We start from the raw sequence: 121,504 nt of genomic DNA on the forward strand, positions 1-121,504 counted from the left end.
GGAAACCGTGGTGTTCAGCCAAATTGCTTTATTGAAAAAAAATGTAATATTTTTAGGGTCGCAGGTGGCTTCATATCATGAAAATATAGTTATAAACGACAACTTGATTAAATGGAAATCAAAATGTAAGCTCTTCAAGATGATGTGGATATGTCCATGAATAGAGAAACTTTTTTTCCATATTAGAGAATTTATGGGAGGAGGTCAGGAATTTCAAATCCAATCATCGCTCCCGCTCAACAAACTTCTTTTGTTAACTTGCGGCGGCTGTCGCGGTCATCGCGGTGTTGCAAAAGCAACGGGCGCTGAAGGGAGTGGTTGAGAGCCGAGCAATGGCGTCATGGTATCCGTTGTTGTTTTCAATATTTTTCAGTGTAATTGCCGTTTCCGTGGCAGGTATGTCACTGAAAATAAAAATATTTTCTGTAACTTATGCGCTCTTATTTTAAGTCGTGGTATTTATTTCCGTCTTCATTTGGTGAATTCTATTATAAGTGGCTTATGATTTCGCTTGCTGCTTATGATTTCCCTTGCCGCTTATGTTCCGTTACCTCGGTTGTTAATATGAGTTAATGTGGTTGTTCGAATTTTGTTCAGTGACCATCAAGATGTATATATTTATCAAGACCTAATTTTCTGATATTATTCCAGATGACTGTAATCTACCATTACTACACAGAGCTGTACTGACCGCCACTTCTTCCCTTCGAGACAGAGGACCGCAGAGTGCTAAATTAGATGGTAATGCTATGGAATGTTATCAAGATCTCGCCAATTTGTGAAGAATTCATTGTTATTACTTGTGAATAACTTTGGTGAAAGGTGTTTGAGTTAATTTTGCGCTAGGGAATGTTATTGTCTTGGCGACTAGACATAACACTGTGATATATTTCTAGGCATTTGGAATTTACCCACTGCCAACACCCAAACGCTTAGCAATGGAGTGTTCTCAGTGGATAAAACAAGCCGTAAGTAACGGAGTTGTATCTGTCAGATGGGCGTTTGATTTTGCCTCTTGGAAACCAACGGAGTCAGAAATTGTTAAAGTATTTAGATGCATTCAGGGTGAAGAGAAAGAACGTATTGGACGTTTTGTGTACAAGAAGGACGCCAAAGCATCATTAATTGGTCGTCTCATGATGAGGAAGTATGTGTCACAGTGCACTGGTATACGGTATGATGAAATCAGAATTGCCAGGGATGACTCCGGTAAGCCATTCCTGGCAAACGATTCTCTTGGCCAGGATTTATTACCATTCTTTAATGTTTCACATCAAGGTAATTTTACAGTTCTCGCTGGTGAATTTGGTAAAAGAAGTGAAATGAAGCTAGGAGTTGACGTGATGAAATTGGAGTATACGGGTGGGAAGGGGATTGCTGAATTTTTCCGGATAATGAACCGTCAGTTCTCAAAGAACGAGTGGGAGACAATAAAGAAAGTGGGAGAATACGGAGGCACAACAAAGGAGAAAGATGAATGGATGTTAAGAATGTTCTGCCGTAATTGGTGCTTGAAGGAAAGCTATGTGAAAGCTACTGGTACTGGGATCACTGTGGATTTGCAGAAAATTAGTTTTAAGGTAGCATCAGATATTCTGTCTTCTAGTTATATCACTAAAGATTCGACTGTTTGCGTTAATGGCCAAGTTCTAAAGGACTGGAATTTCGAGGAGTCGCTATTAAATGATGAACATTGTGTGGCAGTTGCTGTCTGTAGGAAAGGTGAAGCGTCAAATTTGGGTAGCAATGTTTTTAAACAAGTTGATTTGAATGAATTGCTATTGGGGAGTATTCCTATAGCTGATCCAGATTTAAAGTTCTCCAAGGAATTTATTATGAAAGAGGAAAAGCCTGTATGAGTCACCTTGGTTGTATGATTTATGCTAATTTATGCTTTTTGTTTTCCATCATTCTGTTTTGCCGTGTATTTAGTAGCATCGTCATTATTATATCATGGACTGCAATATTACTGGATTCGTGATGTATATGCTTGCTTTGCATTGTAATAAAGATTTTACATCCAAGCTTAGTATTTTTGTGTTGTTTTAGTCCATATACAATTAGATTCTGTTATTAATTTTGCATTTGCTTCATGTCAGTCAATTGGTTTTTACACTATTTTGTGTGAAAATATCAATTTTTGCTCAAGTCATTGCATGATGTCATTTTTCATATTGGAATGCTCAATGTTAACAATAATTGTTGCACTTACATTTATAAGAAATATTGTGCATCCTTATTGCCAAGTGTTTTGCATGTTAGGCGTTTCTTTTTTATCTTTCTGTTTACCATTATATTTCTGTTAATTTGATCCCAGACGGAAATGCATGGACTGCTGCTAGTTCAGATTTTGACCAGTATCTCATCATTGACCTGGGTCAGGTGATGAATGTCACGGGTGTAAGCACTCAAGGCCGGCCCCACACTTCCGAGTATGTGATGGAATATGGCATCAGTTACGGGAGCAATGGCTATGATTACGCTGATTACAAGGCTCCTGATGGCAACATAAAGGTAGATAGTTATCATTTGAAATTATTTATTTCTAAGGTGATTAAAGCAATGGTGAATGGCATTAGTTTTTATTTTTATTTGTTTGCATTAGGGGGTTAGAAGCTAGAAGGTGTTTTAGAAATTGGCTTTTGAATGGTGCTTGATTAGTTCATTGGACAATATCACTTTTTAGAACACACTTGTGTGCATCTGTTCAAGGGGCATTAGTTAGTTATGCTGCCTTATAGAATAGTGTGCTGCTTTTATTCTTAAAAGTCAAGCAATTTTTAAGGCCTGATTACACAATACATTAACCTGTATGAATTAATGTGTGAATGCATAAACATTGGTTGACTTGAACAATAATGAATGAATACACATACCAAAGCAGAACTCAATTTCTGTTCATGCATTTGGACAAGATAGGTGGTTACATGGTGAATTTTTGCATTCATTCCAATGTTTATGCATTTTGATATTAACTCCTTTTGGTTAATTTACCAAGTAATCGGGTCTTTTGTGCCTGCTGTTATACATTCTTGGTTAAAATTATGTCAGTCATTCATGTGTTGTCATAGTTTCCTTTAATACGTAGGTGCTTTGGTTTAAGGTGGCTTATTACAAACTAGGCTTTTTCACATATTGGTGAGGAATTGAACATGACCTGTAGGCAAGTTCTGGTGCACATGCATTTTACCAGCCTTGTTCTTGTTAATTTAATCCAAGATTTATTGTATGAAGGGAGCGTCATGATATTTTTTTATTGATCTTCGGGTAGGCATTCATTAGTGGGCTCTTGCTATCATTTTGGTAGCTTAATTGATATTTATTGAGGGTTCATCTCATGTTATGTTGCTAATATGGGCAGCTTGGAGTTTTCTTGCTGAGATATTCATTGTGTGATGTTGATGAATCCATGTACATATGCTCAAGGTTCAGTTACAAAACACAAACATATTAGTTAAGGCTTGAATAACACAGGTTTAAGTATAAATTCATAAAATATTTTGGTGAACTGTAAGGGAACGGTGATGACTTTGTGTAACAAATTGGATGGGCTCTATTTTCCGCTCACGCATTTGTACAAGTTGGGTGGTAGCTGGGTGAATATATGCATTTATTCTCATGTTCGTGTATTTTTACTTGGACTTGAATATGTTAATTTATTGTGTAACCAGGTCTTTACTATCTCTTGTTTAAGTACCATGTGTTTGTAATAACTTTACCCTTGGGAGTCAGAGTCTGTGTGTAACCTTTTAATCTCCTTTGGCAGTTAAGTGCCAGATCTTTCTTATATTTTGCAAGCCTGTGACTAAGGTGATTTTATAGTTAATTTGTGTTTTCATTTCAGTTTAAAACTAACTTTTCAATGGTATTCAAACTCATATTTTTGGCCTTCGGGTTTTCTGATCCACTTATAAAGCCACAGGCATTCCTCGTTTATGAACTAGATAGAAAGGATCATTATGTTTGGTGGAAAAATTCTTAAGGCATAAAATTATGCTAAGCCCAAGATTCTAATATGTTATGAAGTACATCACCCTATGCTATATTACATTATTTCTATGTGTGTGGATGATAAAAGTGTAACTTTCCTCTTTTATTTTTGATACGGTGATTGTGGCTGTTGGGATATTTGACCTGTTTTTATTCTCTCAGCTTGTTTCTTTGTTTTGTTTTGGAATAATTTTGAATTTTATAGGGCTGTTAAATACCTTACTTGATATATATTTGAATGCTTAAAGCAAGCAGAAAAGAATTTAATCAATGACTAATTTGACATTCTTGCCATTTCATTCCATTTTAACTCAAAATACTCTCCCATAGCCTCTTCCTCTTTAGCTCTTTATGTATACATAGATGGAATAGTGTAATAATTGTTGCTTTGACAGGGTTGAGTTAGAGAGTTCCAAACTTATTTTACTTTGGAGATATGGATGCTCTGATGAATTAATTGTGAGAGACATTCATTCGTTTTTGTGATTTGTTTACTTGCATGTAGCTCTCTATCAATCAAAAAGAGTGGCATGGCATTTCCAATCCAGCCAATTTGGACCCTACGTTGCCATTAATTTTTCACAATCCTCCCTTGTAATAATGAAAAATGTATTTCATAATACCATGTGTGAAAGTTAAAATGGTTTACTGTCTTGAATGTTATTAATAAATATGCAAAAGGACTGCCTGTGGTTTTCATAGCACAATATTATGTATTAGCATGATTTACTTGAAACTACTCCACTAATCTGACTAATCATCTTCTCTCTCCTTTTTTTCGCTAACCCTTTGGTGAATTGCAGGGAATTCTGCTTGGACTCCTCAGGAGAACAATTATTATGAGTATCTTAAAATAAAACTGGCCAGTAGGAAAGAGATTCGAGCGATAGCCACTCAGGGGCGTTCAAAAACCAGAGAGTATGTCACAGAATACATAGTGCAATACTCTGATGATGGTGATCACTGGAAAAGTTATGCCAGTGCATCTGGAGAGCCTGAGGTATCCTATTTTATGATGTAGTGGAGTTGAAACATATTTAAAAATCATCTCTGCTCTCAGGGTGTCCAGTTCTTTCGATTTGGCCTTATTTATTCTAATTTAGGGGAGTGAACTAGAGATTTGTTGTAGATTTAATATTCTGCTTCTATCAGGTTACTATTTACTGTTTTTCTTTCACAGCAATTTGGATAATGGCATTGGCTATCCAGGTGATGTATCCATTCTGATTATGTGGTGTACTTAAGTTTTTTTTTTCAAAAGAAGCCATCCTGTTGGCCTCTTCCTGTCAGAAGTATATTTCCCTTGCTAGATTATTGGGAAAGCTGTTACTGAATAATGATATCCTATCGTGGACGAATACCTAAAAGCCTCTGTCAGTTATTGAAACCTTTTGGGCAAAATTTTTGGTGTTGGGTAACCTTTGGAGGATGATGAAGGAAAAGCAACAACTTTAAAGCTATGGTATAACACTGAAGAACAATTTGTTGCAAAATAGCTGATACTTGCTTATAATTCAGTTGATACAAATATCATCTTCTGCTTCACGTCTTCCTAGGATCTAAAAGTGCAAAGTCCAAGATTCAATTCTTACTTTTGAAGTATAAACATCTAGATGAGGGAGTGCCTTATCAGTTTTAGAAGAATTTTCCATTAATTTCCTTCTTATTTAGCATTTTTTTGTTATTTTATTATCAATTGAAAGTAAGTTTTAAAAAATTATTATTTTCCCGCCACTGCATCCAGGAAACATGTCATATGGCAGAAAAAGTAAATGGGACCTTTTTTTTGATAAATTTTATCTATTTAACTTAACATTCTTACAAACTTTGGGTCTAGGTTTTAGAGTTATTCATGAAAAATGTGAAGAAGTCACATTGTCACACACAAACGCGATATCCACGCAGCTGAGCTTCTCGGAGGTTGATGCGGTATTTTTTTCCGAAAACAAATATCAAGTTACAATTCATGAGTTATGCTATAAATCTCTATTGTCACAGTCACAGACGAAGGGGTATTTTCTCAGGATATTTGGTTTCTCCCTGCTGGTAATTCGAATTCATCTGCTTATCTTGTGCGAACTTCCAAAGATGGACTGAAAATAATTGAAGAAGAAGAAAATCCGGGGGAGAAGAGCGTGTATTTTGCAAAATGCCTCAAGCCGATGTCCCACGGTCAAATTTGCGTCAAAATATTTGCATCAAAATTTGATGCAACTGATGCGCACCCTGTCCCACCGTCAAAATTTCATCCAACTGGCTTTTGGTCCTATCGTTTGTACAAAACACCTATTTGTACAAATGGATGGGACAGATTCTAAATTTTCATCCAATTGGATGAAACAACCAATCACAGGGCCTTTGACAAAAAAGCATCGCCAACCGCTGACACACAGGTTAAATTTATTTATCGTCTGCATGAGCATTTTAATGAATACATATATATATTATGGACACAAAAATAAACTTTGTTTTATTCCACACATTATGCATCAAAAAGCTAACCGATTTCCACCTTTTCAGGTCATTATCATTATCGTAGACCTCTAGATAAAGACCTGAAAAGATCGAAACCGGTTGAGTTTTTTCACTAGTACTGTATGGAATACTAAAAGGTTTAGTTTTGAATTTTTAATGTCACCATAACACGAAGTGAATTCACAAAACATTATTTCAAATATATATGTACGTTCGTGATCGTCTATTTCATCGCCTGTTGTGGTGCTAAAAGTAAAAATGAGCAAAAATTGGTCTCGATAGGCGATGGAAACTCTCAACTAGGAAATCCGTAATAATGAGTTCATATTTAATAAGAAGGATGCGATCTTTAGAATTGAAATAAAAGGAGGGATGTTTTGGAAAGAATAAAAGATTTACTTAAATGCACGTTTACAGCACTATTCATAACATCTTCTCAACCACAATGTCCATCATTTATTAATAACATTTTTGCCGCGTGAATAAACTGCCTCATGTTTTTATCCTGCCGTTTTATTCTGCCCTCAACCTTGCTGTTAAGGGACATGTAAATATCCTCACTTATCGTCAATTATTATTGATAACATCAGGAACATCGGCGACCAACTCCTTCTCCAACATGTGTAGCACGCTTATTCCAACGCTTTCATACCCCCTTTCCATCCAAGGCCAAGTTCAGCATTCTTTCTGAATTCTTTTTTTCGCCTCTTTAATGTTCAAGAGGCCTTACAGACAATTTCGCCTGCTAAAAAAGACAGAATCCTTCACTTCCACAAGCTTCCAAATTTGTTTACATAAATATCATCTTTCGTTTGTTTTTCGTCCAAATGAGATGCATCGTGGGACACCCCCGTCCAGTTGCATCAAAATATTTACATCAAAATTTTTGTCCAAAAATTTTGATGCAAATTTGACCGTGGGACACCGGCCTCAAATTGTCCGCTAGCACTTGACAGTAGGAGTGAGGGTAAAGCGAGCTACCTGTTGAAAATAAGAAGTTGGATGAAGCCGAGAATCAGATGAGCGTGCTGCTGAAATGACATTTGGTAGATAAGAGTGTATACATCAGACAGAAATCCATCGTAGCAATGTAAATGCTGAGACGGCATGCAATCATTTTTTTGTGAGGTGGTGTGTCCCCGTAGGATATTTGAAAGAGATGTTAGTTGGATAAACTATATGCCCAAATTTTTTCCATAAAATTAAAATATTCCATTAATCAGCTAAATTCCTGTTTGAATCCTTTAAAGGAAATCACAATTACTCGCCAAAATCCTGGGTTTCCTGCTGCATAGGCAACCTAGTAAAACATTCCTGCATTCATCGTTTTTGTCGTCCATCCCCTTGAAAAACGATAGATTGAAGTTCCACTGTATACCTTTTTATATATACATTCATTAAGGGAAAAAGAAGAAGAAACATACGTTTAATATGCTTTGCGCAATTCTAGTATTCATGGTATTCGAGCAATGATTTAATACAGTGCAACCTCGATATAACGACACCCCACGGTGCACTAATAAACACTCGCTATAGCGAATTGTCGCTTTACCGGAGGTGGAGCAAATAATAGCCAATATACCTGTTGTGAACAGATATGCAGGAACAGGAGTGGTGCGGCGACAGATAAACATCTATCCAATAAACGTAAGCATAAATCCAGGCGAAAGGCGATGTTTTTTTGCATCACTAAATTTCCTTACTCAAATAACGACTAACTATTCAAACAATTTATAAGCGCCGCACTGAATAAAAATCATGCAAAGCATTGTTTCGTCAATCATTATATTTATCGAACGACAGTTTACCACATAAATTTGAGACTGAGCACTCCATTAACTTCATTTCTAACAGATCGCTAGCAATTACAGAGGTTAAGGAGTCTTGATGAAAGTCTTCCGGTGGTGAAACCCTCGCTATGGCGAGAGCCAACATCGAAAGGGTCTCGTAAAAACGAATTTTTTAACACGCTTATTATAGGGTCAATTGACGGTGCATCGGCTATCTCTCGTAATAGCGGGGGTGTCGCTATACCCCGTACTCGCTTTAACGAGGTTCCACTGTATTCGAATTCGATACTCGAGTTCGAGAAAACTGCTATTCAACCCATTTCTAATTATATTTCATCAGAATTTTTGCAATTTTGTTTCATCAATAGATGTGCTCATCAACAAAGTGTTCCCGAATATTAATGATCACTACAAAAATCACAAATGGTTGAGTAAGCAAGCAATTTTGGCATCTAAGAACAAAGACATGATTGACTTAAACTTTGTTAGTCAGAATCAAATTGTTGGTACTCAGCATTCAGTCAAATCTATTGATTGTATTGTTGGTTTAGGTATCGATGCCTCAAAACCTAAACCAACCAAAACTATGAAATGGAACGCGTTTGGTGATTTAAAAAAAACTGATAATCAATGAGATTCATGTGACTATACTCAAAGGAAAATTCAAAGATAGGAATTTCTCATTTCGGAAATTCCCATTATCCCAACTGATGTGCCCTTTGAATTTAAAGAAATTCAATTTCCAACTCGTGTTGCATTTGCAAGGATGATAAGCAAATCTCAAGGTTAATCGTTGAGTGTTTGTGGTCTGAATCTAGAAAACCCATATTTTTCTCATGGTCAATTGTATGTGGCATGTTCACATGTTGGTAAACCATTTTTATTTGTTCTTTCTTCTCATAGCAAAACAAAAACTGTTGTATATTAGAAGGCACTTGACTGAAGAGAATGAATCCAAATGTGTAGGATAGACAGGGGCACACATGCTAACCCATACCCATTTACGCAGTGCACTTTTTCCGAACTGAGTTACAACTGATGTGCCACGAGTCATGATATGTATATATTATTAATGCCGCACCCTCAGGGCTATTCTCTCAAGATTTTGAGCGTTGGTCAAGTATCAGCCTAGCGTTGGGTAAATTTGCCATGAGAACTGGGTAAGTTCATGCTACTGACTTGAATCATAAACATTTTTTTACAATTAAAAACACAAATAGGCTTACAATGACTTTATTAACTGCTTTATAAAACCACAATTCCTAAACTTTCCTAAGTTAAAATGTGTGCAAATGACCCTGCTGTCGACGCACCCCTAAAAATGCATTTCTACCACGTGAAAATTAGAATATTCATTGAAAAAAATTAGTGCAAATGTGCCCCACTCGACCCTCTGTAGATTGAATAGAAAGAAAATGTCTTTCTGACAATCCATTGTAGTGTTATTTTGGTAGATTTATTGAAATTTTTCTCTGTTTTAGTATAATGAGTAAAAATGATTGAAATTGGTCTAGTCTCTCTTTATTTATACAGTAAAACTTCTTTACATCGTAATGGACTGGACCAAAATTTGGGCAATTTGATGTATGGAGGTTCACAATAGAGAGTTTTCAGTGATAGGCACCATTTTTTCATATCCTATGGAAATGAAGGCACTACTGTCTTATAAACCATTATATTTGTGTGTTCAAACAAACATGCATGCATTAGTGAACATGCATCTATTATTTAAAAATTACAGAAAGTGAGTGCTATCGCATGATTTTTGCCATGATTCGAAAGGAAACGATGTGATCTCTCTTAATTCAACAGTCACTTAAAATTATTAGAATAATTAGTTGAATAACTTTTTTCTTATTTACTGTTAGGTATGCTCTCATATGGAACAAAATGGCCATAAATAATGGTTAACGTGAAAATTACAGCATAGTAAAGGTGTATAAGAAAAAAATAAGTTTGAAACATTTATCGCTGAAAATGTCATTCCATGCACATAATCGCAGCTGCATTAATGGTCTCTAGTTGTCTCGGTACGATTTGCAGAGGTAGAAACGATGTGATCTCTCTTAATTCAACAGTCACTTAAAATTATTAGAATAATTAGTTGAATAACTTTTTTCTTATTTACTGTTAGGTATGCTCTCATATGGAACAAAATGGCCATAAATAATGGTTAACGTGAAAATTACAGCATAGTAAAGGTGTATAAGAAAAAAATAAGTTTGAAACATTTATCGCTGAAAATGTCATTCCATGCACATAATCGCAGCTGCATTAATGGTCTCTAGTTGTCTCGGTACGATTTGCAGAGGTAGTTAGGGCATCTCGGGGGTGTATCCTTGGTATGATAAGTGGAGGTTTTACGAGATAAAAGAGGTTCACTACCAAGACGTTTGCCTATAAATTTACTTGTAAATATGACGGGACCGTAGGGGTGGTATGAAGTATGGAGGTTTATGATGTAAAGAGGTTCACTACATAGAGGTTTTACTATAAATGCTGTAACTAAATTTTCCATTGGGCAGTAGGAATTTCACCAAGTCAACGAGTAAATTTATAAATAAACCTTCACCAGGCATTCCCCTTGATGAAACTACCTGCATCAATCAAGAAAAGTTGGAATCACCCTAGCGTTGATATGGCAACATAGCCCAATACTTTAATTATTTTGACAAGAAATTGTTAAAATTTCAAAAGTAACAACAATGAAAGAGCAAAGTAGCAAAATATTAATTAATAGGGTGGTTTCCTATTATTTTTTTATTGCCTAAATCGAAAGATTATTACTCCTGGAGTAGGTATTTCACGCTTTTAGATTTTTAAATGACGATATCTATTTTTCGGGATTAAATGAAAAGTGAAAATTTTCAAGCGCGTGAAAACACGACGGCTAAGTATGAATGCCGGGAAATCTCCGTGTGACGTCATTCTGGTTCCCGCTGCCGCAAGTGAGGTGACCTTGGGGCGAGGCTTTGAGCGGTGATACATGGCAGGATGCTTGCAGGTAGCTGAGTACCCTGCTAGCTGGTAGCGCTTGGCTTAAATAAGGAATATTAACCCATTTCTTCCCAACGTTGCGTGAACGCAACGCAAACTTTGCGATTTTTTTCACCGTATTTGTTATTGATAAGTAGTTAATATTTTTAACATAGGTAGTTCAATGCTTTCTAAAATGTTATGAATTTTTTCACGGAAGAAATTTAATAACTTTTGTTTTTACAATGGCCTTTTCATTTATATGTAAGTCGTTATTTTAGGTTATCTTCTAAGTTTACATATTATGTTAAATCTGAGGCACTCGACGATTATATCTCTCTGCAAATACAATGATGCATTTGTATTCTAGGCCATTGCAACATTGGGTGAATTTGACTAAGTGGTTTTCAAATTATTTAAGAATAAAACAAGTGTTGCGTTCACGCAACGTTGGGAGGACCCCGGTAATCTAGGGAAACGGCGTGCCACGTCGGTAGTCGTGTAGGACGTTTCTTTTTGGACTGAAAAATGAAAAGCTTATCAAGAATATGTTACCTTTTTATGATGAAACTTTAGTTTTAGGCAATTGTATAGTATTTTAGTCCTAAATATACATCTACATAAGTGTTGAAGGGTCTTTACTAGGATGTTTGGCAGGTGGTGAGTTTTCACCGAGTTGTGACTGTTTGATATTTTTAACTTCACCTATCGAGCAAGATAAAATCAGCGTTTACTTGTGCTATAGTGGAAACTTAGTGTGACCTAAACAAAGGATGCATAAAAACTTTGCTATAGAGTTGTCCAGACAACATAATGATTTCTGTAGGCGTCTGCAATTTCAAGATATACTGGCATCCTAAGGTAAGAACGATCTGCTTACCACAGTTGACAAGTATGCAAAAAGCAAGTGAGTATGTGAGGGTTAGCAAATAGATCGTAAATTCGTATTTACGTGGTATTGTTGACTAGGATCCAAAGGGAAGGTAGGTAGTAGGAGGGTAAAAAGCATAGTTAGGCTGGGCGGGGATATCCCGGCACCAATGGGTCTCCGTGCACAGCGGGGGTTGGCGAGTGAGCAAAAGGAGTGGAGAGATAAGAGGGATCACATTATCGCAGTATTTTCTGAGAAATTCATGCCCACTGGCCGCTGACGATAATGAGCTGGTAAGGCTCCAAATGAGGGTGCCGGTCATTTCAAAACAAATTTTTTGAGAACTATGAGGAACTATGAATGCACAGGGATTCTATGAAAAATATTTCTTGGTATATTGACTCAGGTAATGGGCTTTCTGGGTATTACGGTATATAGAAGGGGCGATGTTCCGTTCCATCTGCTTTTACTATATCTGTGGTTGTCTGTTGAACAATCGTTCTCTCCAAATAACCTGAACTCACATTTGCAGCCTAAGTTGTTCACTATCGCCAGTGATCATAGTGTGTGAAATTCTCAGAAAATATTCCAATAGCGTGGTATTTCTTCCGTTCTAATGTTTAGTGGTTATTACACCTTAGCAAAAAATATTACTGGAGTTAGGACGCGTTCCTAATGTGCGTCAAACGATGTCCCGGAAGCATTTTGTTGAACCTAAAATGTTCTTACGCCTGACTGGTAACAGAAGTTTGGACCAGGGGGATAAGTTTTCTAAGATACGTCCATACTTTGCGAGCTCAACCAAATATTTCTACGGTTTGATACAATTTCTCTTAAATTATCTTTTGACGAGAAGATGATGCCATATTTTGGCGAAAGTGAAGGAGCAATTACTCATTATCAATAGCAGACACTTTGTTATTTCCGCGATATAAAAATTCCTATTATTTGACTGGTTTCTTTATATTTTCTGTACTTCATAATGGGGTAATAGCCGAAACTGATCAAATAGTATAAATTTTTATAAATACTTTGTGGAAGTCACAAAGTGTCTGTTATTGATAATATGGACCTTCTACCACGTAAAAGCTTCAAGTTTCGATTTGAGCAACTACACTTTTAGTCACTAAACTTGCCATAATATAGGACATAACGGAATAAATAGTTTGCGAAATACAGTAAGGAAAGACAAGGTTGGCCACAATATTGTTCGTGACGAAAAAATTCACGACGACGATGCCGAGTTTGTAGCAGCCAGATGTTTAGTGATTACCAAAAGAGCAATATTCATTTACATACTGATTGGTCCTCTAAATTTCATGAACAATACCAAGTTTAATCAAGATTTTGGGTTAATTATGTATTTGGGTTACAATAAAAGCGAATTATTTGCAAAAATGAAAGAGTTCCGAAAAAAAAGCAAAACGGCTCATTTGACCTAGGGAACTCCCAACGTTGCGTATACGCAATGTTTCACCAACCACAAACTAAAAACAATAAAAATATAAAAATCGATAATTTGCCTTATTTGAGTCTATTTTATTGCTAATTCATCGAAATATTTGGAATTTTTAAGTTATTAACCAGGGTTCCCACTTAACCGTGAAAACCTTAAAACCGTGAATTAGCCGTGAATTTCCTCTACCGTGAAAAAACCGGGAAATAGCCGTGAATTTCGTCTTAAAACCTTAAAAATCTCTCAATCTTGATAATAATACCTTACCAGAAATTTTCATCTTCGTTCGTAGCTAGCGCACTTCTATTCATTGTGGCGAGCATCGTCGCATGCGGTCGCATGGGTCAGAAAAGCGTGGGAACGAATGTTGCCTGAAGAAAAAAACATCTTTCCCCAGCGCAGGCCTTTTCTCTCCCCCTCCTGAAATATGACACCACTTCTCATCAGCTTGTTTACTTTCCTCAAATGGCTTGGTTTCCCCTCCCTCGGTCACTGCTTAGTCCCCCTTCAACCCAATTAGCCTTCCCACTGGCTGCAGCGACCACTTTCGAAACTAAATCTAGATGGCCATTGTGTCGAAAAATTTGAACGTTTATTCAACACCCTCAATCCTATGACTGGAAGACCGCTAGCCTTGACAACCTGCCATGCGCTGTGGACACTACGCTCCCTGCGTTTGAACCGGGTGACAGCGAGCTTTCGGCGTGACGTTACTAATTCTCGCGCATTGGGGCCCTGAAAACGAGAGAAGATTTCCGCTTATGGCAACACAGCATTACACGATTGTCGCATGCTTCGACCTGGAACTTGCCAGTTTTACGTCGCAACCGGAAAGTTAGTGTGGAGTTATTTACTGTCGGTGGTGATCCAGTTCCTCCGCTTTCTGCTATCTAAGGTAATGCTGTTTGTTTTTGTCGTTAAAGCCTCAATGCCGTCGCGATATAAACTGCTACATAGTCTCACGAATACAAGGATCAAGAACTTTGCTATTTCCTTGATCCTTGTATTCGTGATATTATGGATTTCCACCAAGTTACGCCCTCTACTATTAATTGTGCTACATAGTCGTTCCATTTTTCCCAGAGCAACGGTAAGAAGGGAACATGATTTGCCTCTGATTAGAGAGATCGATTCAGTTTTGGTTTCAGAGTATTACAATAGCAGAGAAAAGAAGTCATTACACTGCCGCTTTCAAAAGAAAGTTATACGGTGGAACCTCGATCTATCGTTTCCGCATTGATCGTTCGCCGTTTCTGGTCCCAAATAAAGTTCCTTATAGACAATTTAATTTTTTCCCGCATCTATCGTTCCCCGAAGTATCGTTTCTCGCATTGATCGTTTGAAGATCGCGGTTCCGACGCAGAATTTTCCCGCATCCATCGTTTGACGAAAATGAGACGAAATAAATACAATGTGTCATTTATGGCTAATAACGACAAGCACGTAGTTGGAATCCTCTCCAAGAGATGGAACTACCATTGGGAGAAGCTCAGTGCCGTGGGAAAGTAACATTAGCGCATTTTCCAAGAACCTTTATCCCCCTCCATTCACCATTCGCCTCCCCCCTTCTGACGCTTTCCTCTTCTTCAAAATAAAAACAGGTCCCAGCTCGCGCAGGGATCTTATTACGAAGACCTTAGCTTCGAAAAAAATATCGAGTTACACGAGAACAATAGAAACGTGTTTCGCGCTCCCCCCTCTTCTCACCAACTGACCTTTTTCAGCCTAACTGCTTCGAAGTTCCCAGTTTATGGAGGTCAACTGCTGCATGAATCACCTATTAGCCCAAAAGGTATCTAACAATGATATTCAGTAATTGCTATTATGCTTTTATTAGATTGAAATGTTAGTAATTTGCACGTTAAAAAAAACGAGACCACACATGACGCATTTTAAGCAAGGAAATAGATGGAAAAATACGATGGTGATTTTTGGCGAAACGCGATATCCTCGTAGCTGAGCTTACGGCAGTTAATTCGGCATTTTGTTCCGAAAACATGATACCAGGTTGTTATTAGTTATCAATTTACGAGCTATACTACTACTAGTAGTCTCACTTGTCAGAGTTACTGACGAAGGGATATCTTCTCAGGATTTTTGTTTCGCCCTACTAACAATCCGAATTCATCTGATCATCTGGCGCTACGCTAATTAGAAAAGAATGGGCATCTTTAGGGTAAAAAATTTCATGGCGCAGTCCTATGGTCACGCTTCGCCCTCTGCAGTGTGCTCTGCGTACCCCCTTGCGCGATAGCATCAGTTCCGAACTTCACCTCGTACGAGTGGTTCCCTACTTTCCGGGGTGGCTGGACTTCGAACCACCGAGTGTTTTCCATGTGAGTTTAATAGAGTCATTTTCACTAGTTTAATTTTAGTCGTCTTCCGACCATGGCCCCTCCGAAGAAACTATTGAGAACTTTAAGAGATGGACTGAAAATAATTGAACATGAAGAAAAGAATCCGGGCTAGATGCGCGTGAATATTGCAGAGCGCCTTGGGTTGTCCGCTAGCACATGACGGTAGGGGTGGGGGTAGAGTGAGCTACCTGGAGAAAACAAGTAGAGATATGAAGGCGAAGATCCAGGTGGGCGTGCCGCTGACGATTAACGCAACATTGTTCACGCTTTACACACTACCTCAATTGTATTAAAAATATATTCATTAGACAGGAACAATTCAAGTAATTGACTATTTTTGGCCTTCGTGATCCATCTCACAACCAGTCACTGCACCGGCGAATGCGGTTGTTTTAGGCACAACATGCACATTGCTCTCGTGAATACGTGTACTGGAAATGGTGTTTGATGGATAAGAATTTTTACATCTGACTGAAATCCATAATAGCAGTGTAAATGCCGAGTGGAGAGCAAACATTCAGAATTTTGAAAGAGATATGGGTCGAATCAACAATATGACGTATGTGTCTTGATAAAGTACTACTATTCCTGTTATTATCTAAAATATTGTTTTGAAACCTTTAATGAATTTCTTAATTACTCGCCAAAATCCTGCGTTTCCTGGGACATAGGCAATCTAGCAAAAAAATTAAGCATTGATCGTTTTTCCGCATTCATTTTATAATCGTATCGTTATTAATAAAGAAAAATTGTCCCCTAGTGGAGTTCCAAAAAAGGAGGGTAGTCTTAGAATCGTGTTCGTCTTAGATTCGTGCTAATACGGTGTATGAAATTGTTTTTCGATTTATTATGTTCTATTAACAATTTTCATAAAATATTTTCCGCTGAATAAGAAAGAATCAATTTATTATATTCTATAAACAATTTAAATAAAATATTTTCCGTTAAATAAGAAATATTGGGGTGGGGGAAATTCGGTTACTGTGCAGTAATAACAACGTGCGCAAAAAACAATCTCTCAGCGAGGAATTAAAAAAGTACCTCGAGTGTCCGGACGGAAGAAGGTCCGAAGGGTATTCGGCGTCCGGGCAAGAGCGCGGTTGGGCTGGTCCTTTAGTCGGCCCTGAATTTTGCAAACGATAGATCACGTCATAACAGATATCACTTTTCATTGCGGCGTTAACATTCACGGCGTTTTTCGCGTACGTTAATTTTCTGTTGATATACGGCCAGTGATTTTCTTATTGTTGGCTTATTAACGGACCGTGAATTCAGCAAAATTGAGACCGTGAAAACCTTAAAAAAAACCGTGAAAACGTGAAAAATAACCGTGAAAACCTGGAAAAAGCCGTGAATTTCATTGCTCAGGTAGAGTGGGAACCCTGTTAACATGCTTGGGATTTAATGGGTTAATATCTTATCAAACGAAGAAAACTTTCCGACCTTAGCCAGTTTTAATAGGTGATCATTAAGACATGTTTCCCTGAGCTCTGTGCCTCATGCATGCATTGGTAATCTCAGACGGTGTAAAACTCCTATCTACTTGTCTAGAAACTAGGTCCCCGTGACGTCACGTGGAGTGGCATCGCATGGGCGCCAATCTGGCCTTTTTGAAATGAGAATAAAATTGACCATTGCCATTCGTCTAAACTGAGATTTCTAAAACCAAATAATTTGTATATTATGAATACACTAATGGTGGGTAACGAATCGCAATCAATGCCTTTCGTTTTCTTTGATGAAGGAAACTACCCTATTCACAATGGTTTTGAGTAAACTAACTAATTGACTTTATGTGCAACATTTCAAAGCTGCAATTTTGAATAATTTAGTCGGAATATCAATTGATCTGGATGACTGGCCCAGTATTTAAGGTAGCAAAGTGGATAACTTGAAGAGGATAAAATATTAGTGGCTAATACTAATTGTGATAAGAAATCACATCAAAGACAAGAAATACTGGCTCATTAAATTGAGCATAGTGGAATTCATTGCCAAATGATTTTCAAAAGCAGTCCAAATGACCGGTTACAGTGTTTCGAAGGGGAAGTGGGAATTAAATGTTTTTACAAATACACCCGCAACCTTTTAGAAGAGGCTACATAATGATTTTGAATTGCTTCAACACAATTACTGTAACTACTTAAAAGTCATTTTTATGAAATTTTGGCGTTTCAATGGTGATGGCTGACTCTAAACAGTCTTTCTCACTCTATTTTTCACTAAAAAACTTAATCAGGGAAATCATATATTTATTTAATTTCCTTCATTTTGATGGTGATATCCAAGTGGAAATTACGGTCCAATTTGAAAATGTTTTTCTCTTTGTAATCAGGGTGATAAATAACATCTTTTCAGTGCTAATTCAATTCGATTCTGACACTTGTGTGTTTTTGCCGATATTGGTCTCTTTTATTGAAAGTGAAATTCCTAATATATTTTCTAGTCATACTTAATTTTTTGTTGTCCATACATGGTATTTCAAATTTTCCTCAACATGTGATGATATTTTCTCTATATTTTAGAAGTTGAAAAACAGTTATGATTCTGAATGCACTTTTCTTGGGCTCATCACTGGGTAAGAAAATTATAGTCAGCATTACAAGTTCCTTTTGATACCATATGTTTGCAACACAAAATGTTGGCTGACTCTTGGATACTTTTTTCATGCCTCAGCCATCTTTGTGTTGAATAGCCTGTGAGGTGCAGTATTTGCGAATTTGTTTTGCATACTTGTAATCAAGTGAAAAATAGTTTCTGGTGCAAAAAAATTGGCATATCCTAAATTTTTTGGTAAAGTTATTAATTATTCAGAACTGGACATCCTGACGCTGTAGTATTATTTCAGTGTAATGTAATTTCTGCATATTTTTCTGTATAATGTTTTTGTTACCTGTCATTGTGAATGTACTGAAATGCAATTCATTACTTTTGGTTGATGAAGTAATGAATTTTGAATGAGAATCAGTGTTGCCGTTCATGAATTGAGACATTTTTTCATGACTTCTGGTATTCTTGATCTGGCTGTCACATTCTTAGTACTTTTAATGGGATCTTGTCAACATTTGGCATGGCCGGTACTTTGGGAATTCTGGCAATCTAGACAACTAAGGATTTAGTTTACAATTCTAAATAATGTAAATAATATCTGTGTAGCTAATGTTAATGCATGTTATTGCAGCACTTAGCATGATTAGCTTAATGGGGTGTTTGTATCAGCATGACGTATTTTTGAGAACAACAATAGAAAATTTATTCTTAGTCTGTTTTTATGATTATCAGTGTTTATATTTACTTATTTTTATTTAGTGGTGTTAGACATTGGGTTTGAAAAAATTGGTCTTTAAAATTATATCCCATTTAATCCTGAAAAAAAATTAGTCCTCTCAAATACTCTATTGGAATTAAATATGGGTCATTTCATATAAAAAAAAGGACCATCTTATTTAAATTTGATATAAAAGTAAAAATATTCACCATATTTTTTATTCCTTTCATTTGTTGCTAAGTTGTTTTGAGGTCAAACTTATGATTTTTAGTCAAGTTTGAGTTGCAATACTTTTTCTTTAATTAGCAAAACATTGACACCATAGGTTTACGTTTTTGCCAGATAATCTTCCTAAATATCATCTATGAAGAAAATGGAACTAACTATGTTATATTGAATTCCATTAAGCAAAGCTAGATGATACATTGAGACATGGTATGATGATGGTGGATCATAGAGTAATTTTGTCTCCATCATTTAAAAAAATTGTGGTTTGTGCCCCATTATTGATGTGATAGGTATTTATGTTTGACTTCAATTAATAAATTTCTGGTTTAATTGGAAAACAAAGATTTCATTTTAAAAAGCTCAGAATGGCAACCCTACGGCTGTTGTACATTTGATTTCGGCCAATGGTATGTATTTCACATTACAAGGGGTATGCGGTTTTCATCTACTGAACTTATCAGAGTATCTCTGGAGGCCTATGCTCGGAGAAAAGTGGAAACTGTGAACCCAACCAACCCATCGCTAAATTTTTTATCTAATGCTACTTTTTTGCATGGAGTAGCAGGCATAGTTAGCTATATTTACCATTCTGTTGTGGCACAATTTTTCTGTATTAGACAGATATTTTATCATGTAGTTATGAAACTGCTGCTTACTCATATTGTACCAATAGTGTTTTGCTAAAAGTTTTACTCTTACTACATAACTTCTTTCAATTCAATATGCCATGCTCGTTTTCCAATAAGCAAACTCAGTTAAGAATGGGTTTCAGTTACATGCATTACATGTGCCTCTTTCTTGTTCTCAGCTCAGTTTTTATGTTTAACTGGATCTGCTTTTTAAAAAATTTTAAGCCAGTAAGTGTGTTACTCTATTGCGTATGATTTTTTAAAAATGTTTGGAGCAATAAATGCATTTTTTGTGACAATTTGATCATCTTGAATATGTAAGCTCTCCGATGTTGGCTAATTCTTAGTTTTATCATGTTCAATTATCAGATGTTTAAGGGTAATCGCAATGGAGACCATGCGCACAGAAATATATTTGAAGTTCCCATCATTGCTCAGTGGATACGGGTTAACCCAACACGATGGAGGGACAGGATTTCATTGAGACTGGAGCTGTATGGCTGCGACTATGGTCAGTATCGACTTCATTCAGTTGTGAAATTTCACTTTCCAATCTATGGAAATTTTACTCTTTTGCCAAATGAGCCATGTGGACTGTGATCACCATCACTACCTTCTATCTTCACTTCCAGTGGCTGATAATCTGTATTTCAATGGCTCCTCCCTTGTGAGATGGGACTTGATGAGGGACCCTATTGCAGCTTTACGAGAGTCTATAAGGTTCCGCTTTCGAACAAATAGTGCAGATGGCGTCCTCATGTACAGCAGAGGCACTCAAGGTGATTACTTTGCCCTGCAGCTAAAAGACAATCGGATGCTTCTGAATGTAGATCTGGGTGAGTATTTTATCTTGTATATAATTCTTTATGATTTATAAATATTTATCCAATTTAGGGATGGTCAGGTTGGATGCCTCAGATACAAATATCCGCTGATATTGCCCTTCACTGAATACTTTGGATCCTAATTTGCTGGATCCGAAATTTAAGTAAATGATTCAGTGAATGCAGTGTCCCATTAGGGGGAGTGTAAAGACTTCTGATCCTCTATTCGCTTGTGCTGTTGCACTGCGATACTTGTCTTTCTCATGAAACATTTTGTTTAAAAGCTCTTGGAGGAGTTACGCTACCGAATTTCAGCCGTGGAAAATTTTATCTGAGACTGCGCAGACAATAAGTCTATCTTCGAAGGTAAATTTCAAGTTGCATGATGGAAACGTGTTTCATCCCTACCCATCTCACCCACTGATCTTCTTCGTCCTGCTTGTTTCAATTCTCCTTTCTGCAGGACAAATACTATGTGATTGACTTACGAGGCCCGAAGATGTCTCGATAGCTTTCAGCAATTGAATGACTTACACGAGATTCAAAAAAGAATGAGACCAAACATAACGCATTTCTGACAGTATTTAAATTTTTGTCCTCTAAATTATTGACACGAAGTTTTAGTTACAACAAGACTATAACAATATTCGACATTGTCCAAACAGCTCAATTTTGAAGAAACAAGCATAGCATTAGCACCCTCTAACAAGAAGAGATGAACTGGGAACGCCAACTGCATATATCACATAGCTCAGCCGGCATTGCTTTGAAGGCAACGATGTCACAAAATAGCATGATCTGACATGGTCATCTTTGACTCCCTCAATTGTAGCCTCGTTGCATCTCTTAGCCCCTTCACCTCTCCTTTACGCACTTTTGCTGTCCACCCCTTCCTCTCGCTGAGCGGTCTTCTTGTTCAGACCCGCGCCTCGTCTCATGTGACGTTAATATTGTTCTAAACATTTTAAACTGTCTTTCAGAGTGCACAGTTGAAATTTAATTTATGAGATACTTATGAAAATATCTTTGATAGTGTAGAAACATTATTGAGAAAAGGAGAACTCAGTGTTAGCACTGTGGTGTGAAACTATCGCGAGAAAGTGAAAAATCCACCTCACCACAACTGAAGCATTAGCAGGTGCAACGCAAGTCAGTATGCAATGAGAAAGTGACAAAATTCAGGGGAAACGTGTGTGAGGAAAATCTGAATTCAGTCAATGGTCGAAGATTGAAAGCTATTTTCACTTTCCAATGCAAGCGTAACACTAGTAAAAATCCTGTATCCGTCCAACCCTAATCCTAATTGCATGATTCCAAGATGAACACAATTTTAAGACGAATCCCCTTTCTTGAAACTCCGCTTGGGAAATAATTTAATTTTGAAATATTATACACCCATGCCTAGCTTAGCGCAAGGGATGCGTTCCTTGGGGTCTCTGTGCTAATCGAATTTGCATTATTTGAGACCATTTAAACATTCGGAAGATAGGGATGAGTCCCTAGTAGAATGGGTGTTGGGTATCGAATTCCTTATAAACCATATATATTCCTTAGAAAACCTTATTTATACAAACATTTATAGTTAAAAATATCTTTATAGATAGTAGGCACGCGCTCAAAGATGTTTTTTCTTGTTTTTAAAAAAATCGCACGGGCTTTTGAAATTCCCTTTCGTGTGGGTGGGCTAGTTTCTCGGAAAAAGTGTATGCTATCTTAGTGGCTCATAATGCATTACTGGCAGCTAATCTTTTCACACCTAGGTATTTCTTCTCGTAGGTGTGAAAAGATAAGCTGATAGGAGAATTGAGTGGAGAACTGCGTCAAACCAATCTTAGGATTGTTGATCAGTGATGATGACAATGAGCACATTTATCCATAATAAAGCCCCTTTTATGCCCCAAATATCAGGAAGAAGGAGAACTATATCCGAGTGTGATAAATGCACTATACTCTGTAAAAACTAGCTGTTATGAATGGAAAGATAGCACTGGTGGCTCATGTTTGTAATGTCATTCCTGATTGTATGGTAAATATTCATTTAGCGAATTCGATGGGACTGGTAAAATGGCGACTTCATTGTACGGGGGTTATACTTTGGCCATCAGATTAGATAAAGTGGGAAATGAAATTATAATTTAAAAAGCATGATATTGATTATGTCAACAATAACTCAAGTTTCATGATGTGTGGCCACAATCACACGGCCCTGATGTTGATCAGGGAAAAAATGAAACACAACCAGAACAAGCAGTGTACATTGTAACATGGGTTACACAGGAAACTGCTAAATGTTCACATGGGAAGTACACAGTTATCATCCTCAATTAATGGCTATCACCTCAGGCTTGTGCTGCTGTTGAAAGTTATGGATTCTGATGATTGGTTATTTCCTGTAGAAGTATTGTTTACTCATCCTTAATAAAATGAAATTTACGCAGTATTAATAATTCACTGAAATTTTTTAGGTGATGAAGAATCCATTAGCCATGTAGCTCAGGTTTTATTTCAACGTAAGTCACCTCTACAAAGCCATATTAACGTCAAAAGTGTGCTCATGATTTGGCATTAGGATTTCCATCGCTCTTACATCACTGACCAAGCTGGCATTTGTGGTTATATTTATACCCTTAGCCCCAAATTATGACTTTCGTAAGATTTTGAATGAATATAAGCCTAATTACACACAGTTAGTCCACTGCCAGATCTGATATCCATGACAGCCTGAAATATCCTGAATTCAAAATCTTTGTAGGCCACGCTGATGCTTGTGATTCTGATAAACTGTGTAGATTATGGCTACAATGTGTAAGATGTGTGAAAGCAAGTCTATAGGTCACAATTAAGAGAAGCTCTTTGGATGCACGAAGGTTAAGAAAAAGACTTCGCTGTTCCACAAAATAAAATATATTTGCGACCTTCGATACAGCGTATCATCATTTGGCAATTACTAAAAATTCTAAGCTCTTTTATTACGTGAAGTTCGGAAGTGAAATTGCATAGAAACCTGTGGTAATATAATATTTAAGCTTAAAATGTCACTGTGGAGATTTTGTTTTCCTTACTGGAGCCCACTTTTGCACTTCGTTATAGAGAGGTTTCGTAATTATAGAGGTTTGTTACAGGAGGTTTATCTCAATACATTACGTATGAGAGAAGGCTGGGACCAGTTCGAGGACTTAAGGAGTTTATTCAAAACATTTTGCAATATAGGGGCTTGTTATAATGAGGTTTTACTGTAGTAGTTTGCTATATTGTTCTAATCTTTTTTCTTGCCTGCTCATGTGAAATCAGGTTCAGGAATGATGACCAGTTTGTCGGTCGGCAGTCTTTTGGATGACAACGTGTGGCATGACGTGGTCATATCTAGGAACAGGAGAGAGATTGTCTTCTCTGTGGATCGAGTGATGATTCAGGGGAAAGTGAAAGGAGAGTTTGCTCGACTCAACCTCAATCGTGGAGTGAGTTTTATCGTCTACTCTTACCACTATTATCAATTCCATTTCATCTTTGATTCTAGGAACACAACTGTGGAAATAAACTTGCTTCGCTATCTTCTTCACAGTTTTACATAGGTGGTGTGCCGAATAGGCAAGTTGGTCTATCAGTGGTCCAAAATTTCACCGGGTGCATGGAAAACCTCTACTTGAACTCAACCAACTTCATTCATGAAATAAAAAATCATGATCAGTATAGTACAATTGTGTATGATATTGTCAATACATTCCACCATTGCCCGGTAAGGAGTGATAAATTGTGGAAGATAAAATGTTGAATTATGATCTTTGTGATGACTAATCCCTGAAATTGTTCTTCTAGGATCTCCCAATTATTCCGGTGACGTTTTTAACCGAGAAATCTCATGCAAGGCTTCAAGGTTACGAAGGTGTCAGGTCCTTGAATGTGTCATTTAATTTCCGGACCTATGAAAATGACGGCCTTCTGATTTTTCATAAATTCACTTCGGAAGGATATTTGAAAGTAAGTGGGAAATATTCTTTGCATGCACTTGAATGCGCAATGTAGCCAGTGAAAGCATTCTGAAATTTCTGTCCATAGTTCTTGCATCATAGCTTGGCAAAGATATGATGTCGAAGCATAACAATGGCCTTCTATTGTGTTTACCTTTTATTTTTGTAGAAACTAATTACTTAGTTTAACTGTGATATTGTCAATTAAATGAAATCAGCTGTGACATGTTACATCTTGTCATTTGCATCTGTGAATCATATTCATAATTCTCTGTTGTATGTGCTTATCCATCTGTAATATGTTATTTTTTGTTTGTATTATTAGCTTTTCTTGGAAGAAGGAAAAGTTAAAGTTGAAATCACCACAGCAGGCAACCCCAGAGTTCTCCTAGATAATTACGATGACATGTTTAATGATGGAATGTGGCATCATGTGATATTATCTGTGCAAACAAACAAGTTGATTATCAATGTTGATGGCCGGCCAATGACAACTGAAAGGTTGCTAACCATGACTACTGGATCTCTTTATCTCATTGGAGGTAAGTTCAGCATTCCTTTCCTATGTCATTTCAGCGTGTAGTCAGGATCATATGTAGAGTAGGGGCATGATATAGATCATGTGGCATGTGCATGCTTGGAAGAGGGGGGTGTATGGTTTTCCCACTTGGTTTATGCCTTTCCAGACTCAGTGGATAACAAATGCTCTCTTGCCTCATTCTTTTTAAGAAACCCCTTAGTTTTAATTCTTTGAAAAATAGCTGAAAGTGAAAAAAATCACTGCCTATTATGGCAATATATTGGTCTACGCAGGAAAAGGCAAACAGTGAAAAGAAACTGGAATCCAGAGTTGCCAGCAGTTACTACTCTGCCTCACCTTTCATACTGTTTACTAACTTTATCCAGTTTAACAGTCTTAAGCTTAGTTTATGATTGGCATCAACTTTGATATTACAGGCAGGTCCCGTAACAAGAAGACTTTCGTACACAATGCGTTCCTGAAAACTTGTACGAAAGTCGAATGTACGAAATTCGAACCATTGACTTCCATACTAATTAGGGGTTACGTTCCAAAAGAGCAGAATGTACGTACTAAAACTTTTTTTTCACGGAATTCATTTCAATCGACTTAATTTTAATAATATGTTAATAAAACTCCTTAAATCATCTAATTTCTTTCGGAAATACGCAGAAAATGCAAATAAAAGTTTTAAAAACAAGTTTTAAAACTCTGTTGGCTATCGAGTGAAACTTCCTCTTGGTGTTTAAGTTGACATTCCACTTATTACGTCCACTATAAATAAAAAGACATATCAAGAAGCATAACAAAATGTAGTTGTTGAACCCGCACTCTGGATACCTTTTAATTTTTACACCAAAATTCGACATTTGGCAGGTGACATTCGTGATAGCGTATATTTCGCATGTTATTAAAAAAAGACAAAAGACAAACGGAATTCGTGTGATATTTCGTGCAATATCGTTGCTGAAGGTGTACATGAATTAAACAGCACTCAAACGAAAAAACTCAACTAGAAAGAAGATCTTACTAGTTCTTTTGAAAGCTATTTGATGATGTCTAGTCAACTTCTTTTGAAAAATATCTTCAATGAAGGCTTTCTTCTTCTCTTGATAAAGGAGCCTATAGCAGGCAGTCTCTCTCCCAAATAAATCACATAGATTAGAGTCAACTACCAACAATTCCCTTCATTATATACGTTCGTATTGTTCGCATATACTGCCATTTGAAACAATTGAATGTTGGGATGCACAATAAACACCGCGGGAATTTAAAAAAAATTACAGACCAACGTCCGAAAGTTCGAATTTAGCATACGAAAGTCAAGTAAAAGGTGTCAATTTTGAACGTACGAAAGTGCGAATTGTACGAAAGTCGAGTGTACGAAAGTCGAGGACCGCCTGTAATTGCATTTTGATTTTTGCTGGGTAGTTTATGATTGCTGTTTACGGGAATGCTTCTCGTTAGTTACCAATCACCTTCCTGCAGCTGGATGTTTACATAGACTGAAATCCATCTTGTATCACAAATCCATCACAGAAACAAAGTAAGGGTTTTATTTTCACAAAGATATTTTCCAGTTGTGAAGCCAAATATGATTATATCCAACTCCATTTGTCAACCGATGCAGCATAAACTAAAACAAAATCCACCATGTGTAATGTGCATGCACTAGCGAGAAACCAATTATAAACCAATCCATTAGAACCCTAGTACTCAACTCAAGCTTGAAGTTCAAGGTGAGGCCAATTGTATACAGGCATCCCCCGAGTTACGTAAGAGATGCGTTCCGGCAGACTATGCGTAAGTCGAAATTTACGTAAGTCGAACCTTTGCGTTGGCGCTTCAGAGATTGCTGTATAACAAGTTGTATCGTAAAGAAATGAGCGCAACCACGTACGCCACCACATCCATCGCTAGAACTGCAAATTTTCACGTTGATTGCTGACTTGGGATTTATAAGCGATTTTTCTACAGAAATTAATGAAATTTCCTTCGAGGAATGACAAAAATGGGTCACTTTGTTATTTTTAGCACGTAAAAAACTCTATAACTATTCGATATTTTTTCTACCATAGGTTGTACGAGCGAATATCTACTTCTTCGCGCTCGCATTCGAAAATTAACGTAATCATTTGAAATACGGTTATCGCTTACGTAAGTACGGATTTACGTAAGTCGAGACATACGTAACTCGGGGGATGCCTGTACTAGGCATTTGTGATTCTCACTTTTTATTATGCATAATAAAACGTATTCACTGATTTTCGGAATATTTTCCCATTTTTAATATACTGGATCTGAATCAAGTTCTAATCCATAACATGAATGACCAGTATTTTAGTAAAGACAGGGGCAGTTATAGTGTGGCTATTTGAAATTAGTACTTAGCTGTTAAAGAATCAACTTCATAATTTGTGAAAATCTATGATGCTGGTCAAGAGATCTGCATTGCTGTGCACCACCTTTCACCACCTTTGTGGATGATTTTGAATCAGTTGATGAAAACCAGATTGAGGGTATAAAATTAAATTTTAAATATACCGTATAAGCGCGTGTAAGAGGCGCACCTTTTTTCCCAGAAATTGCAGCCGAAAATGAGGGTGCGCCTCTTACACAAACTTCTTATCTTCCCCCCCTCCCCTTCACCGGTCGCAAGTCTAAGGGGAACTGAGTGGCCTTGGTTTCCAGTGTGAGTCAGTCATCTGAAACCCTAGGTCAAAAACAAGCGGCAGGCAGGGGAGTTTCTCCCTTAGTGACGTATTTTTAAAATGCTCCTGTTTGCTTTTCTTGTAAGCATCGCGCCGTCACGTCGGTACCCCAGAGGTGAACATGGAAGATCGCGCTGGGTTTTTCGCTCCGGAGGGCGCGCTGAATTTACTGTCACGAGTGGATATCCCGCGGCATTTATACTGCATATAGTAATCGGTTATCAAACGTAGAGAAATGCGTAGTTTTGAAGGACATACCTGGTTAATAGTCATTATCTCTTGCCGAGTAATATCCATTACGCTGGGGACCTGATTTTCCAAAAATCATCTTCAGACGCTAATATGAGGATTATTGCAACTGAAAATTATATTGGTGTCAAAACCTGCGCTTTAAAAAATTCAAACGAGTGTGTTCATTGTTGGACTAAATTGTGGATGGAAGAAATCAGAAATGCTTTTAAGTGAAGAGCGCGGAAGGAGAGGTCCAGGGGAAGGAGCGCGATCCCTCTGTCTTCGAAGCAAACAAAGAAAAATGGAGGGGAAGGAGCGCGCTCCCTCCCCTCCGTATTTCAAGCTACGAGGCTATGAGTGAAGGAGCACGGGAAGAACACGTCCGATCTTGCATGTGACGTCGTTGCCTTCAAAGTGAAGGGGCGAAGGCGCAGCAATGTGATATATGCAGTTTGCGTTGCGTAAAGTTTCCAGTCCGTCTCGTCCTGTTTGAATGCGCTTATGTTACGCTTGTTTCTTCCGAAATTGTCCTGTTTGGACTATTTTGAATATTAGTAGCCTTGTTGTATATCTTTGTGTCAAACAATTAGAGCTTAAAAAACTTAAATTATGTCAGATATGCGTTGCGTTAGATCTCTTTTTTTTTGAACCTCGTGCGTGTCTTACAATTATTGAAAGCTATCGAGATATCTTCGGGCTCAGTAGATGACTCACCTAGCATTTGGCCTCCATAAACTGGGAGATCGATCAAGGTCAGTTGGTGAGACGGGGTAGGGATGAAACACGTTCCATTGTTCCCCTGTAACTTGATGTTTTCCTATTTTCCTGTGGGGTCTCGGAAAGGAAAAAAAATGGCAGAGGCATTGGCTGATGGAGGGCCGAATGTGGCTCCATTAAATCTACGACGTGGTTATTATCCTACGGCACTGAGATTGCCCCGATTGTTGTCCAAGCTCTTGGGAAGGTTCATGCTATGTGCCTGTCGTGTATTGCCTTAAAATTTTCCACGGCTGCAATTCTATTGCGATACTCCTGCGAGAGGATTTAAACAAAATTGTTCGTGAATAGGACAAGCATCGTAGAGCAACGGCGTATGCGAAGAGAGGATCGGAACTCTTTCTGCTCCCTCTTATGCCGCTATTACCGCCGCAGTTATCAAAATTTCCTCTTTCAATTAATATTGAAAGAGGAAAATTCGATAACTGTCGAAATTCCAGGTTATCGAATCCAGGTTTCCCAGTTATCGAATATACGTCTGCAACACCGCGCGATAGTATTAAAAATATGCCGCAAAATTTTTTTCTTCATAGCTTCGATGCTCAAAATAGGGGTGCGCCTCTTACACACGCTTATACGGTATTTTTATCCACCCATTCAATCTAGTGTGATATATTCAATTGAACTGGCTGGGGATTGCTCTCAAGTCTAAACTGATGAGGTTTCCCTTTGCATGAAATTTCCTAGCATGCTTTTAACTAGTATGCATCACATAGTATAGATGGTATATGCACTAAATGTGTAAGGACATTTACAGTGTTTGGTGCAATTTTAAAAAAATCATACGACTTGCCTGATCATTTTTACTTATATTTCTAGGTGGTGTTTATGGAAACAAGGGATTTGTGGGATGCATGGGACAGATTACCATTGATGGCAACTATAAGCTCCCCACTGATTGGAAGGAGGAGGTCAGTGTTGTTTACATTTTATATTGACTTGGTGTTCAAGCGCTGCCTAGCTATCACTTTACTATGTGTTAGCAAGCTATGGTGCCTAAGTTTTTGATAACATTTCTGTGTGGATTGAAAGTCTCACCTCCGCCAAAGCGGATATGCTGAATCAAAGACTGATGTGATTTTTTAAATACCTATTGATACAATCCTTTAAGAGGTTGAATCACTTGTGATTGACTGGTCGTTTTGTGACAAATTGCTTGTTTTAAACTTATGCTACCATCTTGAAATTTTTAGGAGTAATCGGAATTGATCCATGTCAAGAACTGCCTGCATCTCAAATTTGAAAATTTTTACTCTGAATTTTCTGAGATTAAAATTTTTATACACACTCGTGATATCGGTGAATGGTGGCGATGTTCTCGTCTTATTACCCTGAATATTTCCTGTTGAAGTTTTAAAGAAGTAAGGTGCAGTGCACACTAGAAGGATACTGGATGTGATACATTGAGTGATAATGCAGACAACACTACATACTTTCAATATGCATCATTTCATAGTTTTTATTCACCTTAATTTCATAGCTTGATGACAAAAATGAGGTCTGGACAGTTTTCGATTTTGTATCCAGCTAGACAACTCCTCATGCGGTTGCACGCAACAGGTTACTTACGTACTATAAATAGTCAGATAACCACATTGCGTGCATCATTTTTTAAATGAAAGTTTTGTAGGAAGCGTTTCTTTGGAATTGTATTGTTATGTATTCCTTGGGAAGTTAAGCCTTAGGGGTTTTGTTTGAACCAATTGAGACAATGCATAGCGAGAAAAACTGTAGCCATGATGAATGAGCTCGCACAACAAACTCTGTGCAATGAGGAATCCACCCTGTAAATACGATAAAGTTGGATATCAGCATAGTTTTTGACCTGTTAAACACGACGGCTAACTGGGAATGATGGGAAAACTTCATGTGACGTATTTCTGGTTCCCTGCCGCCCTGTGAGGTGACCTTGAGGCGAGGCTTGAGAACTGATACGATGCAGGCTGCTAGCAGGTGGCAGAGTATCCTGCTAGCAGGTAGCGCTTGGTTTAAATATGGATTATTACTACCTTATCAAACGAAGGAACCTTTCCGACGTTAGACAATTTTAATAAGTGATTATTAAGAGATGTTTCCCTGAGCTCTGTGACTCATGCATGCATTGGTAATCTCAGACGATGTAAAACTCCTATCCTCTCGTGTAGAAACTAGGTCCCTGTGACATCACGTAGAGTGGCATCGCATGGGCTCCAATCTGGCCTTTTTCAAATGAGGTTAAAATTGACCATTGCCATTCGTTTAAACCAGGATTTCTAAAACCAAATAATTTGTATATTATGAAAACCCTAATGGTGGGTAATGAATAGCAATCAATGCATTTCGTTTTCTTTGATGAAGGAAACTACCCTATTCCTTCCATAATAAGCAGGAAGTGGAACCACAGCGGAGGGTACCGCATCTTAACCATTTCTGCTGTGAGCTTGGAAGGGTTCACATCTGAGACCCACAGAGCATAGTGTATAGAGGAAACTTGACGCTCTGGCTTAGTGAAGGCTGCAGTCAATTCTTATGTTTCACACCATAAGATACGACTATGCTTCACTCTGTGCTGCTCCGTCTATTGCTTTGCTCTGCGTGGCTCCGTCTATTGCTCCCCTGCAAGCAGGAGCACTTGGCAAGTTATTGCTCCCCTCTCAATCACCATGGTGGTACACAAGTCAAAATAGTTTGACAGAAAATCTGTAGAGTAGCTGTTTTTAAATTGAATTTCAATTCCCATTGAGCACCCCTTATACAAAACCACCATTTCTGGCATGTATTTGTTCTTGTTGAGCTTGTTCGTAAGTTGATAAACCTATGTATGGCATCAAAAAGTGTTTGTATCCTGCAGAATGCAACACCGCGTTACAACTTTGCGTTAGCTCACGGCCGCTAAGTTTATCCATGGTGTCGCTGTACTGGCATGTTGAGCAGTTTATTGTTGAAGATAAGAACTGTGACAGTGAAGCATGTGAATAAATTGTCAGTTAAGTAACAATTTAAGCTACATTGCAGAATTCGGAAATATTTTGAACTGACTTACAAGTTACAAAAATTTAACAGATGATTTCATCAGAAGTTGGGTAGAACAGAACCGGTAATGAGAACCGAAACAATTTAGGAACCTACTCATCCTTACTTGATAGTCTTGCCAGATTACCTTTCTGTATTGGGCTGCATTTGCAGAAGTGCAGTTGGTTAGAATGGAGCTCATTTTTCTGTTATTAAATCGAATCAGATTACTTTCTGTATTGGTTTACCTTCAAAGAGGCAATGGATTGAATGGAACCAAATCTTCTCTTTAAAAAATGTATCAGATTACTTTCCCTATTACTACAGCTACTACTATCATTAGCTACATTACATTCCTGAGACCTTGGTAGCAGTCCAGCTCTTATGTTTTCCTCTGAAGTGGTTTCAAATTACCTTTCGGTATCGGATTTTATCTTGGGAGAGGCAGGTGTGCGGGTTAACCAAAGATTTAGGAGGGCTCAGCGGGTGCCCTAGGTTACATTTCTTGCAGCGTCCTACTCAAAACATCTCCATTCCAAATTGAAATACTACCGGAGCAACTAGAGTTTTCTGAACTGCGATCTTTGCTCATTCACTTGCTTTAGACAGTGGTCTGTCTAGTGTCATAAAAGATACAAAAAGAAGTGAGATCATGTATTATATGTGCATGTTTTTATTATCATAATTGCTGTGGCTGTGGTATATTTAACTCATTTGATTGAACTTTTGCGACTAATTATTCAAGTTCAATCGTAATAGCCTGGTAGCCTGCACACATTTTAAAATGAGAGACATTGTTCAAAGGACTAAAAAAGGGAAAATCTGGCTTAAAATTTCCTCCAAGTACGAAGAGGTAATTACCGGATGAACGGCGGCAAGGGGTGGATTTAAATTGTATCTGGCGTACTTGAGGATGGCATTATGTTTTGGGCACAGAAGAACGGGAGTGCCGGACGGATACCTATTGTCTTCAGCTCCCACCATCTGCGATTGCCATTGTAACTTTAGTGCATTGCCAACTGCAACATTTTTACGCATGTTAAATAACTAGCCCCTCCTAATTCCATTGTTTTTTATCGATATATTATTCATACTGGTCACGAACATACATATTTACTGGTATTACAATAGAATTCCTACAATAGGTTTTATTTCAAAAATCCAAAGGGCAACAAGTACTCTTTTAACACTTTGAGTGCTAACGGCATAATATTACGCCGCAAGTGGTCATGAGAAAATTGCGAGTGTTGTAATATTACGGCGGACATATTGTACACATTGTAACGGCTCCCGCCTCCTAATTACGCCGCTCGTATTTCTCGGATTCATAGATGAAATCTTTTAGTTCGCTCAAATGGCACTATGTAGCATATGCCTTCATATTTTATTCTTGCAAGTCATGCATTGTGAGAGCCGTCAGAACTGATAGTTATGCTAGCACTGAGGGATATACCTGGTGAAAACGACCCAGCACCGAAAGTGTTAAGCAAAGTTGCTCCATAAAACTGCCCATTTTATATCGACTTAAATTATTGCACTCCTAGAATAGCATTGACAAGACACGCAGGAAAATTATGGAGTTCCTTAAAAATGCGTAATCCAGAGGCTTTTTGCTTTTCAATTTTGCTTTCCTTTAACTTCACTCTGTACCTAAAGTAAGTGATGAGGTGTAGAGCTGAATGGAGGAGAGAAGCAATTATTTCAATCAGAAATACTCAAATTGAATATCAAGTGAGAGCCAGAGTATTTGATGGTAAGTGATGGAAATGGTTTATCATCACTATAGGAAAGGTTTTTAAGGTGGATTAAGGAAGATTGAAAAATTTACTTCAATTGCATCTTAAAGCACGTGGAACGCGAACGCTTGGATGCCCCTGTGAATATGCAACCCGCTGATCACCCCTATTACGAATCCCCCTACATGTTATGGCTAAGTCATGGTTCTTCCAGTTCCTACAAATTTGTTTTATAGGCGTGTTATTGTATGTTCTCTTTTCACCAAGGCCACATTTCAAATGGCAGCAAGTGGAAAGCCTTGTCTACAGTCTCAGTAGTAATTAAAGGCTGTTTACTGGATTATCTGGTGAACTAGTGAATTTTGAGATATTGAATTTCCTTTCTTATAATTTTTGACCCAGTGATGAGGAAATGTCATCACTTTTTCTATTCGGTGCAATTAAATCAATTGGAATTTTCTGAGATGACCTCATTCTCAATTAATGAATTAATTAAATGGGCAACTATGAAGAGTAATCAATCTTTAACTTGGAGTGATTTCACATACTTATGCTTGAACTTATTCATAATGATTAATTAGAGTTTTTTGAGGTGGATTTCCAGCCGTACAGAAATTTTTTTCAAGATCTGACCACCTAAGGAAGATTTTTTGTTTAATTGAAGTGGAATGAACCATGCATAAAATTGGTGAAGCTTATAATGTGTGTGCATAATTTAATGGCCACCCTTAAAAATTGTTTTCTAGGAGTATTGCTGTGAAAATGAATTGATGTTTGATGCTTGCCACATGATTGACCGATGTAACCCTAATCCGTGCAAGCATGAAGGAATCTGTCATCAGACGTCCAAGGAGTTCTTTTGTGACTGCTCACACACTGGATATTCTGGGGCCGTTTGCCACACCTGTAAGTTCAAAGTTGTGAGGGGGTGGGCAATGTGCATTGGTTCTTTTTCTATTTAACGCCCCTTGCCTTCAATTGAAGTTTTAATTTTTTTCATTTTTGTGTTAAACAAAAAAAAAAGAAAGTAGTTTATCATGTGGAAATTTTGCCCTAAAATTTGGTATTGTGAGTGGAATGGACTTAGTAATTCCATGTGAATTTTTTTTTAACCACTTCGTTGTCGATATTGCATGTCATCGTTAGGTACAAACATTCATTGTTCCAGATGGTGACTTTAATTGTAGATGTATTCATTAACTATACTGGAGAACTGATGCAAAGTTTTTTTTGTGTAGCTCTGAATCCGCTGTCATGTGTGGCCTACAAAAACGTCCATTCTGTGGGGCAGCGGAATAATGTCATCATTGATGTGGATGGCAGTGGACCTCTCAAGCCTTTCCCAGTGACTTGCGAATTCCTTGGTAAGCAACTAAGAATTACTTTGTCAATTTATTCAACATCTAGACAATGGATTTTAGGTAAACTGATTTCACATTGAATAATCATGCGAGATGAATTGGGCTCTCTCTCTATCTCTTCTGGAGTGTGTGTCCTACACGTGTGCCCTGCCCACTCTCTGCAAATCCGGCACTCTTTGTGCTCTTCCCACTAATACCAGCACCTTGGAAGAAATTAGCGATTGTAAGAACGAATGAGCTAGAGTTTCCACTAATGCTGAAATTATGATAAAACAGCATTGGTAATTATATTTGTTTACATGAACTATACCTCGTCAAAGTAATAAGATAAATAGAAATAATGAAAATTGTCAAAGCGTGCATGTAGTATCATGAGTAACGTTATTAGACACTAAATTTTAAACCCTTAAAAAGAATTCCTCAACAATAAGCTTTTCAAGGTGCCAGGGATGTAAGCATTTAGTTTTACTGATGTTGGTGAGGTTTATGAGTATACGACTAATGATTGATGGAGAGTATGATTGTTAGAAGAGCCATGAATGAAAAACATTCCCAGAAAACCTATGAAGTAGCTTTTTTTTTAGGTTTTACTTAAATCTTAAGTCATTACCTTTCACTAGGATAAAAACTATCTTCATTTGCCGTAGAGATTTTGCCATTTTAACTATACATGTTTTTCTTCTTCTTTATTTTAATATGTAGAGTTCCTTATTTCTTCATTGCTTTACAGTTGTATGTTGAATCAATCTTGGTCCAGCTTAGCCTCTATAATTGACTTGACATCTGGTGCCACGGTAATGACCAAGGTTGTATGAATGGGGTATTACATCCTTCAGATAGTGTTACTCTTTTGTTTACCATGAAAATGTATTATAAAACTTTCTTTAGTTGTAAGCAACATCAGAAATGTTACAATACTGAAATATTGCTGCAAAATTACGCAAAATAATGGAAATAAGATTTTCCTGGTGAATTGCAAAAAAGTGCAATGTTGTGATATTTTTGGCATTTTTTCTGAGGAAGCAGAGAGAAAATACAGTGAGTCTTCGTTTAACATCACTTACCGTTCCTGAAAAATGTGACGATAAACGAAATGACGTTAATCGAAGCATAATATCCCATAAGAAACAATGTAAAAAGTGAATATTGGCTCCTAGACCTCACAATTCCTACGCGAAAAAAATGTTAGCGTATCATATCTGGGGCATTTTTTACAGTAGGAATGCCAAACTATTGCATAAATACGAGTTTCTGTCTTCATCGACGTCAATAGCAGCAGTGACGTAAATCCTTCTCCATTTTTGTATCTTTCCGCATTTGCTTTTCGGCTTCGCTATGGTGGTCGCCCGAGTGAGCGTCGCCTGGGCATCATAATCACTGAAACATCGTCGCAGTTACAGGAACCAAAATTATTGTGAACTCGGCAAAAAAGTGACGACAAAAACTCCGAGTTCTACACGGAAAAATTCCTTGAAATCACTTTTTAGGTTCCTGAAAACCATTATGTCAAGTAAAACCTTGCGCACCTACGCAAGAATTAATTTTGCAGAAATTTTTGCTAAAACCGTAATCGCAATTAAGAATAAACAAACCGTTTTACACTTTGCTTACACTGACTGTATTACCGCCCACAAAACGAACTACCTGCAACGCCCGCCGCTTCGCCTTTTTTTTCCGCGCAAAATTTAAAAGAGATGACATTATTGCGAAGCGTAGGTGCGATAAACGAATTACGGTCTCAAAATTTTCGTGACGTTATCGCGAAATGACGTTTAACGGGGTGACGTAGAACGAGGACTCACTGTATATTGAATTTTGCTCTATTTCTTCATGCATAATATTTATTGTTCTTCATTGGGTTACTGAATTACTGTAATAATTTTTGGGAGAGTACGTTTTGTGCTTCTACTGAAGACCTAGTCTTTTTCCATGCTTATGCTAGCAGTCCCTCTCTGATTTGCGTTAGAAATCAAAGAGATGGTGGTGAGAGAGAGGGTCAAAATCAAAACTTTGAAGAATATTTTGGAGACAACAATTATGAAGCTCTAAAGAGGAAGATGTATCTCAGTATATTGTATATAAGTTTGTATGTAATGATGTAGTATTGTATATAAGTTTGTATGTAAATGTTTATATAGTCTAAATATTTTCTCCGTCTATGAGCAAAGATGTTTTATAATTCCTACCCTTAAGATCTTTTTTTTCCTTTATTTACTGGTTGCTTGAGAGTGAAGGAGAAATGAGCAATGAGATCCTCTATCTAATTACTTGCACTCTCTGGTGGCAGCTGAAGGTTATGGCTAGGTTAATGTCACAGCTTGCCTTGGCAGAGATTAGTAATGGTTAGCTCTCACGCATGATTTTTAAGTAATTTTTTTCCACTCCTTACAAAGATAAGTCAAGGTAGATGTGCTATTTTTGTGAGACAGTGTTTGAACTTTACCACTTAAAAACTGCTCAAAAGCAGTCAATGGCCCTTGCAAGTTCCCTAAAGCAATTTGATGTGTCATGTCCCCCCTGTCGTGCCCTCATTGGCAACATGAGCAATCAGTTACATACTTTTCCACCTAAGAGAGTCATCTATATATTTTCGTGACGCAACCGATTTCTTCTTCTTGTTTTTATTTGCATCATCTTCCAGCAGACTCCTTCCTTTGTCTTTTTGCGTCATGGTGCTCTGAACATCGGCTTGTCTTAATTTTTTTCAGCTGATGGGCGGATACTCACACACCTTAGCCACCGTAATGAAGAGACAACTATGGTTGATGGATTTCAGGAACCTGGCAGTTTCATTCAGGTAGGTAAATAGTGGAACTAACTATAAAATTTTCTATTATTACTCTTCTTGCAGCATGCAACTACCGTATAAGCGTGTGTAAGAGGCACACCCCTATTTTGAGCATCGGAGCTATGAAGAAAAAAATTTTGCTGCATTTTTTAATACTATCGCGCGGTGTTGCAGACGTACGCCTGGAATTTCGACAGTTATTGAACTTTCCTCTTTCAATATTAATTGAAAGAGGAAATTTTGACAACTGCGGTGGTAATTGCGGCATAAGAGGGAGTAGAAAGAGTTCCGATCCTCTCTTCGCATACGCTGTTGCTCTACGATGCTTGTCCTATTCACGAACAATTTTGTTTAAATACTCTCGCAGGAGTATTGCAATAGAATTGCAGCCGTGGAAAATTTTAAGGCAAAACACGACAGGCACATAGCATGAACCTTCCCAAGAGCTTGGACAACAATCGGGGCAATCTCAGTGCCGTAGATAATAACCACGTCGTAGATTTAACGGAACCACACTCGGCCCTCCATCAGCCAATGCCTCTGCCGTTTTTTTCCTTTCCGAGACCCCACAGGAAAATAGGAAAACATCAAGTTACAGGGGAACAATGGAACGTGTTTCATCCCTACCCCGTCTCACCAACTGACCTTGATCGATCTCCCAGTTTATGGAGGCCAAATGCTAGGTGAGTCATCTACTGAGCCCGAAGATATCTCGATAGCTTTCAATAATTGTATGACATGCACGAGGTTCAGAAAAAGAAAGAGATCTAACGCGACGCATATCTGACATAATTTAAGTTTTTTAAGCTCTAATTGTTTGACACAAAGATTTATAGTTACAACAAGGCTACTAATATTCAAAATAGTCCAAACAGGACAATTTCGGAAGAAACAAGCGTAACATAAGCGCATTCAAACAAGACGAGACGGACTGGAAACTTTAGGCAACGCAAACTGCATATATCACATTGCTGCGCCTTTGCCCCTTCACTTTGAAGGCAACGACATCACATGCAAGATCGGACGTGTTCTTCCCGTGCTCCTTCACTTATAGCCTCGTAGCTTGAAATACGAAGGGGAGGGAGCACGCTCCTTCCCCTCTGTATTTCGTTGCTTGCTTCGAAGACGGAGGGATCGCGCTCCTTCCCCTGGACCTCTCCTTCCGCGCTCTTCACTTAAAAGCATTTCTGATTTCTTCCATCCACAATTTAGTCCAACAATGAACACACTCGTTTGAATTTTTTAAAGTGCAGGTTTTGACACCAATATAATTTTCAGTTGCAATAAACCTCATATTAGCGTCTGAAGATGATTTTTGGTAAATCAGGTCCTCAGCGTAATGGAAATTACTTGGCAAGACAGATATTGACTATTAACCAGGTATGTCCTTCAAAAATACGCATTTCTCTACGTTTGATAACCGATTACTATATGCAGTATAAATGCTGCGGGATGTCCACTCGTGGCAGTAAATTTAGCACGCCCTCCGGAGCGAAAAACCCAGCGCGATCTTCCATGTTCACCTCTGGGGTACCGACGTGACGGCGCGATGCTTACAAGAAAAGTAAACAGGAGCATTTTAAAAATACGTCACTAAGGGAGAAACTCCCCTCCCTGCTGTTGTTTTTGACCTAGGGTTTCAGATGACTGACTCACACTGAAAACCAAGGCCACTCAGTTCCCCTTAGACTTGCGACCGGTGAAGGGGAGGGGGGAAGATAAGAAGTTTGTGTAAGAGGCGCACCCTCATTTTCGGCTGCAATTTCTGGAAAAAAAGGCGCGCCACTTACACGTGCTTATATGGTAGTTTTTAAAATCTCATTTGTCTCTTATTGTTTGTACAGTGGAGTGTCCCTTATTTTCTGACTTAGAAACTTTTGAGATCTTATCCCCTAATAAGCCAACCCAAACCCATAGCCTTCAATACTTGCTTATGCAAACTTTTATTGAGATTAGAGTATTCCTACCTGTGACGAATCAATTGCAATGTTACAAGAGAAATGTGCCCATATGTGACACTCTGAATCCCAGTTGGGCTTGCTGGTGTAGGAAGCCTACGCTGCGGTTAGTCCATTTATAGCATTAAATTGTTTCATATGCGTATACGGGTGGCTACTCCAGTATATTAATTAGGAGTTTTCTCAAAGAAAGAAGAAGCTACATTTAATTGAGAAATGAGTAGTATAAAAGGTCAAAAAATTAGGTAAAAAATGCCAAATAAAGTGTGATTTCAGTTGACTATACAGTGCAAGCGTAGGAAAGTTATGAAATCCTCGAATGAGAGGTTTCTTGGTTACAGTGGTAAATTCAATGCAGTTCTTATAGCGCTTATTTGATGTGTTGTCTATTCTCTTGTCTTTATTTGATTAATGATATGACCTTAAATACCTTGCATAATTTTTAACTGTACCATGTTTGAAAAAATCTAATCTTGAATTTAAGATCCAAATGTGAATACAGTTTTCTACTGTTATCCATTCTTGAATCCATTAATGCATGTATTCATTTATTGGTTTTTCTAAGTGTAAATTTTCAATCAATTGAGACTTATTTTCCTAATAGAAAAGATAGATGAGCTTGGGGTAGAGAGAAGAGTTATATTTTCTTGCCTATGGACGGAAGTCTTCAATAATTTTGACTCTTAAAAAAGGATTAAGTGTAACTAATACTATAGGTAAGGTTAAATGATTTGAATTGCTCACCTGATGTATTTGGCTTATTATGTTTTTTTTTTCTTCTTTATAATACAAAGTACAAAATCACCTTCTATTCCGTGTGTGTAGTCATGGAAAAATAATGCTTTTGGACAATACATAAATCGATTAAAATAGTATTTGCTGCCAATAATATATATTTTATGCTATGAACACTATCAGTTCATCTTATTTTCATGAAGACTAGTTTAAGAATTAAAAATTGCTGACTTTCACTATAACATAAGCAAAAAGGCTCAATCACTCCCTCTGTCTAACTGAAATTCCAATTTACACGTGTCATTCAATTCGATGTGTGTTAAAGACATGTGATTACAATAAAATTCAATATTTTAGTTTATAGTGCCAAAAGGAAAAAAAAATTTAGAGGGTAAGATCGAGAATTTTGGCAAACTTTTTTTTTTCCTAAAAAAGGGACACCCTTGTGTACAGTCAACAATTTTCTTAAGTTGGTAACTTGTTGTAAATGGTGGTGTGAGCTGTATGACATTTCACTTCCACGTGTAGATCTTGAATGGAGTAGCAAACAATGGGGTCAATCAAAATGCAGGTGAAGTTTTATTATTGAATGACACCTTGGTTTCCTCTTCAAGGACGTAATTGTATTTGTATGCATAACATTTTGTGATAATTTCAGCTAATTTATGTGGATGTTAAGGATCATTTACTTTGAACTAAGTATCTGCTTCACATTTTATTCATCCCAAAAGACTTTATTTCAGTTGAATTTTAATTGTTGAGGAGTTATCACGCATATTTTTTGTTCTTTGTTTTGAAATGCCTTATTTGCCCTCATTGATATAGGATATAATGTATGACGCAGACATGGACCAGATAGAGGCGTTGATCAACCGTTCCACAACCTGCAGGCAATTGCTTCAGTACACTTGTAAAAACTCCCGTCTACTCAACTCTCCTGGTATGAAATTTTAAATTCCTTGTTATTGCTTTTGCATTTTGAGAAAGCCTTCTTTTTGAGCTCTCACATTTTAAAGCCAAACTTGAAATGAACTTACAGTTAAGCCTGAATAATCGACATAATAGGTTATGTGCTCGTAATGGTTATTCTCTCCATCTGAAATTAAGTTCCATTGTGTGTTTTTATGCTTTTTTAATGCACTTGTCACGTGTATATGAAAGGTATTATTTTTCTAAAGTAAAGATCATTTGCACTCATCAGTTAAAATATTTATCGATGCTGTCCGTATTTTCAGAGAATACCGGACCCTAATTTTAAGAAAATGGCGTAATATTTAATCAATGGCTTAGTAAAAGCTTCATTTTACTTAATTACTGGAAGCTGAATGTAGAACTGCTGTAAGGCAAAGCACCAGCAATCTTTGTTATTTTCAAAAAAATTATTTGAAATTGTTGCTGCTTTTGCAGTAATCACAATTAGAATACAAGCTCAAGAATATTGTACAAGTAATTGAATGAATTGTCCATCATGCTTTGCACCTTACAATTTTTCTCAAAAATGCTAGTCGAATAAAATGTTTGGTGTAGTTGATGATCTTGGCTCTCAAAAGAGTAAAGTTGATGGAAGGTCTGACTAAATTTTTTTCAATTTATTGGTGCTGTGTTAGATTTTTAATAATTCTGGAAAGATCCGTTTTAGCATAAACTTGATTCTTTGCAGTGCACGATAATCAGTTCCGTCCCTTCTCCTGGTGGGTTTCCCGCTACAACCAGAAGATGGACTACTGGGGAGGGTCTCTCCCTGGCTCTCACAAATGCGAGTGCGGGATTATGGGTGGCTGCATTGACCCAACAAAATGGTGCAACTGTGATGCAGGTAATGTTTTGTGCTTTGTTTGTCTATGCTAGTATGCACCGGACAAACCATGGCCATGAATAATGAATAGGATCGTAGACATCATGTTAATCACGGTAGACTCTCGTTATTACGAACAACCATATTATGAAGTTATCGTTATTACGAAGCAAATCGTTGGTCCCGACGAAACAGCTTATCCAATCTATGGTATAAGAAATATGGTTTTTAATTTTTAATACTAGGAGCTCTGGTTTCTTCTTGTAAACATAATTGTCAGGTATGCATGTTACGGGAAAAAGCATGTCACACTAATTTAAGTATTCCAGGACCAACCACGTTGAAAACTTTACGGAGTCATCCGCTATGCATAAATTGTGTGAAAAATCCACAGGGAAAAAGTCATTCTCCTTGACTGGGATTTGAACCTGGATCTCCAGATTTCTGGTCGAGTGCTTTAGCCAGTTAAGCTACTGGGGCATCCTTCCCCTCTGTGAAAAATTGTGAACGATACTGGACAACATGGTGTGGACAACAGAGCATGTTATGCAACTAGCGGTCCAATTTTCGTGCGCTGTGCGCCACAGCAGGAGAGCAAAGCCTGAACTTTGAACACTGTTTTCTGGTAGCTTAACTGGCCAAAGCACTCGACTGGAAACTGGGAGATCTGGGTTTGAATTCCGGTCAATTCAATGACTTTTTCTCTGTGGCTTTTATGTGTATTCTTTTCACTCTGCCTTGCAATACTACCTACTGGTTGAATATGACTTATTAAATTTAGAAATACAGCAGACTCCCAGTTATACGGGCTAATGATGGGGAGAGGTGGAACAAGTTATTGGAAAACACGAATAATCCAAACTTTTACCATAATTTCTTGTAATTTTTGTAAGGTACGTAAATCAAACAATGTATTATTATTTATGGACGTATTCTGTTATTTTAGAGTGCTTCCCGGGCTCATCCAGAGCTTTTTTTGCCTTACCGCTATCTTTTTCGCGGCAATGATGTGATGGTACTCGTATTCCTACTACTCCGCATAAAACCTGGATTCTGAAAACCAAGTGACCAGGTCTTCAAGATCACAGATTCTGAAAAGTGGTTCGCACGAATTCTTCACAACCACTGCACGTCTTTGGAAACTACATTGTCAGGCACCACGCCGTGTAGTCAAGTCTCGCACAAGTTGCCTGGTATGCAACTGCTGCGGGGCAAGGATCCAATATCACTGATTGCGATTGTGCAGCATGATGCATGGGAAAAAAGAGCATGGAACTACCGTGAAGGCAATGGGCACAGATCACGCCATCGCGCACCAGCGGTTATAGGAAACCAGGACTTATCCGCAGGCGAGTGCCTGGCTATGATTCATGCTAGCTCTACTTCCACCTCCCCCGCTGCCTTCACTTCTTCTGTTTCCTTCCTCTCCAGTTTGACCTTGACTAGTAAACACGGCATAAGCATGCCCAAGTGCAATGAAATCTCCCGTTCCCATGGGCCGTGTTCAACCGCTTGCGAGGACACGGCAATAATTGGGCATTTGCGATATGGAATATACCATTAAAGATCGTAGATATAATTTCTCTTAATTTTCGATTGCCTAACCATTGAAGAATCTCCTGAAAGGTGTAGCTTTGTATTATAACGCAAATATCCTAGTGCTTATACGTCCAAATTAATTTTTTTATAAAGATCACGTAAAATATCACTGTTGTTAATGATATAATTGATTATTGGTGCAATGTATGTAGTAGGTCTAAGTTATCCTGAATATTAGTATATTTTTTCATGATAAAGCTGTGCTCTTCGAAACATTTGGTGATGCTGTGTAAGTTATGTGCAATTTGTATTCTTTATCTTTGGTTTGCTCTCAGGACTTGAAAGCTGGGTAACAGATGGTGGTGACATCACTCAAAAGGAGTTTTTGCCTGTTAGGCAGCTGAGGTTTGGCGACACGGGCAATCCCCTCGATGAAAAGGAGGGAAAGTACACTCTGGGGCCTTTGATTTGTGAAGGCGATGGTGAGTTTTCATTACCCAAATGGTTTTCCAATGCACCTATATGTTATCATTATCTCTTCAAAGTTCAAATTTTTTATTTGAATATTCAACATTTTTATGCATATACCAAACATGGTAGCATAAAAGTATGTGTTCTAAGATAATAGTGAAGTTCAACCCCAACGATAGCACATTTGGTAAATGTATGCTTTGAGATGTTTCAAAATCACGTACCTACTCTCTGCGGTCTGTCATTTGGTAAAACCGTATGGAATTTTTAACTGATGAAAACATTTTCTTACTTCGAGATACCATAGGTATTTATAGGGAGGGGTTGAATCCACAATTTTATTGAATCCAAACCCAAAATCGAAGTTTTCAGGGATTTGAATCGATTTTCCAATTCATATTCTCAAAATTCATGCAATTTTGAAAATTTACTCACAGCAAGCATATTTTTTCACTTGCAGGAAGATATGTTTCACAAGCAATTTAAGTTGTAATGCATTTACTTGAATATAGGAAAAAAATAGAGCTGGTAATCATCCATTTTATTTAGGCATAGCGGGCAAATGTTTTTTTTTAATGTGACCTTGAATTAGAATTTAAGTTATTGAGTCAATTCATTCAAACTTTTTCTTAACATCATCTCGTATCAGTCTGCTCCTTAAGCACTTAAATTTTTATTCAAAAACGGTAACATAATGACTTACTCAGGGTCCACCTTCTCATACTTTTGGTCACCCACTAAACCTGAATCACTTAACATTCTCTCTTGTGAAACAGTAGCAGCAGGGATACAAAGAAATTCACCATGTCTTTTCTTTCACCAACCCCTTAAATATCGGATATATGGTGTTACCTCAGAATGACTCCTGTGCTACCAAGAAAAAATAGCTTCTCCCACGAGTATGAATTTGATTCCACCTTATTCCTACACTTCACCACTTTCAGCTGTGTCTTCATTATATTAAATGAATGAACCCATGGAAGAGTTCTGACAGCCTCATCTCTCTTCTCTTAAAGAGGTTGTAACACCAGATATGAAATCATTTTAATGGACAGATAACATTTATTATAGTTTGAAAATGAACAACCTTTTAATAAATTAATAAAACTGATACTGATCAATCATTATTAAAAATTAATGGAAATAATTATTTTCATGGTAATGTAGAATGCCTTTAAGTTATTTGAAGCTTTCGGTGTTCATTTATTATATTATTTTACTTGGAAGATTCAAATGATGAAGAACAGACTAAAATACAAGTATTTGTGAGATGAATCTTTAAGGATTCAGATACTTGAATGTCCTACCTTTAATTTTTATGATGCTAACAAAATTATTGTTTTTCCTTTTTTTGGATGCATTGTTTTAATGTGTGACTCATTCTGAACATTTGTTTTGAGAATTGATTCATGCCTTTTACCTTCACAGGACTCTTTGCAAATGTTGTAACGTTTCGCGTAACTGATGCCACCATTAACTTGCCCGCATTTGACATGGGCCACAGTGGAGATATCTACTTTGAGTTCAAGACCACTAAGGAGAGTGCTGTCTTCATTCATAGCAAAGGACCAACAGATTATATTAAAATCGCAATCATTGGTGAGTATATTTTTTTGCTACTCGTTTTTCATTCAAAAATATCATTTTAATGTGTCATTTGTTTTCAGTTTGCTCTTTCTTTGTATTTCATATTTATGTGAGAGATTTACTACACATAATACACCCATGCCTCGCTTAGCGCAATTTCGATATAGCACAAATTTCATTCCTCGGGAAACATTTCAATGCAGGGTAGCCTAATCAAATAACCTACAATACAGTCTTGATAAAACGTGAACTTGCACTAAGTACACACGAAATTGCTATCATTTTACGCATATTAATTGTATTGTTTGCCTCAAATCTTTTTCTTTGTATATATATTAATTGAAATCCATTGCTGTGCAATGATCAAAAGCTTGCTTGTCATGCGGTCCAGATAGCCGGCCTACCAAAGTAATTTACCTCGTCTCCTTAACAGAATGACATTAGTTAATTTAGATGATTAATTAAGCCTATCCAATCAATGGTTAGAGAAATGTTATGAGTGAAATTTTCATTATTACGAAATTACGTAACTCAGTCCGGGTCCCGCTGACTAAAAAAGAACTACATTACGAAGTTACACAAATAAGCAATGGCATTTAGGTGGATATACACTACACTACATTATAACCATCGTGCCACCATTTAAGTTCTCCTCGTGCACTGTGTGCAAGAGGGTCAATTATGGTACTTTCTTCAGTAGGAGATACTTCAGTATGCATGCAACGTCATATAATAAGCTTCATTCCTGTGGAATCATGGTGACCCACTCATTACCACTCATAAATTGAACGTAAAGTAAGTTCTCTTCTTAAGAATACATGATTTACGAACTTTCAGAGATGCGAATATTGGAAAAGTTCAAGTGTGCCCGAAATTTCAAATTTGGTGCCTCCCTGCGGACAGCGATTTTTTTCAGCTCCTGCTGCGTCGCATGCCCAGCTAGATCAGTTTGTCGCAATAGTGAGTTCACTCACAATTGTAATGCAGTGTTGCGTACGGCAGGATAATCACACCTCTCAATGCCTTGCATAGCTTTATGAACTAATGATTCCTAAAAGAAACGTTCATACGAACTTCGGTATTACAAACCTCCGGTTTTTTGGTCCCGTGAACTTCTATATAAATAGAATCTACTGTAGTGCACATTAGGCTGTGTGTGTCCATCAGAAAAATATATTTCATAAAGCGGGTGCTTTTCTTGTTTTGTTCTGTAAAATTTTCTGTAAATTGGTAACACATTTCAGCTCAAATTTCATTTTTTTTCGCCTTTGGTTTCTTGTGTTTTTTTCGGGAGTGGCATATTTCAATGGCTATATCATTCTATGTTTCAAGTGGAAGCTTGAGGTATTATATATCCACACAATGTTTCAAATTACATTTGCAGAGCTTTTTTTTCGTTTTTTTCCTTCCGTCAGTTGTCGCTCATACCTAACCGAGTGAGGAGCACATCAGTATACCAAATTTATTCTCTGTGTTTGTGCCTTCGATACGGAAGTGATAACCAGTTTAGTGAATATATCATGTGTACTCAGTCACGCATTATTAGAAACGTTTTAACGAAGAAGAAATCGAGCATCTGTTTCATTCTGACAATTCGGCTTCCACCAACGACCTTCAAGGATTTTCTGAAGGAGAGACCGCTAATTCAGGGTGTCTGAGGAGTCGTATGAATCCTCAGAGTCAGGTAATCTTTCTTCTTCTAATACAGGTATGATTCCTTATTCCATTTTTTTATTCACCTTCTAATAACTCCTGCTCAGTGTCGCCGACTCCACGGGGCCTGAGGGGGCCCGAGCCCCCCCAAAAATTCGTTACAGACGTGAGGAAAAAATGTGTCATGCTTGTCAATTTTCCCCGGAGTGTCCAGATATCGAGATTCGAGTGATCAGGGTTCTAATGTCGATCATATGACTCTTCTAAAATGCTTAAAGAACTTAAAATTCACTACTTACATATAAAATTTATAGAGACAAGGTCCCCGGTTGGGGCCCCCCAATATTTTTTGTCAGTCAGCACCCCTGCTCCTGCTGTAATGTTTAGATACTTCTAGTGAGGTGATTCATCCCACGCTTATGGAAAGAAATCTTGGGAGATAAGTCTCATTTTGTGGAACCGTTAGGAAAAATAGGAAAGGGCTGTTAAGAGAAATAAGGACTGCTAAATTAAAGAAAGGCATTTTAGTGCTATGAAAAACTTCTGGAGCAACGGTAAAGAAATGGAAAGATCAGCACGATGCATTCATGATCTCCACCACCATCAGATAGGAGATAATCCCAACGGGGAAAGAAATCGAAGAGGGGAAGTGGTTACTAAGCCAAAGATGGTGATTGAGTACAATAAAATAAAGGGAGGAATTGACATTGCCCTTTCGTTGCCCGACACCCTTTCGTTGTATCACTGCACCCATCGAAAAACAGTGAAGTGGTACCACAAGGTGGCCGATGTTGCTCTTTTTGGGACTGTTAATGCTTTTATACTGTGGAATGAAACACGGAATCTAGGTGCCCACATGATCTCTCTCCAGCAGTTAAGACGTTAAATTATAGAAGAATGACTGCATATTCTTCGGGATTCTGTTGATAGGGTCTAAAAAAATCGACGCACTACCTGGTAAATGCAAATAACACTGAAGGAAGTGTTCGAAGTCTGGTAATTTAGAGGATAAAATTATCATTGCATAAAATCGAGAATTAGTATTTTTTGCACTATTTTTAGCACTGTTTCTTCATTTTAGAAAAGCCGGTGTTGGCTGTCGCGGATGCTACAAAGAATTCTTGCAGACGATGAGACGCAAAGTTGCCCTCAGTAAAGGCAAACGTGTTTCTACAAAATTTATGATCTGTCCAGATCAGCCGTACCTAAGCCTCCCAAATTTAAATCATTGTACTAATCATCTCCGGATACAATAGCAAATATTATTAAAAGCATAATCAACAATTAAAATGTCTTTTAACATTATTTTCAATCATAGCTTTTGAGTGTACACTAAAAAGTTGGAACGCAGATCCAATTGCCTGAGCCGCCAAATGGCGTCTCATCAAATTTTAGGCATTGTCAAAAGTGGGGAGACGCCCTATGGCGTCGCACGTGACTTAAGTTACAAGCGATAGCGCATCACGTAATGAGTGTAAATATACCGAGAAATATTAGTAAAACCCGGAGATAGGCTCAATATCATTATTGCCGTTTGGCAATAGGTTCGAAAATATTCGCCTGGCACACGCGGAATGACAGCAGAATTCGGGCCCGGCAGCGAACGTGTTAAATAAGACCACTAAAGACAAAAAACGGCGGAAGAAACAAAAGCGAACATTTTTTCGTGACTTATTAAAAGGTTTGAAATTACGAAACTCGATTTTACGAAGTGCCAATTTTCCGGTCCCCCTGACTTCGTAAAATCAAGAGTTTACTGTATTAAAATTAAGTCAATTGAAATGAATTCCGTGAAAAAAAAGGTTTTAGTACGTATATTCCGCTCTTTTGGAATGTAACCCCTAATTAGTATGGAAGTCAATGGTTCAACTTTCGTACATTAGACTTTCGTACAAGTTTTCGGGAACACATTGTGTACGATAGTTGGGGACCGCCTGTATGTATTTTCATTATTTGATTTGCAAATCGACTACTACACACGGTTAAATTCATGATTCTTTAAAATAATTGTTATTAACTTTTGACGATTGAAATAATATTTAATAATGTTAAATAGTGTTTTTAATGAACTGATTCAACAATTAATACTGAATATTGGTTGAAAATTAGGCGTTTTATTCCAAAATACATTTTAGGGGTCAAATGACCTGTAGCCGTCCTTCTAGGTAGCGCGAAACTCCCGTCCTCCTAGTTTTAAATCGCAAAGTGCAACTCAACAAGATGACAACCCGGCTTGCAGTTACAGATCTTTGCAAAATATACGCGAAAATAAGGTCAACGTAGCTTTGCATGGGGTGAACATTCAGTCTGAGCTGCATGGTCCATTAGTTATCGTGTGGAGAGGCCATGGGCTGGACTGGTCTTTAGTAGTATTTTTAGTGAATTACAAGTTCAATTGTAGGATGTAGAACCTTAGTATTGACAACCTGTCAAAGCTAAGCTGCTGACTCCAGGCCAGCTCCTGGCTGTGACTGCTTATGCATTATATTCGTATCCAGGCCTTGATGCCCACTAAATGATCCAATCACTTGGAAGTTAATTTTGTTTCTAATTTCTTGAAGCAGTCTTCTTGACTGTCAATCACGAATTCATGCTATTTAAATCCACGGTGTTACCAGAGTGCTGTCTCGGGCATGATAGGTTTGTCTATGAGCAGATGATTCACTCACCAAAGATAGCCTTCTCTGGCATATTTTTCATTAGATGACAGTTTTTTTTATGTAATCCAAATGCACAGAATATACATATCTAACCAATTTGACAACTGTGCAGAGTAACAGTGTAGGTTTTGGGTGGAGTTAACTCAGAATCATGCCGGATTTTTATGGGGTATACAGGTCAGAAAACGGACATTCAGGAAAGATTGTAGTTGACATCGGTCGTTTCCTTCCCTTCACCAACATTCTTTGCTTCACTATGCGACACATAGCCACGTATTGGTTTTTGGAAACAACCACCAATGATTGTTTTTGGATATTTCATTTTCAAAATTACATAGAAATATGGAAATTAAACCAAATATAGATCTTTCTCCTCTGTGAAATAGAACTGATAGAAAAGCCGCAATCAAAGGTGAATGTGACGATTGAGGAGCTTCAGCTTTGCCAAAGGATATTACGGGCTCTCGACGGAGCGAGTGATTTTCTAGATGTGTATTATGAGCTAGGGCTAGTTCAGCCTAGCTTCCACTGTCACATCATCATCATCGCTGGTCAACAATCCTAGGATTGGTTTGACGCAGCTCTCCACTTAGTTCTCCTATCAGCTAATCTTTTCACTCCTACGTATTTCTTCTCTTTCACATCTCTCTTTACTTGTTCCATATATTTTGTTCGAGGTCTTCCTTTTCCATTCTTGCCTTCCACCTGTCCTTCGACGATTGTCTTCATCAGGCCATCATGTCTCAAGATGTGGCCTATAAGGTTGTTCCGTCTTCTTATTAAGGTTTTCATGAGGCTTCTCTTCTCTCCTACCCTTCTTAGGACTTCCTCATTACTAACTCGGTCGATCCATTTGATTTTCATCATTCTTCTGTAGCACCACATTTCAAAGGCCTCTATCCTTGCTTTCTCCGCTGCGGTCATTGTCCATGCCTCACTTCCGTATAGGAGCATACTCCAGATGTAGGTTCTTATAAATTGTTTCTTTACCACTGTCACATATGTTGAAGAAATGAAGTTTTGTCTTATGACACTTCACTATGAAATTCCAGTCTTGTGTTCTCATGATCCTTTTCTTTTATTTTCAATTATGTAGATGGTGACCAACTGCAGTTTCAGTACATGGCTGGGGCTGGACCGCTGGGTGTAAGTGTAGAAACATCTTATAGCTTGGCTGATGACAACTGGCATTCAGTACTAGTGGAAAGGAACAGGTACTTCATAGTTAGGAAAACCTTGGGAGGTTTGAGGTCCCATCTAATGTATTAGGGCAAGTCTTGAGCTGTAGTAATCTTTCTCTGATGATATCTATTGTTTGCTTGTAAAACAGGAAAGAGGCAAGGATGGTGGTGGATGGTGCATTGAAGGCGGAAGTCATGGAGCCCCCTGGACCTGTTAGAGCACTCCACCTCACCTCGGACCTTGTTGTGGGTAAGTGAGATTGTACTTATAGAAATAATCAATATTATAAATGGAATAAAATGGTTTTCCTTGATTAAAGCTTCTGTACACCGATTTAAAGTGATCTAATGCATTGTATTTCAACCGTATTGAATGGGTTTGTTTTTATTTAAGCCATTTAAAGAAATCAAAAATTTCAAATCCCAAGTTACCTAAGTGATTGATTGATGTTTTAGTACTATTGCGAGTGACTCCACTTTCAAGCTAATTAATGTTTTCCCTCAATTTGCGACATTATCGTTAAGTCTTGATGATTTGTATATCTCCACGGTGTTACGTCTTCCCTTTATTTGCTCGCATACAATGGTCCACTATTTACGCTAGGCCACGGAAAGGAATATGGCGGATAGCACATCACCACCAAATGGGGAAAGAAATGGAAATTGGTGGAAAGTTTTTGGGCACTTGCTTGAAAAAGACCTTTCATTAACAGTAATTTTTCTGTTTGTCCTAAATTCTTCAGTAGGTATATCAGATAAAATGATAACAATTTACTTATTATACTGGTTTTTGCCAAATGCCTTGTATATTATATTACGAGAGGCAATTATGCAGTAAAATCATGAAGCATATGTATCCTCCATTGTAAAATTGCTTTCCGGGAAGAAGTTGGCTCTGACTAAGTGAAATAAAGGGATGATATGCACTTCTCTGCCTGGGAATAATTCATCCATGCTTGCAAGCATCATGTTCATGAATGTATATAGAATGTAAATATTTTTGGTCATTTTTATGATGATTAACTCACTTAGTTTTATTCTTCTCATACATTAGTACTCCTATGCTACTCCTCGGCAAATAAGCCCGACCCTCACACTCATTCATGATCCTCCTCGCTGCAGGTATCCGTTGTGAGGTGGTTATATTGTAAATGGTTTTTTGCTGAGAAACACTTTGTTGCATACTCCAAATTTTTATACTTTGAAATCAATTCTTTGTTTTTTCCATGCATAGGCAATTTTTAAATGAAATTTCAGTGTTACTAGTAATGGAATCCTGGATTTATAGTGTTAGTTCCTTGTGGTTACTAACTTTGTTATTATAAGAGGTAGTAATACTTTTAAAATCACCTAATGTTTAAAAAAATGTCTGTCATTATTATAGAAGAGTAAATTATTGAAAATCAAAAGTGATATTTGTTTACAAAAACAGTGATATTGCATTATGTTGACCGTGAACTCATGCGAAGGTAGGATTGGAGGGTCTAGCGCAGTGAATGGGGTAATGGCCGGGCACCCTGTCGAGTTATGTCCTAATTCAGGGGGACGAAAATACCACGGCAACTCCTCACCAAAAACGAGCTCTGTACTGAGAGGTTTAAAATATTCTCATGCTACTCGAAATGAGAGAAACCAATGAGAGAAGAAATCTTTATCAATAGAAGACAAAATAAAATTTTTGGGAAGAGTTGACTTGCACGAAGGTTATGCGTTTACTTGAAATCTTCTCTTCCCCTCAGCTTTAGTTTCAAGTTTCTCATAGGTACTCATGTATTCCTTGCCAAATATTCGTCTATCCCCCCTCAATTGTCTTCATATAAGGAGTGGATATAGATGACAAATGAACTTCGGTAACTGCGTTGATCTGTTAAAAACCTTAATCCGTATGGATAATTTTACAGTACCGTTTGAGTTGTGGGACATGATTTATAATATCCACTCGAACCTCTCCAACTCTAAAATGTTCGATGATTTTTCTTTGGCGCTGGCAGTGTGGCATAACCAGCATGGTGCCCACCTCTGGGGTTGCTGAGTATTTGGGTAGAATTCTGTCTTTGTGTTAGGGCATATGTGTATTTGTGTATGTGTTTGGATGCATGTATGATAAGTGCTACGTACGTCTTTCCAGCTAGTATATTACTGTAGAAATGAAGTTACTGCTCTAATACCAATGGAAGAAAAGGCCGTATATCCCTGGCCTTGGTTGTCTCTGTTTGTGTGCCCTGTAAGTAACCAAACGTGTCAAATTTCTCATGCCTCACGAAAAGCTATTCTCGGGTTATTCTTGACTCCATATTTTCCTAACATTTGTTTGGGGGTTCTTTTTTTAATTTTTTTTGCCATGGTTTAACACATTTTGTTTGCTTTGATGCAGGTGCATCTGTTGAATACCAGGATGGCTATGTTGGCTGCATTCGATCTCTATTACTTAACGGACAGCTTGCAGATCTCAAAGGCTACGCAGATCGTGGTTTGTATGGTAAGTTTTCCACTTGTTATCTTTGTAATGCTCTTCTCACATGCAGGTTTTTATGTACATCCATGAAATTCAATCTGTTTAAAATACATCCAAAACTTCTGTACACTCAACTTCTGGACATTCGCAGTGTCCCCTTATGCTTTTTCACTAAAAATTCAGACTTTTAGACATATGACGGCAATAAGTAGAGATTTTAAAATTTTGTGCTGTGGTGCATTTCTGCAGGCATGTATTTTATCCTACCCTCTCATATGTGAACTTTGCATTTAGTATGCAGCCAAAATTTAATTATCTTTACTTCAAGAAAGATTTAAATTATTACCCTATTTCCATGTTTTAAACTGATATATGTAATGAGTGTTCAAAGTAATTGTGAGATGGCAGAGTCCATCAAATATGAGAAAATTTTCCATGTGCTTATTACAATTGCACACCAATTATACATCTGCTACTGAATGGCTCTTGCGACTGCACCTTGATCGTCATTGAACTTCAGTGAAAAAGCTTAAGTGAATATTTTAAGCAAATATTAAGTGGTGAGGTGCCGAAGTTGTGGATTTAAGTTTGGAATGAAAAACACTGCCTTGAGTCATGGGAGAATCCAAAGTGAGGATGATTACACTTTGCATGAAGGATCCTTATTTGTTTTATTTCTCATTTGAATGAGGCTTAATTTTTTAAGGACGAATAATTCAAAATCAACAGATTATGAGTGTTTGTTATTTTATGTGCGTTAAGTCATCAATGACGTTTTACGGGCACTCATTCTCAAACCAGTGAGAACTTCTTTTGTAAACATTTATGTTATTACATGCATATTCTGTATAAGATTAAATGTTAATGTGCATCACTGAATGCAGCTTTAGTAAATATATTTTTATATTTTTATTTTTGAATATCCACCAAGAAGAATTCAGTGTTGGTGAAACAGTTGTAAATATTGGCCGTGCCTTCATTCACTGGAAAAATGCATGTACCTTTCCTGGAGTCTCTACCTGGATATGAACTTGTTTTTACCAGAAATTTGGGCCCATGCACATTGTTTATCATGATAACTGCATACATGAGGAATTAAGTTAGGCTTTGTTAACAGTGTTTCTTGGTAGCCTAACCCCACAATCAACAATATATCCAATTGCTCTGACTTTTGTGAAGGTCTTCAGGAATGTTTTCTATACAATAGCCAAGGTCTGACTGTGCATAAATTGCTGGGGCTTTTTTTTTGGTCTGTTGCCGTCGCTAACCTGTGATTGAAGTGTGGAAATTGTGTATTCACAGGGGTGAGCAGTGGCTGTGTTGGCAAGTGTGAGAGCAACCCTTGCCTGAATAACGGGACTTGCTATGAGCTCTATGAGGGGTACACTTGTGACTGCCGGTGGACAGCCTTCAAGGGACCAATTTGTGCCGATGGTATGATGTTGTCCTAGCTTAACTTAGCGTGAACAATTTGTATGTGTTAGTTATTTGCTTTAAGAAATTTATCAGTCATCATTATACCCACTTCCTGATCAGTGCTCCTAATTAATTCCCTGAAAAGTGAGCACCAATTAAAACTGTGATGTTTGAATCATAAAATTCCATTAAGTCTAGTATTATGGAGCTTAACTCTATGTTAGTGGTACAAAGTCTCTGCGACCTTTCATAAAATTTGAAATTGAGATAAAATATATCCCTTGGCTGAATGTATTTCCCCTTTTCATATTTGGCTAGATTTTTGGAAAAAAATATTATGTGCAAAACAAAACTCTAAAGATCAAGGTGCTCAACATGTGAAGTGCTTTTGGTGTTCAGTTGAACAAATATGTATTGATGGATTATCAACTGAATAACGGAAATGAAAATGGCAGATCTCATAGTTTTAAAATCAAACTGTGATTTTAAAGGCCTGTTTACATGGTACATTAACCCATGCAAGTTAATGTCTAAAGGGCATTTTAGATGGTGAATGATTTCAGGGAATTTTCTGTGTAGAAATGGTATGCACTGATGCGACTATCAATAATGCATGTTGATTCTATTGATATTTCTGACTGTTTCTGGCCACATGATTTGTTTTGGAAGTTGCAGACGACGGAATGCTTCGTTTACTTGTGTTCTTGAATATAATTGTATTGCTTAGACTTTTGGTGGGGTATGACGCACTAAGTAATGAGAGAGATTTAAATGGTACCCAATGGATAGTGGAAAACCACTTTGAGAAATTGCTGCTGTTGTGCATTTTGTGATCCGGTAACGAAGTAATAAGTTGTTTTCGCTGCAGTGCAACCATGAGTATGCTTCAAGATAGTGCACTCTAGAACTTGACCCGAAGGAATCTGACTCTACAAATGGTTATCCGAAGTCTTTTCCCTTCCGATTCAGTAAATTAGAAAGTAAGTGAAAAAATAATTTGGGGAAGAACTGTACGTTATGAATGATCACAGGCTTTCCTGGCGTATCGAATTGTGGAAGGTTAATTGGTAATACCCCTGGGTCAGGGTCTCCAACTCCATCTCGGCCGATGTTTCGATGTATGAGTTATCCATCGTCATCAAGGCATTCCTTCCTGTTATATAATAATTAGTAACCTTCCATGAACTTCACGTTATTTCTTGCTCACAAAAATCCTACCTTTTGGAGACAAGTCCCGAAGAGACGGATTAGAACTTGCTCAAAATTTCATTTGCATGACGGAAATTTCCGTTTTACGCAGTGAATGATGATCATTTGCAAGATTATTCGAATGATGATTCAAATGAAAATTCACCATGTAAAACGAACTTAAATGTATGAGCATGTGAATGAACACGAAAATGCTTTGTGTAACCACCCAATTCGTGTGAATGCATGAACAGAAAATAGAACCTGTTCTAATTTGGTTCATGCATTCGTACATGTTCCGTTCCGGTCCTTAAAAATCATTCATGCAAACAGGCATTCACTGGTACACGGGTTAATGTATCGAGTAAACTGGCCGTAACTCTAAACTTCCCAAATTAATTTCAAAATTATTGGTAATTTGAAAAAGTTTCATAAGTACTTTCTGAGTGGAAATGCTTTGTTTTATAAAACCAAAAGGATCATCTGAAGAGCAAAGCATATTATTTGAGCAATTGAAATCACAGGATTGTTAGCTTAACATGACAGAAGTCAACTCTGTTCTTCAATTGACATATAAGCATCCTGGTGGGGCTTTAAAGAATATAGAATAACTAATATTATCACCTTTACCCCAATATTTGCCTCAATGGTGACTTTTAGTTGGCCTGAGTCACTTGTGTGGAAATATTGCCTCCCTGTTACTTTTGATCCAGATATTTTAGTAGTATTTGAGTAAAAAGAAAGGAGCTAAATTTGGAGAAATAACAAAATGTAGTATGAAGTCAGCAGTGAGGAGTATTTAATTCTATAAATCTCATCCTAAACATGTACTTAATTTACCAAATAAGCTTTTAATAAATGTATGTATATTTTTCTGTTTACAGAAATTGGTGTGAACATGCAGCCTAGCTCCGTTGTGAAGTACAACTTTGTTGGCAGCTATCGCTCGACCATTTCTGAGAAAATCAGAGTGGGATTCACGACCACCAACCCCAAAGGTTTCTTACTCGGGATGTTTTCAGACATATCCGGCGAGTACATGATAATAATGATTTCCAACAGTGGTAAGTGCTTCAACATCCTGGGAGTGTTTGCAATAATTTCTACTTTGTTTTTTGTCAAGTATTTTTATTATTACTATCCACCTTTTCATCTCAGGGTGGTATTTTCAATGTGAATCGCGTCATAAAAGACTATCGCAGAGGGCTAAGCGTAGGGTGGGGGGGAGGAGGGGTGCTTTTGGGAGGGGAGGGAGAAAGAAGCAAGATAGTTAAGGATAGTCATTCACGAGGCTTGAGTCAGCATGGACCAAAATATCTAATTCTTCTAGGTTGTCTAATCTCCATCTCTTCCTCTCCACATCCCAATGATAAAACTTCCCAACAAAAACTCCCCATAATAAAACTTCCTTGGTAAAAATATAGTAAATCTATAAAAATACTGATAGACTAAATACCTATTTGTGTACTGTAAAACTTCAATTTTACACACCTTGATTTTATGTAGTAATAGTATCTAAGTGTGGCTGGTGCACCTTAGATGGAGTTGCCCCTTCATCATCTCTGGATTTTACATCCTTATAATTTATGCAGCACCCATATTTTGGTCCATTTTACTGCAAATAATCAAGGTTTTACTGTGGTTTCATTTCAACGTGTTTTGTAACTGGGAATTTTCCTTTCTGTGGAGGTAACATGACCAGCTGTGATTGAAAAATATTCCTGGCGGTGAAACTCTCCCCTTCTCATGCACCAACAGATTTATTCATTTTCGCTAGGTGGGTCAGAATTGGGAGATATTGGATACGGCCACCAAGTTTTTCCATTCCATATTGTATTACGAGAGAGGTTTGTAATTATACGTTAAGCATTTCAGACTTCTTCTAATAGTTCCTGAGCTGACCACTTTCAAACACCAATGAGCCTTTTGTTAATTTTTTCCACCAGTGTACTTTCCACTCAGTTTTATAATTACCCCAATTGATTTCAACAGCACTGCATCATTTTCATTTTGGGGAGTCAAAAATCTATAACTTTCTCTATATTGATCTTACCTTATCGTGGTAAATAAGTTTTTTCTTTCCCATGACCACATAATTAAGGGTAAATATGATAAGAATTTGTGATTTGGATGAAATTTTTTAATTATGGCGGTTTATTATATTTTTTTCGTTTAGCTTAGCATAAATGTATTGGTTTCAACTTCAAAAATTTTCCGAGTTTTACAAAAATGTTATTAAGAAAAAATAAAATATTGTAATATTGTGGTAATTGGTGTCCTTTTGGTGATCAGTCAGGAAAATTGGTAAAGTGTTCGGGAATAGTCAGGTTTAAAAAAAAATTGATATCACTTGCCACCCTGTGTTATATTCCATGCACATGAGATACACAATGTGGAAGTTGTTGCCAGATTATTTGTTGGAACAATTGATTGTGAAAACCATTTCAACAACTTATTTTTGAAGCATCACTGTTATACTGTGCAAATGATATTTTTGCTGTGAAGTAATTAATCACCTATTACTGATGTTGGTACTTCATTTGTTTTCTTTGTATTATTCCAGGCCACTTACGAATAATTTTTGACTTTGGTTATGAAAGACAGGAGGTTATATTCCCAAACCAGAATTTTGGACTAGGGCAGTATCATGATGTCCGAATAAGCCGAGAAGATTCTGGATCCAAGCTTGTTATACAGGTGAGTTGCTTCTTATTCTGATTACCTCTTGCCAAGCATAATGTATAATTTAGTTTAATTTTCTATCAAATAGGACAGTTGAAAATACATACATACATTACTCATGGATACTATTGATTTGACTTCTTAATTTTTGTGTGATAATCTCTTATTCCCTTATCTGTCTAAGTGTTCACCCTTTTAGTTGTCTGCTCATGTTTCAGCAAGACTTTTTATTGAATGTTATATCACATTACATGCTATTGATATTACTTTTCACTGACTTAAACCGATAAGAAATGTCACTTTTATTTTAATTTATGCTTATTTTCCTTTATAAACTTTAATTTACTCAATGAAGTTAGTTGTAGATGTAATGGGACAGTTGTTTTATTATTTCATTTTAATGGTTTTTTTTATTAAAATGTGGGTAATCAAGTTATGATTTTCTTTCACAGGTTGATAATTATGAGCCTTATGTTACAAAATTCAATATTAAAGCTTCAGCAGATGCACAATTCAATAATATTCAGTACATGTACATTGGGAAGAATGAAAGTATGACCGAGGGATTCATTGGATGCATCTCACGAGTGGAATTTGATGATATATACCCCCTCAAGCTGCTGTTCCAGGAGAATGGCCCCTCGTACATCAGCACTCTTGGCAGTGAGTTTGACATTTACTCTTTTGGTTTTATGGTTGTCCTCTTGGCACTACTAATGCAAGGTAGGTCTTTTCCATGACTAAGATTAGACCTATTTTACGCATGATGTCACTGTGCCGCCATTCATGCAAAAGGTAGACAAAAATGTAAATAAATAAATTGAGATGCATGGGCAACTTGAGCATTAGAACTGAATTTGCGAATTAAGGCTTAAACAATTCAATTCCTAAAAACATCAGAATGGTGTCTGCGCTCATGTTTAATTCAAGGTTTGGCTCTACAATATATATTAGTTTGGTTGTATTAGATTCATGCCCAATTTTAGTAGACATTGTAGTTGGCAGCAAAAATAAACTATCCACTGATATGTCGATTACTGAAGTTGGCAAAACCACCCAGACAAAGCTAAGCTAAGCTTCTAACTCTTCATGTTCTGCATTCCTCGGGTGTTTTTGCTGTGATGGTTTGCCCTCCTGCCCCACGGCAGACCTAATCTTCTCTTCATTTTTTTAAATTGTGAAGAGAAAATAGGTAGATAAATTAATTACGTCACTCTTGTATTGCTCTATTATTTTAATTTTCTCTACTTGTTTTGCATTTTATGGCCATGGTGTCTACCTTTAAATGCTTTCTATTCACACAACTCATGGATGTGCAGATATGCTGTCGACTGCTTTCTGCCGCCATAGGAACAATAGAAGATTGAGCATTAGGAAATGTTTATACCACAATATTTTCACCAAAATGAAGTACTTATTTATCGAATGGCAGTTTACCTCATGAATTTGAGATTGAGCTCTCCATGTTAACTTCATTTCTAACAGATCACCAGCAATTACTGAGATTAGGGACTCTTGGTGAAGGTTTTCTGGAGATGGAAACTCTCGCTATAGGGAGTGCATACACCAAAAGGGCCTGGTAAAAACAAATTTTTTTTCATGATATAATCATAGGGTCAGTTGACGGTGCTTCAGCTATCTCTCGTAATAGTGGAGGTATTGCAATAGCCTGTACTCGCTTTAACGTGGTTGCACTGTATTTGAGTTATTATATCACACAGCAATCAGTTTACTTACCTTATATTTCATTATTCAAGCATTACTTATACCTAAAAAGTGTAGTGACTCATAGGTTGTGAATTATTCCTGTCTCGCATAAATGCCATTCAATATCTTACTTGACCGCTGTATTTTGAGTGGTAACAAAATTGTGAGCATTCTTAATAATTCGGATTATAATTGATTCCTGGAAATAACTAAATCAAATTTTTGGGCAAAGGGTTGTATATTCCGTGCTTCACATATATAAATAGTGAAATCATTCTTGTGTTAATGAAAATGTTCCTGTACTGTTTCTGTTGCAACCAATGAAGTCCTGCAAATCTTTTAAGATCTAAATGATTGCTAGAGATACGTGAAAATAGCACTTTAATTTTAATTTTATAGTACTTTCAATTACAGTCTATAGCACTTTTTAGCATCTATTTTTTCTTTATTTTCATAATGTAGCACTAGCAGTTAAGGACAAAGTATGAGGAAACGTAGTTATTTGAAAAAATACGGAATGTTTTAAATAATTATGGAGGTTAACAATAATAAATTATGGAATAAGACGTAAAGTAAATAATTGAAATTGATATTAGTAGTCTGAATATAATTTACACTTGTTGAATATCAACATTGAACAAGTTTCAAAACTTCCTTCCTTCAACCGGTTGCGTCTGTCAGTCACAATAAGATTGTACTGGCTTAAAAACCTCTCAGCAAACCTCTGTCCTGATTGTTTGGAGTGCAGCATTACCAAACTCAGTTTTTCCAGGCGGATGGCAAGAAATATTTTCTTAACATCGCAGAAGCTACCAGGGTTCTCTCTTTAGCAGCTGCCGATGAAAGTACATGTAGCCATGCCAATGAAAATACATGTAGCCATAAAGCAGTAATGCCCAACGTCCAGTGGCACAGCAAGGGGCAGGCTCGGCACTACATTTATGAATTTTGCCATTGAAAAGACAAATTTGCAGTTTAAATATCTTAAAAGTCCAGTCATCCTATGCTGCTATTATTCACGAGTGTCGCATTCATATCGCATGTATCGCATATGCAATGTTCACGCATCACTAATGATTACTACTAATTTCCATTAATCCTCTGGGTAGACTAGTAACTATTAATAACTCATCTTTTGTATTTATTTAAATTTGAGTTGTTTATCGTGCAGTGAATGAGAGCATGGTTAGGTTTAAGATGTGCTCCTTGTTCAGAAATGGTGTTTCACTCAGTATCACATGTTGATATGTGTATTTATCGGTAGAAATATTAGACTTGGACTAACATTTTGTAATGATTAGCTATTTGAGGCTTTTGGGGAATTTTCATTTCTACATTCTTCTTATTCTGTATTTAGTAGAGGCTAATGCAGCATTGACATTTTTGTTCAGTAAAAATATTATTTTTCATGCAAGCCTATGGTTATATTCAAATTAACCTTTGCTTCTAGTTCTGATCGATTTACCCTTGTTGATTCAAAATCGTGAATGCACTCCAATGATGTCACCACTAAGTGCAGAATGACCTACCTGTTATTAGTAGTACCATGGTTGTCCTTTTGTGTATCCCAACTCAAATTCCAACTCCTAAATCCTGTACCTGAACCCTTCAGGTGTGAGGAATGTGTCGATGGATTAATGTTGGGAAAAAAATACCCTTTTTCCATATCTTCATTCCGACTCTGGATCCCTGCCCCTCCTATCTTTGAGACCCCAAAAATTTCTTGAGAGGGATGGTTGGAAATCCTCCTTCCCTACGTCCATCACTCGCTCTTAATGGGCCGCATTTCTTTGCCATGAACCTAGAACCTGCCTTCCATGTGTCCTGATATTTTCACTTGAAATAAATGAATATCAAGGGATGTATTTGGTGTTTGTGGTATCAAATCAATGAGAATATTACACAAATCTATGAAGTATGTATTTGGATCTAATGATCAATGAATGGAAAAATACCCTCTCAAATTCTTGATATTATATTCTTAAAGTATTGCAGTTAAAGAATATTTGTAAAGACAGTCAGTAAATTATTTAAATTTTTATTGTGATAGTAAATTGTTTAAAAATTTAAACATCATAACAAAAATTTGGTCACATATTTGGGTCATTCAAAGCTGTGGTATAAAAATAAGGCGTCTAACATTTGGTTTTGTAAATTCCTTCGTATAATATTGATGTTGAAAATTTTGTGTTTCGGGCGAAGTTAGAACAGTGCTGAACAGCTTTAGTTTAGCAGTGGATATATCAAATATGTAATGGACAATTTAGCTCCATAACCTGATGTTTGCATAAATTAAGTGAAGCTATTTTTTACATCTCTTGTTGCCTCAAATTATTTCTAAAATAATCAAATACAGGCATCCCCCGAGTTACGTAAGATATGTGTTCCGGCAGACTCTGCGTAAGTCGAAATTTACGTAAGTCGAACCTTTGCGTTAGTGCTTCAGAGATTGCGATCGGCGTGGTGAAATTCTCAGCGGAGAAATGCACGGTAAATTCTTGGTGAAGTTTCTTTCAATTCACTGCGATATTCATGAACTCTAACGCGTATTCTTGCGTTATTAGATACAAAATCGATAAACATTAATATAGTCTGAGAGTTGCATCTCGAGCATTGCCAATCAAAATGCGTAATATTATTCCCAGAGTTTACCGATTGCGTGGATTCTGGAAAGTACGGTATCTCAACGCTACATTACTAAACTAAATACTTAAATTGATTCATTATGTTATACTGCGATCAAAGGGCTCAAAGAATGCATCGTCTACCAACCTATAATCATTATATCTTCTGCCTTTAATATATTATATCGATCGATGAATCTGGTGGTTTCTTTGTCACAGTTAATACACGTAGGAGGAGTGTCTAGGATTACGAGCAAATAACACACAAAAAAATAACAGTAAATTACTATATTCTTAGATACATTCACACGCACATACACTCAATCTTTCACGCACGGAAACATACTTTCATTCTCTCAATAAAATAACGTGAAAATATCGTCATTTGAATATTTACTTTGCTGGAAACATCGAAGAGTATTTCCAAAGCACGAAGCTAATTAAAAGTGAGCTTTTATTCAGCCAACTCCGTCATTAACGTGCAACAAAGTTAGAGGGGAAAAGCTTTCAATGACGCAATATTCATTTACAGTTGCACACTATATGAGAGAATGAGAAAATGCAGCTTCATAAAATTTTCCGCCAGAAACATGTAAACAATTACGCAATTAATATCGTGTGTCAACTTTTTCTTAACTTTTTCGCGGCGTTCATTGCCAACACTCAAAATTTCAATGCTGTTACATGGGTACTAATCAATTCTTTTCCGCAATAAAGATTTCTGCTTGAACTTCATTTTCTTTTAATTATATAGATGGAAATGTCCAAACTTAAGGATACAATTTTTAATTAGTTGAAAGTCGGAGTTCAGGTGTGCGTGCTGTATAACATATTGTATCATACCGGAATGAGTGCAACCACCTCCATCGCTAGAACTGCAAATTTTCACGTTGATTGCTGACTTGGGATTTATAAGGGATTTTTCTATAGAACTTAATGAAAATTCCTTCGAGGAATGACAAAAACGGGTCACTTTGTTATTTTTAGCATGTAAAAACCTCGATAACTATTCGATATTTTTTCTACCATAGGTTGTGCGAGCTAATATCTACTTCTTCGCGCTCGCATTCGAAAATTAACGTAATCCTTTGAAATACGGTTATCGCTTACGTAAGTACGGATTTACGTAAGTCGAGACATACGTAACCCGGGGGATGCCTGTATACAATTTTCATGTCAGTTGGAGAGTATCAGTCTTGCTCCTTATCATTATAAATTAATCTAGGGCTGGACTGTACAAAATTGTTAATTATAGGCTGTGTAATTATTGTGAAACATGAAGGATGCAGCTGTCACTGTGGACTTTAATGTATTATTTTCTTCTGCGTGCTTGTAGCACCAGTAAATGAAGACTTCTGTGGAGTTGAGCCAGTCACCCATCCTCCTGAGATAATCGAGACACGACCTCCCCCAGAGGTGGATGAGGACAGGCTGAGATCTATCTATCGACGCACTGATTCTGCAATCCTTGGAGGTAAGGTTTCCTGTCTTTACTTTTATCTCTCCCCGGCCTCATCATCCCCTTTATTTCATTATCTCAATTTGATTATTTCTCTGTCTTTCTGTCACCTCTGTATTGCATTTCTTTCTGCAGGAGTCCTAGCCATTATTTTCCTGGCCCTTGTAATAATGGCAGTTTTGATTGGGCGCTACTTTGCGCGCCACAAGGGTGAGTACCTGACACAAGAGGACAAAGGAGCTGATGGGGCACCTGATCCTGATTCTGCCGTCGTTCGTGCTGCCACTGGGCACCAGGTACAAAGGAGGAAGGAGTGGTTCATCTGATAACTTCTACCGTGTAGAATTTTCTCCAACACCAAAATCTGTGAACCATGAGAACAGAACTTCATGTCTCACATGGCCAAAGTCAGTGAACATTGTGTGGATGCCATATTATGTAATTTTAGGCATTAATACTCGATATTCCATTTGGTTGCTGTATTTGGAGACTTTAATATGTAGTATATTTGCAGATTCATTTTCTACAAATTTGTATCAAAAAGTATATTTTTGTTAGGGAAAATGAATGAAGTGTGAACATTTGTTAGTATTTGAACATGAGTATTTCAGTTTAATAATAATTTACTGGGTTAATAGCAATTTTATGTGACTCAGTGAATGTTTTATCAGTTTCCGAGCCGATTGTACCACTGTGATTTTTTAGTTTCCCTTATTATTATGCAGGAGACAATATCTGAAGAATTCTCAATTAGTTATTAGACAAGGATTGTACTGGGTCAATCTGTAAATATGTGAGGAATTTTTTTTCTTATTTTTCAAGGGCAGAGAATCAGTTCTTAATCTAACTATGGCATGTACGGAGACCTCTTCATTCACATGTATTACAACATTTAATTTTGTAACTCAATATTTTTCTCACTCATGGCTACATATATATTGGTACCTAGGTGTTCCGTTGTGGAGTGGCGTTACTTAGTCATTGTTTTAATTCCTTGAGTGCTGTAATTTTAATTTTTGCCTCATGGGATGGTTTACCTTATAGTATTTGCATAGCTTAATGCATGAGTTGAGGGCTACTAGCTAGATAAGGGAAGGAATGAGAAGAAAAGAGATGAAGGAAGTATCCTGCATGCTGTTTGTATGCATGTGAGAAATGAATGAATGACTTTAATAGTATGTAATAGATTTTGAAGCGTAGGGTACATATGGCAATTGAAGGGGAGTGCTTCAGAAACCTTAAGCACGGTTTGAATCTGTCCCTGTGCCAAACCCCTGGTGTCTGTCACCATAAATTCACTCCTACACAGGAAGATAGGTTCTATCAGATATGACGTTGGAATAAGTGGCAGCCATGTGGAGATTGTGAGCCTGGTTACTTTTTTCAAAGCTGGGAAAACAATTGGGTATCCAATTCAAATGATACCTCGTTATTTTTCATTGATTTCTATGCGTGCCTTCTTCCAAGAATGTATGTAATTTCTTATCCATCCATTAATATTTCATATAAGAATTTACTGATCAATATAGTGGCTGTGAGACTGTGTACAATGTGTGAATGTTATTTCCCAGGTAATTAGAGATAAAACAATATGCGAAGCTTTTAAAGAAAAGGTTGTAAGATAGTGATGAGTATAGTCAGTTGAAGGATTTAGTAGTTTTCTCATGTCCAAATCTCCTATCATCAAGAGGGACAGAGAATTTGAGTTTCTTTATGAAATCTCAGTTTTTTCAGGCTCCTTAAAATGTATTTCTCCATGTACTTCTTTCTAGTTAACCTGTCTTTTAAAAATGGTGGAATGTGATAGTGCTGGAATTTAATCAGACCTGTAACTGTTGACCGTATTGTAAATGAATTAGAGGAATTTCATGGACTGCTTTATTAATATTGTGGTTGTATGACATATGAATCATAAATTGTTTAACTTTTAACAGGTGGCTTTAATGCTGACTCACACACATGTATTGAATGCTTTACATTAAAAACATTTAATGAGACATTTCTTTGGGGATAGAGTGATAAATGGTTAAATTTTCACTGATTGAGTTGTCTTAATATGGAACACCACTTGCCCTCTTTTTTAAGCTGGCTCATTTAGACTTTTTATGCAAAAAAATGTTGGTAGCCACTTTGATATTGGTGAAATATAATAAGGCAGAAATGACAAATTCAATTTTTTGTATCTCGACTCATTAAAATGTCATACAATAATCTTTATAGTGAAATGTTAATGCCTGCTATCTTGTGAATGCTCCTCCAGTATTTATGGAATGACTCAGTTTTTTTAATATTTCTATGCAGTATTTGATTGTCATTTTTATATATATCTAAGAGAATTTTAAATCCTAAAACTTTAATTTTTATAAAAAATTATTAAAAAGAACAAATTGTTTCATCATTATGGCATAAGTATTTTTGGTTTATGAACAATTAGGTGTGCCCAATGTCTCATTGTGCAAACCAATAGATCGCTACATTAGTTTTTTTAATGCCAACATTACATGGGTGTACAAAACGTAAATTTGGCATCAGACTCTTTTACTGGTTGTAATTAGCTTAAGTTAAGCGATTTTAATCTTTGTATTTATGCTCTTAGACTAATTTTTTCTCAATTTTATGCTATTTTTGTTATACATTTTTTTACATCTTACTAACTTAAATGCAAACATTCCAATAGTTATACCTTTTTGGAACTCATGTTGTTTTGTTTTTTAACCACGTTGTGTATTACAGATAGGAGGTAGTGTTCTTGCCTCCAAATCTGCTTTTGTTTGTTTGATAAATGTTTTTAATTAATTAGTTTATGTGAATCCATTTTAAGCATGTTTTATACTCAATAGTCCATACTCTAAAAATAGCTTTGTTTTTTTATTGGACAGTATTTTATTTGTAGCTGAACCACTTGTAATGATGGATAACATATTTTTGCACCACATGGAATAATTAAACTGTTCAAAAATGAAATTTTGTTTGAATTATGCATTCCATTTTGTTATATACAATTGTTATTATTATCAATTCAAGAAAAGGTTCATGATTAATAGTGTTTTTGTCAATTCAAATCCTTCATGATTGAAATTTCTGGAGGAATAACAGCAAATTATGTATTGTCCATGTGATTTGTTTTAAATTGGTTAAATCAAATTGAGAGGACTGACGGGTGCACTTGTATAGAATACAAAGACCCAACATGATAATGTAAGTTGGGGAATGTAGGTGATGGTCCACCTATTAAATTTTGTGTAGAAATCAAAAGTGTTTTCAATACTTTGTGAATGAGGTGGAATTGATTCAGAAGGTAAACTCTGTTTTTTTTCCTTACACTTAATTTTTGCCTTTGAGATTACTCAAAATATTTAAGTATATCTGTTCCTAATCCATTTTTGACGTACATATTTAGCATTGCTTGCAGTCATGACAAGTCCCCTAATAGCCAGTTTAAGGTTACAATCATTTTGAATTTTTGGGAGCTGTTATAATTATTAGTGGGTTTTCACTCTGGACTGAGCAAGTTTTTGAATTGTGATTTTTAAATTTGAGTTAAGTGTTCAGTAGTTATTTTCCTGGTGTGGCTTAGTGATGTGAAGTCTATGAAGCTGTGCTCAAAATTTTGGCTGGTGAGATGTCATGGAAAGATATAAGAAACTCATTTCATGGAGTAAAGAGTTCTCTAAGTAAGAGAGTGTCTGGCGTTTGTGCATGGAAAGTAGGGAGGGGAGGATTTTGATGTGACCAAGGAAGTGGGTCCTGTGCAGGATGTGGGTGGAGTTGAGTCAGATGATGAAGAAGATAGCACCTTCAAGTTTTTGTCTGAAAATTTATCATTCGGGTTCATTATGGATGACATAGGCTGCCTCTTTGTCCGTTTCTGTTTTCTGGAGCTTCTGTGTTTCAGGTAAGTTTTAATGTTGAATAGGCAATCAAGACAGTCTATCAGAGATTGCCTGCATTCTATGAGTATACTGAATTCCTTCTTGTCCACATTTTCATTTGAAATGCATCCTCTTGTCCTTTGAGGAATAACGTTCTCTTGGCAGTCAAGTAGATCCCTCACACATTGCTTTGTCTCCAAAATCAATGCTGACAGATCTTGGCATTCTTTGGTTAATCGTGGAATTACATTTCCTAAAGAAAGAATCATAATGTTGTTAATGTTTTTTTATATATTTTACTCACCTTCAACTTTTACAAATAAACTACCTGAAACCATATTATCTTGGCAATAAGTGTCATCTTGATTTTCGGTTTCTCCTACTGTAGTTTTCATGTCTGAAATTTGTTTTTGAGGAATTGAAAGTCTATTATTTGATTTTTCCATTGGCTCCTAAGAAATTTGATTAACTTTTCTTCTCTCACCGCCGATAATGTAGTTTATTTTTGATTCCCTTCTTTAGTATTCTGAATTAACAGCCCGTAAGCATGAGGAACCATTGGAATCTTGAGATTGGCATATTCAGGTTACTATGTGGATGGAAAAAAAACGGTGCCTTGGGCTTAGTGACCTCAAAACAACTATAATAATCACATTATATTCTCGAACATACTTGGCTAAACCACAGTATAGCGGGAATGACTTAATGTTGAACAGCCCTAGATGTCTTTTTTCCAAAATTTAACTTCTTCAACAGCCTCTACTCCCACTTACAAGGAGCTACATACGTGATCAATATACACCCCTGGTTTAAATTATCAGAACAATGCAATCGACTCGAACTGGAAAATTAAACTTGGGCAGACCACAAAATCACTAGGCAGTGCAAAGGAAAGAGAATTTAGATCCAGAGGAAATTACATACCAGCACTTGTTTTGCAAATACCAATCCAAGTTATAATACGACAGCACTTCTGCGGTAGTTACTCTTAATTTATTTTAGAAGAGGAAGAGCTCCATAATAGTTAGTACCATCGTATTATTCTTCCTAGACTCCGTCTTTAAGCGTTCTCAAAAATATGAATTAATAGTTTTCAAGTTCAAATGTGTGTACATGAGCGCTTCGTGCGTGCGCGATCTTCATTTATCTTGTCGATTTCGGTTGTTTTGTTTACGCGTTTACGCCGTTTGAACTACGCACGTACCGACTCTGTACTCATTTGTGGCTCAAGATATTGCATATTGGCTCAATTTGGCTGTGGGTTTTTCATTTGTTCCTCTGCTATGTGCGTGTATCAATCCGTCCATATATTAATTTCTGCGAATGTTGCCTGTATCTTAAGAGTAACTGTTCGAATTTCAGGCGATGGTCACCGGTAGGATACAGCGGGATCTTGAAGCACAGGTGTACATTGTTCACCCCGTCCTAATAAGATAAGCAGTAATGCGCTAATTTTTAATAATCATAAATGTACTCTTTTTCCCACTATTCGATTGTGAGCTTCATCTTTATTGTTGTCCCCTCATTTAGGAAGGTAAATTCCTTGAAGTGAATTATACCGGTGCGCGCCAGTTTTCTTATTTCTGTCTGTCTAACCGTCTTGGCCGTTGGTGACTTCTCACATTTCTTATGCAGGAGAATACCACGAAATTTCCCCCAGAATTTTCCGAGAAATGTCATTTATTTTGTCCATGGATGTTCACATTTTTGACTTCGAAAACACTCGAGTTATTTTACTTCACGTTTAGTTAAACCATCACTATAGCTGAAGCGATAGTTGTACAAAACGTACTTCTGTTAATCGAATTCTTCAATCATTATCGTTATTTATGACGGGGAAAAATGATATTGGTTCGTGGAATTGCCTAATGTTAGTACCAATTTAAAACAGAAACCTTTTTGTTGCGTTTCGTGCTACGAAACGTATTACGCGTTATACTTATTGTGTTCCTCTAGTAATCACAAAACTACAGTTACCTGCATGTAGGTTTCATTTTGAGTTTTTAATACTGGGAGTGGAAATAAATCGGTTGATGATTTAATGGTGGTGGTTCACATTGGACTCACATGTGGCTGATTCTTATTTCAGAAAATGGAGGAGTGGAGAGCTTTAATCAATAAATCAGGCAAGAACCTAAACAATGAACCTGAAGTTTGCCGTCAGATGCAGTTTGTGGAGATGAAGTTGAGGTTTGTAGGGAGTTCATCCTCCTTCAACTTTGCATAAATATAGATTCCTTTAACATGTTTTACCTTGCTGAGGTGAAACGCAATGACTTATGTTGCGGAAATGGCTTGAGAACTTGACTTACTCTCATTAGGGCTGCCTTCTTGATAGGTGGAATCATGAACATACATATTAATATATGTTCATGAGTGGAATGGTAGGAGCCACATGACGGTGTCTTATGAAAATTACTGTTTAATTTACCTTGGGAAACCCAGGCAGATATTTCTTACCTGAAAACATAGAACATTATGAATTCATTAACCTTGTAAACTCATGAAATGGGAACCATTTTATGATCAGGGATTGTGTAGACATCTAGAGAGGTAAGACCCTTGAGGTTGATATTATGTGAAATCCTAGCAGACTTAACAGTAGTCAGGAGAGTCAAAACAAAAAGACAACAATGGAGGAGGTGCAGAGGGATGTATTAGCCTTTAATGTTAGTGTAGAGGTAAGGGTGAGGTACTAAGAAAATTTCACCAGGAAATGAAAAAAGGGGGAATTAATATTTTTTAAATTTCATAACTTATTTTCCTTTATTATATTCTAAAAAAGAACCTGTTTCAGTCTTTTTAGGCTATTATCAAGAGTATATTATTATTGAGGATATCAACATTCGGCAATTGGAAGATCAGTTACATGAAGTTCCCTACTCTATTCTCCCTCATCTATTTTATGGCAACTGCAGGATTCTTCAGTTTTATGTCCTTCATCACCTGCTAAATGTATCTCACTCATGGCCTTCGTCTGCCTTTCTTCCATTTCATATGTGCTTCAAAAATTGCTTTCGTCAGACCACTGTCTCTCCATGATGCTGCCGTTTAAGTCATCCCATATTCATCTCAAGGTTTTCAAAGGACTTCTTTCATCTCCTAGGGCCCCCACGCACTGGCAACTTTTACAAAGCAACTATTTAGTTGTTTTGAGGAAGTTCCAATGAAACTCATAGCATTGACTCTGGCCTCGCACACTGTCAACATTTTAGTTGCGGAAACTAAAAAGTCGCCTGTGCGCGGGGCCGCAGTCAATGCTATGTATTTCATTGAGGCTTCCACAAAGCAACTAAACAGTTGCTTTGTAAAAGTGTCCAGTGCGCGGGGGCCCTTACTCTTCTTAATATTTCTTCATTAATCACGTGTTTTGACCATTTTAACTTCCTCGTTCTTTACGAAACACCACGTTTTGAAACTTCAGTCGTTTGAGCCAACCTTTCTCTGCTTCTGCCATCGTTCATGCCTATAGTTAAAACTATCATTGAGAAGCATGCTCCAAATTTTAAGTACTGATGAATTGCCTCCTTACTTCAACGGTTGTATTCCTGGCTGTTGAGAGACTCTTCATTGTGAAGGGGGGATCCCTCTTCTCTTCTGCTATTTTAGTATGTTGGGAGAGTATTTGGGCATTAGCTAGCAAGAGGTGATCAGGGAAGATAAAGTCTCTCATCCCCACTCGTATGAAATGGAGTTAAAACTTAGCAATTTTTATGCTTTTAAAGTGTTGAGAATGGAGATGATTCACAGAATTAACAGAGGGATTCACAGAGTCATGGAAGTGATTCTGTGAAAGGTGAGACTTGGACGTCAGTACCTTAGGTGATTGTTTGACTTCCTCTCCTGTGAACACCAGGCAAAGGCTTCGTGAGGAGAGCGTTGAGCTGAGGGAGTTGGAGAGCAAGCTAAAGACAGCTTATGTGAACAAGGAGCTGCATGCCCAGCTGGCGGAGAAGGAGGCAGACAAACTGGCTCAGCAGGTGAGGCATAGGCGGATCTAGGGGAGGGGGGGGGGCATGTGCCTCCCCCCAGACCCTTAAAAAATATGCAAGATTTTTAATACGGTCCCATTATCATTGCGTTCGTTTTGTATTACGAGGTATCCTTGTGCCCCCCCCCCCCTCCAGAACAAAATCCTGGATACGGCCTTGCTTGTGTCCCCCCCAGAAAGAAATCCTGGATCCGCCCCTGAGGTGAGGGTCAAACCAGCATTAAAATTCACCAAAGTTTGAGCTGAATTAGCAATCGGTGAGTCTAATCATGAGTTTGGAATGGTGCCAAAATCACAATATATGTCCTTAAAATGCTGTTTTTAACCGTTTTACCTTCAGGGGTCATGGGGAGGTCAATGTGGTGCTATGGTGGACTATTGAGGCAACCATTTTGCCAAACCAAAGGTCATGAAGTGTGCCAAAGATAATGATGAAGCTTGTATATCCAAATTGCTACCCATTCGACCACCAATGGTCATACGGGGGTGGAAGGCCAGTGGGGTATGAGCCTGCGTATGAAGGAAGCAATGTGCCAAACAATAGATTTCAAAGATTTCCCAATTTAAAGCTGAGATCCTAAGAATTCTCTCTCTAACTTTTCAAACTCAAACGAATTAAATAGATGGCTTCAAATGGTTGTAGTCTCAATGTTAAAAATGTCCTAAATACCCCACACATAATACTCTAAGGAGAATCGTGGCAGACTTCGAAATATTGTGCTGCTATGTGCGGCTTCAGCTCAGCTTTGAGGCTCTCAACCAGGCGTGGCTTCTCCTTCATGTTGCCATCCTTGATGGACCATGGGGGCCTAACATCTAGTACCATGAGCCTTGGTACAATTGCTATGGGAATTCATGAACCTGGGTAGCGAAGTGGCCCAGAAAGCTAAAGGTCCAATTTCACTGTCGTTCAGGCAGCAGATTTCGAAATATTACGCCCTACGTAAGATCTAGGTGAAAGCTGTAACTTTTAAGTTGTACATTATAAACTCTCATGCTCTCAAGATTGTTTCATAATCATTCATTGAAGAACCAAATTTATTGGACGTCGACACAGAAGAACTCCTTCCCATGGGGGAAAAAGCTAGATTATGCTTGAATAGCCTTCATGGTAGCGACAGGCTCACTATCCTGCCCTGCACTAGGGCACACCTAGGCTACTTTTTCGCATCTGTATCAACTTGGATGATTTCAAATTTTTGGATTCTGGGCTGGTGCCATAATTTTTTGACAGTGCTACGGATATTCAAACGCTTTGGATAATGACATTCATTTGCCACTGCCTTAAAAGGCTTCAACTAGACTGTGGACATTACCATGATATTTGCCAGGAGTAAAAGAAAAAAGGATCCAAAGCATTCAAGCTAGGGATTGTGTGTGTGTGCATTTTTTGTATAAAAAATTACCTGTCTCCTTGTGCAAGGGTAGCCACTGTGGGTTATGAAAACATTGAATGAGAGGACATTGAGGAATGGAAAGTAAAGAAGTAAAAGAGACGATCACTTTAATTTCTGTAAGCTTTCTCTGCCAAGTGGGCCGGTCATCATGCAAAAATTCTAACTTACAGGGTCCGTTCAATAAGTATCGGGACTGGTTTGCTGTTGCCTCAACAATACGGTGAATGGGGGTCCGTCTTGTCAGCTAGGTAGGGAGGGGTCCTCCACCTCTCAGGCGCACTTTAGTTCATTCGCCTCCGGGCATGTGTTGAGACAGCAGGTTTATTTTTGTGACGTGTGATTGTTTGTGGTGCCGTCGCTTCCCGTCATGGAGTCCACTGTCGAGCAACGCATTGGTGTGAATTTTTGCGTTAAACTCGGGATATTGGCATCGGAGGCTCTTGAACTCATTAAACTGGCTTATGGGTATGATGCCTTAAGCCGCACAAGAGTTTTTGAGTGGCACAAAATGTTTAAGGTAGGCTGGGAGCTCGTCCATAACGAGCACTGAGTAGGACACGATCGCTCAAACCGATGCTTAGGTGGGCAAAGTTAAAAGCGTTTTGTACTCTGAACCATCGCCCTTATCAGTGAGGAGACTGGCCTTTCAGTCGGAACCGTCCACACCATTGTAACAGATGATATTGCAATGAGTAAATGTGCGCTAAGCTGGTGCGACATTGTGCAACGCTCGTGTGCTCAGCCATTGCCAAGAATTGGAAACATCACTCCATGACAATGTGCCGTGCCACAGTGCGATTGTTGTGCGGCAGCTGCTAGCGAAATTCAGCGTGGTAGTGTTGCCTCACCCTCCCTACAGCCTTCACCTGGCTCCACCTGACTTTTTCCTGTTTCTGAAAATAAAAAGGGAGCTCAAAGGATATCGGCTCGACTCCATTGAGGCGGTTCAAGCAGTGACGACTAAGGCTCTGAACATTATTTCAGAAACCTACTTTCAGGGGGCTTTCGATGAGTGGTAGATGCAGCAAACTAAGTGTATCGATACAGGAGGAATGAATTTTGAAGACTATTAAGTAATTATTATGATAACTGCAATGAATTTTGATTTTTGAAACCAGTCTCGATAATTATTGGACAGACCCTATACACATATAATTTTAGAATTAGGCCTTAGGTCAAATCCTGTCGTAGCCGGAGTTCAATCCTGAGGGAAGATTTTGTAATTTAAGTATATCGGGACTAGCCTCGATGATATCTTTACAGAGTCACCCACAATGCACAAATTGTGCAAAAAATCCAGAGAACGATTTGGTCTGCTTGTAACATCATATGCTCAGCAGTCCATACCACCTTGTCTGTTATAGTCCTCAGATATATCCACAGAGAAGAATGACGCCTCAGTAGCTTGACTGGCTAAAGCACTTGACTGGAAATTTGGAGATCTGGCTTCGAATCCTGGTCAAGGCGAACGATTTTTTTCTGTGGATTTTTTGCACGGAACATTTTGTTATACTGAGGAGTTAGATGGAAGAAGAGACTTCATTGTCTAAATCTATCCCCAATAAAGGAATTTTATCATAAATATTTTCCACCTTTATGACCCTGATGGTGACTGCCCTTATGACCGTGCAGTGGTCAAAGTTCGATTTTCATAAGTGACAGTAACTTTATTGTGATTCCTATGGCCTATGGTCTTAGAAATTTAGTTTTTGCCCTGAATTCCAGTCTTTTTTTTAATCTTGAATACTTACGCATAAAAATCCCAATCGGAAAACTGTAATTATAGTAAGTGACTTGATTTATGGGGTCAACATGTCATTATTGTAAAATTTGGTATTTGGTGCCCTGAAAATGTAACATATGACCTTGACTTCCAGTTGCGTAGCCAAGCGGGAGAGTAGGGGATGTAGACCTCCCCCCCCCCCCCCAAATATAAAAACAAAATTATTTTCCTTCATAAAAGAAAACAAAGTATTGAAAAATCATGAATTTAAAAAATATTTCTTTAACAAAGGAAGGTTTTTCGATTATGAAAAGTGTTAAAATTAGTTTAAAACCCATTACTTAGTACCCTGTTTTTTAAAAATTTTCCCCCTTGGTTTTGGACCTCCCCAAACAAAATTCCTGGCTACACCACTGTTTACTTCAGTGTTTGACAAATTTTACATGTCAATTTTTGTGTCTTTAATCAGAAATACTAAATAATATTATACCGAAGAAAGATTTAGTGCATTCCCGGTGAATAGACTTTGTGAAGAGTTTCCGGGATGGCCACCGGGTCAGGAACTGCATTACCGCCGATGTTTCGATGTCCAACTCGGTCATCAAAGCATTGGCAGTAAAGCAGTTCATGACCTGAGAACTCTTCTAATAAATTAGTGCTGATTATTGAGTAAGTCTGTATTTAAAACAACCATTTAAGCCCACATCTACATCTATTTTCTGCTCTATCAAACCAGAAATCTCTGATTGTAACCAAACAAGTTTCTCGGTATGAAATAAGCATGGAAAGTATTGTGGATGTACTAATTTTGGTTTTTTAAATTTATAATTGAGTCTGAGGGCATAGCTGTTATGTCCTGCTCTGCATTGTTAAAAGACCTCAGCTGTATTAATCAATATCTCTCTCTCCTGGGGAGTTTGGTTGCCCAAAAATTGATCGCCCCAGAAAGGAGAAGGGTTTTCTAGCAGTTGAATTTAATGAGTAAACTAGGCTTCAGATGGGGCTAGAAAATTAAATGAGGCTGGATTAAGACTTATGAAAATGTATCACTGATGGTGAACGGATTGAAGGGTAAAAATAATATATCACCTTAGCTTTACAGTTATGAATCAGCACATCTCATCAAGGACACATTACTTTCTTGAAGCCAATATGCTAGATTACCTTCTTGGATTCTTATTGCTTCAACATAGATTCACTATGTTGTATGTATATATGTATTACATATTCTTCCTCAGTACCGAGAAGAAGTGGCATTGGAGTTGATGCGCAAGAAATGGTTGGAAGATGACGAGGCGGCAAAGGCAAGGAAAAGGAGTCAAGTGGAAGCCAAGGAGAAGTATCGCACGGAGCTGCACGAGCAGGAGGAGTGGGCGGAGCAGAGGAGGCTCGCTGCTTACCAGGACTTCCTCAGGGAGAAGTTGATCATCGACAAGATAGTCCAGCTCATTCACGAGGAAGACATGAGGTATCTCTTCTTTGTTCACTGTTGCATTCAACTCAATTGTGACCCAATTACATCATAGGAGCTATTGAGGCGATAGCCAGAAAATGTTTTCAAGGGGGTGTTTCACTTGGAGAAAGTGACTGTCTAAGACTGTCTCTCCCTAATATTCCTGGGACCCCTAGAAATCCCCTGCATGGGCGTAGCCAAAAATTATGGCTATGGGGTTTTAGGCGCAACTAATACTTTGGGGTGTTGGGGTATTGCATACCCGCCAGGGTAAGTGGGAGTTGCGGGGGCCCTCCTCCAGAAATTTTTTAAGATTAATGGTTCCAAATGACGAGTTTTACAGCATTATGAGGGATATTTGATTAATCCTAAGACTTTTATGTAAGTAATACTAATCCATTAAGTAAAATGGATTAAATTTAAAAATTTCTCTGAGCTCTGGGGGGGTTTTAACCCCCAAAACCCCCCCCTCGCTACGCCACTGACCCCCTGTGTGCTACAGTTTTGGCTCCTATCCTCTGTTGCAAATTAAAAATATTTTTGTTTTATAGTCTTTTCTATTTGAAAATTTTTTAATCCTGCATTCCTTAAATTAATTTGGTCTTTATAAATATATAATTTAAACTTATAAGAGTTTTCAAGCACGATATGCAGTAATTGGGATGAATATACTACATAACACCATATGCAGCTTATGTTAATGTTGTATAATAAGGACACTTACTTCAATAGCAACGCAGACTTTATTAAGATAAGTTGAAGTGCACTAGTACATTGAACACATCTACCTCCTTCCATGGTCACCATCTGAAAGAGAGGTAAGATGGCCGTACTTCTACCATGTCACGTAAGTGGCACTAGTTACAAACAAATGAGACATTAAATCGTCCAATAGTAGACAATACATAACAATTAAAATGACATTGTGTAATAGGAAATATTTTCATATTACAGACTGTTCACACTTTTATGTCTTTTCTGTGGCATGTCTATACATAATATTTATGAAAGTAATGACTTGTCTGTGGTAATACATTGCCAAAATTGCATTATTGCCAAAACCTTCTCTTTTCTCCAACTCTTCCTATGACTTCTTCATTTCTAACTATGTTGATCCATCTGATCTTCATTAGTGGCACTGCATTTTATAAAATCCTCTGCCTTCAAACCTTGGGCTTCTCCGCTGTTGTCATGTTCCATGCTAAAAATATTTCCATCCATCCATGAGGAGATGGGAATGTGGTAACTCCATGTCCTGTCATAGTTCTGTTTTGAACTAAAATCTCTCGTGTTTGATGTGGAATAATTTGTTAGGGATCCTCTGTTAGAAACTATGATGCCAGTACATGTAACTGTGAAGAACTTCTTTTCAGCGGACATAGTTGTTTTTGTTATGATGTTGAAACTGATGGCGAACCGATTGAAGGGTGAAAATCGCACATATATCATCGCAACTATTCAGTTATCAATCAGAACATGGCCTCATCAAGGACTTCTGATTTTCATGGAGCCAAATTGCTAGATTACCTACTTATATTCCCATTGCTTTGACTCAGGTTCTGAACAGCACTTACTTGAAAATTAAGTATTTTGGTGTCGATTTTTAATGAATTTAATTCTCTTATAATCTACTTAAGTGTTGTGGAGTGAATATATGCAGTGATAAATTAATTGAATGCTTTAAAGAGTCAAAAATGTTCATTTTTATTCATTTTATTAATAGGGAGCAGGAGGAGGCTATGGAAAAGAAGAAGAGGACAAAGGAGCAAATGGATGAATTCCGTCGCAGCCAAATGATTTGGAAGGAGAAAGAGCGACTTGCAATTGAAGAAGAAAACAGGTACATTTCTGTTAAGAACACTTCTTGCCCCACCTCCACCATGCAAGTGAATAAATGAGGCATCTTGGTTTTTTATTGCTTTTTGTGAGATGTATGTCTCGTGAGCTGAACTGATCGTCCCCAACTGTCATCAAGTGTCAAGTTCCATTTACAAGGGGAAAATATGAATGAATCTTTCATTAAATTGAAAAATATGTTTGAAAATGAGGTGAAAAAGTAGAAATTCGAAGGTCTGAAGGAGACATCTTTGAGGCAGTTTTTTCACCTAATTTTTTTGTGACAGTATAAACAAATGAAGACACTAAATTCAACTTAATGGCATTTATTCATGAATAAAAATCTGCCCAAATGGGTTCTGCATAATTGCCTACCTATAAATGTCATTTCCAGTGCAATAATTTTATGCATATGAGTTTGAAAATATCAAATGAAATTGGTGCGAAGACCTCCTGCGTTATTAAATAATGATATTTTTTCGAGTTTTGGCTGTGTTGATTCATTTCTATGAGACAATAATTTCACCTGCCTTAAAGCTGGCCAAAACTGAAAGAAAATGCAGTCAATATTGAGTGAAATTACTAAAATTAAAAAGAAGAACTTTGTGCTTTTTAATTTTAATAATGAATCGCTTTCACAAAGTTACACCTCAAACAATCAATTTTGAGTGAAATTACAATACATTTGAAAATTTCTTGCAAATTGGTAAACATATTAAACAAACTCAGTTCTTGCTAGTTACTTTTTACTAAAGGTGAGAGTGGCAATTTTCCCAATTTTTGCAACCAAGCCACTGAAACATTTTTAATTACATAAATTCAAAGAACTGATTTATCTGGTCTTCTCCACCCTTTTCAAATGACCATTCTAGGGAAGTAATTGGGTGAAAGTAATCAGATTACTTGTAATGAGTACTTTGCTGTATATTTGATCTTTTAACAATTACTTTTTATAGAATGTAATTGTTATTTACTCCTTGCGGTGAAAGAGGAATCATTACTTTGGTTGTATGTAATTGTTACTTGCTCATAATGGATGATAACTTGGATGATATTAATGATTTACCTAGGTGTACGAATAACTTAAAATCCCTGTGTATCATAATTTGCTTGTGTAGGTCAGCCACCCTTATGTTGCAGCCTAGTTATGATGGCTCAAAATGTGACACCCCTTGTATATGTACTGCAGTTATAATTGTATGTATAGCAGTGATTTTGCAAATTAAGCCATTTCTATGATTCTATTTCACATTTTAACTGCAATATTCGACAGTTGCCCGTTAGTCTCCAGATTGGACAATCTTGCAAGAAGTATAGTTGTAATTGTATTTGTAATTTTACTGATCACTTTTTAAAATCAATAATTTGTACTCAAAAATGATTGCTTTTTCTATGAAGTAACTGTAATTGAGCTCAGTTTCTTTTTTCTCAGTACTTTTACCAGCAGTGAAAATGACCACCTCTCATGACGACTATTTTTCAGTGGAACTGTCGGTGGTCGCTTAAAACAAATTACTCTCACCAAATATAATTTCTAGAATTAACATTCATAAGTAATAAATCTGGTTCACCAAATTGCAGGAACTTTGGTTGCATGCATCTTACAGATCAAATTTTAACTGGGAAATGCTTGGAAATTTATGATAGGGTGTAGTGACTGGATGATAGCCAAGTGCATGTTCCCTTTCAGACGGATCATTGAGTTCTTGAAGGAGAAGGAGGATGCAGAGCGCCAGAAGCAAGCAGCTGCCAAATCTAGAGAGGAAGCAAGAGCTGCCATGACCAAGGCTCTCATGGATGTCATCCAGGAAGTCGAAGTACGTACTTGATATGTAATGCTTTAGTCGGTGGCATGCATACTTTTCATTGATAATGTGGAATGATTTGTGTTTGAACAGCAGGTTGTTGGATCGATGTCATATCTCAGGGCTAAATATTTACCGCACGTGAAAAAGTAGCAATGGGATGGCTCCACATTTTCCCAGTTTTGGTTCTTGGTTCCAGTTCCATCTTTTGGTTCCTAGTTCCCTGCCCCTTTGCCACTCTATAACTGTCCTTGGGAAAACCTGCCGATGGAACTTTAAAAAATGAATAAGAAGAAGAATTGGGGCAAAAGGGAGAGGAGATGACCTTTTGTCACAACGAGGCCCGTGCCAGAGAAGGATGGCTAGGAGAAGAGGGGAGATTGGGACGGAGGGAGGGAGGGGAGAGAGGCCTTTGAGGCTTGGTGGGCAAGGAGGGGTTAGGGATAGAAGTGTTCTAATGAAGTTTAAGTGCCAATTGAGCCCCTAGGGACAGGGCATATGAGAGAAAGGGATCCTGTGAGAAACGGTAGTGAAGGGAGTGGATCAGGGTGAGGAAGAGAGAGGGAGGGCCCTTGGAGAGAAAGGGGCTTAGCAAGAGGAGGTAGGTACATAGATTGTGTGCCTACCTCCTCTTGCTAAGGTGCTAGATATGTGCAGATGGATGAGGGAGGGCCTGGTTTGTAAATTCATATGAGATAGGGGAACGGAATCAATGCTTTGAGTTAGGGAATTGAGAAGAAATGGGAGGTGGAAAAAGATAGTGTTAATTTAATTACTTTGTGGGTATAAAAATTATGGGTATTGGTTGTATTGTCCTTAAACTACATGAAACTAGGATATTAATCACATTGGCTCGTATAAAAACAGGGAAAATGTCTTTTGGAATTTTTTAAATCTTGGCCCTTCAAAGTGTGGAACTAAGGTTGAATTTAATGTTTTGACTTTCATGAATGACACCCATTTGCTTTGATGCCATCTTGTGTGTTTTGTAGGAGAAGAGACAAAGGCGTGAAGCTGCACACCAGGCGCTGCTGGAGGAGGAAGTGCGGGCAAAGGCGGAGGGAGAGGTGCAGTTGCGGATGCAGGAGGCGATGGTGAGGCGCCAGGAGGAGAGGGAGGCGCGGGAGTGGCAGAGGCAACGCCAGATGGAGCGCCTCGCCAAAGAGGCTGAGCAGGAAGTGGAAGAGAAGTGCAAGGTTAGTCTCATCTTCACTGGCATCCATTACTGCACACAAATTCTCAGCATTGCTAAGCTGTTTCTTTCTATCTAAAAGAAACAGGAAATGGGCATATGTATCCCATTGCGTCACAAGAAGAAATAGAAGATTTGAAGAAGAAGAAGAATAGACGATTTCTCCAATAGAAGATTTGTGGAGCAGGAGAACAAAGACGCAGCCCCAAAAAGGACCTCTGAGGAAGAGAGCCGGCCGGAGCCAGAAGCATACGCCACAATTCCCTTTGTGGCGGGCACATCAGAAAAGATTGCCAGAATGCTCAGAAAACACAACGTAATAACATGTTTCAATTGCGTGACAAAGATATCAGACATGCTATCCGGAGCTAAGGACAAACTCCCAATCGACCTTTATGAGGGAATATATCGAGTGCCTTGTTCATGTGGTAAATATTACATTGGCGAGACCTGCAGATCAATGAAAGTCCGATTGCAGGAACATCGGAGGGCTACCAAAAACAAGCAGCACCAACTCTCAGCCATATCTGAGCATGCTTGGAGTGAACCTGGGCATAACATCCTCTTTGAAGACGCCAGGATAATAGCTAAAGAGAATAAATACTTCCCTCGCTTGATCAGAGAAGCTATTGAGATAGCGAAAACGCCCGCAAATTTCAACAGAGATCAAGGCTACAGCTTGCATACTGCATGGAAGAGGATTCTCCGACCACCAACAATGAGAGATGGACAACCGGCCAATGAGAGAGCAGCAGCGGATCAGCAGCCGCCGCCGCCTATATAAGGCGGAAAATTTTATGCCTATAAAAGGCGGAAAAATTTTACCTTTGACCTGAAGACGCTGACTGTAACGCCAGCGAAACTGTTGTCTTTAAAAAACAACAAACGCAGTGAAAAAACCCGAATAGAATTGAAAGATCATCTAACCAACGCCGCGAAAATCTTCGAACCTACATTGTTATAAAGTGTTTAAAATGTTTTTTTTTTGCGTAGTGGATACAGCCCAAAAATATATGGGAGCAATGTGTTGTTTAATTTTCGTAGATGTTTCTCGATCCCTATGCACAAGCCTAATTTAACAATGTACAAAAGGAGTTTTTTGTATATGGGACCAAAATTATATAACATGCTACCAAATACAAGGAGAGAAACAAATATTTTTGGTAAATACAAAAGGTTGATAAAGAAATGGATAATGACTCTTGATGACATCAAAAAGTTATCGTAAAGGGTCGGTTTATGGTAGAAAATACACTTGGCATCATATGTGTTGTACATTACACGTTGTATTTCATCTTACGGTCAGTTCAGTTATTATATTATCACGCACATAATGTTTTTTTTTTTTTTAAGGTATTGTGTATTTTGGTTCTATGTGTTTTCTTTTCCGCAATTTATAAAATTTGAAGTTAGCCTAACCACAGGCTTATTGCCTTACAGGCTTCATTACTTCCTTGAATGAATATAATAATCTGTAAAAAATATGTATGCATGGAAGAATAAATTATATTTATTTAGGAAAGATAAAAGTGGGCAGTGATTTTTTAAAAATAATTTAACGTAACCATTTGACTTTTGTTTCTGATGCAGATGCTGGAGCTGATGGCCGAGTCGGAGCGGCTTGAGCAGTTGAGTGTGGAGCGACGCCGCAGGAAGGAAGCAGAGCACCGGAGGGCGGTGCAGGCGGTGATGGAGGAGAGGCGCCAGTTGAGGGAGCGCCAAATGGAAGCTCTGAGGGAGGAGCAGAGGAGGATGGAGGATGAGCAGGAGACACGGTACGTCATTGGGCTGCTCTTCTCCCACACCACAGTGGGGTGTGGCTTACCCATTTTTAATATATTCTCAGATTTATTTATGATTTCAACTCCGTAAAATATAAATTAGGGTTTCAGGATGAGTAGTGTGAAAAAATCAGGTGGATTATTTCTCATTTAGAGCTTGTTCAAGGGCCCTGGATACAATAAAATTAATTCTCTCTATAAGGTAATAAATATACCTCGATGCTGTCTCTCTTTAAATGGCTCATCATTTACCTCAAGACAAATTTGGCACGGCTTTTAAACCTAATGCCACTCTGAGAAGACTGCTTGTAAAATGTAAGGATCCGATAGATCAATTAGACAGAACTGGAGTGTATTTGTTGAAATGCAGAGATTGCAATAGTGTCTACATGGGGCAGACAGAAAGAAGCTTCGATATCAGTAAGAAAGAACATTTACCATACAGTGGAACCTCGTTAAAGCGAGTACGGGCTATAGCGACACCCCCGCTATTACGAGAGATAGCCGATGCACCGTCAATTGACCCTATAATAAGCGTGTTAAAAAATTCGTTTTTACGAGACCCTTTCGGTGTTGGCTCTCGCCATAGCGAGGGTTTCACCGCCGGAAGACTTTCATCAAGACTCCTTAACCTCTGTAATTGCTAGCGATCTGTTAGAAATGAAGTTAATGGAGTGCTCAGTCTCAAATTGATGTGGTAAACTTTCGTTCGATAAATATAATGATTGACGAAACAATGCTTTGCATGATTTTCATTCAGTGCGGCGCTTATTAATTGTTTGAATAGTTAGTCGTTATTTGAGTAAGGAAATTTAGTGATGCAAAAAAACATCGCCTTTCGTCTGGATTTATGCTTACGTTTATCGGATAGATGTTTATCTGTCGTCGCACCACTCCTGTTCCTGTATATCTGTTCGCAACAGGTATATTGGCTATTATTTGCTCCACCTCCGGTAAAGCGACAATTCGCTATAGCGAGTGTTTATTAGTGCACCGTGGGGTGTCGTTATATCGAGGTTGCACTGTATATGTCTGAATATAGTCCCCCCTTTTTTCCAAAAATGCCTGTGGTAAAAGTAATGGGGGGGACTATATTCAAAGGCATTTTTTTTACTTTTCCCGAAACTGAAGCCTCAAAATTAGGGGGGGGGACTATATTCAGAGGGGGACTATATTCGGAGAAATACAGTAAGTGCTTACAGAAATAACAGAGATGAAAAAAGTAATTTTGCTAAACACTTAATATATAACTGCCGTAGGAGTGATTTTAAAATTAATATTTTAAAATTAATATTTTAAAATTAATATTTTAAAATTAATATTTTAAAATTAATATTTTAAAATTAATATTTTAAAATTAATATTTTAAAATTAATATTTTAAAATTAATATTTTAAAATTAATATTTTAAAATTATGCAAACACTGAAGCGGTTTAGATTCGAGAGAGCAGTTAGAAATTTTAAAAATTATTGAAAACCAGTACAACACACTCCTAAAGGAATACCTTTTCCCATCCTTTTGCCCTATTTTGGCATCCGCTTAGAAATTTATCCCTTCCTCCGTTAGGTAACTAGGTTACAATATTAAGATAAATAGATAATAAATTATGCCTGATGATGATCATTACTCATTGAAACCCAGGTCGTGTTATGTAAAAAAGTAGTGGTATAAGTAACAGTTAACTATACAAGGAACCTTATGATGGAATACCACACAGTTAAGAATGAGTTAGTGACTTCTGTTAAAAGTTGTGACTGGTCCAAGCCACAATGCTGTGTCTGCTTGAAATTATATGATTATTATTTTTTTAAGATTTTAATTTCTATAAATGATGGCAGTGTTTCTTTATATTCTCATGATGCTAATGATCCTCTCCTGGTTTGTGTAACCTGCCTGACAGGTTCAAAAATTCCCTCCCAGCTGGGAAGCCATTGAAACAACATTAGGTGACTGCCCATTCACTATCCTTACCATAAATTTCTCTTATCCAACTTTTTTTACAATTTTGTATCTACATTTAGTGTTTCAAATATATGAAAGAGATCAGGCAATATACTGCTTATGTTACTATGTACAATTGTGTACTTTTGTGCTTGTAGTAAGAATCTGAGTTATGTTCCAATCTAAATAAAGTCTCAGGAGCCTTTTCCTCCGTTTGTTTTTGCAGCTGCCGTGCGATTGAGCAGGAGAGATTGAAGATGCTCCAGGAGCATGCCAAGAAGCTGATTGGCTTCCTGCCCAAGGGTGTCCTGCGTCCCAGCGACCTGCCCCTCTTGGGCATTGATGATGCCACACCAGGGGGGGACACACAAGGGGAGCCTGGAGACTGATCCTGCCCTTGTGGGCTTGTAGACTCAGCACCCAAACCGTGGGCTTGCCCGAGCATCAAATGGATGTGCACAATTCAGTTTTCATATTGTGCCCCATTTTTAAAATGTGATATTTGATGTATAGAGTGGAGCATCAGGATCTACTTTCAGCTTGGGCACCACTCTGGCCAGCGCAAGCACATCTCCTACAAGGTCCATCGTCTCCATGGAAATTGGTCACGTTTGTGCTTTAGGGTCTGTTTAAGTATCTCGCCACAAGTGTAGTCCTACCCTACATCCCTCTACGTTGGGAAGTTGCTAATGTCGTGCGAGCGGTGGCCAAGCAAGGTGCAGCTATGGACCAGTATCAGGCATGTTGGAGCCTGTTTGTGTTGTTGTGCGCGGGCTAGCTGTTGTGGTCATTTGTTTCCATAAGGGACAATGCAATTATAAAACACAATAAGTTAACTTATGGTGTTTTATAATTGCAGGCTGGGCACCTCAAACGACCGCACTTTGCCAGCGGTAGACTGAGGGAACAAACACCCTCTGATTGTCCCCATTGAGAGGGTTCTGCACGTTGCTTCTCAGTCAACAAGAACTTACTTATCCGAATTAGTGTACCATTGAGAGCTGTAAGTGTACAATATCAAAGTTTGGACCTCTAATTCCTTTACCTCTTGTACCCATATCACTCGACATAATAATTTCCTCTGTATTTTATCAGCCATGATACCTATCGGTCTCTCCCTTGTGTGAATTTTGACAGGCCACTGTACTTGGCAATCTCTCTCTTAACTATTCCTACTCAACATCTGTTTGTTTATCTCTTTCTTATCGGAACATAATACATACATTGTTTTTGTGGCCAGTTCTTTGAACAGAAGGACAAATTTTGTCGGTGATCATAGACTTTTTGGACTAATATGGTCCTATGGTAATTGAGTTTTGCATTCCTTGTATAAGCAACAGTTGCTATCTTAATTATTGACTCATATTAGTTCATTAATGTGTTTCTTCTCATCATAGTTCACAGTTTCATTCTTGTTGCTAGTTCGTCCTTGAAGTCATCGGACCAATCACATTTGCATTTTATAACATTTGGGTTGTGAGCATTGGTATGTCTACATAATGTACGTATTAGAATAGAAGCGCAACGTTGTGCTTCTGTGCCAATGCACTTTTTGGTTTTTTTGAAGTTGAAGACAACAGTATATGATCATTGGCTGAAGATTTTATGTCATAGCAAGAAATCGATTTTATTAGTAAAAACTGGTACAATAGTAAAAATTGTTGGAGAATGCAAGGGAAATAATTTATGAACATAATCGACTATTTTATTTAATACTGGTTTCTGAAGGCTGAAAGTTAATGGAGAAATTTACCTTAGTCAAAGGTTGCTATACGTAGTAGACATCGTCTAAAATAATTTTGGCGTTCTCGCAAAGAGCCGCAAGCAGAATATCATTGCCCCAGGTCTTCAAATGACTCAAATGGACTATTTTGTAAAAGGTGGTGCCCTGCCTTTCGAACTGGTAGGGCGAAGTTGAAGTCTATGTGTGAAGATGGTGTCATAATATATTTTCATTTAACTAAAGTCGTCCAGTATTAAATCTTCTTAACTACTCCCAGGCGTGGTGTTTCCTTCCCTTCTTGTCTTGGAGGAGTGTCAGATTCAGGGTTACTGGAATGTTCCTCCCTCAAAAGCTGTTTAGCCGAGTATGCAACTGACCCATGTTGCTGTAAAAGGAAAGCATCTCTCGTGTTCTTGTGCCCCAACCATGGAAGACCTTCTCCTTCTTCCATGCCCCAACCTTGGGAGGTCTACCGGTTTGAATATTGTAATTGGCATTGCACTCGCTACATTTAACTTAATGCTCCTATCTATACTATAAAACCCAATTCCGAACACTGTCTGTCTCACTGATTCTATTCAGTTTTACACACGGCACGTCATTGCGCAAGTTAACATTGAAAACATGTTGAAATTGCGAGAATGCGAGATCTTGGAATTAGAGCGGAGGCTTTTTGCAGTCTCGCTTGTGTTTTAGCAATTCACCGCTTCAAATGTTTGAGGTGAACGAGACGAGATAGTAGGTCAAAAAGTCGTAGAATCGACCCCTCTAAAATTTTCTGAAACCCTTGGAAAAGTGTTCGAAACACTAAATTTTCTATCTATAATCGTGGTGGCAACCAGGGGCGCAGCCTGGAATTAAGGCTGGGGGGGTTTAGGTGCAACTAATACCGGGGTGTGTGGTGGTATAGAATACCCCCCAGGATAAGCGGTAGGTGCGAGATTAGTAAATTGCGGAATTTTAAGATAAATCGTTCAAAATAGTGAGTTTTACGTCTTTCTGAGGGATATTTTATTAAATTTTACATTATTCTATTAGTAATATCAATGCTATTAAGTAAAATGGATTAAATTTAAATATTTCTCTGAGCTCTGGGGGGGTGGGGGGTTTTAACCTCAAAAATCCCCGCTTGCTGCGCCACTGTTGGCAACTGTCTATGCCTCTGCTTTTTGGGGGCATTAAGGGATTTAAAAAATCAATGGTAATTTTGAATTCGAACATCAGGGAGAAGATTGCTAATGACACCAAAGTCATTTTGGCAGCCATTAGTCCACAGTCAGAGAGCCTGGAAGCCAGCAACGGTTTGGTTTTCCTAGGATTCAATTTAAGTTGGTAGATATCATTGAAAAACAACGATCCTTATATGGAACAAACGGCAGACAAAAATGGTTAGGAATGTTCAAATTCTTCAGAGCCCCCCAGCGGGCGAAAGCAAGTTTACTTGATATTCCGTCTCATAATTAATGTTTTCGCAGAACTCCTATTATAAAAGGGCACTTCATACTTATCTTCCCGATTTGAAACCAATATCTAGCCCAACTAATGCATCTACTTTAAGATACTACGATCCTTTCTCGGCGAATTATTTTTATCATTAATTCTCTGGAATTTCGGCGGTCTATGCTTCAATGGAATACTCTTCCATCATCTTCAGTGGATAGGTGTTCCATTGAAACGTATGCCGCCTAATTTTTTTCTCGGCTTGAATCACAAGAAGTGTCAAAATAAACCGAAATAAACGCATTAGTTTTTTGGGGTGAACCGGAGTTTCAGCCCCTTGGCGTATTGGCGGCGGTTTCTAGAACTATTTCTCCCGCGCGCTATGGTTACAAAAATTTTATCAACAAATCATAAATTTTATCGAAGTTACCATTTCAAAACACGTTCAAACATGACTATGTTCGAAGTGGATTATAAAAAGAATTTGGACGAATGTTTTACAAAATAAGTTAAATACTCTGGCGGATATTTCGCTTTGCTGCCAGTGTACGGACAAAAGTATGTGTCGGAGTGGTGTATGAATGAAGGTTTGATTGCGGCCGGTTATGAATGTCCTAAGTGTGAAAGGCAAATGAAGTTAATTAAGAGACCTAAGAAGATTGATGGGTATGTAAAAATCAAACTCTAAATAATCAGCATGAATGTTCACGATCTGTGAGAAAGGGTTCTTGGTTCGGTATTATTTTACAAAAGGAACAATCCGGATTTCGCCTTCAAACCTTCACTTTCCTGTAGTGTTTTTGCCTCCTGATTAACGTGGTGACATTCATTCCTGGCGGAAATCAATAGTTTTCGAGATATTTTAACTTTTATGGATAGCGATTTTCGGGTTCTGCGCATGCGCCGCCATTTACGATCTTCACTTACTCACCCTTTACTTTACGCACTTCACCTTCTGCGCATGCGCAAACATTACCATGCCGCCCAATTTAAACTTTCATTCAATTTGGTCCGAAAGTGATTTACCCGCTTTACCAACTGGACCAGCTCGAAGGATATTTTTTTCTAGTTGACCAAGTCGTACATGTGCCCGGAAAGTGATTTACCCGCTTTACCAACTGGACCAGCTCGAAGGATATTTTTTTCTAGTTGACCAGCCCGTACATGTGCCCAGAAAGTGATTTACCCGCTTTACCAACTGGACCAGCTCGAAGGATATTTTTTTCTAGTTGACCAGCCCGTACATGTGCCCAGAAAGTGATTTATCCACTTCTACCTCCCACTTTGTTATGTATTGGACCATCACTAGGGATATTTTTCTCTTGTTTACAATTTCAAACATGTTCCGTGAAACTCATTTACCGCCATTCCAATATGGCCGCGCATACGCAGAACCCGAAAATCGCTATCCATAAAAGTTAAAATATCTCGAAAACTATTGATTTCCGCCAGGAATGAATGTCACCACGTTAATCAGGAGGCAAAAATACTACAGGAAAGTGAAGGTTTGAAGGCGAAATCCGGATTGTACCTCTTGTAAAAATTTACCCTTGGTTCTCCAAGAGTCATCTGAGTATATGTCAAATTTTAAAATTAACTAGTCAATGGTTAGGGCAGTGTCTGCAAAAGTACAATATGGCAGTTTTGAAAGTGACGGATAAAACAGTGACTGATTGGTATAGTTTTTGTAGGGAAGTGTGTGAGACTGTATTGATTGAAGAAAGTACTCAATTTGGAGGAGTGGGAATGACTCGAAATTTATGAAAGTAAATTTGGAAAAATTAAGCATGGAAGAGGAAGGTATGTGAATGGGTGTTTGGTGGAATTGAAAGGGGGGCCAAAAATGTTTTTTCCAAGTGGTTCCTAATAGGTCAGCTGAGGAATTACTTGGTATTATCAAGAAATGGGTATTGCCTGGAACTGAAATAATTTCTGATTGCTGGAAGGCTAATTGTTTGGAAAAAGAAGGATTCAAACATTTGACTGTCCAACTTAATGTGAATTCCAAGGATCCGGATACAGGTGCCCACACAAACACTATTGAAGCTACATGGTCGGCTATCAAGAGGACTTTGAAGAACACTCCTCACAAAGCCGACTATTTCGATTCGTGCCTCTACGAATATGTGAGGCGAAAAAAACACGATCACTCTGCGGGGCCCTGACGCTTTTGAAGCCTTTAAAAACGATATACTAAAAGTTTACACCCCTTGGGTCAGAGACAGTGAAATGGATGACGATAATCGTCCAAAATCCAATTAAATACTTTTTCCTGTTAAATTTCATATCAATTAATATTTTTTGCTTTAATAACAAATGAAATTTATGATTTGTTGATAAAATTTTTGTAACCATAGCACTCCGGTCGCGCCGTTTTTTGTTAACATTATTGAAAGAAAATATCCCATGGGAACGTAGCAACAATCCCAAATAAACCTTAGGCAAGTTTTAATCGGGGAGTATAATTATCGATTCCCTTGTTCCAAGTTCCTTTTGATTTTGGAAAGGATTTCGATTGTTTGTTCCTGTTCTCGCCACCATCCTCGCACTGCTGCAAGGACAAGTACCGATTAATAATCCGTCTTTTGCGTGGCATCCTGTGGTCGTCCCTTTAGCAAGATCCCTCATCCAGAGGCATGAATGCGAGCGAGTGGTCCCGTGCCTTGATCGCGCACTGCAGACGATGCTGCGAGACTCCTCGGAGGCTGGCTGACGGAGTTTCGTTGCCTCGTGACAGCTGATCTTCCCAGCGCTCTTCCTGGGTAACAAGCAACCTCTTTTTCTTTTACGCATTACACATATCGGTCATTTGAGTGTCGAATATCGAGACTCAAATGACCGACCACTGGATTATTATCGTATTATTCAAACTGATTCGATAATAATTAAATATCACAAAATGGATGGTATCCGGTATAACTTGGCGAATTTTGATTTACGCTGAAATGAGAATGCTGTATTATCATATAAATAAGTTTATGATTTAAGTTTTTCCCGGTGAATGATATTCATAAATTCTTCTCGGGTTCTGTACCAGGTTCTTGGCTATATTTCTACTGACATTGCGGGAAACGACTTGCATTCCATCTTCAAGGCGTGTTAATCCCCACAACATTGATCATTATGTGTGCACGTACGTGGTTTACCAAAAACTTCGTGTGAAAGCATACCTTAGCAAAAATGTTTGCACAGAGAAGTGAGTTTAGAACCCTTTGAGTTATGCTTTACCTTTGAGCGTGTCAAGAGGTGTGCTTACCCGGCAGGATGTCCAACCGCTTAAGTTGTATGTCGTCACGTAATAAATAGGAATGGGGAAATAACGCAAAGAACGAATTGGAAACAACCGAAAGTAGCAGAAAGTTTGGGAGTATTAGATACACCTATGTACAAACTGTTGTCGCAATCCGTGCAGCCGCATAGAAATGCATAGCGGACAGACAAGCGGACATCCTTTTTTATATACAAAGGTAGATTTCTTGTTGAAATTCGCCTCGTAAGTTCGATTGAGGCGGCGCCAATCCTTCCAGTGGCTACTTTTAAATTACTGCGTACGGAAAGGGGTTTTTAATTGAACCACATGTTATGTAATTTATAATTTATTTGCCTATTGCATTTATAATCTGGCATTTTAATGCGTATTATACTGCCAGATTATAAATGCATATTATGCGTAATGCTATTATTTATTTTCTGGCAGCCGTATATTAATTTAAATTTTCTTGCAGAAGTGACCGGTAGGTACTACTGAAAATTTATGTGAGCGTTGCAAATGAAAGTCAATGTAAGGTGAAAAGTATTTAAAATTAATTTGAATTTATTGATAATAATTGATTCTGGAAAAAATTACGTTAAACAAGAAAATGTATCCCCATAGATTCAATCATGGTACATAGCAATCCAAGGATTGTTTGTTCTGCAGTCCACTCCTTCCTAGTCAGTGCCATATTCATCGTGGTTCCTCCTCATGTCCTTCTTGATCCGCCCTAATATCTTATCAATAGTTATTATTCTCCTATCCACTCATAACTAGATAGACGTATCTCTTGGTCTTCCTCGGGGGACTCGTTCTTCATTTTATGTTTCCTTGCTTTATTTGTACACCATGTTAAATAGCCAATTCACCGTGTTTATGTCTTCTCTGGATCCAAAGTTACACGAATCGACTCCACGAATCAAAAATGATGGCGTATTAGAATGCAAAAAATAGTACAAACCGTACGTAACATATGCTATTTTAATATATACTTTTAACATACTTAGTTTTTTTAAGGTTAAATTTTGAGAGAGACAGAGTAAGGCTCAGTTGAAGTATTTTTACCTAAAACTAGTGACAGTGGTTTTATATATTAAGTAATTTATAGTTACCTTTTGCACTCAAAAAAGGTAACCAAATTGAAAAACTAAGTATTTACACAATTTTTATCGTTTCTTACCGTTTTCTGAATTCTGGGATTCGGAATGTTTTTAATTCGTCGGATGACTAATTAGAAAAAACGATAGCCGATGAACGGAAACTGTCATACCCAATGTCTGTACTTAAATGCAAGTCAGATACATGATTTCGACAGTAAATTTCATGCTCTTTCTTATGATGACTCCCAAACTCCGATTGAATTAATATTTAGCGTGATACAGTGATAGTAAAAAAATAATTTATCTCTAAAAATGTCCTTTTAAATTTTTAACATGCTTTTAACGTACGCCACAATGTATCTCTATGTTTGCCTCAATGGAAATTATGATGCATTTCCGTTTGGAAGAATCAGCTCCATATATTACCGGTTGCTTACATTGCGATAGAAATTTTTAAAAATCATAAATGTTTCATGTATAATTTTTAATATATGAAGTAAAATGATTGTCATAATAATAAAAAAATAAATATTTCTTCGCAATTGAGTCCAACTGTCAGCTACGCTGAATCACTGGGATTTTCGAGCCACAAATGTGTATCCACATGTTAGCCATCCCTCCATTGTCAACCCATTTCCACCGCACCGATAGTCGTACTCAATTTTTTAATTGCGTTAGAAATGGAAACAGCTAGAAAATGCGCCGAGGATAGTTTGGCTACATATCGTGTACATCGTGCCTGAAATTATTGCGAAGGAAGACTCATGCTCCGGTTGGAAAGTAATTGCTATCACGGTTCATTCGAATCCCTCTGGATTTTAAAAAGAAGATATTATTGAATTTTTTTCGGGTATCTGAAGAAATAGGGCGATGCCTGTGCCATCAATCAGAGCGGGTGTCTTCGATGAAACGTCGAAGTGGCTTGAGCACGCGAGTATCGAGATTCCCACCGGGTTAATTCATCCATAATAGCCAACGTATCAAGCCTCGAGTCGGAGATTGAAACGATGGATATTATGGATAGATTAACCCGGTGGGAATCTCGAGAAGAGTTTATTATACGCCGGGAAAGCATCAAATCATGTTATTATAAGTAATTCTGTTCCCATTTCAATCACGTTCAAAACCGCTCCATTCTCTTATGATAACTCTGTATAACGCGGTACAATATGCTTAATTGAAGAAGGCTTTATTCAATAAATGAAATAACGGCAGCGGAATATTACACTCTCCAAAGGATAGGGCTCGCCCAGAGACAGCCTCATCTGTCACACTCTCTGAAGCTGCGGTCGAGTTATTTCCCGTGGGCCTCACCGCATTTTTTTGTGTGGGAATCTCCGATGAATGATGCTACCGGGATTTGAACCCTGGACCATCCGATCTTCGGCCCAAGGCTCTCCCAATGGATCTCCTCGGTCCCCTCCATTACCTTCACACCTGCGCACGAAAAAAACACCCATCGTGAAATTCAATCCAATCACGGAGGCGAGATGATTGGGAAAAATTTGGGGGAATAGAGTCGCAAATTTGGGGTTGTTTTGCGCCTCCGTAAGAAGGCATGGGGGCATCGGGGTTGGGCGAGGGGTGGGGGAAATTAATAGTGGGGCGATCGCTCATGCTCCGCGAGATAAAATGCCGAGGGGAAAAGCGAGAGTTGCGCGGGGAGATGTTTTCTTTTTTTTTTCCTCCCGCGCGCGCACTCTCTCACACATAAATATGCTGGGACCTGTGGCGACGTACTATTTTTTATTCATTTATTATTTCTCTCGGCCTCTTATCAAAGGACGCCGCCGCCGCCACTCGGGAGGAGGGGGTGGGGGTTGGAAGATGGTGATCAAGATTGGTGCCCTCGGGAGTGGAGGAGGCATTACGGAGGGAGTGTGCGTGGCTTTCTCGGCGGCGACTTCAAACGAACCAACTCCCCTCCCCCCGCTCGAATTCGGGCTCGCCCCTCCACTCCCTCCTCCCGGCGGAAGGGAGGGAAAGGGGGGGGGGGACAAATGACGAGCGCAAACCGGTAGGTGTCGCCGCTGCACCGCGCGTCAGTCGACGCAGCTGCCGCTTCGCCGCACTCGGCAAACAGTTGACGAGCGCCAGGGAATTCACTCAATGGGGCCTATCTCGCCTCGCACTCATATTCTGCAAACCTCAGAGTTGACGGGATCGATTATCTCCTCCTGCACGTGAGATGAATATTGACAAACGACAAATCCCAGGTGACGTGATCCACTGAAGGTTTGATTGGCCGATACCGACGATATGCGCTAGCTTCCATGTTCTTTAATTCGATCAAGATTTCATTTCCATTGCATTTCACACTCATGAAGAAAAAGAAGAAATATCTGTAATTTTATAAATGATTTTACAAGCATTTCATTAACTAACTTTTTTCATTGCTCAAAATTATGTTGAAGTTGGGTATTCTGATGTTGGCTGATACATTTGGATGATGCTCAGCCATCTCGTCCAACCGTCCGACCATTTATATTCACCGTGAGCCACAAACGGGTCGCACAGAGGTATAGCATTGCCTTGGCCTTCAAAACCGCCGGCATGCCGCGGCATAACATTCTCTCTGTCCTCCATTCCTGCCTTCATCCCTTCCTTTCATTTCCATGGCTTTGGACTTAAATTCGCTAGGCATTTCATTCGCTTGTCTCTCCATTCCCTGACTTCCCGTTATCCCTGCCATCTAAAGTTTTCTATTCTCCAAGTCTTCTATTCTCTAGGTCTCCAATTGCTTCGGCTATCCGAACCCTTGGCATGAAATCAATTAGACCTTACATTTCCTATACATTTCATTCCGTAGTCCTTTCAACCCCCTTCTCCTCCTGGCTGCCTTTTTTTTTAAAGGATCCGAGGATTTTGTGAAAGGCCTATGGATATAGCCAGACTTCGCATGTTTTTTGCTTTTAAAACTCTTCTCTTTGTTGGAATATCATACAAAAACCGTTACCGGGAACGCGTGTATGGTAAGGAGCTGTATTTTTCTATTTTACGTGATTTTGGGTTTTTTCCTAACGAAAACAGTCGTGCATAAAACGATTATAGAGCTGTTTTTAATTCACTCCGAAATCGACCGCCAAATTTTACAGGGATTGGCCCCAGGGCGGCTAATAAAAGAAGAAACGGCCCGTGGTACATTTGCCCCCGCAAGCCGCCTCAATAGGCGTATTCTGGGGGTAAGATTTAAATCGAGAAAAAATGGTCCATCGCGTATGCCCGGTGCGAGTGCGCTCGAGGACCTCAAAGAGAATTCGATATCAAAGGATAGGGGCGAACAAGTTCAACGCATCAATCAAGAAATAACGATGATAGCTTTCTTGCTGCTTGGTATTCAGAGGATAGGAAACTGAAGGGCCGAAACAAAGGTTCTAGTTGCAATTGACCCATACCTCGAATGTGAAGATGCATGAAGGGTTGCAACGACGATACGAGGATGCGTCACTATCAGGTCGAAGATGACCTGAAAACTCCAAGAGACACCTTCGACCTGAAGACGATAGGAGGATCACTGGAGAAACTATTGTCGACGGCAAATCTGGACGCGATATTACCCGAAAAATGCTGCAGGATGCCAACTCCGGTAAACATACAAATTTCTCAGACGGCATTTACCTCTTATCAGAAAGTCCCTCGTTCTATCAAATGTGACAAATTTGGGCATATTGCAAAGGTGTGCGTAGTAAAGAAGCAGAAGAGGAATCAGAGGAAAGAATGTAATACATCCGGCAGGTAGAAAAGTGGTAAGTCGTTTTTGAGTTCATCGACTTCCATTATTCCGCCGTGAAATTGGTTTCTCTACTCTTGATCTTCAGCTACGTAACCAAGGAGAAAAATAATACGAAGAATTTGGCTACATAATCAAAGGTGGACATAACTGCGGCCAATGAAGACCAAATTCAGGTAGAGGCAGTTCGAATCTTGATGTGATATCCAAGGGCGGAGTCGAGCAAATAACTGAAAATGATGGAAAGCACGCTCCTGAAATTGACGTAATTTTTTGTCTGCCAAAAAAATTGTAACAAGCGGATTCTTGGTTTAACTCACGCCTCACGGTAGTTTTTACTGCAATAGCAAAAGATAGCATTTCGCGAGATTTATGGAAGAAGGTGGAATCTACAAGCTACTTATACAGGAGGAATCTGCAATACTTTAGGTGGAAGGGGAGACAATTGTAAGCACTTTTCGTCCTCTAAACATAGCGTCGCAACTCCTTAGTTACTGAGCCATGGCATTTTTTGGATGCACTCTGCAGTTGGCATGAAAACGGCTTATCCTGGCTATCAAGCCTTTTCGACATTTTATTTAATACTCACGGTTTTTAAGGACATAAAATATTTAAGATTGGACGAAAATTTGTGATAATAATCGTCCGAAACAATTAATATCAAAATGGGTGTGATATTGAGCAAACCGTATTATTACCCATACCCGCTCATAGCTCTCGTTTAATCAAGCTCAAAGATTAATTGTTTCCGACAATTGTAATAGCACATTTTAGTCCAACATTAACTACTTAATGTCCTTAAAAGTCCAGAGTATTAAATAAAATGTCGAAAAGGGTGGATACCCAAGAAAAACCGTTTTCATGGTAACGTAAAAGTGCATCCAAAAAATTTTTTTGCAACGAACCGGTCCGGGACCTATGGTCGCGGGGATCGCACGTTCTAAAGTGTGGGTTCTTACCCTTGGTGTCGGGAAGCGAATAATCACACACAAATGTTTAAAGTTTTAACCCAAAGTGTATTGCCATGTAAAATCCCAATTTCCAAATCAGTTCGATGTAAAGACATAAAGTAATAATGAATTTTGTGCGTCTACAATAGCCAAAAGTTAAGATATTACCAATGTCTCGGGAAGGAGAGGAACTGCTGGTGATGTCACGGGTGGAGAGCGAGGCGCTTCGGTGGCACGGACCATACGGCCCGCGCTTCGACTCCCGCCGACGGCTACATTGTGACTGACGAGCGACGGGTGACCAAGTATGAGTAACTGAGTCAAGTAGGTGAGAGAGTGATAATAGCATCTCCGCCGTGCCATTATATAGGGAAGTGGAGCCAGGACGTTTTCGTCAAAGAGGAAGGGGAAAAAGGAAGGTTAGGCGTTCTCGAAAGTGAAAAGGTGCAAATTCCGAAGCATAGTTTGACATAGCTGGCTATTCTGAGACGTCACACAACAACACATTTATGCATATTTTGGAAATGGAAATCTTCCATTTCCGGATCACTAAATTTGCGTTGCCGTAGCTCAGTAACTAAGGAGCTGCGACCCCATGTTTATGGGACGAAAAATGCTTAAAATTGTCTCCCCTTCCACCTCCTGAAGTATTTCAGATTCCTCCCTGAACATTCTGTGAAGAAGGAACGGGAAACCTTACGAACCACTAGTAAATTTGGTTCTTACTGGCATCAGATTCCCGGGGTTAAAATTTCGTGATACATTTCTACACCCTATAGATACATTGACCTGCAGGTAAATATTTTGTAATATTGCACGCGCACCATTCGTTTTTGATGTTTGAAATGATATTCTATTTTAACTTTCAAATCATATTGGAAATTTTCAATAATTTAAGGGGCCGTAGGCCGTCATTTTCTTCTTTTTCATAAAAACTGTTTTTTTATAGAAACTATTATTTTTATATTGTAATATTATTTTAGACTTTTTAGTTTTATTAGAGTGGAATGTTGCAATAGATTTTAATTTTAAACACAACTTCTAAGTGGTAGTCTCAAATATTCTGTCCTGTATACGCGGCGTTTATTCATCGATTATGATTAAGTATTATAATTTCAATCTGTAAGAAAAGTTTTCGAAATTTATTTAAAACAAAATGCCAAAAGCTACTTGTTTGGAAAGACAGAATGATATTTAAACAATACAAATACTCTACATTGGGTAGCATGATTATTATTGTCATGATTATTTTATTTACTTCCTTTCACTTCATTTTTTTAATCAAGTAAAATAACATTTATTTCCATTTACTTTAAAAATTGATGAATTTTCATTCACCATTCCCCTGATTGTAAAATAAAAGTATTTTTTAAATATTTTGAATTCGACAAGATATTTCAGGAACTAATGCAACAATTTATAGAGCCATCAGGAGTTTCGTCTTGTATTTTCTGTAAAAAATCATGTAATTTTTTAATTATGTGGAAATTAATTAAAACGAATTGGCCCAAGTGCGCTAATTTGATATTCTTAGAAAACTTTTCGTTTTGCCAACCTTGTCCTCATATCCTGAAATTGATATCCCTACACGCTGCAATTAGATGTATTTCCTCACTATCTACTTTCTTTCACTTCACTCTCTTTTTTCTGCACTTAAATTATTTTACCTATTTCATTTTTTTATCACTTTCGTACCTTTTCTCATCACTAAAATCGATTTGCTTAACGTCTTTATTCAACTATCTTCAAATTTAATTAGTTTACATAACGAGCTTTTGTTTAATTCAATGTTTGAATGGAACATTAGACGGCGGAAGTCATGGTTGAATACAAAAATTTCACCCAGCAATACCCTATTTTTAGCGCTACTCATGAAAGGAAGGGAAATCATGAAAGCAGGTTTCTTTAGACGATATACAAAAAATATCGTGGAAAAAAGATAGCACGAGAGTCGCGATCCTAGCTCTCCCGCCGAGAAGCCATGCTGTTTTGAAGAGACTTATAGTTTTGAAGAGACACTTATAGTTATTAGGCTTTGGTGGCCATTTTTGGAACTCCCCATTTAATTTTCATTTCTGATTATTATTCGAGATACTATTCCGATCGTGGTAAAAGTGTAAGAACATTGTCATCCAATTCTGAGCTATCCAGAAATTTTATAGTTAATCAGTTGGCGCCATTTAAAGCGGAGATTTTGCCCGGAAGGACGAGCAATCAAGAAAGAGAGTATACTAAAGCGTGGTAAAAAGTAAGAGATGTTTAACGATTTTCGAGGTGTACATTTAAGAACAAAAGCATAAGAATAGAATTTGTTTTTGAAAATGTTTGGTAAATTGACTCTATAACCTAGTTTTCTCATAGAATTACGCTATAATAACTAAAAAAAGTAAATAGCCCCAAATTTAGCCCTAATTATTAGTTAAAAATTAAGAAATGGAAATCTTCAGCACCAAATTATAATTTATGTCGAATTTTTTTGTCTCTTTTATACTTTAGTGGGATCGTTTGGTGAAAATGTTCGCCAATTTCGCGGCCCCACTTTATTTTTATTTCTTCACCGTAGATGGACGCGTTGGATTGTGGTATCGTCTATACTTTTCTTGCGCTGCGAGTGCTGGTTCCACCTCAGGACGGGAAACGATCGGGCACGTTCTGATGGACACTTAAAAAAGGGGACATTGAAAAATATGGTATTGAAGGCTGCTCGTGTGCTCACCGCGTAATATCACCCATGGATGCCGACGTTTCGGCAAAGTTCGGAAAGTTCGTTAACGTCGGCAGCCACGAAGGAGATTATACGGTGGAGCACCCGAGAAGCCTTCACTACCAGTAGACACCCGGAATGCATCAGATCTTTTTTCATTGAAAATTATCTTTGATTACCCTCTTATCTGTCCCGTGATCAGTTCCTGGTATTGTCTTTTAGGAAAAGAAGTGCACCAAGGCTTCTAGGCTGAGAAAAATGCATTGCTTAGATTCGTCTCTGCCCAACCTCATGTCATTGGGATAAATCATTCTTTTTTGATCGATGCCTTGTTAGTGAAATTATTTTAATTTTTGTTACATATATTTGTTATAAAATGTTAAATTTTAACGCCAAAAATTTTAAATTATTTGCAACCAGTTTCAGCATGCACTCGTAGATAATCAACAGTTTTCTCTTGCAAATTCCTCTTTTAGATCTCCTTTTGTTTCAATTTCCTCAGTGCTGAGCGCCGGTACCAATATTTCCCTCCCCCCTGAACCAGTAACGTAGCCAGGTTTTTGAAATGAAAAATTTACCGGAGAGTTTGGGGCCCTTGCGGGGTGTATGTACGAAAAAACCCCCAGAGCTATGAAGGGTCCGGAAAATTTTGGGTTTTTTTATGTTGAAAACGCGATTTTTAAGAATCAAGAACAGTACATATATTATTTTTTTATTTATTGAGGCCATCTTACTCGTTTTTGGCTATTTTAAAGGCTCAAGGGGAGGTTGTAACCTGGAAACCTCCTCCCCCCCCTGGCTACGCCTCTGCCCTGAGCTCCAGGTGTATATGATACACTGTATTAATGGGATTCTATAACTTTCAGCTATTCCACGTTTTCTGAAAAATAAGTGGGGCCATCGGAATATTAAATCGCGTATTCCATTCTGTGAAAAGACTTCGAGTGGTGAAACTGAGCACTTAAATTTCCAGAAATAAATGTGTGTAACTACTGACTATTTGCATCTTCTCCGCCACTGTGGATCACGTAGATGTCATCCCTGATGCCTCGTCCATTTCGCTCGTACCGCCTGCTGTTCCTTTATCTTGAATGTTAACAAAAGCATTTGATTTTTGCTTCTGGTGATTAACATCCATGCCATAAGCGTTGCACTGCTTATCAAGCGCATCAATCAGTGCACGTAAGCCTCTCTTATCAACTTTTTAATCGACGCGTGATCATCAAAGGGGACCTGACGGAGAGTAACATCAATCCTATTTACTTCTTACATACAGCGATAACGGACGTCACTCACCTCGGAAAATGCTTGCCCGCCCTAGTTTCCCGTCGATAAGGGTGTTCTGGTGGGTACGTACAATTTAACTTTTTCATACAAATTGCGAAATTAAGAAAAATGCGAATTAGATATATTGAAAATTTCGAATGCATTGCTCCTTTGGCAAAGTAGAAAAACAATAAAAAAAGTTGAAAAAAAATTGATTTTGATGAGTTTTTTCGACTTCTTATAATTAAATTACTCTCATATTTTTCATGTTTCGCCCAAAAATTTACTATTATTATCAAAGAAAACACCGGCATTCGTTAAAATCGGTTCTACTCGTTACCCACCACATTTTTTCATGCTAGCCTTTTTAAGAAATCATAGCTTTTCGTAAACTTTGTGGATCATATAATCACTCATAACGAATTCCTGTTATTTGAAAAATATAATTGAGCTCTCCAGCCTTTGAATGCATTAGAAAATTAGTACCTGCCTTTTATTAATAGTTCCAATTTTTAAAAGTCTTAAGAATAATTGAATGAATTTATGAATTTTTGAGCAAATACAACTGAAAACCATAGCGGAAATGTTCAAAATTCAATGAGTGTATTAAATCTAGAATGTTGTGGAATGACTGGATTTTCTTGGACAGCCGTAACTTCCTACATGGCTGTTAGCACTGATTCCGAAAAGGTAGATCATGTGAAACACAACTCGCGCTCTTTCTTCACGACGTCCTGAAGTATGGCGAATCGAAAAGATGAGTTGACGTATAATTTCTACATTTTAAGAAAGCTTTCGACACGGTACCTCGCAACAAACTTTTATACAAATTACAGTCATGCGGATTAAGCGAGACAATGGTAAACTGGTTACGCGACTTTCTGAGCGATCGTAAGCAAAAAGTAGTTCCGCCTTTTGTTCATTATATTCATTAATAATCTCTGCTCCCGACTTATCAGAAAATACGTTTATTTGCTGACGACGCTGTCATCTATCGCGAAGTTAGTGATCACTCTGATTTTGAAATTCTATCATCGGATTTAAACAACGTTCATTTGTGGAGCCAAGAGTGAGGACTCAAACTTAATCAGAGCAAATGCTTGGCGTTGGCGTTACAATTGGCGTTACAATTTTTGTAGAGTTCGTCCAACTGTAACCATATTTATGCATTGGATGGTATTAACATAAAAGCAACAGACGAAGTACCTGGGAGTTACGATAACTTCGAACCTCTCGTAGGGAACACGCATAAAGAATATTTGCAGCATATCGCTAAAAACTGTAAACAAATTTTGATCAATAGGAAAAATATATTGGTTACGACCTATTTTTTTATTAATTAGAGGCTGTTTGTCGAATATTCGGATTTTTATTTTTATTTTAGCGTGGGTGAAATGTTTTTGTTCAAATATCCCTCGAGGAGAGATGGTGTTCGATAGAATTTTACACTATCTCCAAATCCAAAAGTCGATAGATTGTTTAGATAATTAGGGAGGCAAAAGTGATGCAAAAGGGACGGCGAAAATTACCATGTGATTTAAGAAATAATGATTCATTCTCATCTGCCATAATGGGTGGAACACGAAAAAAGTTGGCCAAAATCATAGTTTTTGACTAACACAAGATTTGAGAAAAAAAATTTTGCTGTCAGATTTTATAGAGTAGAATTATTAAGGAGGTCCCACCAATTAAAAAAAAGAAACTCCATGAAAATTGCAAAATATCACTTCCTGATGCATCGAATGACGAGATATAAAACTGGCATTTCGATGCTTATTTTGATGTATTGTGGAAATCGGATTGGAAAATCAGAATATTTGCATTGACTTACATCGTCAAAATTATTTCGATAATTTTTGGCTGAGCAATGACCTTAAATATTTCGTCCTATATGCGTAGCAAATTCATTTAGATGGTATGTACAGCAAAATAGCAAAATGACATTCAATTTGTTATTAATTAATTTTATTTATTCTAAATATTTTCTTCCTTGTACTATAGACACAGCGTTCAGTTGGAATAAGTGTCCGTTCATTCGATTGTAAATTGTATGAAAATTTTATTTATTTATTTCTATTCGTCACCCTGAATTCGGCACTATTAAGCCTTACATTGGGGGCAGGGGATGGGGTGGACACAAAAAAATTCAATGAACTATTAGAAACATCCATGTCTTCGATGAGGGAAAGCTACCCCGGCGGGACTCGGACCCGCGACCATCGGTGTGGCAGGTAAGGAATGTACCCAGCCACCACTAAGTACGGCAAAAGTGATTCAAATTAACGGCATGGTAGGATAAGTAAGGTGAATCACCCCCCAGAGATATTTTAAAGATTCTTGGCCCAATAGTAGGCCTTGGTGAGGTATTATGCTTTTATCCTTCGACTTCTACGCGGCTGTCATTGTCCATGCCTCACTTCCGTAGGGAGGCATAATCCTGATATAAGTTCTGAAAACTGTTTCCTTACTTCCATGTTTAAATTTCCCGCTGTAAGTAAGTCTTTTGGTGGAATGCTATCCTCGCTTTAGCTATTCTGCTGACAATTTCTTTCTTGCTTCTCCCTTTGCTTGTTATCCTGCTTCCTAAATAACAGAATTCATCCACTTCTACCAGGTTTTGCTTCCCTATTATAATGTTAGTCTTGGCTTCTTCTCTTCTGCTGCATACTAATACCTTGGTTTTCTTTGTGTTTATTTTTCAGCTGATATTTACCCATTACCCTACTCATATTAACCATAATATTTTTCTAATCCTTCTCTGTCTTTGCTATGATGGCTATGCCATCGGCAGATTTTAGCATGCTAATTTTTTCTCCATGTATGTATCACTCCCGACGTCTTTTATTTAATTTCATTAATGGCTTTCTCGATGTAGACGCTGAAAATTACGGGTGACAAAGCACAGCCTTGTCTCACCCCTTTCCTAATTCTTTAGACTTTGATGTCCAGTAAAATAAGAGTACCTACTTTGCACCAGTAAAAGGTGACATTTCCTGTTTCTATCTGCTGTAAAATGTGGAGGAAATCCATATTTTTTTCATAGAGCTATATGAAGGCAATCTGATGGGAGAGCTAGAATTAGTAACTGCTAATGATACATTTCAAAGGAATTTCGAATGTGCCGTGGTCTTGTTGCGCCCCATTTGACGTAGGCGCTGCCCTCAAACACTTCCTCTCTCCTTTCCGGGAGTCAACCGCGCTCGACGCACCGCCGGATGCGCAATGAGCGTCCGCTGCGTCAACGCGGAAAGCTGCGCGAGCGCCGCCACATGGGGAAATGGGAGACTTGGATGGCGAGTAAGGAGCACTTGTCGGCGAGAAGTCGATGCGAACGCGTCGTGGGTTCACTGATGCTCCCTCTCATTTCGCGATGGGGAGTCAGAGAACGAACGATCTGAAATGAACTCTTCACTATCTTTGAGATGAATCGTTTAATGTGAACTAACGCTCGCAAATGGATTCCAATTCCAGCTTTAATCGCATAATTCATCAGCGTTGCCATTTTTCAGGGTTGTACAAAGTGATTTTTGCATATCATGGGAAACTTGAAGAGAGATAAAATAAAAGGTAACCGTGAAAAGGCAAGCCATCAATAGACTAATAGGTTTGTATAAAAGGTTTTTAAGATAATGAAGAACTCCTAAACTGAAAAAAGAATTGCAATCGCAATTTTTTTAAGTGTATTATTCGCTATCATTTATAGGGTGGAGAGAAATTATGTCACGAAACTTTGACCATGGATAGCTGATGCCAGTAGGAACCAAAATTACCAATGATACTTAGGTTGAAAACGCACCAACGCAACATAAACTATAGAGCTGGCTGATGATAATTATGATAAAATTAATATTTCATCAATCAATTGGTAACTCCTCTGCTATCGTGGCGTACTTAACACTCATTGAAATTAAGTTCGCAACGTACGATAAAATACATAATTTACAGTAAAGTTTTTCTACTGACTGACCAGAGAGGCTTGTTTTATCTTATTCCTGAATCTTGTATAGTATTCGGAAAAGATTAGGGAGTCAGTTGTGAGGTACGCAAATACTATGTCTTTACTTTTGTATTTTCTATCAAATCCCCTGATGTTGGGTAACCCTATAAACTGACTCGCTCAATTGCGTATTTTAATCGAGTGAACAATTTTTCATCGAGCTACACCCTCACTGAAATGAACCAAACAACTCCTCCTCGTCTCCTCAGCTGCTCCCAGCGTCCCTTTTTCTCTTCGCCTTGGAGAGACCTCGTTCTGAGAGAGCGCGCGCACCGCAGGAGTGAGTGAGTGAGTTCCACCCCTCCGCCCGCCCACCCTCCCCGACCCCCCCCCCTCCCGTGAAGAGGGGATTGTGAGAGCAGTGACGTGTGCACGGCGGCGGCGAACATCAAAGAGTTCTCTTTGTCGGCGTCGAGTTGGAAGTGGGGGGGGGGGGAGGTTAGGGGTCCCCCTTCCCCGTCCGCTCCTTCCAAGGACGAGAGGGGGGGGGGTTGCGCTGCAGCCACGGCGGCGGACGTGGATTGAAAAGGAGAAAAAGAGACTTCCTTCGTCTCTTCGCTCGCTCGCCTCTCCGCACCGATGGATTTGCGATCGCTGCTTCTTTGCTCTCCTCAATTGCTGCTCCTCGCAAATTTCATTTCATTGTCGATTGTGACGACCTCTCTAAAAGATACTCTCGCCCAGTCTTCCGTTTTTTTTGGATCCATCGCCTAATCCTATCCTAACATACCGCTTTATAGAAAAATATATTAGCAATAAATCATCCGAGCGGAGAACTTGGCGTGAGATTCTAATACTCCTGCGTCAATAGTAGCGTTCATAGAAAAACTTTACCCCTGTAATAAGCGGTGTAATTATCATGGGGTGTGGTCAACTTTAAATTGACGGGAGAGTGAGAGTGAAACGCAGGATGGCGCGGAGTCCGTTTTTACGTGAGCTTTGCATCTGTGTATTGTGAGTTCTAAGTTATAATATAACCTGGAATCTTGGAAGTAGCCATACCGGGACGATTAATAGCATGGGTATGATAGGGAATTCAAAAGTACTTCTCCGGAAAAGACATCGTAGCAGCTTAGTAACAGCTCAACTTAATTTCAATGCCCTGTGCGCGGAAGTGTGCTGTTATAGTTTGGCAAAATAATAATAGATGGCGTCCAGTCCTCGCTTATTATTTATTCTATGAAGTTGTGACACTAATTTTTTCGCAAATCCAAATTTATATTTATTGGCAATGTTTTCTTCAAAGCAGCATCTTGAGCTTATCGCGACGAAAAATTGACGTCCATATTTAATTAATTAGAATTTTTATCTGTAAAGTTGATAACGATTTAAGTTTTCTGTTTTCCAGGGTAAACTTTCACCCGAAATTCAGAATTTTGTCTTTGCGATATATATACGCATATTACACATTAACTTAAGAGTTGTCGGTGAAGCTTTACTCACGGACTTCCACCAAAAATAATTTGCACAAATTCGTACGAATTTATTTCAATGTGCTTGTCCAACAACTTTTTAATGGTGCCGAATGTGACGGGATTTGGAAAATAAAGAGGCCCTCATATTTTTTCCATTTTTTTAGATCTGATTTATAAGATGTTACTGACGAAAACTTGACCTCCTTAACTCTTACTACATATACATACTATCCTCAAGCCGCCTCAGGTGTGTGGCGGGGGTGTCAGCCGTTTACAAAACTAAAAAGAAGAGGAATAAGAGATGCGCGAACTCCTGAGTACCACCTGGCATTTATTAAAGTCCTTGATTGTTCAGGGAAAAATCAATTCCCATTCCGAGCCTTTCGGCTATAGATCTCTCTTAATTCATCATTTCTGTTGGACCCATGGTAGATAAGTCAACGGCCCGACGTCACAAACTCAATGCCTGCGGATGTCCGCTCCTCCTTGACCTTACGCCTAGACCTCAAGTGGTTCGTATTCATGTGCACTCTTGTAAACTATTCCTCTATTCCCCCAATCATCCCCGAACGAGTAAATGAAACAGAACCATAATGACGTCAGCAACAATTCCTCAGTGGGTGGCGATAAAACTCAGTTACGTTCCCTCATTGACGTCAGAGTTCCCTCCGAGTGAATAGAAACAGGAGCACCCTAGACGAATGAACAGTAACCATAAGCTGAGACCAACATTTAAACAGCCAAATTTAGTACCTAATTCTGTGGAAAATGGACCCTTTTACCTAATGAAATACTTATGAATAGATTGCATTGAAATTCTGACACTTCTCCTTCTCGAGTGCAGGTGATCAGTTTGGGGGATTTAAAATTTATTCTCGCCAAAGTCTCAGAATTTCTTGAGGGCCGCATAGTAAGAATACTACGAGGAAACCCACCTGCATTTCATGGATTATCTAACAAAATCGATACAATTTTACTAAGAGAGATTGTTACCTTAGAATTTTCTATTGCTTCTAATTATCCCTGAAGATGGAACTCATTAATTTCCGAAACGTTGTAAAAGAATATTTGATCACCCAAAGTGACGGCGTAGGCTCGATAATTTTAATGGATATGTAAATGAGGAGGTCGAAAAGGAAGTAACTGCACTTCCCAATCTCAATGAACGTTACTTTCAATTGAAATATAGTTGAAAAATGGAAACGAACGCTTTCCTCATTGCCATCCTATCAGACACGTCAGGTGACCTCGGATTTTGATTTTTATTTCAATCGCGGTTTCAATATCGTGTTTGTGTACACTCTAGCGGTCGATCCACGTGCTTGCACTCGTCACTCCACACATCCTCTGATGACTGCCGCTTATTTTCCCAGTTTAATTCATTGCCTGATTGTATTTATCCATTATTTCTCCTCCTTTTCATCAGGATTTCAATGTCCCGTTCCTCACGAAACAGCTCTGAACATATTCCTTCCCTTTATAAATCTCTATTGTCATTCCCCCACAGACCTACGTACTACAGTATATTCCGTTTAATGGGTCCACCGGTTACTTGGGGCAGCCGCTTAATTGGGGCAGATCTTGAAGAACAGAACCCAATAGAGGAATATCCTAGAGTATTCTCCGCTTAATTGGGACAGCATGCCGCTTTATTGGGCCATGAGTCGGCGACATTGACTCTATACTCGCGACGACATTACATTTTTTTGTTTTCAGAAAACTATTTTTTATATTTTCCTCCTTTGATTTACTCTTATTTTTTTACAAATGATCCTATTCTCGCCCTATTTTGAAATCTCTTATTGTTATTCTATCCGCAAGAGGATAGGACTTTTCTTTAATAGGACTTAGTAAAAGACATTCATTCAGCGTCGCCCGAGGCTGTGAAAAATATTTTAGCTAAATTGTTGTAATTATTTAAATTATAATAAAGTAACCAAACTCGCTGATTTATTAATGAAATAAATAGTTTAACAAACTTATGTTCCATTATAAACATTCTTTAGTCTTCTAGCTATCATTTCAACCTTATTTATGCCCATATACAGGATAGTTAGCCTAATTGGGGCAGCCGCTTAATTGGGAAGAAGTGCACAAGTCCCGATATGTCCCAATTAACCGGAATCTACTGTTCTTGAATGCTTTCGCTCTGAAATCTTATTTTCTTTAATGTCTAACGATGAATAATGTCTTGGATTATAGGCCTGAGAATGAAATGCAAAATTTTATGCCAACGTTTCGATACATTTCTTGTATCTTCTATAGGGCTTATTTGCACAGATTTTTTTTTACAGAATCGGCGATACGTTAACAATTGGTAAATAATTTTCTGGAAATAAGCGATGAAGAAGATATAAGAAATATATTGAAACGTTGGCAAACAATTTTTCATGTCATTCTCACAATCAGACCTATACTCCAAGATTCATTGTTTCATTGTTGTACAATTGAGGTCAAGAGAGTATCAATTTTCTGTCTAACTTTAATTCATAAGTATGTATGCCAGCAAAACTATATCTGAGCTATTAAATAAGTAATTAAGTATCAGAATCTTTCCAACATGGGCTACGTGATTTACTCGATCAGCATTTGCTACCTTCCGATCGGCATCAGCAATTCCTTTTCAACATTAAATCAACGATCCATAATCAAAGGTACACACAATCCCGTGACTAATAAGGTGTAAAGATAGGAGTCCATAAGAAGAAGACAATGAGGACAATTGCCAGGCATGCGAATGATATCGCATTTGTAGCCACGTTAAGGTCATGCCCAGAAAATAATTTCGGGGCAGTTTGCTTGGAGGGGGTCTGCTTTTCGGGGAGGTTTTGAACCCCTGCATTCCTTCCGCTCGCAACGGCCTTGAGGCGGGGTCGTGAATTCAACCATGTTTGTTATCAAATTATCGTATTTGCACACCCTCAGCAGGATAAAATTTCGTCACAATGACCTCTTCTCCACCAATTGTAAGTCATGGCCTTGTGTGGGAGAGCATCGGAAGCGTGCTATTCATGGTAAATCTCGTACCTCTGTTCAACACAGTGCTAATGTCGATTGTCACCTCACCACTTGAGCCTCCGCAACCGTATCACTCGAACACGCGTGAACATTCATTGGAACCGTGAAATCCTGGTATCAATCCTGAATTATTGGAACCGGAAAATTTCCCTGAGCAGTTCGGGAATTTCTTCACGAATTAGAACATTTTAACCGTTCATTTATTCATTTTCATTTATCAGAATTACATCCCTATGACTTGGATGTTAAATTCTGACCAAATTTAGCGAGTTCCCCAAATTTCCTCGAGACATTATTCTAAGGATAACGTAAATGTGGCGATACCAAAGAATATTTTGCCGAGCTGACATCCGTTCGTGGTAATTATAATACATAGTCATAATAAATATAAGTACTATGTGCTGTGGCCCGAGATCTAACCCAAGACCTAACGAAACTAGGACATCTGAAAATATCAATCAGTACCTATTCACCGTAGTAAAAAAAACAAGGAATACTATAAAAAGAAAAATATGCAGGTATATCAAGGTAACCATGGAGAAGGAAGAATAAGGTAAGGGGGAGATAGTTGAAGTCGATCGAAGGAGAAGGACTTCCAAAGAGCGAGTGAAGGAAATATTTCGATTGAATGAGGTGTGTAGGAAGCGGAGAACGAGACTAAAAGAGTATCAAAAGTAAATATTTAAGCTTCGTTGAGATGATCAGCCGTTACAATTTGCTGAAGTCTTTGTCGGCGCGAAGATGTGCGGAGGTCACAGCATGGGCGGACTCACGAGAGCGAACGGTAGAGATCCTGCGGGCGATAAGTGAAGTAGGAGGAGTTAAATTGAAGCGCCAAGAAAAGAGCCTAAGTCAGGGGCGGAACCAGGATTTCTTTCTGGGGGGGGGGGGCACAAGCAAGGCCGTATCCAGGACTTTGTTCTGGGAGGGGGGGAGGGGGCACAAGGATACCTCGTAATACAAAACGAGCGCAATGATTAGGGACCGTATTAAAAATAATATATATTTTATAAGGGTCTGGGGAGGGGGGGGGGGGTTACAGTTATACAAATTACGGTGATAAAAGAACCTAAGTTCACAAAGAAAGGGCTATCGTGGATATTTTGAAAATAGTATCTTAATTCATGTGTAAGTTTATCAATTAAAAAAAAATTGCTCTGTTTGATGAGTTGTGTTGGAATTCAAATATACTATTGCCTATGTATGATGGACCAAAAAATCAATTAATAGGATGGTAGGTTCAAGTGTCCTAATCAAATTTAATATTAAGTAGTAGTTTATGCATTCGCTGCTTCTTTTTATTATACGAGTTACCATTATAATTGCCACTAAAAGCGTTCTTGATTTTTTTTGCGAATATTGACAGCTTCAAATCGTATAAATTCAGCGAAAACAGGATTTCCTTCCATCGTGTGGTGGGGTGGTACTCGGTCGCTGGCGCATGAATTGTTTTTCGTACGTCAACTCTTGATTTCTCATTCTCGTCCACCAAAGACGGCACACAAATAAATAGGTCGCTCAAAGTGTCAAATGTGAGTCTTGCTCTCATCGCTCCGCGGAGGCGCCTCGTTGCCTCCTCGCTCTTAAATCTCCCTCTTCTCATTCTGCTACGCTATAAGGTCAATTTGTCCCTCTCTCACTCCTTCCTTTCAATTTGGGATCGTACTTATTGCCATTTAGGCTACTGAATATCTTCCTCCTCGCTATTGAAATTTCTCATCCCATTAGTTGTACCAAAAAATTAATATATCGAGATTTGGAAAAGTTCCGCCAAGTGTTTTCTTTGGAGCGTCTAACTTCACGATTGCGAGATATGGACGGCGTCGAAGGACGTAAAACGGATGTTAACATTTGGGAATTATGTAAATAGTTGTGCAGAAGAATGTTGAGTATGAGGCGGAGTGTGAAATGAAGAGGTTTTGACCAGAGATATGGAGGAGTGGTGAAGACCGCCAAAATGAGCGAACTAAACTCTCAGGGGCGTATTTTAAAGAAGGGATCACATGATTGCATTAGGCGAAATGGTGGAAGGCAAGCGTAAAGGGGGTAGATGGAGAAGGGTAAACGACGACGGATGATGTGGAAGGGGCGAGGTGGAGATGAAGAGGAATGCACAAGACGAAAGATGTCAGCAGGATAGACAACTGAGGACCCGCTGAACTGCAATGGGCCAATGGCGATCCTACGTTGAGGAGTTCTCCCTCTTTTCCAATCTTCCTGTACCCTTGCCAAATGCGACCCATCCGCCCTTGTCGTCTCGATGGGAAGCGATCGATATTTCTCGGACTCTTTCGAGATCGGTGCTGCCGTGGAGCCGTCGAAAGTTGGAGCCAAAAAGGAGAATCTTGCGCCCGCCAAGTGCACTGAGGAAAAAGTAATTTTGACCGGTGAAGGCGAATGGTGTTTGGAATTTAGCCTGCCCTCGCGGCTGCCTCCTTGGTCTGCTCTGCACCGACCCTTGGCTGCGTTCACGACCAATCCAACTTACGTACGCACCCATTCTTTCGTCAGATTTCCACGCCGATGAATGTCTACGTTTCGTCGCCGTTTCTCTCATCACGGATGTTGAAAGGAAAATTTTCCTATTTTACTCCTAATGATGAAGCTGTGAATGATTTTTACGGATGAGGACAGGGGAAATAAGTACATACTTGCTACTCTTCAATGGTTACATCACCTACGAAATTTCATCATTGTGGCATGACTGTGACGTAGAAGAGGAACAAAAAATCTAATGAAAGGGCGTGAGCATTTTAAATGACTCCTTTACGTTTTCACTCAACTGGCACACGTAATTAAATGATTAAATACGTTCACCAATGAATTGCTGCGGCCAAATGCAATACGTACCAATAATGAGAATCTCAAGCGTCTCCCAGAGTTAGTGACGTCACCACTAGCGGGGTTATATTGAATAAAAAAGTCGTCTCGCCTAGAATATCATTTTATCGCAATGCTGAGGGTTTCTCGACTATAGTTGTTCGAAGAGAATTGAGTTGAGAGCCATCTACCTACATGCAACTTACACACAGTTACGAAGAAGGAGGTCACTTGATACTTCCTCCCCGTAGGATCATGATGGCAGGAAGATCCTCTAGGTCAACTTGTGACCTGCTGGCGGTGCCGCCGATAGGGGAGAGAGATCCCGCAGCATCTTCCATCAGTTGTAAATTTACGCCCGCTATTGCGCATTGGTAGGTCACCAACTGGCGCTGATCGCCCAAATGTCTCAAGGAAGCAGACACAACGATGGAGACGGGAATCCATATGGGATAGTACGTACGTTACTGATTGCAGGCATCCGTCAAGATGTAATTCGAATCAGTAGCAAATGCGTCTCTTGAAGTGTTGTTCATGGACTGTAATTGATACGTACAAAATGCATAAAAATTTTATACACAAAGTTTTTTATTTAACATGAAGCAATTTCATCAAGATACCCCTCAAAGCATCAAGTTTATTAAAATGCAATTTTACGCCGACGTTTCGGGAATTTACTTTCCTTCGTTAGGGCTTGGAATGGAAATGGATATAATTTTGAGATATAAACAAAATGCAGTGCTACAGGAATATTAAAATATAATTTAGAGTAAAATAAAAACCAAATTCAGTGGGAAAATGATAAAAAGGAAACTAGAATTTCGAAACAAACCTTTTCTGCAATGTTTGTTCATGGTTAATAAGCTGATGCCATGTGTGGTTACCTATTAATTTTGATTATTTAATTAAACCCTGAAAAAGGAAAATAAAAACGCCAGCAAAAGATCGCATTTTGATTTTCTACGCAAGACTTCGAAGAAACACATTCACAATGAAATAAGAGATCAAATCATTCAAATCAGTTTGCTTGGGAAAAGCAGGAATTGAGGTATCTCATTTATTGATTAATTGTCAGCAATGATCTGTAGAACGCAGTTCAATGGCTCGAAATCCTCCATCCCAACCTCGGGACCCCTGCCCCCCCTTACCCTCTCCCGCCTGCCTCGTTCCATACTGGCGTCAAAGGTTCACGCCGCGACGATGCTGCCGACCTCACATGTACGCCTGCCTATTGCTCACGGTGAAGTTCCCGGAAGAACTTCTCACACAACCCATTAATATCATTGCTTACAATGGAACCAAGGAAGATCTAGAGAACTTACGTACCCGAAAAAATGTCTCAGGAATACAGTTGAAAATAAATTTGAAGAAAACCAAGATACTTGCATGCGTGAAAGAGAAAGCAGTGGCCAGCCTCCGACTGAATCAACGGAGAGAGATTGGAATGGGTGGAACCATCATTCACGTACAGCGGCATAGGAGGTGTGCAAGCACAGAAATCTAAGAGTCGCACAACCAGTGGCGCTGGCTCTAGGGGCCTTGAGGGGGCCCGAGCCCCCTCATAAATTCGTTATGGGTGTGAGGAAAAAATATGTCAGGCTTGTCGATTTTCCCCGGAGTGTCCGCATATCGAGATTCGAGTTATCATGGTTCTAATGTTGATCATATGACTCTTCTAAAATGCTTAAAAAACTTAAAACTCACTACTTATAAAATTTCCCGGGGGAAGATCCTCGGTTTGGGAACCCCCCAATATTTTTTGTAAATCGGCATCCCTGCACACAACCTCGGCATTCATGACAAGGAGGTCATTGCTTGGCTCAGGAAAATAAAATTGGAGACGAGGAAAGAGCACGTGAAAACATTCATGCGGGCACTCCACGCATCAGAAACATGCAGCATTTGATCAGAGTAGACCGGATGCCTTGGAGACTCAGTACTGGAGATGGGTGCTGATGATTATTTTAATGGATTGGGTGAGAAACGAAGTTGTCGACCGTAAAATAGAAGAAGAGAGGGACTGTAAAGCACCACACGCCAAAGAAGGACACGGTAGGTGGACAATGTCATGAGGCATAGCAATTACGCAAGGAACATCATGGAGAGAAAAATTGGTGGAAAAGTTCTCTCTAGGGAAGGATAGGAGCTAAGTACTTGGGGAACATAAACAGATAAGGAGAAAAGGAAGAATAACCACTGGTAACAAAAAAACTGTCTTTGGAAACCTGGGAGAAATGTATGAGTAAATCAATCTTAGGATTGCAGTGCAAAATTTGAATGACGATTAAATCATCATTGCGTGAAAATTTGCGCTGAAACATTTGAGTTTTAATATTTTTTATCGGGTGCAATTTCATGCAAATAAAATTGATGGAGTTGAAGTTATGAAATACTTCACTGTGATAAATAGGCTGCCCAACTTCTGTCGCCAATCAGGGAGGGTAGCAGTTGCGCAATTCATTCAAGAAATCGCAGCACTCGATCGGACGACCGAATAGATGACTTTGTTTTCTCTTGATTTTTTTAGCATTTGCTCCGAGTTTTTTCTTTTTTTCTATGAATTAAAGTCTCGTTCGACCTTTAATTGTTCTCAGTAAACCCTTTTTTTCCGATACTATGACTGATGGATAAAATTATTTCAATTACTGAACATTGAAGAACTTTCGCTTTCCCAATGAGCGTAGTGGTGCTTATAGTCTTTTGTTGCGTGGAGCGAAATTTGCATAGTGGGAACGTGCACACATGTGCCCGTATAGCCATATTTTTCGACGGCCATTAAAGATAGCAATTGTGTCTCGATTGTTATCATTAGTGGCGTCACTCGCTGGGATGACTCATTGCATGTTTTTTAAAATTTCTTTCATTGTTCTGACCTTGCATTGGATTTGCTACAGGAATTACTAACCGTTGGCAAGTATTGAATTTGCATGAATGAGCATGTATATTTGGCTATTATGCGTAACATTTCTATGACCGTGCGGTGTGCATGCGGAGGTCCTCTTGCATGCTGCACGTTGGTGATTGATCACCACCTGCCTAACACCCTGGGGGGTGGCGAGCAGGGTATTATGTAGACATGCGCTCGAGTCGTATTTCATGCGCTGCATTTTGCGATTAGTCACCAAACATTCGTAGGGTGCTAGCAGGAGAGGGTCCGACTCGAAAGAGCCTGAGAGCGTGGAGTGCGAGAGAGGGGCCACGGACAGAAGCACGCGTGACAGCAGCGCAATCCCATCGCCCGCCCCTCCCCTCCTTCCCCTCCAAATTCGAAACACTGCCTCTCACGCCCCCCTCCCCTCCCCCGAGAAGACACACCCGAGGAGGGCAACCCTCCCCCCCCCTAGCCCTCTTCTTTAATTCTTCCTCCTCTGGGGTTCCGTCCTCCGAACGAGCGAGCCCTCACACCGGTCGGCCTGCCTTTCTTTCCTCTCTTCGCCCCCCCCCCCCCTTTCCCTTCCCCCCTGAGAGTGAGTGGCCCTCGGGGCCAGAGTTGTTGGTTGGGAAGAGCATATCGGGGGAGGGTGGGGAGGGGGGGGGGTTCTCTTCCCCATCAGTCCCTTCGTCTCTCGCTGCGATGCTCATCAGCCGCTCTCATCATGAAACGTGACACAAACTAGGAAAAAAGAGGCAACTCAGGGAAAAGTACTTACCGGCCAAAATATAACTTATGTTAGCGTTGTACACACTCGAATTCATTGCATTGTACTGTGATTACTCTGTTTAATTATTTTTCCTTCGATTGTGCGGACATTGAATAGCAATTTTTATCATCACAGCTCTGACAGCTTTTTTTATTTCGTTCATCATGATCCGTTACCTGATTACTTTCGCGCTATTTCACTAACAGTCCCTTTTCCATCCCAAGAAGATAATATTTTCCAATCTTGAACACGATTTAGTCTGCTGCGATTATTTCTCCAAGTCCTTTGCGTATTTCGTGCGTATTGCCAGTCGCTGTCGAAACGAGAAAATGACCCACGCCATTAGTGCCACTATGCCAACCTCGCGCCTTTGAATAAGATGATGATAACGAGCATCTGGCATGGACAAAACATACTTCAATGGTATGAAAGTTTCTAAATATAAATTGATATTAAAGATTTTATTTCAGATTCAAAATAAAAATTACCGGAAAAAATTGCATTTTCAAAACACTTGCTTAAATGCAAAATTTTATCAATATTTGCGCTGAGAACTCAAATTTTAATGTTCTCCAACTCAACATCTATTTCTATTCTACTACTATACATTGAGTGACACGAAAATACTCATCTTCGACATGCAACAAGTGGCAGAGCTAATCGTCATGCAAAGCTTGCCAAGACAAGGAGGGATTAACAGAAGTGGTTTCGTGGTCCCAATGTGCTGACCCCGCGTGAGATGCTGATTTCTCAGTTCTGGCTGGCTTACAATTAGAATGACGGGTAAGCAGCCAAAGACACCATAATACGCGCAGCCAATCAAGGAAAGTGGATTAACGTTTCATTTGTGAGGTTCGCTGGAAATTAGGAGTCATTAGATTTTCTGCGAGAGGGTTTCAGGGTGTGGTGAGTGCGTTAGATAAACGGTGCGAGGAATATGCCATATGAAAATCAATTACTGGGAGACCGAAGTTTGTCGGTTTTGCGATGCATCGCGAGAAAGGAATGTGAGACTCAAGATTATTGTCGATGGGCACAAGCAAAAGCTTGTGGAGTTCAATTAATTATTTAAGCAGCTCATTGGAGGAAAACGAACTCCTCTTTACGGATAACAGGAAGACAATTGCTGTGGCTTATGAGGAGGCGTTTTTGAATGGGAAAGAGGAAACAAAGGCTCTTTGAGTAAAATTATGTAAGAGAGACTAGCGAAGATATGGTGTGTGCGGAAACATGGACGCTAAGAAAAGAGCTGAGTTGTTGGAGATTCGGACGTGGAGGTGACTGAAGAAAGTGAAGTGTACGTAGAGTAAGAGGAATGACCCAGCAGTGGCGGATCTATGGCTAAGGGGGCTATAGCTCCCCCATTGGGTATCCGATTTACACTAGATAGTATGGTAATTTTTTTCCGACCCCCACTACTGCTGGAATTTTTAACCCCACTTAGCCCCCCCCCCCTTGTCCCTATCCTGGATCCGCCACTGTGACCAAGTAAGTAATGGGCATGGTGGGCGAGGAGAGAAAGCTTACAGATGAGAAGATAGGGAGGAGACAGAAGGTTTAGACTGAGCGAGTGCTAAAGGAAGGAATAATATCTAATGGAGAAAGGGGAAGAATAGAACATGATGTATAGATAGAATGAAAAGGATTACGCTTTACTGAAAATTGAAGAGGAAAGTTCAATCTTGGGAGGGGAACAAGTGAGGTATTGCGGACAATGGTCCATATTAACCAACCTAAACCGGTAATTATAATCATACCCTTAATGACGACCAAAAGTTCACGTAGTTTCAGTGACGGCAATGGCTTTGTATTCGAAACTGATAAGGACGATCTTTTTTATTTTAAATGTGATTTGAAATTACGATAAACCTAATTAATGCACAGTCGTATCAAAATACTGTCAGAAATTGTATTTCCCATTCAAAATACATATGGCTGAAGTATCGAAAATACATATTTCAGATAAAAGTGCTCCGATACCGCTCATCGCTCACGAGCATCTTTCTGGAAAGATGCTTTGTCAGTTTTGCTCTTTTAGAATCCTGGTGTCAGCGCTCTGTCTGCCACGTCGATTGCAGTTGACGCTTCTGCCTATTTCCCTTCAATAGGCGGGAGTACATCACTTGTTTGGCCACGCGGAGTACTAAAAGAATTGTATTTGCTTCAATTAAAGGGTTTGACACACAAAAATAATTTTGGCCATGCTAACTAGGCCAGGCTATTCTTGTGACAGTATTTGCGTACACCATTTTCGTCTGCGTCGCTCGAGTCGAATGCTGTTTTTATGGATAAAATTCCATGGTATACGTTTCCTTTTAGGCAGTTTTTGCATCCACTGTTGACATTAAAATCCTAATATAGAAAGTTTAGAAGATAAAGACGAAACATTTAAGAAAGACTTGCACATGTTGAAATGAGGAAAGTAAGCTGATTTCATAGGATGTTTTAAGAATTGCAGTTGAATTGAACGAATGTTAAAGGAGGAACTAGATAAAGAAATCTTGTGCGCAGGAGAAGAGATTGTTTCAATAACGTATCGAGTGCAAAGGAAAAAATTGTGCTTTACTTCCAAATCACAAAATCAACTTCGTGTGCGGCAAATGATGTCCTGCGAATATGACATTAAAGTTTTAAGTTAAAACGAGCTCGCGCTACATGGGCCCCATAAAAGTGAAAACAAAGAAAAAAACAATAAAAAATTAAAATTTCAGCTCGTATCAGTCAGATTATTTTCAAGGCTAGGTTCACAGGGTATCTATAAAATGACTGTTAAGTTGCCAAAAACTGAGTCGGTTTTTATTAAATTTGTGTGAACTATAGCTATTGTTTGTTTCAAGTTGAATTTAAGACCCATAAAGCTACGTCGGTCGCGATTTCCAATCAAAAGTAAACAGTCTTCGTGTTATTCGTGCCATTAATATGAAGATTCGGTCAATAATATTAGACTCAACTAAGTATGTGGAAGTTTAATTCTACAAATGAAACAGCGACTTGGTTTTACTCGGCATTATTTTCTTGGTACCCACAACAAGTTTCGCCCATCCGAGGATGACTCTGAGAAGAATCTGAAAAGCATACATAAGTCGATTGCCATGAGGGTATTCTTCGGTGCAGCGCCTAGATGTGGATGAAGGCAGGGCGGAGAGTGAGAGGCACCAGGGCCGCCGCAGCGCAAGGGGCGGTAGTACTTTCCGTCAGAGAGTCACCCTCCCTGTGTGGCTGAATGCAATACGACGCTGCGCTCGAGGGAGCTTCCTCTGTTTGTGTCGTAGGGGCGGTGGGGTGGATGTCAGGTATCGAGGATGGCAATCAACCAGATTACAATGTTTCCAAAAAAAGTCGGACTCAACAAATGTGAAAAATCCATCCAAAAAACTGCAGATGCTCACACACTGACACATAAAATTCCCAAAATTGCCCTAAACCCCAATTATATTCATTCCCCATAAAACTATTGCTTCAACTGTGCCATGAATAATCTGTGATTTTTTAACAGCAGCCATAAGTTCTTGAAATCCTCAAGAGACACCTGAAAAGCTGAGTATTGATAAGTATATAAACTAATAAATGAAATTCGTTGCGTGCTTGCACAATATTTCGAAGCGGAGCGAAGGGGAAACATGTCATGTCCCGCTACGACATTTCACTCGCTAGGGAATTCATTTTAAACTCAGGAGGAAACGATTGTCCCGAGAACAAAAACTTAACTAATAGGAAGTCCTCTGAATGAAGTTAAACCCAAAAAAGAATTGGATGGGATTAAAAGGCGTAAGTTTTAACTCTGAAGGAATGCCAAGGATAAGAAAACCTCAAGGTGCTTGCTACCATAGCAACTAGTTGAGGTTGTGGGGCGACAAAAAACCATTGTTAGGTTAAATACGAGGTACCCATCAAAGGTGCGAAGCGTAGATCGCTAGATGCAATTGTAGTACATACAGTAGAAAGGTGGACAGTTGCCATCCGGGACTGCAGTTCAATTTCAACCCGGAGTTGTTTTCACTTCGATTTCGTTGAGAGTCCGTGTTTTGCTCCACTGGTTTAGTCGTTTCGTCCTTTGATTTTGCTGCCGGAGACGAACTTCTTGAGAATTTACTGGTTTTGACTTTCGTTTTGATACCATCCGTGGGCAGAATCTCCTCTAGAAGGAGCAACACGCACGAGCCCACGCACAAGGGGTCCCGTGCGTGCGTGCCGCTTTCTGAGAAGACGAAGAGAGGCCCCCACAGCCCCCTCTCGCACACACATGTTATACGCCCCCCCGCCCCCAGCGCGCAGGCGGCGGCTTCATTTGAAGTGGCCGTGCGTGCGTGCTGGGCCGTGTGCGTGCGTGGCGCGACCGTTGAGGCGGCGGCGGCGGCCTCCCTTTTAAAGCACGCCTCCTCTCCTCTGAGGTTCCG

General features: G+C 38.5%; 3 protein-coding genes and 1 long non-coding RNA gene across 5 annotated transcripts; 3 read left to right on the plus strand and 1 right to left on the minus strand.

The window, feature by feature from the left end:
• The first annotated feature begins 285 nt into the window (after nucleotides 1-285).
• On the plus strand, nucleotides 286-68,021 carry LOC124156284 (neurexin-4). 2 transcript variants are annotated; one of them, XM_046530734.1, is made up of 26 exons: nucleotides 286-396; nucleotides 652-741; nucleotides 2,318-2,514; nucleotides 20,410-20,551; nucleotides 20,673-20,876; nucleotides 24,156-24,322; nucleotides 24,427-24,600; nucleotides 24,681-24,842; nucleotides 25,158-25,374; nucleotides 29,891-29,982; nucleotides 34,545-34,704; nucleotides 35,037-35,162; nucleotides 37,868-37,956; nucleotides 41,466-41,580; nucleotides 42,301-42,456; nucleotides 44,310-44,456; nucleotides 45,874-46,044; nucleotides 51,442-51,559; nucleotides 51,676-51,776; nucleotides 53,901-54,005; nucleotides 55,284-55,415; nucleotides 57,470-57,649; nucleotides 59,149-59,282; nucleotides 59,720-59,930; nucleotides 64,935-65,072; nucleotides 65,193-68,021. In XM_046530734.1, exons 1-26 carry the CDS (start codon nucleotides 333-335, stop codon nucleotides 65,381-65,383), a joined length of 3,783 nt encoding a protein of 1,260 aa, XP_046386690.1. In that variant the 5' UTR covers nucleotides 286-332; the 3' UTR covers nucleotides 65,384-68,021. The 2 variants fall into 2 exon arrangements, with proteins under 2 accessions (XP_046386690.1, XP_046386700.1); XM_046530744.1 differs by lacking the exon at nucleotides 2,318-2,514 and adding an exon at nucleotides 4,794-4,990.
• LOC124156301 (L-aminoadipate-semialdehyde dehydrogenase-phosphopantetheinyl transferase) lies at nucleotides 736-2,024 on the plus strand. The gene has a single exon (XM_046530768.1). It carries the CDS (start codon nucleotides 939-941, stop codon nucleotides 1,857-1,859), a length of 921 nt encoding a protein of 306 aa, XP_046386724.1. The 5' UTR covers nucleotides 736-938; the 3' UTR covers nucleotides 1,860-2,024.
• Nucleotides 66,085-70,073, minus strand: LOC124156308. Its single transcript, XR_006864298.1, has 3 exons — nucleotides 69,854-70,073; nucleotides 69,258-69,518; nucleotides 66,085-69,182 (listed from the first exon to the last, which is right to left on the minus strand). It is a non-coding gene; the product is annotated as an uncharacterized LOC124156308 (long non-coding RNA).
• A 28-nt stretch (nucleotides 70,074-70,101) lies between these two features.
• Nucleotides 70,102-88,049, plus strand: LOC124156294 (meiosis-specific nuclear structural protein 1-like). The gene is made up of 10 exons (XM_046530756.1): nucleotides 70,102-70,214; nucleotides 70,292-70,333; nucleotides 71,019-71,119; nucleotides 72,786-72,909; nucleotides 77,279-77,508; nucleotides 79,217-79,333; nucleotides 81,020-81,146; nucleotides 82,127-82,330; nucleotides 83,917-84,101; nucleotides 86,277-88,049. Exons 2-10 carry the CDS (start codon nucleotides 70,295-70,297, stop codon nucleotides 86,437-86,439), a joined length of 1,290 nt encoding a protein of 429 aa, XP_046386712.1. The 5' UTR covers nucleotides 70,102-70,214; nucleotides 70,292-70,294; the 3' UTR covers nucleotides 86,440-88,049.
• Nucleotides 88,050-121,504: the final 33,455 nt, after the last annotated feature.

The sequence above is a fragment of the Ischnura elegans genome, chromosome 1, assembly GCF_921293095.1.
Source record: "Ischnura elegans chromosome 1, ioIscEleg1.1, whole genome shotgun sequence".
Lineage (NCBI taxonomy): Eukaryota > Metazoa > Arthropoda > Insecta > Odonata > Coenagrionidae > Ischnura > Ischnura elegans.

Excerpts from the sequence above, each read along its gene's own strand:
- LOC124156294 (XM_046530756.1), top strand. The coding sequence starts at position 70,295 with ATGGTCACCGGTAGGATACAGCGGGATCTTGAAGCACAG. Across the intron at positions 72,910-77,278 it reads CAGACAAACTGGCTCAGCAG|TACCGAGAAGAAGTGGCATT; the intron begins GTGAGGCATAGG and ends ATTCTTCCTCAG. Across the intron at positions 79,334-81,019 it reads GCAATTGAAGAAGAAAACAG|ACGGATCATTGAGTTCTTGA; the intron begins GTACATTTCTGT and ends GTTCCCTTTCAG.
- LOC124156284 (XM_046530734.1), top strand. The coding sequence starts at position 333 with ATGGCGTCATGGTATCCGTTGTTGTTTTCAATATTTTTCAGTGTAATT. Across the intron at positions 24,323-24,426 it reads GACTCAACCTCAATCGTGGA|TTTTACATAGGTGGTGTGCC; the intron begins GTGAGTTTTATC and ends TCTTCTTCACAG. Across the intron at positions 29,983-34,544 it reads CCACTGATTGGAAGGAGGAG|GAGTATTGCTGTGAAAATGA; the intron begins GTCAGTGTTGTT and ends ATTGTTTTCTAG.
- LOC124156301 (XM_046530768.1), top strand. The coding sequence starts at position 939 with ATGGAGTGTTCTCAGTGGATAAAACAAGCCGTAAGTAACGGAGTTGTA.